The 144,179-nt window shown below is 39.7% G+C and overlaps 2 protein-coding genes and 1 non-coding gene across 6 annotated transcripts in view; 2 read left to right on the top strand and 1 right to left on the bottom strand.

Moving 5' to 3' along the window:
* Nucleotides 1-23,833: 23,833 nt before the first annotated feature.
* Nucleotides 23,834-87,610, bottom strand: TPX2 (TPX2 microtubule nucleation factor). The gene is made up of 18 exons (XM_044664294.1): nt 87,567-87,610; nt 77,075-77,189; nt 67,921-68,079; nt 62,142-62,264; nt 58,000-58,135; nt 53,985-54,113; nt 52,164-52,277; nt 51,809-51,930; nt 50,924-51,075; nt 49,308-49,479; nt 45,466-45,604; nt 44,360-44,576; nt 35,582-35,677; nt 34,065-34,241; nt 31,584-31,730; nt 30,717-30,828; nt 26,862-27,049; nt 23,834-24,942 (listed from the first exon to the last, which is right to left on the bottom strand). Exons 3-18 carry the CDS (start codon nt 68,021-68,023, stop codon nt 24,832-24,834), a joined length of 2,238 nt encoding a protein of 745 aa, XP_044520229.1. The 5' UTR covers nt 68,024-68,079; nt 77,075-77,189; nt 87,567-87,610; the 3' UTR covers nt 23,834-24,831.
* On the top strand, nt 54,523-54,722 carry LOC123238452. The gene has a single exon (XR_006505616.1). It is a non-coding gene; the product is annotated as a small nucleolar RNA SNORA73 family (small nucleolar RNA).
* Nucleotides 87,611-101,018: 13,408 nt separating the features above from the next.
* BCL2L1 (BCL2 like 1) overlaps nt 101,019-144,179 on the top strand; it is a 46,314-nt gene continuing 3,153 nt past the window's right edge. Inside the window, exons 1-2 of one of the 4 annotated variants that reach the window (XM_044664293.1) lie at nt 101,019-101,077; nt 102,536-103,190. In XM_044664293.1, the coding sequence (XP_044520228.1) occupies nt 102,645-103,190 (546 nt within the window). In that variant the 5' untranslated portion in view covers nt 101,019-101,077; nt 102,536-102,644. Of the gene's footprint in view, nt 101,078-102,178; nt 102,265-102,535; nt 103,191-130,349; nt 130,389-144,179 lie in introns of those variants that run through there. The other 3 variants (XM_044664292.1, XM_044664290.1, XM_044664291.1) reach the window with 3 other exon arrangements.

The raw sequence follows: 144,179 nt of genomic DNA, 5'->3' as shown, positions 1-144,179 counted from the left end.
ACTTCTCCTTAAAGAATTTGAATGCTATGCCATGTTTAGTATTGGTGTTCCTTCATTGCCTGTGGTAGTTTTTATTATTATTTTTAAACCCTTACCTTCCATTTTAGACTCAATACTGTGTATAGGTTCCAAGGCAAAAGAGAGGTAAGGGCTAGGCAATTAGGGTTAAATGACGTGCCTAGTGTCACATAACTAGGGAGCGCCTGAGGCTAGATTGGAACCAGAACCTCCTGTCTCTAGACCTGACTCTCAATCCACTGAGCCATCTAGCTGCCTCCTCTATGATGCCTTTTAGCAAGATATAGTTCCTTCCTTTATCTCTTTTAGCGAGATCTATGTTTGCTTTTGTTTTGTATGAGGTCATGATTGGTACCTTTACTTTTTTTTTTTTTCTTAGCTGAAGCACAACGAAATCTGCTCCAGTCTCTTATTTTTACTCTATGTGTTTCTCTATTTAAAGTGTGTTTCATAATACATGTGAAACCAGTGGAATGGCTTGTTGGCCATGGGAGGGGGTAAGGAGGAGCGGAGGGAAAGAACATTAATTATATAACCATGGGAAAATATTCTAAATTAATGAATTAATAAATAAATTTTAAAAAATAAAATAAAGTATGTTACATGCAAATAAAATACTGTAGGATTCTACTTTTTAATCCATTATGGATCCACTTCAATTTTATGGAAGAGTTCATCCCATTCGCATTTGCAGTTATGATTACTATGTATTTACTGCTATCCTATTTTTTCCATTTATCCTTCTCTCTCTTTTTACCCTGTCCCTCTTCAAAATGCTGTTTTGCTTCTGATCATTACCATTCCTTAATCTATCTTCCTTTTTATCAGTCTTCCTCCTCTTCTCTTTCTCTTTTCTGTTACGTAATATAGATTTCCATACCCAACTGATTATGTATGTTATTCCCTCTTTGAATCAATTCCAGTGAGTAAGATTCAAGCATTTCCCATAATCCCTGCATCTTCCCTTCCACTGTAAAAGTTCTTCCTTTTGTGCCTCTTTTATGTGATATAATTTTCCCCATTCCTCCTCTCCTTTCCCCCTTCTCCCAGAGCATCCCTCTCTCCCTCTTTAATTTTTTTTAATTACTCTTTCATAGTCAACTCACATTTATACCCTCTGTCTACATATACTCCTTCTAACTGCCCTAATAATAATGAAGTTCTTAGGAATTACAATCATCTACATATAAGAATGTATAAAAATTTAATCTTATTAAATTCCTTATTATTTCTTTTTCATGTTTATCTTTTTATACTTCTATTGAATCTGTATTTGAAAATTAGACTTTCTATTCAGCTCTTCTCTTTTTATAAGTGTAATATGTATGGATAAGGTGACTGATAACAGGGGAGCTGGAGGTTCAAGTGAGTTACCTGGGCCAGGGAGCCTGTAACTACTGTAGCTGGTGATTTGAGACTGTCAGGGATGTGTAGCCTGAGCTGTGATGCCCAGTCAGTCTCCCTGCTATCTATAGGATCCTTTAAGGTGGAGAGTGAGGGGCCCCTCCCTGCTGGAGTAAAAGCAGAACTCAACAGAAAGTTAAGCTCACACACTTCCTGGATTCTATGGATGCTTGGCCAGAACTTCCTTCAAAGTCAACTGGTTGTTATTCTCCCCTCTCCTCAGCCCCTTAGCCCAAGATGATGTTATATTGACTACAGAAATTCAGTTTCAGGCTAACGGTTTATTTTAACACAGAAGGGAAAACTGAGGTAAGAGGGTATAGGGCTCTTGAGAGGCTGTTCCTAGGGGTGACTGGCAAGTGTTGGCTATGGCCTAAAAGGTAAGGCCAGGCTGAGGGAACCAGCCCTCAACCAGAGATAGTTTGACACTGCCCTGATGTTGTATGACCCACCAGCTAGCCAGATATAGTTGATGAATTGGTTTGGGGGTGTCCCTATTCCTAGGCTGCTCTAACCTAATTCCTGCCCACATTTCACCACCCACAATCCCTCCCAGGTCCCCAAGGGAAGTCAAGGGGTAGCTGGGTGTCTGGGTGAGGTCAAGGAAATCAGAACCCCCAGGTTGGTTCTTCAGGGGGCTTTATAGTCCCAGCTCAAACTGTCAGGTCTTGGGACTAGCACCTGCCAGGCCAGAGTTCCATTCTCCTAACTGACAGAATTGCCTAGGGTAATTTGCAAATGCAAGAGATCTTGCATAAATCCTGCATTACATAAGGAATACCTGAAAGTCCTCTGTTTCATTAACTACCCTTTTTTTCCCCTCTAAAGGATTTCAATTTTGGGGGATAAGTTTATTCTTGGTTGTAATCTTAGCCCCTTTGCCTTCCCTAAGCCCCTTGATCCTTCTACATGGAAGCTGCTAAATCTTCTGTGATCCTGTCTATGGTTCCATCATACTTGCACTGTTTCTTTCTGGCTATTTGCAACACTTTCTCCTTGACTCTGGAATTTGACTATAATAATCCTGGGAGTTTTCATTTTGAGATCTTTTTCAGGAGGTGATTGTTGGATTCTTTTAATTTTAATTTCTGGTTCTAGGAATTATGGTAGTTTTTCTTGATAATTGCTTGAAATATAATATCTAGGCTTTTTCTTTAAAGCAAGGCTCTCATATAATCTAATAATTCTCAAATTGTCTCTCCCTGAATCTTTTTTCTAGTTGTGTTTCCAAAGAGATATTTCACATTTTCTTCTATTTTTTAATTCTGCTGATTTTGTTTATTGTTTTTTGATGCCTCATGGACTCATCAGCTTCTATTTGCCCAATTTTAATTTTTAAAGAATTATTTCCTTCATTGAGCTTTTAGACCTCTTTTTCCCATTTGGCCAATTCTTCCCTTTTAAGAAGTTCATCTCTTAGGTGGATTTTTGTTTTTTTATTTATTTAAAAAAAATTTTTTTGTTGGGGGCAGCTGGGTAACTCAGTGGATTAAGAGCCAGGCCTACAGATGGGAGGTCCTAGGTTCAAATCTGGCCTCAGACACTTCCCAACTGTGTGATCCTGGGCAAGTCACTTAACCCCCATTGCCTAGCCCTTACCGCTCTTCTGCCTTGGAACCAATACACAGTATTGATTCCAAGACAGAAGGTAAGGGTTTAAAAAAAAATCTATTTTTTTCCCATGGTAACATGATTCATGTTGTCTCTCTCTCCTCTTCCCTCCCTCCCTCCTAGAGTTGACAAGCAATTCCACTGGGTTATACATGTATCATCACTCAAAAACTATTTCCATTTTTGTAATAATTTTTTCAAACCAAAGCCCCAAATCATATACCCACATATACAAATGATAAATCATGTGTTTTGTGTTTTCTTTTGTATTTCTACTCCAACAGTTCTATCCCTAGCTGGGATTAGCATTGTCTCATAAATCTCTCATAATTATACTGGATCAATGCGTTGCTAATAGTAGCAGTCTATTACATTTGATCATCCTACAATGTTTCAGTTACTGAGTATAATGTTTTTCTGCTTCTGCTTATTTTACTCTGCATCAGTTCATGTAGGTCTTTCTGGTTCTTATAGAAATCAAGCAGTTCATCAATCCTTATAGCACAAATTCCATTACCATCATATACCACAATTTGTTCAGCCATTCCCCAAACAAGGAACAACTCTTCATTTTCCAATTTTTTGCCACCACTAAAAGTGCAGCTATAAATATTTTTGAACAGGTCCATCCCCATTTGTCTTCAGTTGATTTTTGCACCTTTTTTACTATTTGCCCAATTCTGTCTTTTTACTTTATTTTCTTCGTAATTTTTGTGACTCTCTTTTCATAATTTTTTTGGTATCACTCTCATTACTTTTCCCAATCTTTCTTCTACTTCTCTGATTTTTAAAATCCTTTTTTAAGTGCTTCAAAGATTTCTTGTTGGGCTTGTGTCAAGTTCACATTTTTCTCTGAGATTTTGGATATAGCTGTTTTGACTATTGTCTTTTTTTGAATTTGTATCTTGATCTTCTGTCATCATAGTAACACTTTATGGTCAGATTCTTTTTTTCCTCATTTTTTTCCTAGCCTATTTCTTGGCTTTTTATTTTAAACCCTTATGCTCCACCTTAGACTCAATACTATGTATTGGTTCCAAGGCAGAAGAGTGACAAGGGCTAGGCAATGGGGGGTTAAGTGGCTTGCCCAGGGTCACACAGCTAGGAAGTATCTGAGGCCAGATTTTTAACCTTGGACCTCCCATCTCTAGGCCTGGCTCTCCATCCACTGAGCTACCCAGCTTCCCCCTATTTCTTGGCTTTCAACTTTGAGTTAAAGTGGAGCTCTGCTCCCAGGGTGGGAAGGGGCACTACCTCAATCTTCAGATTTTTTGTGCTACTGTTTTCAGAACTATTTTGGGGGGTCTGTAAGTTTTTGCTTCCAAGATGGCATGATGTAAGGAGAAATATGGTCACTGCTCTTCTGGACTATGCTCTTTACCCAGGAGGGAACCTTGCTCCCCTGTAACCACAAATGCTAGTACTTCTCTTGACCCTGGAACTGTGATCAGATCCCCTGCTCTCTAGCAGCCATAATCCCTAGTGCTCTTCTCCACACTAGAACTGTGACCAGGGGCCCTGTAGCCTGAATCCACAAGCACTAATGCTTCTTTATGCCCTAGGACCAATGGGGATATGGCAGTGAAACAGGGTCCTGAACCTGGCAATAGCAAAGGATCCTTTGTAATTTTTTTCTGACCATTTGTCCAAACCCCTTACTGTCTATGTACTGAGAGCTCCCAAAGTTGTTGTTGCCTGATGCAGCTACCTCCAAGCCCTGCTGCTAGCACCTGGCATAGTCTGTGTTGTGTTTCAGCCCAACCACCACCCATGAAATAGACTTTTTCTTGTTGACCTACTAAATTGACTTGGGCAGGCAAATTGTTTTACCCAACCTTTTGTTTATTCTGCTGTTCTAGAATTCTATTTAAGGCATAATTCCAAAGTTGTTTGGAGAAGAATTTGGGAGTTTGAGTGAGTTCCTGTTCCTCCTCTGCTGTTTAATCAGTAAATTTGTTTAATGTTTTATTGGTGCTTTTAAAAAAAATAGATTGTCATACCTAATAAACCTCTCTTCTCCCTACCTTTGTAGAACCCTCATTTGTTACAATGAAAACTAGTTAAAAGAAAAAAGCTGGAATAATCACACACACCCATATAACATTTGCAACATTCCACATCTAGAATTGACCACCTGAGAGAAGAGAATGTTTCATCACTGGTCCTCTAAGATCAGTATTGGTGTAACAACACACAATGACACTTCCATCCTACAAGATGACTAATCCTCCCATGTAGCATGGGGGTGCCATTGTGTGACTCACAAGGAAGCAGAATTGTAAAGGGAGATTTTTAATTTTGGAAGGGGAAGCAGGAAGTTGGGGCCTGAAGTTTGACCACTCTGCTCTCAGAGAGAAGGGAGATTGAGCTAGAATTATATATATTTGCTCCACTTAAATATTATTATTATTATAGTCCAAAGGATATGGTTTTCAGGTTCAAGCTAAATTTGTGATTGTCATTTCTTAATGAGGAAAGGAGAACCTAAGCTTTGTATACAAGGTTTGATTTCCTTCCCACCAAATGCCAATTCCACAATAAGCACACAAAACAATTATCAAAGAGAATTCATTTATTCAAATTAGTAGCAAAGCAGAAATAAGAGAAAGTATACAGAGGAGAATATATGCCAGATAATAATTTGGCTTAACCAAGATTCCTAGATTTACTCAAGTGAAAATTCCCTGAATTTTCTTAGATTTCACTCAAGTGAAAATTTTCTAGTATAGCAAGCTGGAGACAGAGACTTGATGGGGACTGTTAGCTCTTCGCATGTCAGCTTCTTCCCAGAGTCTTAATTCTCCCATCAGCAGCCTGAAGTGGGGTTGGCATCATCTATCTTCTCTCCTGAAGCTGGAAGCCATAAGAACCAAAAGCAACTGCAGGGCCTGATGAGACTCGAGATTCAAAGAAACTCAAAAGCTTGAAGGACTTGAACCTTTCCTCTCTCTGGCTCTCACCAACTCCGCCCCACCCCACAGGCAGGCCTGGGACATCAGTCTCCACTAAGGAGGAGAAATTTCTATACCAATGAACTTTGAGATTCAGTTACATTCCTCCCTTAGGTGGAAATTCTTTGTGGTCCCCTTGCAAGGATCACGATCACAATCCATTTTTCTTGGGAAACACCACTCTAGGTGATGGATATGAGCTGCTGGATTCTGGGATGATCTATTAGGCCAGCATTTCTTTGAGATGGTTTCTGAGATTTTCTTTCAAACAAAGAAATCCTCCTAGGTCTTTCTCTGAATGGTCTAGAACTTGTAAACTGGGTTCTGTGGGTTGTACCTTTCGCATATCCCATATCCCATTCATGCAATAAGAACATAGTTGTCCTCTTGTTGAGTTTCACCCTCGACCCGTCCCTTTAATCTTGCTGTACCATGAAGCTCCCAAAGTCAAATACCTCAGGATCTGGCTCAGAGGATGTTTGGCATTCATTGAAAACTCTTATCTTTATCCTCTTGTAAGACTCTGCACAGTCTGCATGGATGGTCAAAGTTTGCAATATAGGACACCGATTTCTTCCAATGAGGAAATAGCCCCATACCAATGGACTTTAGGATTCAGGTTACACTGGTCACTGCACATATAATCTGAATTTGGTCCTGTAGTATTTTCATCTACGTTATTGTGGTCCCTATGCTTATCATTCTCTTGGTTATCCTTTCTTCCATTCAGTTTTCTTACCTCTCCCTCCCCACTGACTCTCAATCTTCTCCCTGCAAGCACAAACCAAATTCCACTTAATTGTAAAATACTGGTGGAGTTTAAAAAATCTTAGGATGTCATGTCAGAGCTGGAAGAGACTCTAGAAAGAAAATCTACTTCAATTCCCTCTTTTTTTATAGAGGAGAGAAACTGAGGTTTAGAAAGAGTAAATGAATTGCCCAAAGTCAAGTAGAAAGTAAGAGCTGGCACTTGAACCCAAATCTGATTCCCTGACTAGTGATCCACCCATCACATTGTGTAGCCTCCCGGGAATCGACCAAGTCTAAAACTGTCATCAGGCTACTTTGTAAGGAAAAGTGCATACAGGGTCTTTAGAGTTTCTTCTCTAAAGCAACATCTCATTCAACTTCATTCGTGCATAATCAATTTTTCTTAACCCATACCGTCTGTCTTAGAATCAATACTAAGTGTCAGTTCCAAGGCAGAAGAGCTGTGAGGGCTAGACAATGGGGATAAAGTGATTTGTCCAGGGTCACACAGCTAGGAAGTATCTGAGCCCAAATTTGAACCCAGGACCTCCTGTCTCTTGACCTGGCTTAATCTACTGTGCTACCTAGTTGTCACTAATCAATCTTTTTTTTTTTTTTTTTTTTAAAGAAGACAGCCTAAGCCACCAGCTATAAAATGGACTCAACCAGAGTTTCCAGGCTCCCACTCAGAAAACCATCAACTTAAACCAAAGTAGGAGAGGAGAGCGAGGTTAGTCATCGTCCCACTGCCTGCACAGGAAGGTTAACACCAGAAGTTTTTCACACAGTCCCCACTCTCTTCTCCAACACCAACAGTAAGAAGCCACACCAGCCACGGGGGAGGCAACAGAATAGGACTGGCCAAGAGACAGGCAGGATCCCAGGTCCACTAGGTAGACAGCAAGAAGAGTCGGCTGCGTCTTGAAGGGGAGATAGGGAGTAAATGGAAATCCGGAAGAGATCAGAAAGGTATCCTGGTTTAACCTGGTACTGGGCAGAGCCCAGACAGGCAGACAAGCCTGGAAGGTTCAGACAAAGATATCAAAGGTCAAGAAAGCAGTAAATGAAGTCTGGTGTCAGGCAGGTCTCAGCATGTGGAGCCTGGAGTCTAAGAGGTCAGAACACAAACAGGAGGCAAAGATATGAGCTATACTACAAGAGCCACCTTTTCATTCTGCTATGCCGGCAACCTGGGGCTCATTAGGTGTTCTCATACCCTGTGGGTATGGCTGGCTCCTGATCCCCTGGACTTCCCAAGAGGTTCAACAACCAGCCAACATTGTTATGCCACTCCAGTGCAGATCCTAAACTGGACGATATAATTGGGTGCCCAAATAAAGGAACCATGGCTCTCTTCTGTCTCATGGTGTGGGTCCAAATGAGCCACCAAGAATGGTGCTTCCTCTTTTTTTCTCCAGTACCTCCTACATCCATCTCTTCTGTAGATTCATGCAATTAAGGAATGTCGAAGTTGGAAAGAACCTCTAGGATAACCTCATTGCACAAGGGCCAAGGAAATCATCGTTAAAGTCAGTTGTTCACCTCGTGCTTTGCCCTAAGAATCTGAAGATGTCTCCCAACCTTTAAGGAGCTTTTAATCTACCAAAGAGATTTGGGGGGGGGGGTGTCACGTACACCAACAAACATAAGGTAGAATGTGATGGGGACAGAGGAGAGATCCAAAATGCTTTTGGAGAATACGAAGAGAAAGAGATGGCTTGGGGTTGGGAGGACGTAGGGAAGAAGCAATGAGGAAAGTCTCAGTGGAAGTGTTTCAATGGGCAGAGATGAGTGTGGGGGGTTATTTTCTGTGTGGAAGAGAAAGACTATGAACATATGGAGCCCACACAGCGCAAGTGAAAAGGAAAAGTGTGAAAGCAGGCAGGGAAGGTAGATTTAAGGTTAGATTATGGAAGACTTCAAATAGCAGGCTAAATAAGGGGTTTGAACTTTATCTGAATGGTAGAGAACTACTGAACATTTTTGAACAGCTCTGTGATATCAGGCATCAGGAAAATTACTTTGGCCTGTAAGGGTGAAAAAGGGGTTTTATGGGTTCAATATATTAAAGATGGTTGCCAGAGGATTGAACTATTATCAATCCTCAATTAAGAATAATCTCAAATCAGTAGACTTAATCTAATTATCACAGGCCTCTATGGGAAGGACAGATTAGAGAAGGGAAAAGGCAGGAGGGGAGATCACTTAAGAACATTACTGATTCACAGTATGGTTTGGTCCCTAGGGGAAGGGGTGATGGGTCATAGGGAGAGTCCGGTGACTCACAGAGGTACACAAAACTGGAGTTACTCCCCTTCCTGAGAAGCTGAAACCCAAGCCATCCCCTTAATCTGCTGCTCCTCCTGACTCATATGTTTTAGAGCTGGAATAGACTTGGAGATCATCTCTAAGTCAACCTCCTCATCTTACAGAGGAGGAAACTGAGGCCCAGAGAGGGAAAATAATTTATTCAAAGACAAGCGCTAGTAAGTAACAGACAGGATTTAAAACCAGGTTCTCCAATTCCAAGGTCAGCATCCTTTCTACCTTACCAGGCTGATTTCTCTAATCTCCCTCAATGGAGGTAGAACCCCTGTGGATTCTACCTTCATGTACAGGTTTTGTCTCTCAACTAACAGTGTAAACTTTTTGAGGGTAGAGACCGAATAGAGAGCAGACATTCACCACCCACTTATTGAACACTGAGGATCCTGAGATTCAGACATTTGACATTTCCGGTACTAAGTAAGGTGCCTGACATTTACTCTGATCTTGGGTGCATCCTCAGAGCATCAGTCATTGAATTAGACTGAATTCATTTTATACCATGTCCTGCCTAAGAAAGGTAATGCAGTAAATGCTGGATTTGAAGTCAGAGGACTTGTTTACAGTTCTGGTTCTTCCACTTCATTTCTGTGTGATCTTGAATGAATAACTTATCTTTTCTGGTCTTCCATCTCCTCATTTATTTCTTTAAAGGCATTAGGTTATAAGAAATGATGAGCAGATTAATTTTTTTTAACTTGGAAAGAACTATGCAAAGATAATGAAGAGCGAAACTAGTAGAACCAAAAGACCATTATACACAGCTACTGACTGAATATTTGAAGAATAAACTGCAAATGTTCACCTCCAGAGAATGAACCGAAAAATGGAGACCTGAAAAGACATAATCCATATATACACATCTATTTGCCAGATGGTGCCTTCTATGGTGTGGGGAGGGGAAGAAGGGCTGAGATACCTAGAAATAAATTCTATTTATAAATTTCTTTTAAAAGACATTAGACTTAGTTGTTCTCTTGGATCCTCTTCAATTCTACATCCTGTGCTCTAAGAAATACTCTGTACTACATACAGGGCAAATACTCATGGGGAACCCTCCCTGACAAGAGCAAGCAGCTTCCCACGTCTCTTCATATCCCACCCCCACCTCTCAGAACTCCTGCAATCCAATGACTACATCCAAACATAGCACTCCAATGACATCAGGGAACCAAGGTCATCTTAACACACCCTACAGCTACCGAACACCTCCCTATAGGATCAACTGGAGTGAAGATAGCCTAGACCAGGCAGGCCCGGTGCACCTGTTCCAAGGACAGGAAATGTCCAAGGAACGGACTTGGAAGCACCACTCGCTATATGAAGATATGAAGTCTGGGACTGTGGGGCAGGGAAAGCATAGAAGGGGAAGCTGGTGAAAAACCAAAAGGCCGAGCAGGGAGTACAAGCCAAACAACTTGGCTTTACCTGGACTAAAAGGCATTGCCGGACACCTGATCCCAGGAAACAGCCCAAGAACTGAGGAATGCATGTTCTGTGCTGCTGCAGAGGGTGGCTCGCTGGATTATCTGCCATTGTGCTATTTATACCATTTGCTTGGGTCTGTTACCATAAGAACCAGGGTGGACACAGCCAGGCTTGAGCCCTTGCCCATGGGCCCTGCTGAAATCAGGAGCCAGGCAGTGAGCCCAGGAGGTGGTCTTCCTGCCTCTAATCTCTCTCCTCTCCAATCCAGTCTACACTCGTGGTCCAATTAAGTGCCCTAAAGCACCTTGATGATCATCTTTTGACCACTGAGGCAGACCTTAAAGTCTTCTTCATTCACAATATGCCTCCTCGTTTAACAAACATTGGTCGTGGGCAAAGATCCGTGTTAAGAGAAAGACAAAGCCTCATTTATTAATTCCTCTCCCTATATTCTTATCCTCCAACCATCTGGACTACTTTTCATCACTGGGTCTTGCCTGACCCATCCCGTATGGCTGGAATGGTATTATTCCCTCATTCTCCTCCACCTATTTTGCCTCCGAATCTTTCTTACAATAACTGGGTGACCCAAAAGAAGTGTCTTCATTTCTTTCCACTTCCCAGATCCTAGAACTCCTATTTTGTTAAGACAACATATAATACTTTCCTTACTGATTCTCACAGAACTTTTATGAGAAAAACACTTTACAAATCTTAAATGCCATAGAAATGGGAACAACTGTTGCTAATAACAACAAAAAAATGGAGAACTGCTTGAACCAAACTAGAGATATAGAGGAAACAGGCATTTCACTACTTGTTCATGGACTCTATTCCTAGCACAACTTGGAACAAAGTTATGAGTTGATGCTGTTAGAGGAAGGAAAAAATCCTGAATTTGGAATCAAAAGCATTGGATTCAAATCCTGGCTGCAACTTGTAGAAACATGTGGGAACCGTGAGCAAGTCATCGCACTTCCACACTCCAGTTTTCCCATCTATGCCAGAACCACATTCAAACATAATTGGTTAATATTTAATAAAAGAAATAAAAATACAATAGACATGGATAATTTTAATATGTGGTTTTCTGAGGTCAATTTGCTGCCTTTGGAGATCCTTCTATATAGTTTAGCAGCCCCATTTTTATTTGAGTTTGACCCCACTACTCAAGGAATATGATCTTATGTGGCCAGAACACTTTGGCAATAAAGAATTTATCCTGAAGACCAGTCCCTACCTCCATCCACTCAGTTCTGCTTTAGGAATGAATGCCACTTCCTGTTCTGGAAGATTGTGAATATGAAGAATACAGAGAAATATAGAAAGATATACTGGTTCTGATGCAGAGTGAAATAAGTAAGCAGAGTAAAAAAAAAAAATAATGGCAACACCCACAAAAATGATCAAATTACAAACAATAAGCATGGCTCCAAAGAGAAGCGAGAGGATAGCCCCATCCCATTCCTTTACAGAGGGGGATCTTCATAGGCATTTTCAGATTTTTTTTTTTTTATGAATTGGTTTTGATGATTTTTCCCCTCTTCTTCCTTTAAAAGTATTACTTGGTGTAATGGATGGCTCTCTGAGAGGTGTAATGAGAGGAGAGGGATACTGGGGAAAATTCTAATGATGTGAAAAACAAAAGATGTGGGAGGGAAAATATATACATATATGTATATATTTCTTTTTAAAGGAATGAATGCCACTCACTTCCATGGTAATGAGGACAGACTTTATGGATGAGTTAAGTCCCTGAGAAATTCTGACATAAATAAAATGGGTCTAGTCAGGAACCTGCCCCAGAGGGATGTGACTGTGTACCCACCACCAAGTCATCCAAGTAAGCTCCTTGGAAGCAGGATTCATTCCTTATTTAAACCCTTCCCTGAGCATTGGGCCATGCCAGAAATTATAGGTCCTGGCTCCAGAAACCATAGGAACCTTTTAGTCTCTGATGAAAACAGAACCCGGAAAGGCTTCTCAATTGGCGTCACAGAAAATTGCTCAACCTGATATGGTCCCTTGGACACATAAATCAATCAATCAGCATTTATTAAGAAGCTGCTATGTGGGGGCAGCTGGGTGGCTCAGTGGATAGGCTCAAAGGCCTGGAGACAGGAGGTTCTGGATCCAATGCTGAGCTGTGCAACCCTGAGCAAGTCACTTAACCCCCATTGCCTAGCCAATTACCACTCTTCTGTCTTGGAGCCAATGCTTAGTATGGATTCTAAGACAGAAGGTAAGGGTTTAAAAAAGAAAACACATCATTGGTAACTTTGGAGAGAGCGGTTTCAGTTAAGCAATGATGGAAAGTAGATTGCAGAAACTTTTAAGAGAGTGAGAGGAAAGGAAGGAGAATTGAATGCAACAATAAAAATTTTTTTCTAGGAGTCTGACTGAGAAATAGATGAGATATAGGAAAATAGAATCAAATGGGTGCTTTTTAAGATGGAGGTGACTCAGGCATGTTTATAGGCAACAACAAACATGATTCCCAAGACAGAAAAAGAATAAAGGTGAGACAGTACTGGTCAACGGTGTATATTCACTCTTCTCCCTCATTCCCTATCCCAAGGATGCAAATACACTGTAGACTAGGAAAAGTTATGAGAGAACAAGCCCACATATAAATAAGAGAAACATCCTCTTAAGGAGGAAATGTCATGTTAATCTAGGGGGATCCATGGTTGATCAGATCACTGGATAATTCAAAATGGTTTAATAGCAACTTCTTATGACCTGAGGAATGAAATTAAAATTCAAGGTTCTCTAGCTTTCAAGGTCCTCTATGATCTGGTACCATCCAACTTTTCTAGCTTTGTCTCCCCAAACCCCTTCAGCCAAATTGAATGCCTTGCTGGACCAATTGGCATCCCACCCTGCCCCAAAACACATATTCTTTCAAGCTTCTGTGCCTTTGCTGACAATATTCCATAAATCTGGAAAGTTTTTCCCTTTCAACCTGCTGAAATCCTACTCATCCTTCAATACCCATCTTTTACAGAATGCTTTCTTTTTGGTTGTTTCAGAATTTTGCAACTCATTTCTGCATTTGTATATCAGACCTTATATCTTTCTCTGGATAAATTACAGGCCACTTGCAAGCCTTATTTAAATATTTTCCAGGGACACTCATACACTGTTGGTAGATTTGTGAACTGATCCACTCTGGAGAGCAATTTGGAACTATGCCCAAAAAGCTTTAAAAGGATGTACACTCTTTGATCTAGTCATGTTATGGTCTATAGCCCAAAAAGATTAAAAAGGGGAGGGGAAGCTTATATATACAAAAATATTTACAGTAGCTCTTTTTATGGTGGTAAAGAATTGGAAATCAAGAGGATGCCTATCAATTGGGGAATGGCTGAACAAGTTGTGGTATGTGATAGAATACTATTATGCTTTAAGAAATGAGAAGTAGGATTTCCAAAAAACCTGGAAAGATTTCAATGAACTGATGCAAAGTGAAGTGAGCAGAATCAGAACATTATATTCCCCAAGAGCAATATTGCAGGGTGAATGATTTAGGTGTTCTCAGCAATACAATGACCCAAACAATTCTGAAGGATTTTATGATGAAAAATGCTATTTCTACCTCCAGAGAAAGAACTGATTGAGTCTGAATACAGATAAAAACATACTATTTTCACTTTTTTTGTGTCTTCTTCCACAATGTGACCAATTTGGAAGTGTTTTGCATGACCCCACATGTAAAACTCCTATCAGATTATTTACTATCTCAAGGAGAGTGGGAGAGAATTTGAAGACTCAAAATTTTAGAAAACTAATGTTAAAAATTGTTTTTACTTATAATTAGGAAAAAATAAAATATTGAAAGAGAAAAAAATATATGTTCTGCAGGCCTAGTACAAGGGACCCTACCTTTAGTGGCAGTGAATGTAGGTTTGCTCAACTTGAATTTGTCTGAATTTTATCCCCAGACTACAAAAAAGAGAATGGGCTGTGCTCTATCTCAAATTCCCACCAGAAGCCCTGTTCCGGGTTCTGCTGTTATTAGCTTCCTGTGGCTGGCACTGCTCCAAATTGTGCAGCTTTTGGAAAATCAGCAGGGGCTTCTGGCAGCCCCTGGTGACACATACCCAATGATGGTTAATACGGTCTAGATAACTCAGCAATGGGCATATCCAATTTACACTAGCCAGCTGGGGGGGTGCACAAGAATCTAATTTGAGTCACCTGCTCCTAGTCATCTTCATTGCCCAAAGAACCTTCATTTTCTTGTCCTGTATAACCAAAGAACTGTCCTTATTCTCTGGCCGCCACAGGTCATATGCCCGAGTCAAATTGCAAAGCAAGATAGAAAGAGCAAGATAAGGTGCTGGTCTTATGGGTGACATACAAATGTCGGCAGTGAGAAAAAGCCTAACTTTTAAGTGTGAACTCTAATACACCCCAGTAGATGTCCTTGAGATGTCACTTTCTCTGAATCTGCATTTCCTCATCTTTAAAATAAAAATAACACCATACCCCCACCCAGATTGCAAGAAAAGTGCTTTCGGAAGGTGAGGGTTTAAAAAAAAAAAGAAAGAAAAAGAGGAAGACTTCTTGTGTGGTAGCTTACACCTGGACAAGAACTGCACAGGCTAGGAAGGCAGGAAGGTGCCGCAGCCTGTCCTGGTAGAGGGTCGCAGCTCCATCCAAGGTAATCTGGAGGCCAAGAACCAGGCTAAGCTATTCTGTAACCAAACACAAGACTGTTCGGAACAAGCCATATCCAATGGGATGCCATATGGTGGTGCGTGCCTGAAATCCCTGCTTCCACAGGCACTGAGGCCAGTCGACTGCTCGAGCTTGGGAATAAGCAAAGAAAGCATTGGTGCTGAGCTTTATACCGAAATAGTGGGTCTCCAAGAGAGGCAGGGTACCGCGCTGCCTAAGGAGGGGTAAACGGGCCCAGATCAGAAATAGTAGCTCAAAGCTGCAGTGCTGTCACCCAGGACATTGGGATGATGAGTGACTACTGCACATCCGGCCTGGGAAAGGTGGGAAACAGTAGTCTCAAAAGGAAAAAAAAAAGCATCAGACATTACGAAGAACACTTTCCAAGTCTCCCAAGATTTAAGGAACATGTTTGCGTGCCAGGGGAGTGGATAACATTCAAGAATTTATCCTTGGAGTGATATCTGGATCCTTGGAGTTTTGTTTCTAGAGAAGTCCTTAGAGTCCGCTAGAGAAACACATTGGCTTGCTACCGTTTTCACACTGAAATCCAAATAGAAATAAAAGATTGAATGGGGTTATTAGATATCCTCTCATAGGGATGGACAGAATTTGTTGGCTGTAACAAGAATTTAAAGTGAAGGATAAGAAAATATTTCTGAAGTGTTCATTAACAATAGCTAACATTCATATAGTGCTATGTGCTAGGATCTCTGCTAAGCACCTTTACAATTATTATTTGTAATAAGATTTGAAAATAAAGTGCTGGGGGAAGTATAGATAAACAGCATATTTTCTGAACTGGCAATAAGATGAGCCATTAAACTGCTTCTCATTATTACAATAATCCTGGGAAGTAGATGCCATTGTTTTTATATTTTATAAATGAGGAGACTGAAACAAATTAAGTGACTTGCCCAGGGCCACATACCTCAGTGTCTGAAGCTAGATTTGAACTCAAGTCGCTGCTTCCAGATCAAGCATTCTATTTACTGCATCATCCAACTAGTGTTTATATGAGCACTTTAAGAATTCCATTACACTCTACAAATATTGCCTCATTTGATCCTCACAGCTACCCTGTGAGGTAGGTGCTCTGAGGAAACTGAAGCTGAAAAGTTGTCTTGACCAAGGTCACAAAGTATCTAAGGTGGGTTTTTAATTCAGGCTCAGTTGAATCCAACTGAATATGGTTTCCGCATAACTCTTCTTAGTAATATGGGCACCGTCATCCCAATTTCATGGATTAAGAATCCAAAGCACAGATAAATCAAGTGATTCGTCTTTATTAAAATGATCAATTTTAGGCTTAAGTTTTGAATTCAAGTCTCTAGGATTAGCAGAATTTCTACTCCAGCATGCTGGCTTATACAGAACAAATTCATTTTTAAATTAAAAAAAAAATCCTAAATTAAGAAGCACTTTTTCCCTTTTTCATATTCTCCTCCCCCAATGGGAGGAAGGGAAGAAAAAAAAAAAACCCTTGTAAAAAATATCCATGGTCATGTAAAACAAATTCTTATATTGCCTGCGTCCAAAAAATGTCTTTCAGTCCATCACTTCTCTCAGGAGGTAGATAACATTTTTCATCACTAGTCCTCTGGAATCATGGTTAGTCTGGTCCGAGTTCTTAAGTCAAAATTGTTCAGTTTTTACGATGTTGCTATTATAGAATAAAATTGTTTTCCTGATCCTACTCACTTCCCTCTGCTTCGGGTCATCCAAGTCTTCCCAGGTCTCTCTACTACATCTCCTTTGTCACTTCTTACAGCACAACAGTATCCCATCACATTCATATACCATAATTTGTTGTCATTCCAATGGATAGTTTCTAGTTCTTTGTCACCACAAAAGGAATCTTTTCTTATCTACTTGGACCTCTGGTTTATAGCCCTAGAAGTGGTATCCCTGAGTCACTCTGCTCAAACTCACTTTGAAAGCATGAGTCTAGGGATGTTGTAGTCCACTCAGCCACAGAGCAAATAAAAATACTAGCCCAGTCTGTTTTTCACAAAACTGTAGGTTAAAATCTTTGACTATGCAGTTTAATGGCTCACCTTATTACCAGTTCAGGAAATCTTATGCTGCTTAGGAAAAAAAAAACAAAAAACAAAAAACAAAAACCACAACATTAAAATCAAAACTAGGAATCAGATTAAAATAGTAAGGTAAAACAGAAAAAGAACTAGACTCTAAATCACAAGATCTAGGACTCAAAGCTCACTTCCAGTCACTTACTAGCTACGTCACAATGGGCAAATCACAACCTTTTAAAGCCTCTTCCCTCATTTGGAAAAAATATTGAATCCACTACAAACAAGCCTTGCAGAATTGGGGGGAAGGGAGAGGAACTGAGGGAGAATGCTTTAAAAACATTCAAGCTTTATATTAACAAGTTACAGTTAGGGAACAATATTTGGCTCTAATTCTTAGTACATGCATATAGCTGTATTTTTTTTCCTGACCTGGGACACAGGCATCTTTGAAATGTTGCCAGGAGGCTGGATTGTCTTCTTTCAAAAAACTTTAGGAAATGTGGGGGCAAAGAATTGGAAACTAAAGGGATATCCCTCAATCGGGGAATGGCTGAACAAATTGTGGTATTTGATGGTGATGGAATATGATTGTGCTATAAGGAATGATGAATGGAAGGATTTCAGAAAGATCTGGAAAGACCTAACGGAACTGATATGGCATGAAATAACCAGGAAAACATTGTACATAGTAGCAGTAATACTGTGGAACAATCAAATGTGAGAGATTCTGCTACTAACAAACAATACAATGATCTAGGACAGTTCTGAAGGACTTATGACCAAGAATGCTATCTACCTCCAGAGAAAGGACTGTTGGGAGTAGAAATGCAGATGAAAACATATGACTTATCACTTGTTTATTTGGGTTTATGTTTTGGGGTTTTGGTTTTATAAGATTATTCATTTACAAAAATGAACAATATGGAAATGTTCTGTGATAATACAGGGATAACCCAGATCGAATTGCTTGCCAGTTCAGGAATGGGGTGAGAAGAAGGGAGGGAGCCAATTTAGATCATATAACTTTGGAAAATGTATGCAGAAATTTATCAAAAAAATTTTAAGGGGGCAGCTGGGTGGCTCAGTGGATTGAAAGCCAGGCCTAGAGACGGGAGGTCCTAGGTTTAAATCTGGCCTCAGACACTTCCTAACTGTGTGATCCTGGGCAAGTCACTTGACCCCTATTACCTATCTTCTTAGCAGGCCCAAGACTTAAATCTTCTTTACAGAGCTGACCAAACCACTCCTCTGCTCCAATCTTTCAATGACTGTCATTTTTCCCCCTATCCAATGAAGACCAACTTCTTGGCCTAACATTCAAGGCCCTTACTTAAGCCAAGCCTCATCCTACCTTTTTTCTATTCTTACTTCATGTTAGTTGTCACCACATATTCTGAATTCTAACTAAAAAGAATCCTATTAACCTCCTTTTCCTGCCTTCCTCACACAGTATCTCATACCCAGAATGTTCTCTTCCTCATTGGCAAAATGGTGGTATGGCAGCTAGAACACTGGACTTGTAGTTGGAAGTCACAGGTTTGAACATCGGCCCTGATTATATTGGCTTCTCTACAGCGCATTGTGTTATCTTCTCTACTGGACCTCGGGGGTTGTGTGTTACTTTACAGGAAAGCTCAAAATAATCTACCTAACCTAATAGTCAAAATACACTAAGCTCCTTCATCTAACAAATGAAGAGGAAACCCAGAACCTTGTAGCACACAAGTAGCAAAGCAAGAATTTAAGCATTGGCCCTCTGGATCCAGAAGCAGTAGTCTCTCCAATCCCCATGCTGCCTTGAATTTTTCTAGCAGTGTTCTGTTAATAAATGCCTCTTGAATGGAACATTCTCTAATGCTTTCCCCTCCCCCTGCACTGAATCGTCAGAATGGAATGGTTTGCCCTTGTCAGGCCCCTCTGGGAAGTTGATGCCTTCAGCACATAAGAATGGTCACCATTGGGCCCAAGCCCAGCCTCGTTCCCTGGGGATATGAAGGAAGCAAGCAAGCTTTGACATTTTCAATGATGCTAACATTTCCTCTGACACTTGGAGAGATGTCTGAGAGAATGAAGGTAACAAACAAAAAACACTGACTTTGCCCCTTGGATTTCAAACTAATGTCGCCACCAACTTTAGCTGGATAACAAACTGTCCTGGAATACTTGGCTGTGGGTCAAGCATGCCAGCTCCCTGGTTACACCCTCGTCACTGCCCAGAGCAGAACACACTTTAACCTTTCGGCTCTTTCCATAGGTTTGAGCAAGTCCCCACCAGAGCCAGGGCTTGTCCCATCTCCAGGAAACTTTATATGTTGTCTAAATTGAGTGTCCCAGCAGGCTGCAAGGCAGATGATGGCTCCAGATTCAGAATGTTAACAACGTTCCTACCTGAATCCCTGCCACTGGGGCTGTAACTCACCCAACCTGTCTGTCCAAAAGGAGAGAAACCCAGCCGCACAGTCGACTGCTTCTTAATTGCCTCTCTCAGCACCAAGGACTTCCCCAGCAACAAGCTATAACCCAACACTGCCAACGAGCCTCAGCACAGCTGGGCGGAAGGAAATGAAAAGGTGATCAGGCCCTCATTTTCCAGGGGGTAGAAGCTACATCTTTGCCTTGGCAGCTGTTACACAATTGCCTTTAGGCTCATCAAGTCTCAACCATTAGCTATGAGGCCCAGGAGCAGCCAGACAAGGAACACAGAAGGAAACGAAGTTACGTTCTGGTGTATCTAATCCACTAAGTCGGGACTTGCAAACAAAATCTGGCCACAAAACAACCAGGGGCCTGAAACATATTGGACAGACACAAATTCTGGGCCTGAGGCACTAGAAGTGCTTTGGGATTAGGAGAAGCTATGAAAATTGGCAAGCAGAATAAGAGAAAATAAAGACCATTTTAGACCAAAAATTTTAATACATAAATACATTTGCTACAAGCTTCCTTCAATGTTTCAAGCACCCAGGGCTTTATCAGTGTAAGTCACAGCCCCATTTCCGACTTGGTAGACTGTCTTTAAGAGTAGAAGTAGCCACTAGCATTTTAGATAATAGATGACAAGTTCCAAATGGATACCACCACCCCCAAAATAAATTAGAGGAAAACTATATATAAAGATATTTTTTCTACCTATAGTTGGGGGAGAAATATTAAACAAGAAAAAGATGTGATAACAAAATTGCAAGACATAATTTTGGTTACATGAAATTTAAAAGCTTTTGCATGAAAATCCATTAGAATAAAGTAAAACCATGTAATGGGGAAAAACTTTTTGCATCAAATATATTCCCTAAAGGTTAAGGGTCCAAAATAAATACAAATTAATTTTAAAAAATACAAGCTATTCCTTTATGGATAAAAGATAAGAACAGTTCTGAAAAAGGGGGAAAAAATCACTAGGAGAAATGCAAGAGGACAGCTCGGTGGCTCAGTGGATTGAGAGTCAGGCCTAGAGAGAGGAGGTCCTAGGCTCAAATCTGGCCTCAGACACTTCCCAGCTGTGTTACCCTGGGCAAGTCACTTGATCCCCCATTGCCTAGCCCTTACCACTCTTCTGCCTTAGAACCAATACACAGTATTGATTCTAAGACGGAAGATAAGGGTTCATCCAAAAAAAAAAAAAAAGAGAGAGAGAAATGCAAGTCAAAACCATTCTGAGGTTTTGGAAAGCCATCTCAGTTAACAAACATCTTTTCTGACCTACCTCTCTCCCCACCAAAAAGAAAATATGCTCAGTTAAAATAAAACAAATTACCATATTAACCAGATCCAAAAATGAATGTCTCATTTAGGCCCTCATATGTCTGGGGGGTGGGGGGTGGGTAGCACTCATCATAATTCCTCCAGATTCATGTAAAGTTCATCATTACTTTGATTTCAAAAGGTATTTGACATTTTGGCAGTATTCTGAATTATTCTCCTGGTTCTCACTTCCCTCTCTATCAATTCATACAAGACGTCCTAGATTTCTCAATAACATTTGTCTTTCCCTTTTCTTATGATAAAACAGCCTTCTATTAAGTTAATACATAATAATTTGTTCAGCTATTCCAATTGACAAGCACTCATCTTTAATTTCTAGTTCTTTGCCACCACATAAAAGGGCCTTTTCTATTTTCTTTGAAGCTCCTGACCTAGTAATGGGCAACAGGGCACATATAGTTCAGCAACTTTCTGGGCCCAATGCCAAATTTCTTTCCAGAATGACTGGACCAATTCATTGAGCCACCAAATAATGCATCAATGTGCTAGTTTTCTGACAGTTCCTCCCCATGTTTATGAGTTTCCTTTTTTGTCAACTTTGCCAATCTGATGGGTTTGAGTGAGGTGGAACATTAAGAGTTGCTTTAGTGTTCACTTCTCCAATAATTACTACAATATTTTTTCACATGGCAAAAGTTTGGACTGCTCCCCTTGAAAACTGCTTGTTTGTCCTTTGATTGCCAACCAGGGACTCTTTTTGAAATTTGAATCAAGTTCTTTATAAATCTTATGAGACATATATCAGAAAAACTTGCTGCAAGGATTTTTCTCCATGTTAACAATTTCCTTAATACTCATAGGAACACTTTTTGGTTTTAGTAGCAAAAAAACTGACTACAAAGCAGGGTAACCAGGGGCAGCTAGGTAGCTCAGTGGATAGAAAGCCAGGCCTGGAGATAGGAGGACCAGGGTTCAAATCTGGCCTCAGACACTTCCGAGTTGTGTAACCCTGGGCAAGTCCCTTAACCCCCCATTACCTAGCCTGTACCACTCTTCTGCCTTAGAACTTAGTATTGACAAGGGTAAGAGTTTTTAAAATAAACAAAGGATACCCAACAATTGTGAACTGGCTAAACAGATTGTGGTCCATGAATGAAATGATCAATATTAATAATTAAAAGATGAGAAGGAAGACATATGAAGTGATGCCAAGTGAAGTAAAAAGAACAAGAGAAAACAGAGTGACTACAATAATATAAGTAGAAAGAATAAAATGAAAAGTGAATAATGAACTACATCTTCTTCTCTTCCCCTGTAAGATGGAAAAGTTGAAACTACCAGATGCTGTCTATGTATTCATTTATTTTCACTCAACTAGTTTCCTCTCTTTTTCTTTTTAAATCTTTATTATGAGAAGTCACAAGATAGTAGAAACTGAAAGCATCCATTTTTAAACATTTAAAACAAAAATAGGGCTTGATGTGGCAAATTTGGTAATAGCCCAGTTCTGTTGACAAGCCTCAAGAATTCTGGGTCATCTTTATCCCATTGAATTTTAGTGGAGGCTGATATATAATCGATTATTGTTAAGGGGAAAACAGTACCAGTATTGATATTCTCCCTCTCATGGAATCTTTCTTCACCACTGTCAAATACTTGGGTCCCATGAAACCCAGTTTGGACAACACTATAGTCAATTTTGCACTCATCCCATCAAATCATTCTTTCCTATTAGGCCTTTGGCAACTCACAGACACCCACTGTGAGTTATCTACCCAGAGAGCTCTTGAATCATGTTGCGTTCTATTTAAAACTGTTCATATAAACACAAAGTTGCATGGTCTACATTCTGCACGGTACCCAAGACCAGGGCTGCACAACCACAGACAATAATTTCTTGACTCTTAACCTATAAGAAAATCTTGTGTTTAGTATGGACTTAAATGACTAGCTGTCAATGCCAGCTGATAACCAACAAAGTTAAATAAAACTTTTCCTCTAGTTTGAATACTCCAAACCCAGTTTAGATTCACCAAAATGAACAAAGCTCTACTGTAACTTTACAAACAGGAGCAGTAGAAACAAATTTATTTCAGGAATATGCAAATTCTGACTCAATAGAAATGATTAGCTCTTCAAGAACAGAATGGGCTCCCTACCACAATGAGTTTAAATAGAGGTGGGATAACCACCCTTGGGTCATCTTGCAGATAGGATTGCTTTATCAGATATGTGTTATGTTCATATGCTGGGAAATGATGGATGCCACCTTGAATGACAGGGGAGGCAGTTGGAAAGCATGGAATATTCCCGGATGCCGTGAGCCAGGAGCAAACGTCGGTTGGCCTGGCGGTATAAATAACCCTGACAGCCACTTGAAAGGGTCTTTGGGCTCTTTAGGTCTTTAGGTCTCTTGGTCTTTCTAGTTCTTTAGGTCTCTAGGTCTTTGGGTGGTAAAAGGAGATTGGGAGGTCTATGAAGAAGAGGGTAGGAAGAATCTCAATATTTCTTGAAGACTATGAGAGCTAGTGCATCACCAAACACTAGTAGTGAGAGAGCTGAGAGAATAAGATCACCAACACAGCTTCATCAATAGCAGTCCCTATTCTCTGGCTTGGCTGTGGCCAGGCTGGGCCAGAGGGGTAGTGGAGAATAAAGCTCCAGCTTCTACTAGATCAATAGCCTCCAGTCCTGATTGTCAACTAGTCATAGATATTAGATTGACAGGGTCTCCGATCCCCATTCCTTATCCTTTTTATCCTTTCCCTGATTATAGATATAGAGTTTAACAAGTATATTCCTGACTGGTCTCTATATCACGACCCAACGCAGTCAGATATCAAACGTGATCCAAGGCAAATCAAAAGTCCTATAATAATTTATCCAACCTCAGGTTGGACCTGAAAGGGTTACCCATCCACCTAACCTTTTGGGGTCCTCCCTGGGCAACTGTTAGAGGAAGGGGAAATTATAACAACTATCAAGGGTGATCAGGGTTGGTGTTTCTCCATCACCTGCAAGTAGGGAGAATACGTAGATACGTTCACACCACTGTATATCTCCCTAGGCCCTTTTTGTTATAACATATGAGAGCTGGATTAGATGATCTCTCAGGTTTCTTCCAATTCTTCTTAGTGATATCTTATTATTCTATCCAGGCTTTTCTTCTTTTCATCTTTTTTTCAATTCTGGCTTGCTGGCAACAAATATTGGGGGAGAGGAGAGGGTTGGGAAATGGAGAAAAAAATATGGAAAAGAGCTCAAATCCACCAAATGTTTCTTATAATAGCTCTGGCAAAGATTTTGTATGTGAGGTCAACATGATGGGTACAATAGTTTTCTGGAACATCTGTGAATTTAATTTATCCATCTGGCCTTATCACTCATTGGTATAAATAAAGATTTGCTTAGGCCAGTTTTCTCTCTCTTAGCAACTGAAAGCTAAGAGGTCATGATTAATCAACTCCTTATTCCTAGAGCCAACTCTACTCTCCTAAAAGAGAGCAATGGGTGGAAAGAGAAAGGTCAGTGTATGAAATAAAGGAAAGCAGTGGAGACAGAAAGTCTCACCTCCAATTACAATTTAAGCCCTGGGTCTCTAAACTTAACTATCTTTATTTTCTTGTTTTAAAAAATGAGCTGGCTAATAGGTTACAATATGCTTAAAACCATATTGAAAAAATTAAGACCCACATTCAAAGCCAGCTGGTATTGAAAGGAAGTGACTACATGACTAGATTAGACAAAGTCTATTAAGGGCATCAGAATGACCAGAAGTCTTCAGGAGTGAGGCACAGTTAAGACAGTTGGTAGAAATGAGTCCTACATGCCCAGTGGTAAAGCATGAAAAGAGTCTTGAGTTGTAGTAGTGTGCCACCATCTCCCAAAAGGAAAAAACACGTACAAACACAGGAAACCGGGGCTTAACACTGGAATCTGGTAGAAAACTTGGGAGACACTGGTAAGGTCAGGGGTTGTTCACTGGGCTTCACCTCCACACTTTGGTATTTGCGAATGGGATTTGCCTTATGTACCTACAGAAAAGACAAAAGAAAGAATCAGTCATCCAACTTTATGTAATTTAATGAGCAAAGAATCAAGGGGGGGGGGGGGAACCACGATGGATTCCACCCCAATTTCAAACCATTTCAGACTAAGTCATTCCTTCCACATAAATAGATGACAAGAACAGCACGCACACTACTCTTTATAAAAAAAAAAAGGAGTCATTAAATAAACTACGAATACCAGAAACTGCATCTTCAGAAAGGGCTTGGGGTAGGAAGGCAAATGTGCACTCACATACCCAGCATTATGCTAAATGGGGATAAGTGCTGTAGGGGAGAGGAAGAAAATTTTGTTCCATCCCTCCTGAAACTCAAGGTCTGGTTAGATAAGCGACTGAATTCTGCACTTAATCACAGGCAGGGGCACTAGTAACTGTAGAACCAATTCCATTAAAATAATCAAGGGATTTGGAACTATAGAGGACCTTCAAGACTAAGCCAAACCCCTAATATTTCACAATGAAGAAACAGAGGCACAGAGAGAGAGAAAAGATTTCATCCAAATTACACAGGTAATAAGTGGCAGCACTAGAATCTAAACTTAGGTCCTGACTAAAGATGAAGTACTCTTTCTTCTAAACCACATTATCTCCCTAGATCAAATAAAGTCTTCTAAGATTTATTAAAAGAACCAACTATTTTCTCCCCTGCTTCCCAACTTGTGCCTACAACTGCAGTCAGGCCCAGATTCTCCCTTTTCTTTGTTGTTGCTATTTACTAGTTATGTGACCCTGGGCAAATTACTTATTTGCCTCAGTCCTCATTTGTAAAACTGGGATCCATCAGAGAAGGAAATAGCAAATTATTTCAGTATATTTGCCAAGAAAATTTTATCCATGGGGTCACATAGTCTCAAACATGACTGAACAATAACAACATTTTTAACAACAATATTTTCTTAAAATATACGTGTTGGTAAATCATGTCATCATTCCTATTCTTCAGAACCAATCTATGATGGTCAGGTGGAAAGAAGACTGTCAACTAGAAGGATACTCTTCTCTTCATCCAATTATGAGTTGCCTGATATGGCTAGGACTCACCACCAACTTTCTTCCTTCTACTGAGGAAACACTCAGGTCTCATCATCCATCCCACCACAGCTTCCTAAGGGCCTCCAGGTCATACCACCTGACTTGCCTCTATCCCTTACAGATCTCAGCATTCACTCCTGCCCTACTGCCATAAAACCAAGGATCCTTGGGCCTTGCCAACTGCCCACCACTGCCCCCTTATAACTTCTGAGCCTTTCCATTCAATCTAGAGCTGGACTTAACTTTTTGAACTCCATGAAAGCAGGGACCATCTCAATTTTTCTGGCTTTATCCCCAGAGCTGAGCACAATGCTTAGAGTATTATGTTAAGTGTCTTTGAAGTAAATGCTTAATGAATGCTTTTACATTAATTTACAGAAAGAGAAATTGAAGTCTTAAGAGGTTAAGTAATTTTCTCAGGGTTAACCTGACTCAAGTCTCATTCATTCTAAAGCTAATAGAGAGAGAGAGAGAGATCACTATAACATAGATGAGGAACAAAAACAATTAACACTAGGAGGACCAGGAACATCAACTGATATAAAAAAATATATTATAATATTACTCTGAAATAAAAAAATTTTATCCCACTCTATTTAAAAAAGAAAAAAGGCCCTATATCAACTGATGCAGCTTAGTCCTTTTGAGGTATTCTTCTATTCCTATCTTTCCAGTACTCAGAGGCCCAAGTATCTGGTGACTTGTTCGACGCAAAGATTCACAACGTCTGAAGCATATCTCCCAAGAGTGACCTGACAAATTAATGCCAAAACATAGCAATGTGAATCTCTGCTCCCCCAATGAAACAGCTAGAAGACCTGGAACTATTAATTCACAAAACTATTCATTTACCAGTTCTTGTCTAAGTTTGGCTAGTTCTTCCTTCTTCTGCTCTTCTTCTCGCTGCCTGGCCTCCTCCAGTCTCTGGGCTTTCTGTGCTTCAATCTCGGCCATTTGTTTCTCAAATTCCTGCCGCTCTCTGGCTCTCCTCTCTGTTGCCAGTTGAAAAGGTTCCTGAACTATGGAACCAGAAAGGTCCTCTAAGTATGGAGATATACAAAAGAATCAAAAAACACAGGGTCTTCTTTATATAACTAGACAAATTCAGAAGCAAATTTGTATGGAAAAGGATCTGACAAGAATATTAAGAGACACACTGAAATAAAAACTAATAAAAGGAACTTAGAATTCAAGCTTTAAAATATATTAGAAGGAGATTATAAAAACTGGCAAAAAACGAGATACAAATCAATTGAAATGAATGGCTACAGAAAACATATGGCCCAATATAAATATACAAAAGATTAGTGACTGATGAACCATTATAAAAAATAATTGAAGAAAGGATTCATTATTTAACAAATGTACTTAGGAAAATCGATTATCATTTTGGTAGAAAGAGAATTTACATCAAATAATCTCTGTGAATTCCAGCTGGTTAAGATACAAACATTAAAAAAAAAAGTCTAAAAAAAAATGGAACTTAATATTGATCTCAACTGTGGAGAGTAGACCAGTATCATTCAAATCAACTATTGGAAAGTATTAATGCAGACAAGACAGAAGTGCTTGACTATGATGAAAGATTTTTAAACCTTCTATGCAATTAAAAATATTAAAAGAAAAATAACAGCTTGGGAAAAAATACTTAAAACAAATACAATATAAGAACTTGACTTGGATATCTTCAACCTGTTAACAAACTGTTAAAAAGTCAGTAACATCATTTTCAAAAGGAAACATAAAGGGGGCAGCTGGGTAGCTCAGTGGATTGAGAGCCAGGCCTAGAGATGGGAGGTCCTAGGTTCAAATCCGGCCTCAGACACTTCCCAGCTGTGTGACCCTGGGCAAGTCACTTGACCCCCATTGCCTACCCTTACCACTCTTCCACCTATAAATCAATACACAGAAGTTAAGGGTTTAAAATAAAAAAAAAAAAAAAAAAAAAAAAAAAAAAAAAAAGGAAACATAAACTGTTAATAACCCACTTAAGAAAATACTTAACTTTCCTAATAACCAAGAAGATACAAATCAAGACAGCTTTTAGGTATCATCTCATACCCATCAAATTGGCAAAAATAGTTAAAAGCAACTAAATTCAATCCTGAGAGGACTGTGGCAAAAGAGGAATGATCAATCACTGTCAGTGGATGTAAAAACTGGCATAATCTTTCTGGAGAACAAAATAACGAGAGACAATAAAGGTTACAAAAAGTAAGTCTATCCTTCAGCCCAATAATTAAAGAACTTTGCAAGTATCATCAAAACAAATAAAAAAGGTTCTGTTTCAAAGATTTTCATGTAAGCATTATGTGAAATTACAAAAGATGAAAACAATCTAATCGTCATCAACAGGTGAATGGTTAACTTAATCATAGCATACTCATGGGATGAAATGTTTTAAAGCAATGAAGATGGGCAAAGATGCAAAGTACAAAGAAGACCAAGAAAGACTCACACAATAAAAAGCAGACCCAGACAACTGGATTATACCCTAGAATTATAAACATCTGTATAAAAAATAAAAAGTGAATGTGAATGAATAGAAAATACTATTGCAGACCCAGAGGAAAAAAATGAATAGTATTTTGATGTTTTATGCATAGAAATCAATTCATTTAAATGCAAATACTTAAGTCAATAGTTATCTGTTTTGGTATTTCACAGTTTCTAATAAAAATTAATAATAGTATCTACCTCATAATGCTGTTGTGAGGATCAAAAGAGATAACAAATATAAGCTACTACTTTTTGCCTATGGAATTTGTGCAGCATCATGAGATGAAGAGTATCCATTTGGACTAAGAAGGGCTCAAATTGCAGAAAAATGCCATTAAAATGCGCTTGAATGCACAGAGGGTGGGAAGTCCCACTTGCCTTGAAGAAAAGAAATGCTTTCTGGAAAGGAGAAGCAGCTTGTGGAGTAGAGAGGCCTCTCTGATGGCAAAAAGGAATGGTTTCATTTTTTCTTCATTTCAAAAGACCTGGACAGAATGATTATCCATTGCTGTCTATGAAAAGGTTGGTGAGGGTTGGCCTTCAGAATGGCAACCAGAAACACATTTTTGATCTCTAAAACTTAATGTAATTGCTTATGTCAAAATTGCTTTGTCTACCAATGAGCAAAAATCTACCAAAAATAATATTTAATAATATAGGATTTATGCCTCTGCCATCTGATAAACCTGTAATTTTATCAAGCATATACAAAATTCATAGCTATAGCAAAACTCAACAAGTAAACATTTTAGCCTAGAATTGTCAAAAAATTCTCTTAAATAGGTTTTTGCTTTTAATGCTTTATTAAATATGGTACACTATAGATCACTTAATCTCTTTAAGACTATAGACTACAAAAACTTCGGGTCATCACTATAGATTATCATAAATATAGAAGATTGGGTTGAATGTAATCAGACCTCAAAATATTCCCTGCAAGTTAAAAAAAAAAAAACCCTGAAACTCTTGATATCTATTGGCTTTTTTGTCTTTTGCATCTTACTAATAAAAGAATAAGCAAGGGGAAAAAAGAAAAAAATAGATAGCAAATTTCTGTAGAACCAGAAAGCTAAAAGCTGAATACAGAAATAATGGTTTCTAGGTCTCTATGGGATTCTGGGTTAGAGGAAGAAGGCTCAGAGGATCATCTAGTTCAACCTGTTGCATCATAAGTAAGGAAACTAAGACCCAGAGAACTTAAGTAACTTGGGCAAGTGATCGGGAAGAAGCAGAGGCAGAATCTGACCCCAGGTCTTGACTCCAGATCCCATACTCTACTCTATCCTGCTGTCTGAGAACAGCAATTTTAAGTCATGAAAGTTAAAAAAGAACAATTGTTACATACAGATTTGCACTTAAGTTGAAAAATGGAGTGCTATATAATGCCCAACTATGTATAAAAATGAAAGTTAAAAAATGTCATGGATCCAGAATGATAGATTGCTAGAGCCAGAAGGGCCCTCAAGAACCTATGTAGTTCCATCCATTCATCTGTCATGAAAGAGAACTTAGGAAGAATAGAAACTGGCCTCTAGAGCCTAGGGATTCTGACTGCCAGAAGAGTGTTCAAAGACAGCATCACCAGAGGCAGCTGGATGGGCTCAGTGGATTGAGAGCCACATCTAGAGATGGGAGATCCTGGGTTCAAATTTGACCTCAGACTTTCTGGCTGTATGACCCTGGGCAAGTCACTTAAACCTTGTCTAGCCCTTGCCATTCTTCCACATAGGAACCAACACATAGTACACATAGTATTGATTCTAAGACAGAAGGTAAGGGTTTAAAAAAAAAAAAAAAAGACAGCATCACCAACACCACAATTCCAAACAAGCAACTGCCAACAACAGCTTGTATGGGAGATGTCTTGAAAAACCTAATCATTGAAGAGAAGACCTGGCTCTTACTGCCCTCAGCTATCTGATGTTCTACAGCTGGGGAAATCTACACTTCCTGTTGAAATGTCAGCTGCATCTGCCTGAGCTCTTGGCCCCAGACATACTCTCTATGTCTCTGAATTGAACACAGACACCATGCTCCCTGGAGGCAAAGAAAGAAAACCCCACATTCTGCAAAACCCTGCTCTTTTAATGACACAGTATCGCACCAACACAACTAAGAAGCTCATCAGTTTCATAGACCCTAAGAGTCTTACTGTAGCTTCTTCAATCACCAACCCAAGTACTTTGGAAGTACACACAATAATCCCACCTGACGTTGGTTTTTTTTCTTTCTTGGGAACAAAGGGCTCCTGATGGATGACAGTGTTTGGGCGAGCTTTGAAGCAAGCTGCTTCTTTCTGCTGCCTTAAATCTTCTTCAAGCTTTAGAAAATAAAGAGAAAAAGAAGTCAACCATATGCTGAGATTAGATATATTTCTCCAGCTCACTCCTCACTAGCAAGGAAAACCCTGATAGAATAAGGGGAGATTACAGAAGCCTCATTTAAACCTGTGCAGACAACTGGCAACCTAACTATGTGAATCACAAAACAATAATTACCCAAATTAGACATTCTGCCAGAAAACGCCCATCCATGGAGGGAATTCACTAGTTCTTGGGAAATAGAAATCTCTTTTGATGCAGGAGAAAGGATTTCTTATAAACAGGGGGTCAAACCTTTAGACAGAAGCTCTAAATAATTAGTGAAATAATGGAGATTTCAGGTCCCTCTGAGATAAGTTAAGGACTCAGCTCTCAGGTGAGGCAATATCTAGCTGATAAACAATTCATGATTTTGATGTTATCTTTTAACTAACAAAGTTCCTGACACCATACTTTTCTGAGAAAGCATTCTTACCATACTCTGTTCTTCAGTGCACCAATATCATAAAATACAATAAGCAGATTTGCAGAGTTCTAGAATGTGAAGTAAATCAGTCTAACGAATTGATTAGGTAAATTCTTAAGGATAGTCTCCCCACTTCAAGGAAATCTAGTAAATTCTGACACATTCCAGCTAACTGCTGAGATTACTACTCTCTAAATATAATTCTTATGTCAACTTTCAGATATACTTGCAATACAATAGATTCACCTTCTCTTACTAACTTCCTAGTAGCTCTCCCTCTGTTCCCACCTGATGCTTCCAGGTCTGGGCCTTAAGAGCTCCTCGTTCATCTGTCTGCAGATGGAAAGGTTCGGGCTGTGTCGAATTCTTCACTTTCTTCTCTGGCAAGCTGACAGTGTCGAAGTAAGGCAGGGGATGTGCCTTGAATTTAGGCACCTAAACGCCCCCAAAAAAAGAAAAAGAGAAAAAGCAAGTGAATATGAGACATGATTCCCTAGAAAACATAGATGGGGCCTCAGAGCTATAATCTCCAATGTCTTGCCAAACTGATCAAGGACTGGTTCTCAATCAGTGAATACTGAGAGTAATATATCTGGTTCACACTATAACCCCCAAATGCGTCATGACACACAGAGACAGACCAGCAGGGTCCTTCCTATGAGGGATTCATTTGTTGCTCTAAGATGAGACTCCTCTCCCTTAGTCCAAGGTTCTGACCCAGAAGCAAGAACACTTCTAAACAAGAGCAAGTCTAGGATATCCTTGAGGTGCCAAATCTTTTATCTATTACTGACCCTGTGTATACACAACATCCTCATTCTACATGAATTCTTCAGCAAAGGTGGGAAGCAAATGATCAGATCATCAGCAGAAATCTTCCCCTGAGTACTAATTTCTAAATGAGACCACAGATGGGCCCAAAGGCAGTTCTTTACATCATACCACATCTTTGATTCATAAACTTCTCCTGCTACTTAACAACCCCAGCGACCAAGAGAATCTTAAGAGTATAAACAGTTCTCATTTAATGGAAACAAACCATTGTGCAGAGCTTCCTTCCCTTCCTAGGGCTCCAAGGGGAACCTGGTCTAGTCCCCTCCTTGACTCTGCAGCCCTGCAGCAATTCAGTGCCTAGGTATCCCAAAATTAGACCAGTTTTAGAGTCTAGAGTAGAAAGACCCCTCTTCTCACAAAGGTCCAGCAGCCTGCCCCAGGAGTGGGAGCAAGAGCCAAAGCAGGAGTCAGAGCCAGAACCCTGATCATGTGGCCTCAAATTTGCATGTGAATTTATATAAAAAGTAAGACCCATCCATATTTCAATGAACCTAGAGAGGAGAGAGGCATGTCAAGATGTTAACAGCAATGAAGTCCCCTAACTCTTTCTGTGCTATGAGCTTTTTTATCAGTTGGGTAAGGCCAATGAACCCCCTCCTTAGAATGTTTTTAAATGAATAAATAGGACCACAAAGTCCAAGTAGTACTACACTAGACCATCAGACTACAAAGGAACGCATGCTGTTAGTAATTTGTGGGTTTTATAAAAGAACTTGGGATAATCTATTCTTTCCACACTTATAATTAAGCTTTAGTTTTCGATGGCCATTTCCCCTCCCCCCCCCAAGAACCCAAGAATGGTCCCCACAACAAAGAAAATCAGTTAAGTTCATCAAGCTGAGAGATGCCTTCATGACACCATAAGGGGACCAGGGTTCAAGAAGGCCTTTGGAAGTCACAGCAACACACTCTCCTATCTCTGGCCACCTGCCTATAAAATGAGAACTTTTCATTGTGGATGAGGTTAGAAGGCATTCTGCTCTAATGCAGAAGTTCTAAGGTACTAAAGGACAATGAGAAGCTGTGAGTAGCTGTTTCAGCTTGTGATCTAAAGAAAATTTTCTTAACAATCAGAATTGTCCAGAAGTGGAACAGGCTGCCTTGGTAAACAGTGACACATCTCCCCATTCTCCTGACCTCCCTCATCCCCGTCGCTGGTGATGTTCAAGTAAGAGCTTAATGAGCATTGGTTAGGAATACTGCAGAGTTAAATCAGAACACCCGTTCAGGTACCAGTTAGGCTAGATAGCCAACCTTTTGCATCCCTTCTAATTCTGGGAGTCTGTGGCTCAGATGTTAACCAATCTAATGCTCTCCTCTATATAGGAATCACCTTTTACACCTTTAGTGAACCTTTCTCTCCCCCTCCCACAGCTGACAAAGAAAGCATTAGCTGTCACAGCAGCCCAATCCATTGTTAGGTGGTTCTAATTGTGAGAAGCTCTTACTCTGAGCACGTTTGCTCAGAATAACTTTTATCCATTGTTCCCCCAAGGTGCTCTCTTCCTAATGATAACATTTCACATGTTGAAAGCCCCTCTCTCCCAAGCCATCTCTTCTCCATGCTTCCCTAGTTACCCCAAACCAAAACTTAGGACATCTTTCCTGACATATCGCTATCTTGGTGGCACTAGAATTTGGAAATGCCACCCCCAAAAGGTGATGCCTAAAATGTGGAGAACATAATATTCCAAATCTCATCTCACTGGCACACAGTATAGTGAAACTCATTCTGAATACCACATTCTGTGCCCAATATTCCATTGGTTTTTCTGGGCAGTTAACAGCACACCATTGGCCCATATGGTTCGAGGATCAAATGAGGTCAGAAATAGGAAAATACTTGGTTCTGTAACAACTGAGAACTAATACCCACACTTTAACAGCCTTGTTACATTCATCACTCAGTCTCAGAGCAAAAATTCAAATAGCTACCTCTCCTTTCTGTAGCTCTTTTACTTTCTTCTCCTTTTGTAATTGCCGCTCTTTGTCCCGGGAATCAAAGGAGAAGGGGCACATCTCCACAGTTCTTTGCTCTGGGATTCGAGGCTTAAAGGGCACTCCATAGTGTGGCACAGGGTAAGCTTTGATCACTACTGGTTCTTCTTCTTCCTAAAAGAAAACTTCCAGTCAGAAATAAGAGCTCCTCCATACCAGGAGCTGTAAATGTTAACAATGGGAGGCAGAGACTAAGGCCCTCACACTACCTTACTACAGAATATAATCATAACCAAGTCAATCATGCTCTTCCCAGCCTGTTCCCTCCTGTGGTAAATGGGAATAACACCTATCCTGCCATGAGAGAATTTACATAAAGAACTTTGAGAAGCTCGGAGCACCATAAAAATCTCCCAGACTATATAAAGTTTCTCAGCAGAATAAAAGCATTCCATTAAATGAGCACTAGTTACTTACATCCAAAGGCAGACAGGAAACATCACAATCTTATTTTGGATCCTGTCACCTAGTAACTTCAAATGCAGCTCACTGTGGTAAGGAGTATGTATCTTTCACTGTCAAACCACACAAAAATGTATCTGGGGGAATACAGGATCGTACTTTTAGAGCTGGAAGGGTCCTTGAAGACAAGTCCAACCCCTTCATTTTATCAATGAAGACAATGAGGTTCACAGAGAGGTTAGGTGATGTGCCCAAGGTCACACTGTTAATAAGTGTCTGCAGCAAGACTTGAAACTAGGGCTTCATGACACCATGTCCAAGGCCCTACCCACTATACCATGCTGCGTCTTCCAAAACTAAACTGAGACTGTATAAATAGCTTTGGTACAGAGTTAACAAGTATTTTAGTTACATATGTGCCTAAAAAAGAAAAACCTTATGTTTGATACCTGCTATAAAATTACCCTATCCATAGAGATATTTATAGACAATTCAGGAGGGGAAATAAGAAACTAGCCTGATCGATGACAGTTTACACATGCTGATCTCATGAGGCTTTGCCATGTAGTGCATCTGTTGGAACTCAGACCCTTAGGGCAAAAAGAGATCAGACAGATGACACCCCTTTATGTGACTTTTAAGAGTCCACGGCTGCTTGGTAACTATGTATACTCCAGGACAGGGGTTAGAGACTAGAACACTGTGTACCAAAGGCAGCATAATGGCCAATTTCAGGGGCTAATCTCTACTGCCATATCTCTTTAAGTGCCTTCCTGAGCTGTAAATTAATCCATTGTGTTCAGCCCCTTTAACTCTACCCTCCAGAGCTGATAAGGCCAGCACATACAGAGCTGAGCACAAATGTACACTCAAGGTCCCACCCCTCTGCATAGAAACCAGGGACCAGAATTTCTAAATTCAGTTCTGAAAAGCTGTCAACTCTAGACATGTTAAACTCTGAACTCTAGCACTTGTGGGAAGGGAAAATGTTTCAATTAGCCAAGGAGTAAAGTCAGAGAAATGAATCTTTGCCTCCTTGATCTCCCAATTACCTCATCCTCTCTGGTGAGTCCACGGACTCGGTTCTTTAGGGCAAAGGCAGGAGATTTAGGGATTGTGGTAGGGAGCTTCTTTTTCTCTGGAATACCCTGTGAGGAAGGAGAAAAAGGTACATTAGTTAAGCAGCTGAATCTATCTCAAGTTCCCCCAAGAAAACAAATACAATGCCCTAAAGCTTACATATCAACTAATCACCTTCCCAAAGTACCTCTCCAGGGAACCTTGATCAACATTCAGACTCTACAGAGTTAAGTGACTCCTTCAATATTTGATACACACAAGATAATCAGTGTCATTATTTTACTGACACACACACAATCCATTCATCCATTTATTCCACATCTATAGGTCAATAAGTACTTGGAACAATATTCAGGAGGGGAAAAAAAATCAATGTCACCATTTAGAATTTCCAGGGAGGAAAAAAATATCATAGACCTTTTTCTTTGTTACAAGAAGACTGAAGGGGATGGGAAGAACTAATCTGAAAACAAAAGGCCCTAGCAAAAGTTATTTTTAAAAAAGTATCACTAGGCCTGAAGACAATTCTTTATAAACAATTCTAAGCAAAAGCAACATGGGATGAAATAAAATATTCAGGAGATAGAAAGTTTGCACTTGGAAGCTTGCCATAATGGGAAACTGAGATACAAAATTCACCAGGGTGAGGAAGAGCACCAAGAAATGTAGACATTCTAGATAACTCTGAATGACAAAACATTTTTGTCTTTTGCTAAATCAATGGAATATCATTTAATTGTTAACGTATGTTGATAACTTTTTTTTAAGTTCATGGACCACAGGTTAAGAACCCTTGATTTAGAACAAAATAATAATGGTCATGGAAACCAGTCTAAATAGAGGATAATATCTATAATGTATAATAAACCTAGAGTGGTAGGTTAGAACTAGATTGTAAATGGCTTTACCCCTTCTAGTTACTCAGATTTACAATTTTAGCATTGTCCTTGACTTTTCTTCTAAACTTGTCTTGTTTTTTTTAGGGAATTGGGTTTTGGAGAAAATGAGTTCTGCTTTAGACATACTTACTTTGAAATATCAATAGGTAGAGAGGCAAATATGATGCTAGTTCAAAGAAAAGAACTCATTTATTCAGATAATGCTTAGAAAAACAGTACAAAATACAGGTTTGCTTTAACCAGCAAAAAAAAAAAAAAAAAAAAAAAAACAGGGCAGCTGGGTAGCTCAGTGGAGTGAGAGTCAGGCCTAGAGACAGGAGGTCCCAGGTTCAAACCCAGCCTCAGCCACTTCCCAGCTGTGTGACCCTGGACAAGTCACTTGACCCCCATTGCCCACCCTTACCAATCTTCCACCTATGAGACAATACACCAAAGTACAAGGGTTTAAAACAAAACCAAAAAAAAAAAAAAACCAGCAGGACAATCAGTAACTAGTAGGCAGTTGGTGACTAAAGCTCTGAAGGACACTAGGACTGGAAATACTGATCTGGGAATCACCTGCACAGACATTATAAACCCATGGGAATTAGTAAGATCATCTGGAGAGAGGAGACTGACAGAGCCTTGGAGTACACACATAGAAACAAAGAAGGAGCAATCAGACAGGGAGAACTGTGACAAAAAAGTGGGTAGTCACCAGTTTCAAATGCTGCATAAGTCAAATAGGATGAAGACGGAGAAAAGGTCATCAGACTCTTCAATTAAAAGATCACTTATAATTTTGTAGAGAATAGTTTCAGTTGAGAAATAAAGATTAAAAACCAGAATGCAAAGGGTAGAAGCAAGAGGAAAAGAAGTGGAAGCAACATGTATAGATGGCTTTCTCTAGGAATTTTGTTGAGAAATAAGATATAAAATAATAGCTGAAGGAAATGGCAATCTACTGAGGACTTTTTAAAGTTAGATGACAATTGGCAATGTTTGTAGGCAATGAGGAAGGTGCGTGCAGATAAGAGATTGAAGATTAAAGTAAAAGAGGGGGTAATGGCAAAGGTGGTCAGCACTAATGGAAGAGGCAAAGGGATAGGGGCAAGGGTACTTAGAGATTATTGTCAGGAGAATGGCTATCAGAGACTAGACACTAAAGGAAAATGAGAAATGATGTCAAAAGGTCACAGGATAAAGGCCCAGAGAGAAGGCAGAATTTGTGGGAAATGGTCTGTTTTCTTGGGAAAGTTTGAAGAAAAAGGAAGGGGTGGAAGGGAGAGGCTTAAGGAGAGAAATAACAGCTTTTATGGGAATGGGACAAAAAGTCAGCAGGGGAGACACATGAGGATTTTGTCCTTGCTACAGTAAGGATCATGGGCAAGGTGGAGGGGGCATGATGGCAGGAGGCAGGAGGTGCCTTGTCAATGTGTGAGCAATAATAGGACAAAGGAGGGAGGAATCTGAGAGAGTAAAGGGTAAAGAAATGAGAGGTCACTATATGAGCAAAAAAGACTTAGGAGGAGAACACATAAGAAAAGATGAAATGATAGAAGATTAAAATCAAATAAAGAAATTTCTGAGCTCTTGAACATGGAAGTAGAATACTTAGGAGACTGATGAGACCAATGTGATGATCACTGCTACGGTAGCTAAGGATTAGTCTAGGAAGAGGCAATGGGGTTTAAATAGATTTTCCCCCTTAATCTCTTATAAGAGATTGGTGTGTTTAAGGGAATATCAAAATACATATTGAAACCCAGAGTGAAAGGGTAGGAGTTGGGGCACAGAAAGGGCTGTGAGTGCCAGACAACTGAACTCCTTGAGAAAGGAAGATAATGGCCGCCAAAATCAGCATTGGGTATTAATTTTGGATAGAATAAAATTTGAAGAAATAAAAGTTACAACATGATAGAAAAGAGTCTGGCAATGATTAGTATGTTGGGGGGGGAATACAAGAGAATGTGTAATCAATACTTAAAAGAATGGTCAGGCATGATGTATCATTTGGTGGGACAACAGAGTTTCTGTGAGTACCAGAAGGTGTCAGATTCACCAGAAGTCTAAAAAGAATGGAAATCTGCTAATTATGGAAAAGGAATTCCAGAGAGCATAGTGAAAGATGCATGGGGTATCCAAGTATATAATTACAGGGGTACAGTTGAGGAGAATGGGGATGTAAGAATGAGCAATGGAGATTGGGGAGGCAGTAATTTACTTGTCGTGCATTCAGTATCACCAAACTAGGAGGCAGGAGAGGGCGAGAGTTTATGAGCTACAGGGAAAGAGTTAGGGAGAGTAAGAACACTCTTTGACATGGATGAACACTAATGGTGACTGGGGTTGGGTTTCTAAGCAGTGGTCACATATTCAGCTTACCATGGGCCTCCTTTAGTGATGCCAAGAGCTGTGAGGCAGAGTAGTAACGGGGCTAAGTAATACAGCCTGATTCCGCCTCACTTCATTAAGGTGATGTGCAGGCAAAAAATCTGCTAATTATGGAAAAGGAATTCCAGAGAGAATAGTGAAAGATGCATGAGGTATCCAAGTATATAATTGCTTCATCAGGTAGAAATGGGAACTGACTACCCCCCCATGCCTTCTCAACCTGGTATTGAGGCAGTTCTAGACTCACTCATTAAGATCCAGAAGCAAACAAACACAACAGCTTCGGTATTCTCTATTCAAAAACTACATCTATGAGGGGAAGGAATCCCTATTTGACAAGGACTTCTTTGAAAACAGGACAGCTATTTCAAAGAAATTAGATTTAGATGAACATTTTGCTTGTTGTTTGGTCACATCTGACTCTTTGTGACTACATGAACCATAGAACACCAGGCCCACTATCTCCTAAGTCTCCCCAACTCTATCCATCTCATCCTTTGCTGTCCCCTTCTCCTTTTGCCAGTCTTTTCCAGCATCAGTCTTTTCCAATGAGTCCTCTCTTCTTATGTGACCAAAGTATTTAAACTTCAGCTTCAATATGTCATTTTTTAAAATTATTAACTGATTTGATCTCCTTGCTGTCAAAAGTCTTTTCAAGTACCACAATTCAAAAGCATTGATTCTATAGTGCTCAGCTTTCCTTACAGTCTAACCCTCATCGCCATACATACCAACTGGAAAAAAAACAGAGCTTTGACTATATGGACTTTTCTCAGCAAGTGATACCTCTGCCTTATGCTGCCATGGCTTTCCTTCCAAGAAGCAAGCATCTTTTAATTTCATGGCTGTAGTTATTGCCTGCAGTGATCTTTCAGCCCAAGAATATAAAATCTAAGGCTATCTCCATTTCTTCTATTTGCCAGGAATAATAGGACTAGATGCCATGATCTTATTAATGTTAAGCTTAAAGCCAGCTTTTATATTCTCCTCTTTCACCCCCATCAAGAGGCTTCTCAATTCTTCACTTTCTGCCATCCAGAGTAGTTTCATCTGCATATTTGAAATTGTTGATATTTCTCCCAGCAATTTTAATTCCAGCTTTTGATTCATCCAGCCTGGCATTTCACATGATGTACTCTGTATAGAAGTTAAATAAGGTAACAATATACAGCAATGTCATAATCCTTTCCCAATTGTGAACCAATCAGTTGTTCCATATTTGGTTCAAATTGTTGTTTTTTGACCCATAAACAGATTCCTAGCTTGCAGAATCTTAAGCATAACCTGGCTAGCATGTGAAACAAGCATAATTTTTCAGTAGTTTTTATAGTCTTGGAAATTGCCTTTCTTTAGGATTAGGACACAAACTGACCTCTTCCAATCCAGTAGCCACTGCTGAGTTTTCCAAATTCTATAGTTCTAACACTAACAGTTTGGAAATTTTAAATATAGCTCAACTAGAATTCTGTTACCTCCACTAACTTTATTGTTAGCAATGTTTCTAAGGCCCACTTGACTTCACTCTCCGGATGTGTGGTTCTAGGTTAGTAACCATATCATTGTGGTTATCAGCGATATTAACATCTCTCTTATATAGTTTCTCTGTATATTCTTGCCACTTCTTAATCTTTTCTACTTCTGTTAGTCCCTACCATATTTGTCTTTTATCATGCCCATTTCTTTTTTATAATCTTTTTTTTTATTTTGAATATTTTCCCATAATTACGTTTCATATTCGAAATTTCCCTCTCCCCCTCACCCCCCCCACCTCCCCAAAGCCAACAATTTCACTGGGTTTCACATATCATGCCCATTTCTGAATGAAACATTCTCTTGATATCTCCAATTTTCCTAGAAATTTCTTGTCTTTCCCATTCTATTATTTTCTTCTATTTCTTTGCATTGGTCATTTAAGAAAATCTCCTTATTTCTCCTTGCTATTTTCTGCAATTCTGTATTCACTCGGGAATATCTTTCCCTTTCCTTCTTTCCTTGGCTAACTGTAAAGCCTTATCAGACAGCCAACTTTGGTTTTTTGCTCTTCTTTTTCTTAAGGATTTTTTTTGTTGCCCCTTGTACAATATTGTGAACCACTGTCCATATTCTTTAGGGGCTCTACCAGATCGAATCCCTTAAATCTTTTTATCACCTCCACCACAAATTCAAAAGGTATGTTATTTAAATCATGCTTACATAATCTGAAGGTTTTTTCCGTTTCTTCAACTTAAGTCTATATTTTGCAATAAGAAGCTAATGATCTGAACATTTTCTACTATATGCAAAATAAGCCAAGCCCCCAAAGGGTAAGCAACCTAAACACAAAATGTAATATTAAGAAAACTAAAGAAAAATAGAGATGCCTTTCAGATTTATGGTTCTAAGAAAAATGTACATGGGATAGAGGATGTGTTTTATTTATATCTTTATATACCATTCCAAGTAGATTATAAGCTTCTTGAAGGCAGGAAACCTGTTCTTAATCTTTATATTTCTAAAACCAACTAAGCTAAGGTACAAGCACAGAACCTCTTACAGAGACCCTCTATAAACACCAGACCCACAACCAAGTACATTTTGATTAACTGTTATACATGTAAGGTTGAGAGAAAGGAGTACAAATTGATAGATGACTAACATGAAAGGTTTAAGAGTGCTCTCACTAGCATGATCCTGGATATGTTTCAAGTTCAAAATGAGCTATGGATTATAACTGAAAAAAAAAATAAAAGCAAGGAGCTAAGATAGTGCAGAGCAAATGTTACCTCAGGAAAGTATATACAAAAATGTGCTTGTTATCCCTGGTCTCACTCCTCAAATTCAGTTCTCATACATCTCTGCTAAAATTTATCCCTTCCCTTCATTGATACTACAAGACTACCCATATACTGTCCCTACATTCCCATTAGGATTCAGAACCAAGTTTGAATTTTGTATTCTTATTCTTTTCAGGACTTCTTACTCTGATGTTCTTTCTTAACAATTTCTTGCCTCTTAAACTCATTCCCTATTTCAGCCCAAGCCTAGGGGAAATAAATTATAGGGGAAATAAAGTAGTGAGGAATAACACTTTACAGTCATGAAAAAAAACTAAAGCTCATAGTTAAGGGCACAGGTTAGGTTGAAAGAGTTGGTACTGGAGGGTGATGTAGTTGAAAACACCTTCAATATCAAGATTATCTGAATTCTAGTGACCAATTTACCTCTGACTCACCTGTCAGTTAAGCAAGTCACTTCCTTTCACTGTTTCATCTATAAACTGGGGAGAACTGGAATAGATGGCCTCCAAGGTACCATCCTGTTTTGTAATTCTCTTAAGAACAAAGGCTTGGGGGAGGTACCAGAGGCCTAACAAGAAATATGAGGCTATGAAATTAGAGGCTGTTAACATTATTACTATTACAATATATAAAGATGAAAATAGCACTCTGCACCTCCAAGAAGTTTCCATTCTACTAGCAGAATACAACATATATACAGCCAAGTGAAAAAGAGCATTTAATGGAGAGAAAGCACCAACAACTGGGATGGGGTACAGTTTTGTTTATAGGTAAAATATTCAAATGGGAGTTGTAAGTGGGAGTTTACCTCAGGGTAAACCTTGAAGGAAACAAAGGATATTAAGCAAAGAGGAAGGGAAGTATTTCAATCAAGGGAGAATAAAGAATAATTTTCATATGGATACAGTACTGAAAAGACTTTGAGTTACAATGACCTTTCTAATCTCTCCTATTGTTTGATCATCAATCTTCCAATAATAAGAACAAAAATAGGACGCATAAAAATCCACTGAGGGGGCAGTTAAATGGCTCAGTGAATTGAGAGCCAGGCCTAGAGATGAGAGGTCCTGGGTTTAACTCTGCCCTCAGCCATGCCTTAGCTCTGTGACCCTGGGCAAGTCACTTAATGCCCATTGCCTAGCTCTTCTGCCTTGGAACCAATACATAGTATTGGTTTCATGACAGAAGGTTAAGGGTTAAAAACAAAGTGGGGAGAGGCAGAAGCCAAGTAGTAGAAGTCTAGCACCTGTGTGACCATAGGGAAGAGCACTTCTCCTGAGCCTCATTTGCAAAATGGAAGGTCAGACTGGGTGATCGCAAAGGTTTTCTCCTATGCTCATTATTTGGAGACTGGCTAAAACAAGCTGCAGCATATGATTATGATGGAGTACTATTGTGCTATAAAAAATGATAAAGGGGGCAGCTTTTGGAAAACATGACAAGTTCTTTATGAACTAATGTAAAGTGAAGTGAGAAGAATCAGGCGATCACTGTGCATAGTAAAAGCAATGATGTAATGATGATCAGCTATGAAAGACTTTGCTGTTCTGATCAATATATAATACATGACAATTCCAAATGTTATCCACCTCCAGAGAACTGATGAACTCTAAATGTAAAATGAAGCATAATCTTCTCACTTTCTATACTTTTTCTATATTTCTTTAACTTTTTCTTGCCTTTAAAAAAATATGGCATACATGGAAATGTTTTGCATGATTCCTCACATATAACTGACATCGTATTACTTGCCTTCACAGTGGGTGGGGAAAGAGATGGGGGGAGAGAATTTGAAACTCAAAATCTAAAAAGAAAAGAATGTTAAAAATAAATAAATAATGCACTGCCCCAGGGTGGGGAGGTAGGGGTCTGAGATAAAAATCAACAAAACTATGAATCCACTAGAAAAGCATCTGTTTTTCCAGCTTGGCAAGAACAGCCAGAGCTTGAGTCAGGAAGGTAACAATGGGTAGGTAGATAAGAGTATCGCAGCTGGGAGTAAGAAAAATCAGAGTGTGAATCCCAACTCCTATAACATACAGCTGTGAGACCATTGGAGAAGTCATTTAACCTCACTAAGCCTCAGTTTCCTTACCAACAGAATGGAGCTATAAGAGCAGCTATTTCACATGCTCATTGTAATGGGTCAAATGAGATAAAAGATGTAAACTATTTCCAAAACTTTAAGAAAAACATAAATACTGACTGTAATAATTATTATGATAGATTAATGAGGTGATTATTAATATATTTATAACAATTATAACTGGAATAACATTACAATTATGTCAACATTCATCATGTTAATAATTATATTGTCATATATTAATAACATTATTATATTATCATAAAGTATCCCATTATTCATCATTTGTTATAGAATCATCATTTTAATCATTATCATTTTTATTATTAATAAATTCTACTGGCATAGTTTTTGAGAACATGGAATCACTCACCTCCGTGCCAGAATGAGGAATCAGAAGCAAATGAACAACCTTCATTTATCTTAAAAAAAAAATCTACCAAGAATTACAATTAACCTGTTCCAATTAATTCCATACCCCAACAGCATCTCTACCTGCTCTCACACTGTCAAAAAACAAAATACAAATCCCACCAAGTTGGCACCCACCCATCTTATTCAATTTTGTTTTCAGATGCATTTAATTTACATTTAAGAAAGTCAAACTATTCTCACCACAACATCTTCCAAGATCTTGGTAGGACAAGGCCTAGAATGAAACTCAAAGTGATCATCTTCTGATTTCTTTTTTGCCTCTCGTTCTTGTATCCTTTTCTCAATTTCCAGGTCAAAACCAATAGCTTGAGTGGGTGGCTTTACAGGAGGTTTCTTTGGCAAGATGGGTCCACCTTCAAGGATTCTAGAGTCAAGTTCCCGTGCTTTGAATTTATATCTATGGAATGACAAATGAAATCTCAAGAAATGAAAGCAAACAAACAAAAAAAAAAAAAGAGTGCCAAAGATGGAAACAATAATAATCATGAGGATTTCTCTTCATGAATAGCATTATTTTAAACCTCATTAAAGTATCAATAATCACAGACACACAGTAACACCATCCTCTAATATTTATAGAAAGGAGAAATCATTATATAATATCCTAACACTTAATTATTCCATAGATCATGGCTCTTCTTTACTCATAATAGCCCCACACTTCTATCTTCTCCACAAGTACTAAAGCAAATAATACCATTAGAAGAACACTTCCCATATTCCATCTCAACAACATTTAAATGTTAGGTGACTGAGTGGCATTAGTCATAACAAGCCACTAGATATTAGAAACATAATTTAGTGTGAAGAACTCTGGGCTTTAGAGTCAGAAGATCTGTTCTGCCTAATAGCTGAATAACTATGGAAAAGTCATTTGACCTCACTAAACCTCAATTTTCTTACCTGTAAAAGGAGCAATACTTACCCTGTTTCCCAAAGTTGGTGTGAGGCTTAAATAAGGCTTCTATAAAGCACATTATAGTGACAAAGCATTAATAAAAAGAAGCTATTAATAAAGCTATTTAAAAGTAAAATTTTGCACAAATTAACTCAGGGGAACCATATCAAATGATTTTCTTAAGTAATATCTAGCTTTTTCTAGAACCCCCCCCATCCCTCCCAACTCAAACCTGACTTTCTCATTGTTATATCAGTCATGTGGCCCCTTACATTGAAGCTGGATAAGAAAAGGTCACGTGCAATGTGACTCCCACAGAGAAGACTCTAGTAACCACAAGGTATGTCAATTGCTCAGTTAGATTTTCCACTATTCTGGGGAAACTTACTGTTGGATTTTCTCAAGTTCCTCTGCTTCCAACTCCGCTGTGCTCTTGCATGTTACAGGCCTCGTGCGTTGCTTGGTTTTAAATACAGGAGTCTGTGGGTTTGTTATCTTGAGCATCGATGGTTTGGAGGGTAACAGACCTATAAATCAAAACCACAAAAATTCCAGTGGATTCTCTGTCATCATTGGGCCTCTAGCTAGGTCATACTCAGTTCACAGTGCAAAAGTTTTTCGATAGATAACTATCAGATAACTTGGCATATTTTTGCATTCTCTTCACTATCATCCAATCTATCATTCTACTCAGCAGAAAAACCTTCTCAGACTTAAATAAAACAAACAAGAGTCAATTGCATCAGATTATTTTTTCCCCAATAGCTAATGCTATTTTCCACATTTAACAACATTTTCTACCTCTTTGCTTATGATCACCACAAACAATACCTTTATTCATTTGAGTTCAAGAAAAGGTCTTTCAAAGCCCAATTACTCTTCTTAGGACTGTGAACACCCAGAGAATACATTTATTTCAAGGGGAAAAAAAACTTTCTAAAATCAAATACGAGACTTAATTTTTTTAATTCAATGGTCAATTAATTACATAATTAAACTAGCACCCTGCCTAAGTATCACTTTTTACCCTAGCTTACCAGCTACAGGCATTAGAAATTACAGAAATAACAAACAGGTCTGAGGATCAGTCTAAATTAGTAGAGGCTTTTCACCAGTAGGATGGCCACTAAGTAATGAATTCCGTGGCTATAGCAACCCATAATCAAATAAAAATACAAAATATCCCTGGGTCTTGTATAGCCCCCTTCTGTTTCTGCAACAACAGCAACAGAGCCCTAGAAAGCAGAGTAGAAGGTGCTTAGAATTCGTTTTTAGATCTTCTATAAACATAAGCTTAACTCTGTAATTGTGAGACATTTTTACTATATATAAAATCCAAACAAAGTCACTTTACAGTATCTGTCTTTCTTCTTCTTTTCTTAAACCCTTATCTTCTGTCTTAGAATCAATACTGAGTCCAAAACAAAAGAGAAGTAAAGGACAAGTGGGGTTAAGTGACTTGCCTAGGGTCACATAGTCAAATTTGAACCCAAGACCTCCAGACTCTAGGCCTGGCACTCTATCCACTGGGCCTCCTAACTGCCCCAGTGTCTTTCCATTAATTCAATTCAGCAAGCATTTATTAAGCTATGTTATGTGCTATTTATTTACTGTGCTGGGTCCTGATAATAAAGACAAAAACATACTAAATTCCTGCCTTCTAGAAGTTTCCATTCTATTAGCTCACATTAAACAAGTGAATGGTTAAGATAATGTGGTAGCAAAGAACTGGAAACTGAAGGGTCGGTGAGGGGATTTATCCAACAACTGGAGCTAAACAAATGATGGTATATTTTTATGTAAATGGGAAAGAGACAATTCCTAAGAAACCTAAGAAGACTTTTATGAATTTATGCAGAAATGAAGTATACAAAAACACAAGAATAATTTATACAATAATAACATTGTAAAGAGAAACAACCTTGAAAGACTTAAGAATTCTGATCAATACACTGACCATCCACCCATTCCTGACAACCAGAGATGCTAATTATTACCTACATCCTGGTATAAATGGGTTGGACTCAGGGTACAACATAAGACAGAGTTTTTGGACACTGTCAATGAAGGAATTTGTTTTTGCCTGACTATGCATATTTGTTAGAAGGGTTTTGTTTTTCTTTTTATTCAAAGGGGAAGGACAAGAAGGAAAAATAAAAACCAATTAGTTCATTTAAAAAGTTTAAAAGAAGTTCAATTTTTCTTTTGAAAAGTTCTACTCAAAAATTTTCAAATGAGTCTTTTACTTCCCAAACAAAATACCTTGTGACTGACAATAGGGCATTACACATTACTAATTTCTAACCTGTAGCCTTGTGCAAAGGGTCTGAAAACCAATAAATTAACATGCCTCCTTAAAACTGAATAAAAGGGGATATAGCACTTACCTCCCAGGGTTGATGTATCAAATGAGGTGATATTTGTAAAGCACTTCATAAACTGTAAAGTGCTATATAAATCATGGGTTATTATTATTATTATTACCTCTTTTAACAGTGAAGAAAGTGAAATAGAAAAATATCTACTTAAAGTTAGTGTCAACTAAGTCATTTTGAACTTACTACTTGTGTAAAATTAAGCAAGTTATTAACCCCTAGGCTTCTCAATTTCTTCAGCAATAATAAAACTGAGCTGGGCAAGATGATCTTTAAGGTACCTTCTTGTTCTAAAGTTATGATCCTCTGATCATATATAAATAAAAGATGAGAGAAAAAAGATGAAATCAATTGATCATCTAGTAAAATGGAACTAAAGATGATAAAGATAGAAAAGAATAACTAAAATCAGATAAAATACACACAGAGAAAAATCCATGCCAAAAAGGAAGTAGTTTTGAGAGATTAATTTTCAAGATATCTAGAAGATACTGAACAAATAAGGGGGGGAAGTCACAGACAATATGATTTAACCAAAAAAGACCAATTAATCAATGTCTACTGAGGGACAACTAGGTGGCTCAGTAGTTAGAGAGCCAGGCTAAGAAACAGAAGGTCCTGGGTTCAAATTTGGCCTCAGATACTTCCTGGGCAAGTCACTTGAATTCCAACTGCCTGGCGCCTACCACTCTTCTGCCTTGAAACCAATACTTAGTGTTGATTCTAAGACAAAAGGTAGGGATTTATTTAAGTTAAAAAAAAATAAGTCAACAGGTATTGAATGATAAGCCTATTTTCTAATCTCTATAAAATCTTCATGAGAATAGTCAGTGTATTTATTGTGGTTATCTTTAAGGAAAATAGCTGAAGGGAACGATAAGGCAATGTAGTACCTATCTCCATATGGTTGTTATAAGGCTCAAATGAGCTATAATAAAAGAAGGTTAACAATTTAAGTGCTACAAATGGTACTTGTAGAATCCTTTTTTTTTTTTTTAAGGCCTCCAACAAGATGATCCTCTAGGAATTATGAGGGGATACAAACAGAATTTCACAGGCCAAGAAAGTATAAGTGGATTACAAAAGTGGACCTTTCCAAAGAATATCCACATTGATGAGTACAGAGATGCACTAAAGTTTACAACAAAATAATGCAAATTCCTCTGTCTGTGTTACTCACCAACATTACCTATTTTTTAAAAAGTACAAGATTCTAGGACTCAAGAGCCAGCAATAGCTTACTTAGCCAAAACATTAAACCTCAAAGTCACACATTAAGACACTGAATTGATTTTTGCCCAGGTTCCTCTTTGGTGAATGCTCTACAGAGGCGGGAATAGAGGGATGAGAGTAAAAAGAGAAGGTGATAATGGTGGATACATATAAAGGATTGATACATGAATGAGAGCTAGTTTTGAAGTAACTGAACTTTTTGAACTTATATAGACTTAGACACATTCCACTTCATCTGCAAATTGGGAATATATACTTTTTAAAAACTACCTGATCATAAGAGTATTGAGAAAAACACACTCTTTAAACCTTAATGTATTATAGAAATTTGACTTAATATTACAAACAGATGATCTTGTCAGGGAAAAAGAGGTAGAAACCATTCTCCACCGCCACCACTCCTCCCCAACTATAGTTTACTCCAGCAAGTTTATAGGTGTGCCAAACACTCAAGAAGTCAAGAAGAAACTATGTTTCATGTCTGCTACCTGTACAAAGCGGCATACTTTTTTTTAGATCTATGACATTGGTTCTTTATGAAGCCAGATGGATGTTTCAGATACAAAGGAAAACTCTCAACTAAAAGTGTTTCAGCCAATTTTAGAGATGGGGGAACACTTACCCTTGTCATCTTTCTTGCTCCTCAGGTGGTACCTATTAGGAGTTCGTTTATGGAAAGCTTCAATTTGCTGAGCAAGAGGTACATAAGTAGAGGATATTTCTTCAAAAGGCCTTTTCTTTCCTTGAGACAAATTGAAAGGCTTGGCAATGGTAGGCCCTTTGCCTACTCGGGCCTGCAGACAGAGAAGATGTGTGCAAAAAAGCTTAAATTTCTTTTGAGAACTTTTCCACAAAAAAAAAAATATCAATAGCTTTTCAGTGTTCAGAAAACATGTTTTTAAAGAGGTTTCTGATTGCTGTTGCCTTAAACCTGATCTGGCAGTACAAGTCCTATGCTCAAAAATAAGATTAGCACAAATCCTACTGCTATGCAGAATAAGAGAATTTTAAAAGGCCTGTCTTCATAGCAACCTTCTGAGGTAGCCAGAGAAAACAAGATGATCTCCATTTTGCTGTAGGGGAACAAGCTCAAATAAATGTAAGTGATTCATAATGTAAGACATGTTAGATTTTAGAAGCTCAAACCTAATTGTTCTGATTCCTATTCTGGAGCTCTTTGGGTAAGACATATTGAGAGAAAAGCAAATGAGGTCAATCACATTAAAAAACTCTATCAGTATCTATCAAGAAGAAATCCTAACCACATTTATTGTAGCCTCTGGATAAATCTTTCTTTTCCTCTCCTCTGAATGCCGTCAATATGCCATGACTTTTTTAATGGGGAAAACAAATGAACTCTTCTGGACAACTGGACTAAAGTTTCAGCTCTAATGTTCACTAATGTATGATCTTGAGTGAGTCACAACATCCCCGAGACTCATTTTCCTCACACATAAGTATAAAGTCTATTTGTTCTACTTGTATCACAAGACTGTTGTGAGGAACTCATGAGATAAATGATGCAAAGTACTTTGCAAAACACTCAATTAAGATTCACCTATTTCTTTTTCTTTTTTAAACCCTTACCTTCTGTCTTAGAATCAGATTAGAGCAGTAAGGACTAGGCAACTGGGGTTAAATGACTTGCCCACAAGTCAGATAGCTAGCATGGAACTTATTTCTAATTAACCATATCTGATCTGGATATAGTCAATGACTCCAGTGTCTTCTCGGAGTTCATTCTATCTTACATTTATTAAGTTAGTTTACACTGATTTAACATGTTCTTGGATTATCATATTACTACCAATAGCTTATTCTATAGGATTCTATAGTTTATAAAGCACTTTCTTCACTTGTTCATTAAGTTAAGTGATAAAAGGATAATTTCCATTTTATAGATGAAGAAACTGAGGTCTGAAAAAGAAAAGTAGCTTACAGGTCATCTGAGTAGTCCTGCTTCACTCTCACCAAAATCATTATTCTCCCTCCACCTAACCAATTCTTTGTATCTGAAATGCTCAAAAGATATCCAGTAATAATTCTGATGGAACAAAGGATATATAATACTTGGTACAATTTTAAATCATCCAGAAAGGTTGGCTACAGGTTAGCCTGAATATCTCTACCTTCAAACCTAGAAATTTCCTCTGAGATCATTTATGATCTCCTCAAGCAACAACCCAATGTGCCGTTGAATACATTAGTAACTGGGGCTCATTTTGCCTATCACCTTACCGGAGATGGAGGATGCCTCCGAAGTTCAGACGTAAAATTCACCTCTTTATATTCTTCTTGGCTCCTGGGGAGCTGTTTGATCCTATCATCTGTGTGGAAGTGGAAGTCAACTGACTTGGTTACCTGGCTAACTGTTTTCTTCAGAGGCTGCCCTGGGTGGAGTAGGAAAAAAAAAAAAAGCAAACTCACAACACCGGACACATAGCCACCTTGAGCAGAGAATATTAGTCAACTCCCTGGTCAACCTTCTGACCCAGAGACATACAATACTGTCAGGTTCCTAACCTGCCACTGGCCCTTTGAAGGTTAGACTCAATCTTCTAGCCCAGTGATTCCCAAAGTGGGTGACACCGCCCCCTGGTGGGTGCTGCAGCAATCCAGGGAGGTGGTGATGGCCACAGGTGCATTTATCTTTCCTATTAATTGCTATTAAAATTTTTTTTTAAATTAATTTCCAGGGGGCTAAGTAATATTTTTTCTGGAAAGAGGGCAGTAGGCCAAAAAAGTTTGGGAACCACTGTTCTAGAAAGTGTCTTTGTAGATGCTGCCAAAGGACAAAACAAGTCACTGTCTTTAATCCTCTCAATCCTGCCTTATTCTTAGAACAGGCATCAGGTTTCCATTACCAGGTAACACTACTGGTGATTGTTCCAGGAACTAGCTTTACTCCTACTTCTCTCATCTAGACCAAAGCTCCTAACAATCCCCAGGAATATCAGTGTTTATAGGACGATTCATGATGCCAGAGCTAGCTGTACAACACATTTAGTCTCAGGGCCTTAATGATCATACTCTACTTATACAGACTATAGATCATGGGAGGCCATCCATACTAGAGGAATATTGAACAGAATCAATCACAAATGAGGTTTAAGCAGAGCTGACCTAGTCCTGCTAGAGCTATTTTCAAGGATTCTTCATTCTTCTTACGCATCTCTACCACTTCCTGCTGCATCCTGAGTCTCTTCTCCAATTCCTGTTCCTCTGTACTTTTCAAAACCTTCTTCCTAAAGAGTAAGTCGAGTTAATCAGAAATCAAGATAAAATGGGAAAGAGAAAAAGATGCTGACAACTCAAATGAGCCTGAAGGGTCATTTCCAAAGCCCCCATGAATCCAGCTATTTTTTCATTAAGTTAACAATAACCAGGTCAAGGTTCATTTGGAAACTATGAAGTCACCCTCCTACTTGGGCTTCTAGCTTGATATGAAATATCAATTCCAGGTCAGGAAAATCCTCACCTTGTGGGCGGTGTGTGAGATACAGCTGATCTGCCTGTGGGGCGTCCCAGGGAAGATTCACTCTTCTGGGCCCCATTTTTGGTGCCTTCCATGGGCTTACTTTTGCCCTCAGTGCTGAAGTTCAAAAGGATAAAATGAGACAGCATAGTCAGTCTTCCCAGAGCAGTGCATAAAATCAATCATATTATAAGTAATCAACCAAAACAAATAATCAAAACAAATGACCTCCTAGCTTAAGTCACAGTGCTGGGTACGGAAGAATACAGACAAACATGAAAGAATCCTGGCTCTTGAAAGGTTTACATTCTATTAGGGAAGACCATAGGTCCAAGCCACAGAGAAAGTAGATAGAAGGTGCAGGGAGGGAGGGAGGGAGGAAGCACAAGTGCTTGGGGAGAGCAGGCAAGTCCCCATTTAGAAAAAAGCACTTCAGCTAAATCCTGAAGAGAACTAGGGATCTTGAGAGGCGTAGGTGAAGCAGAAGAGCACCCAAAGGAGACTTAGAGCCTGACACTAGAATAGGTGCTTTGTAAAAAGATAGAAGAGGACAAACGTGTGATAGAGGTAGATCAATGATGGGCAAACTTTTTAAAGAGGGGGCCAAAGGAAAGGAAATGCTCATCTGTCAGTCTGTTTCTAAGGCAACTCTTTTGGGAAGTTTCATTGTATTGTATCCTACTCATTGTATTTGTCAGATTAGGAATAATGTCATGAGGGGCAGATAGAACATTTCAGGGGGCCGCATCTGGCCCGAAGGCCATAGTTTGCCCACCACTGAGGTAGATGATTAATGAGATCTGATAAATGACACTACATCATGTAGGAGGCTGAAGTGTCAAAAATGACACCAAATTTGTAAATTTGAGAGCCTGGAGAGATGGTGCTTTCCACAGGGAAAGAAAGATTTGGGAGAGTTTTGAGGAAAAAAGATGAGCTCTATTTGTTGTTGCTGTTCTTGTTCAGTCATTTTTGTTGTGTCTAACTCCCCATCTGGGGTTTTCTGGCAAAGATATTGGAGTGGTTTGCCATTTCCTTCTCTGGCTCATTTTACAGATGAAGAAACTGAGGCAAACAGGATTATAAAGCCTGCCCAGGGTTACACAGCTACTAAGTGTCTGAGGCCAGATTTGAACTCAAGAAGATGAGTTTCTGACTGCAGGTCTGGCATTCTACTCACTGTGCCACCATGACACAGAGCATGTCAAATTTGAAATGCTCATGGGACTATCTAGTAGTTTGAAATGCCCAACAGGCAGCTGATAATGTATCTATCAGAGAGACTGGTCCTGGATATAAAGATCTAGGAGTCATCTGCACAGATCTGATAAATGAATTCATTTGGGAGCCAAGTGAAATGGTATGCAATAACCAGAAGAGGAATCAGGGGTAGACATAACATTAGTGGGCATGGCACAGAAAATGGTCCAACAAAGAAGACTAAGGAGCAGTCAGACAGGTAGGTAGATGGGGAAGCAAGAGAGAATAGTATCTGTCACAAAAATCCAGTGAGAAGGAAAGATTCAGGAGGAGAGGGGTAGTCAACTTTCCCACTTTTTTAGGAAAACAAGTGTTTTCACCACATACTTAATTCATCTAACTCTCAGTTTAGCCAACATTTCAATAGTGTCCCAGTACACTCAGTAACTATAGAAGTATATTTGAGGCAAGCTGACCTTACATCAGTAAGAATACAAGGCAAAAGCAAATTCCCCCAAAAAAAGTGCAGTCAAAAAAAAAGTTGCCTCTTCCCTAGGTATGAGAGGATTAAGGGATAAGCAATGTCACCCAAAGTGAGGAAAACCCAACCAGCTGGTTACTCACACTTTCATCTTCTTAGAAGGTGGCATTTCCTCACTGGCCACGGAAATAGGGTGTCTCTCTGCTTTCATTCTGAACTGCTGTTTCTGCCGATGTTCTGACTTCTTCTGAGCAGACAGGCTCCTGGTCACCCTGGAGAAGAAAGAAGCAAGAGCAACTAATCCTGTGTACCAGTGTTTATTGTTTATTTCTTACCTCGTAAAGACACACATCGTTTTTATCCTAGTAATTTAACTTCTTGTTTAGTCTTATAAATGGCTTCTAAAACACCATCATAACATTTTAAGAGTTTACAAAGACCTTAGAAATAATCTAGTCTGATGCTCTCTTTTTGACAGTAAGGGAAGAGAAATCCCACGATGCCATCAGCCCAGGGTCACAGTCATACAAGACATGTATGTGTTAACTAAAGTCAAAGATATTCCTGTGAACACTGTATGTATATAAGGTTTGTCTTTCTTTGTATTTGCTTTTCCCTCTTTATGTTCCTTGAAGGAAATTTTTCATGATAGAATCTAGGTTCTTAAAAGCTAAGCCTACACCAACGTGGATATCCTGGCTAAATGATTCCAGGCTCTGTCCTAGTGGCGAAAGGGAGCTTAGGGCCTTGCCCTGTGATGTACAGTCCCATTCCACAACGTTGGATATCAAGCTGGGCCTTGTGTCTGCACCTGCATATTCCTAAACCTTCTCAGAGTCTTTGGACTGTGACTGAGGAGACAAACCATGCAGGAAACAAGACTTAACTGCTTTGGTAACTTGAGTATTGAGCTTAAGAGCCTGGCAAACAATTTTTTAAGATCTTTCTTCTTGCTTTTTAAAAAAAATAAAATAAAATAAAATAAAAAAAAAGCTAAGCCTACATCAGGAAGATGGCAATTCTCCCAAGGTACTCTCCTCTTGGTTTCAATATATGCTACACAACTTGCCCATTCCACACTATGTTATAGGTGCCTAAGGTCATACAGCAGATTAATGGAAGAGAGTAGTACTGTGACACCATGACCACCAAGGGCCTCAGGCTCTAAGAGACAAGTGTGCCCACTGAAGCTCAGGAGAAGGGGGCAGGGAGGGAGATCCAGGACATGTTTTCAGGACCAGCCAATGTGTCCATCTGTTTTACTTGCTCATACTTATCTCTCACAAAGGAAGTGCTCTATTGGGAGGAAGGGCAGAGGACAGGAAAGGATTTAAGAAAGAAGTGACAATAATAATTACAAAATCATCAACAAAATACATTTTACAAGGGGAATACCATGTAATACAATGAAGTAAAATATCAAAAACATTTCTTAGGATAAGAGAACAAAGAATAACACCAAAAGTCAAGAATGAAACTAGGAGGAGCTCTACTCACTGCCATGAGGAAGCTAAAGGAGAACCTGCTGAGAGTCCCTGCAGGACTGGGAAGATGTCCTGTGACATTTTAACCCTGTAACATCTTAACATGTCCAAAAACTGAACCCATTCTTTCACCCATAAAAATCTCCACTCTCCTAAGGGCAATACCTTCTCCTACTCCCTCAGGATAGAAGCCTAGGAGTCATCTCAGATGGCTGGCAGCTTTACCTTTTCAAACTTTCCCCACCACCCACTCCTTCTCTCCTCTGCACTCCAACTCAAGACTTTAGGTATTCTCCCTGGCTGATCCCCACTGTTGCAAATGTCCTTTCTCATCTCTACCTCCTGGATTCCCCTGTTTTCTGGAGATTATTTTAAAATACACTGGGACATGTTAGGATGGCACCAACATACAAGGCTCAATAAGCAAATCACTGGACCTATAATTGCAGGAGGATTTTATTACCAGGCAGGAAATAGATAATAAAATTCAATTTGAATGGAAATACTCAATTACAATAACCTCTGTTAAGACAGAATCTTCAAGTGAAGTTTAATTCTTGCTGTGAAAAGCTATTATTTTAGTTATGTCTCATTCAATTAAATAAGCATTTAATTGTCTGATATTTAAGGCACTTCCCCAAGTGCTTAAGATATACCCAAAGACAGTTAAGTGATACAGATCTTGTCTTCTGGGACCAAATGATAACAGGAAGAAGACCACCACCTACAAATAGTACACAAGGTAGAGTAGGTCCATATTTGAAGGGGGAACAGCATTTCCAGGGACTGGGAGAAGAGAATCAAAGAAGTCTTCAGGGAAAGGCCAATTAAGCTGAAGTTTGGGGCAGAGTAGTGGGGAGAATCCATTCCAAGCATAGTGGAAAGGAATAAGCAAAGAAATAGAGACTAGAGCTGCTGGGGGGTTACCAGCAGTCCAGTTCCCCTTGGGGGTGGGACAATTGAGTGAGAAGAGCCAGAGACCCAGTAGGTTTGCAGTGGCTGATCTGAAGTGCCATCTGCTGATTTTAATTTTTATACCCTCTTTTCTTTATGATCTCATACAGGTTTTTTTTCCCCCATACATTCAAAATCACACATTAACTTTTGAAACATCATAAGATTGACATTTACCAAATATCTTACTGTGGTTAAACAAAGAAGTAAACTTGTCAAAAATTATTCATTATGGTCTGGCTTAGTTTGATCTTATTATTTTCAGCCATGTGTAAGGTACAAGTACATCAGTTCCTAGCTAAGCATAATAGTTAATTATATTTTAACTAATTATATTATGTATATAGTAATGTTATACTATTCATTCAACTCCGCCAAGGACGGTCCCAAGCCCGGCTGAAAAAGAAGGAGGGTTGGGCGCAAGGCTAGCAACCTCACCCCGTAAAAATCTCACTTGCTATAGAAACTGCAACCTCATTAAACCAACAAAACCAACGATCGCCTAGTCTTGAAGATTGCTCTCCAACAGAGTCCACGACGCATGCTGGCAAAAGCCAACACAATACCAGACTCTGGGAAAGAACAATTCAGTATACCATCAGTCAGGACGCTATGAAAAAAAATATGGAACCCACCAGGGAGGAGAAAAATCGGAAGGCCAAAACAGACCTGACAAAGATATGCCCAGTTGGTAGAAGTTGCCCAGAACAGAGTCCGTTGGCGTGAGATGGTTGCGGCCCTATGCTCCTCTGGGAGTCAATAGGAATAATAATAATAATAATAATACTATTCATTCCCATCATCAATCAAGGAGATAGTTATCGTAGTTGATTACATCCAATAAGATACAATAATATCAGTCTGGTCCAATGTTTTGTTTCCATGGTGTTTTTTCTGTTATAGGATCACTAAGAATACAGTTCTGGTAGGGTGATTCTGTGCTAGTTTGTCATTGCCATAATTTCCTTATGTTTCACTGTTTCTGTGGTCTGTAGGAGTTTGGGAACAAACTCAGACCAGGTATTTTCTTGCTGGGAACTTTAGAAACTTGCATTAACTCACTAATTGCTGGTTTTTTGCTGGGCTGATTCTAGGGGAAATTTCTATACTCTAGGGGGTTGTACAGGGGTTTATTTTTGGATAGTGGGTAGTCTTTGGCTGTGATTGTTCTTGCCATGAACCTGTATTGTTTTTCTGTGTCTCCTTTGAGCCGGATAAGGATATTTATTGCAATAATTTCAATGCAAGTGAATGTCACTGTAAAAAGAATCACATGGGGTAAACTGAGTGTGGAATTTCCATCCTCCCGACAACCTGCCGTGCTGGATTGTCAGAGCTTGTGAGTAGCCGTGCTAACCTCACAGTCTCGATGGCGTCCAGCATAGAGCTAGCACCACAGGGCAGCTAAGTAGTACAGTGGATAAGAAAGCTAGGCCTGGAGATGGGAGGTCCTGGGTTCAAATCTGACCCCAGACATTTCCTAGCTGTGTGACCCTGGGCAAATCACTTAACCTCAACTGCCTAGCCCTTACTGCTCTCTTCTGCCTTGGAACTGATATTAAAAAAAAAAAAGTGCTAGCACCAAAAGAAGACAGAGGCCCTGTCTATCCTAGGGAGTCCAGTCACAAGGATTCAGGGGTCAGCAGAGACATGTTTTCTCTGTCAGTTTCAGCATGGCTTTGACCTCTGAAGCCATTCTTGGCTCCCAAACTAGTGTTACCTTAGGGACTGGCCTGGAACAAGGGATCCAAAAACAGGGGCATTTTTTGATGTTTCCTGGATGCCTGGTGAGTCACAAGCATTTGATGGAGCAGATTCTTCTGGTAGATTCTCTGTTTCCACATAAGAGTTGCCAACTAAAGTAAGAAAAAAAAAAACCAAAGAGACATTTTTATGTATCCATGTCTACGGTGGGGGGGATGGGGGTGGGTAGTTAACATGTCAAACCAAAGACATAAGGCAAAAGAAGAGTAAAAAAGTGTTCTAGATCTTTGACTCTTCCTCTCTTCTTGTGTATGGGCCCCTGAACTCCTCTGTTGGTCTGATGAGGCCTATGAGTCACCTTCACAAAAATCTTTTAAATGCAAAAATTAAAATCTATAGGATTACAAAAGGAAACCAATCATATTTAAATCACAGTTATCAAAATATGAAAAATAACAAAATCAGACCCCATGTAATAGATCCCTGGACAATTAGAGCAATAGGTAAAAATGCTGATGTTACCATTCGATATTTATGATAAAAATAATAATAATTGTCATTTATATACATTTGTGCTTTACAACGCACTTTACACACATTAACTTCAACTAATCCCCCAAAATTAGCCTGTGATTTACAAGAACCTGAAAAACTTTGTACACTGTAACAGCAATATTTATTCATCAACAACTGTGAATGACCTAGTTATTCTCAGCAATACAGTGATCCAAGACAATCCTAGAGACTCATGTTGAAAAATGCCATCTGCCTTCAGAAAAAGAACTGATGGAATCTGAATGCAGCCCAGAACATACTGTATTTAATTTTCTTCTTTTTTTTCTTCTGGATCTCTTCCACAAAATGACTAATATGGTTTTCTTTCAATTTTATTAATCTTTCCTTTGCTTTTCAGGATTTCTAATTTGGTGTTTAATTGGGGTTTCCTTAATTTGTTCTTTTTCTAGTTTTTTTAGTTGTATATCCAATTCATTGGTCTGCTTTTTCTATGTTTTATTGATGTAAGCATTTAGAGATATAAATTTTTTCTTAAGTATTACTCTGGCTACATACAAAAAATTTTGGTATGTTGCATTCTTGTTGTCATTCTCTGTAATAAATTATTGATTGTTTCTTATGATTTGTTCTTTAACCCATTTATTCTTTAACATAAGGTTATTTAGTTTCCAATTAATTTTTAGTCTTTTTTCCATCCAGCTCTTTGTTCAGTGCAATTTTTATAGCATTATGGTCTGAAAAAGATGTACTTAATTTTTCTGCTTTTCTGCATTTGTTTACAAAGCTTTTGTGTCCCATTATATAATCAACTTTTATGAAGGTGCCAAACAAAATGACTAATATGGAAAAATGTTTTACATGATTGCATATGTAAAATTCATATCAAATTGCTTACCATTTCAGAGAAAGGGGAGGGGTGGGAGGGAATGAAGAACAGCATGTGAAAGAAGGGGAAAATTTTGGAATCCAACAAAAATTTTTAAATGAATGCTAAAAAATGATTTTTACATATAATTGGGAAAAACTTTTTTAAAATTAAACTTTTCTGGTAGTATTTAACCTAGTATTATTATTTCCATTTTATAGATGGAAAAAAAGTAGACTAGCACAAAGAAGTTCAATGGCTTCAATGCTTCCTCATTGTTCAAGGTTCTGAAACAGGGATCAAGCCAACATCAAGACCTGAAGACCCTGCCCAAGTCAATAGCAGAGTACCCTAAACCTACCCCTTGAAGTCTGGAGCTCTAGATCAAGACCCCAGTGCACATGACCACTGAGGTAAAAACTCAAGGGAAGGCCTAGAGCCCTTGCCCAAGGTAGCTCACTGTGTACCTGGCCCTGCAAGCCAATAGCTGGCCCTAAGAAAACTGAATCAGCAGTGGAAAAGGGCTTCCAGAACCATCATAGCATCTTGGAAGAATTGAAACCTGCAGATATCTAGAACTACATCTAAAGGTAGCAGCAAGGAAAAACTGAAATTTAAGAGAGTGCCCCATCTACCTTGAGAACAGAGTCTACCTTTAAGATAAAAATAACACTCAAGAAAAGGCTGGAAAAATGAGAAAAAAATATATATATATACATATATATATATACACACACGTACAATTTTTTTAAAAGCAATATTTAACCATAGAAAATTATTATGGAGACAAAGACGAACAAAGCACAAACTCAGAAGGGGACAATGAGATCAAAAGCAGCTACATGTAAAACTTCAAAAAAAATGGGAATTGGTATAAGGCCCTAGAAGAGCTCAAAAATTTTCAAAAAGAAAATCTTTCTGCATGTTCTCTTTTTTTCTGATATGGATGAGGTTGCTAAGTAAGTAATAACTTTAAAATATTAATATACTGGAATAATTCCAGATTTTACTTATTGTTCTGTTCTATGAGAGTTCCTGGATTTTTTTTAAAGATTAAAAAGAGAGGGACTGAGGGTAGGCAGACAAAAATTAATTTTTTTAATCAAAGATGGAATAAGTACATAATCCTTAAATTAATCAACAAAAATATGCTCAGGGCCTATTATCAGCAAAATACTGCACTAGGAACTATGGGAATTTTTTTAAAAGATCAGAAAATAGGCTATCTTGGAGTTTACATTCAAATCAGGCAGATGAGATATACACAATTAGCCATAAAAATACAAAATGTATACTTCTTATAAATATGAAAATACAAATTAAACTCTTCATCATGTATGTTTTACCTTCTACAAGGATAATTTATAAACCCTTTGAAGGTAAAGGATTAAGTCTTTTAATTTTTGTTGTTCCTCCAGTTCCAAGTAGAACATGCTACCCAGAAGGCTCTACTTAATATAACACTTGTTGAATGGATGATACTACCTATCTTCATGAATTAATTATTTGCAAGTCAGTCTAGCAGCTCAGGCCATATAGGGAAGACAGGCTCATTAGAAGGACAGTCATTTGTCTGATACCACAGATCTAGTTAATGACGTGATTGGGGTCAGTTTCAGATTTACACTTAAGGAGGCTCTTGATGTTGAAATAAACAACAGGGATTTATGACCTCTTAAAGGATGCTTATGTTGTGACCAAATGGACAAGACTCTGAGCATGTATTTGGTAACCAGTAATTTAGACACTGACCATCTTCTGAAACCAGATACATGACTCAGACAAAGTATGCATGCACAGTGGGTGTTTTATAGTTTTATAATAAGGTTTAACTCAAGTTAAACTTAGGACTGGACAGATGACCAAATAGGAAAAGAATTAAACAACATAATACAAGCACACCTTATATAACATTGTGTCAACAAATGACTTTCCGTTAGCATGTCATTAATTCTTTATAACCGAATTCCACTGCAATGTCATCCAACCCATCTTTGAGACTTGGGAGTTCTGAGCTGCAAAAGGTTATGATGATTTGAGTGTCCACTACTAAACCAGCATTAATATAGGAAGCTCATGGGGGTGGGAGCCCCCCAGATTGCCTAAGGAGGGCAAACCAGGCTAGGTTAGAAACAGATGAAAAACTCCTGTGCCAGTCAGAATTGGGATGAAGCCTCTGAACTTTCAACATGGGCAATTAAAAAAGGTCAAGTCTTAAAAAATAAAATAAACTTAAGGTTTCAGAAAAACCTGGGAAAACTTGTATGAAATGAAGAAAAGCAAAACTAGGAGATAGTAATATTGCAAAGATAATCAATCAACTTTGAAAGAAAAATAAATAGTAACTTATCAATCCAATGATCAACCACAGTTCCAAAGGATTTGTGATGAATCCTGCTCTCCACCTCCAGGAAGAGAGCTGATCAGCTTGAGTGAAGATTAAAACATGTTTTTTTCTTGCTTTCTTGCCTTTTTTTTTTTCCTTTTGGAATATGACTAATGCTGAAATTTGTTTTGCATGACTATAATTAGTTATTACGACTTTTTCTTGCCTTTCATTGGTAAGGAGAAAGAGAGAATTTGCAACTGAAAATAAAGTAAAACTAAAAAGATAAAATTTTTTTAAATTCATAAAGAAATTTCATGGGTTTCATATCTGTTATGATATGAACAGGTAAGCATTTTATCATTTCAAAGAAGAATACCTAGAAATCTGTGCTACCATTTCAACATTCTTCTAGAATATCTTTTTTTTTTTTTTTTTCCAGGACACTTACCTGATCTCAGAGGCATGACAACTGCTTGGGGAACATGGGCCTTTCTCAAAGGTGTCTTCCTATAGGAGGGACCTGGGGCTTCATCATCTTCAGGAGGTTTATTTTCCAAATTGGCCCTCTCCTCTGTAGAAAAGCAAGATCACTTTTATCACCTTGAAACTACTCACAATTATATTGCACTTTAAAGTTTTGAAAACCCTTTATTAACAAGCTTATGAGAGGCATACTATTAATACCACCTAATCCCTGTTTATAGATAAACTAAGGCTCTGACAGGTTAGTTGATTTGCCCAGGGTCACACAGTGGGCACATGTGGTATATCTTAAGCCACTGTTAGAACAAGTAACAGGTAAGAAAGTACAAATCAATGCCATACCACACCTGAACTTTCACCTAGAAGGAAACCCCAAACTCTTACCAGTTTATACTCAAACAGGAAAACGAGACTTTTGTGGACTATGACTACAAATCCAAATTAGATCCCACAAAAAGAAGGGGAAGAATTGCTTGGAATCAGATTTTCTACCAAAGATATTGAAGATACTTCACAAAAGGCAAAGGAATATCTAAAGTAAGGATTTGGCACTCTGAACAACTGGGCACTTTACAGGCCTGAAATGGTCTTATCTATAACCTGATTAGATCATAATTTTCTCTCTTTTTTTAAAATTAATTTATTTGGAATAGTTTTCCATAGTTATATGATTCATGTTCTTTCCCTCCCGGAGCTGACAAGCAATTCCACTGGGTTATACATGTATCATTGTCCAAAACCTATTTCCATATTATTAATATTTGCAATAGAGTGATCATTTAAAGTTAAAATCCCCAATCGTGTACCCATCAAACCATGTCAATCATAATTTTCTTGACAAAATGTGGTGGCAAGGTTTTAAAAGCTAAGGGATTTAATAAGCTATCCAAGGGTCATGTTATCACATTTACAAGGAGGTTCCAAATCTCAGCTGCATAACTTGTCTCTTTCAAGAGTCCTCCTCTCCCAGGTCTTAGGACCACTGGCTGTGACTGGAAGTTCTGTGGAATTAAGGAGTATTACTCCTTCAGGGGCAGCTGAAAATATGGCCCAACAAAGGCAGGCAAGTCGGAGCTCTGCTGAGAAATCCACCTCCAACAACTACTCAAAGAGCAACAAAGACCTTCGACAGCCCAACTGGGCTTTCTCATTATTTATGTGAGCATATTCTGAAAGGTCAAGGACATGGAATGGGGCGGTGGGGGGAAGGGAAGGATAACTCTACCAAAGATTACACCTTCATCCACTCTTCTACTAGACTACTAATCGGCTCTTCCTTATTGTTACCAAAATAAGCTCCTATGCCTAAAATGAGATTTACAAATACAAATAGATACAAATAGAAAAATAACATCAATCACAGGTCGAACTCAGATTTTAGACAAGCCATATTTGGGTAGAAGTATTTATTGAAGTCCATTATTCAGACCAATAAAATATTAGATTCCTTCTAAAATAAAAGCCAGCTCAAATTGTTCAGGCATCTGGATATTGATGATAACTAATTCCAATTTTTAATACTTATAATTTACTTGTAAGTCATTTCTTAGATTGAGCTGAAATCTATTCCATTAAAATAGGATTCACGAAATAAGTCTAATCCATCCATATAATTGTTCCTCAAACATTTAAAATAACCATTGTGCCTCCCTTATATTTTCTCTCCAGAGTTCCAGTTCTCTCCAGAACCCCCAGTTCCAATCAATACTTATATGATACTGTTCTTTAGTCTTCCCATCTTTCTGGTTGTTCTCCTATGGACTTACAGGGATCATAAGTGGAAAAGGAACTCAGAGGCCACCCTGCCTAGCCATGTTTTAACACAAAACCCATGTGTAGCATCCCAAACAAATAAGTTATCCAGTTTTTGTCTAAAGACCTCTAGTAAGGGAGAATCAATTATTACCTAAGGCAGCACATTGTACTTTGGAATGGCTCCATATTTTTAGGAGTTATTTTCTTTTTCTCAAGCTCAAATTTAGCTGATTGAAATTTCTACCCACTATTCCCAGTTCTGTCCTCTAGGGTTAAAAGGAACAAGTCTAATTCCTCTATTACACAAGTCTCTCAACTTAAAAATAGTCATCAAATTCTTTCTATGTCTTTTCCTAAAGCTAAACATTCCAAGGTTCTTCAACATATCTTATGTGGCAAGAGATCAAAAGGCCCTTCACCATCTTGATTAACAATCTTCAGATGTTCTCATCTTATCAATATCCTTCCAAAAATGAGGACCTAGAATTTATCAGTGGCCTGATTACAGTAGTACTGGCAAAGTACAGGAAAGGCTATCTTTCCTTTGTGATATGCCCTATACTTTTTTTTTTAATAACCTTTACCTTCTGTCTTAGAATTAATACTAAATATTGGTTCCAAGGCAAAAGAGCAATAAAGGCTAGGAAACTGGAGTTAAATAACTTGCCCGAGTTTGCACAGCTAGGAAATGACTGAGGGCAGATTTGAACGGAGGACCTCCTATGTCTAGACCTGGCTCTCAATCCACTGAGCCACCTAGCCACCCCACTATGCTTCTCAATGCACCCTAAGACTATATTACAATTTTATGACTCATATCAGTACAAATGATCACTGAGTTACAGTCCACTAAAACACTTGGTTTATAGACCAAGTTAGCTGTTAGCTGGCCATGCATTCTCCACCTTGTTCTTGTGATATTAATCTTTTCTTGACCCAAATTGTAAAGCTTTACATTTGTTCATATTAAATCTCATTTAATTAGCTTCAGGCACAACATTCTAGCCTGTAGAGCTCTCTTTGCATCCTGACTTTGTCATCCAGCTGTCTTATCAGCAAAAGTGATAAGCATGTCATCTTTGGATCCAAGTCACTGATAATAATATTAAGTCTCACAGCTACAGGTTGACTCTATTACACTGCACTAAAGACTTCCTTACAAACCAATTTGAATCACCAATAGCTAAATTCTTGGAGATGTGTCATTGAACTGACTGCAGACTCTTATCTATACTACTATCTAGCATACCTCCTCTAGCTTTTCTTTAAGGATGGCATGAGACTGTCAAATGCTTTGGTAAAACTGAATTTGCAGCTTTCCCCTGATCTACCCACAAGTAATCCTACCCCCAAATGATAGAGAGATGGAAGTAATAGACTGGTATAACTTGTTTTAGATGAAACCATGTTATTCTTTATAATTGCTGCTTCCTTTTCTAGATGCCCACTAATTGTCTCCTTAATCTAACATTTTCCCAGGAATCTAAATTAAGCAACAATTTGCAGGGGGTTTTTTCCTCTCCCTTTTATTTTGAAAATTAGAGAATTTGCCCTTGTTCAGTCCTATGGTAACACTCCCACCATGCATGATCTTTCAAAGGTCACTAAGAACACTTCAGTAAAAATCTGCCAGTTCTTTCAGTGCCCTAGAATGTAATTCATCTCATCTTGGTGACTGGAACTTAAAGGTAGTTCTAGGTACTCTCTTATTATCTCCTTAAAGGTGTATTGAGTATCAATTCCCTATTAGCCATTTTTCCGTCCTTCTTAGGAGAGAGATCACTCCTCTTGGAAGGTAAAACAACAAAAAGAAGAATCCAGCAGTGAGCTCTGTGTTTTATCTATTAATATTCCACTTCCAAAGTACAGTACCACTTCTCCCTCTCAGCCCAATATTACTTAAAAACTTTTTACATTATCCTCTGCTTTATTCACTCATTGTGAACTTCAGCACATCCCATAACTGTTGCAGGAGCAGGTAACACTTGTATTCATAGAATTATGTGTCTTTGTTTCCATTCTCTGGAATGGAAACTTTCATTTCCCAGCCTTCAATGGGACAAGTTATTTGCTATGTTCCTTACGTGTCCACGTGGGTTTTTTTTTTTTTTGACAACTATCCCTTTACATCATTACTGGAATACTTTCTCTTTGTGTCTTCAGAATTTTATTCCTGAATGCTTCTGCTCTTCCTGGACTAGCTTCTTCTATAGATTTTAGTTCATAAGATCACAGAATCATCTATCTATCTTTTCTATCTAAATCCTCTGAATTATACACTCCTGAAAACTGAAGGTATATGCCCTGCTTTCTTCTCTATCCCAAATTCTAAAATTGAGTAGTTAAGTATTCCCCAAGATTTCCATGGTAAAAATGGGTGAAAATCCAACAACAGTTCTTTTTTCTTGGTGACAATAAATCAAATCTGGAATAGAAATTCCATTCCTTTATATCCATTACTTTTTGAAAGATAAAACAACGACGATGTCAAGAAATTATTAGCTGTTTTTTTGAAGAGAAAGATAATTTTGGCAAAAGTCAAAATAACTGACATCACAACATGATAATAACATTCTTGTGCCAAGGAGCTACGTGGCACAGTGGACAGAGTACCAGACTTGGAAGTCAGAAAGATCAGAGCTCAAATTCAGATTCAGACACTTATTAGCTGTGTAATCTAAGGCAAGTCATTTAACCTGTCTGCCTCAATTTCTTCAACTATAAAATAGGGATAATAATAGTACCTACCTCCCAGGGTTGTTGTGAGGATTAGATGAGAAAATATTTGTAAAGTGCTTAGGACAGTGTCTGGCACAGAGTTAAGAGCCACATAAAATGCTTATTCCCTTTCTTTCTCTGGCTTGTGATCTATTTCACAAGTTCCTTATCTATTTCTTCTTTCTGTCCAGGTGGTTAGTAGTGCACTCCAACTTGATCCTGCCTGTCAATGACCTTCCTTAAGATGTGAAGCCCAAGGGCAGCCAAGTGGCTCAGTGAATTGATAGCCAGGCCTAGAGAAGGGAGGTCTAGGGTTCAAATATGACCTCAGACACTTCCTAGCTGTGTGACTCCAAGCAAGTCATTGCCTAGCCCTTACCACTCTTCTGCCTTGGAACTAAAACACAGTACTGATTTTAAGATGAAAGGTAATGGTTTAAAAAAACAAAATGAAGTCCAGGCCTGGGCGTGATGTTGCAGATATGTTCTGATGAGGACAGAAAGCCTATGACCTCCCTCTTTCTATTCACATGGACTAAGATCATACGGGTCTTTTAAGCAACCACAACACATTAACAATGACTTTATAATACCAGGTCTTTTACACTCTAGTCATAGCTCTTGCACTCTATGTCTCAACATCTACTCCCTACACAAACTTCTGTTTTCTTTGAACAAAAGCATGGTATAACCACTGCAATTATTCTTCCAATCATATAGTCTGACACAAACACACAAAGCATTGTGCCAAAAAAAAAAAAGAGAGAGAGAGATTTGTATTTAAAAATAATAAATAACTTGGTATAAGAGTTGACTTCACATTTGGCACTTTTAATAAGGTCTAAAATAAACAGAAGGAAACTCCTATTCTGGCCTCAAGACTAAAGAATTTCTTCTCCAATTCATCCTCCATATGGTTGTCAAAATGATAATCTTAAAAAGCACAGGTCTGATCATGTCACTACCCAGCTCAATTAACTCCAATGGCTCCCAATTATTGCTAGGACCAAATATAAACCCTTTTGGTTGGATTTTTAAAAATCCTTCATATCTTCAACTCCAACTTGCCTCATTCTATTCCCAGGACCTAGCACAGTGCCTAACACACAGGAAGCACTTAATAAACATCTGCTCATTAATTGGGAATTCAGTTCTATGGGTAATAAATAATCCCTCCTTATAAGCAAAGGGAACACAACAAATACAATCAGAAAAGGATGCCAACTAGCTCTAAACAGTTCTCAAAGCTGCCAACAAAAGCAGATACCTACCAAACCAGGAGTCCACATTACAGACATCTTCATTATTAATAGATGTGAAATTGATGAAGGCTGTTGGAGCATCAAAGGAGTAAGAGGCTCTGCTCTGAGACATCGTCACCGCCACTCCTTTATTCAGGAGTAAGCTCTTTTAGTCGGTGCACTCACTGTCTGAGGAAGAAACAAGTTATGAGTGAAACAGTCTAAAGCATGACACTCAAAATGTACTTCAAAAAATGTGCTGAAAAAGGCTGCTAAATAATATGTTTATATAAAAAAAAAATCCTTAATCCATACAGCAAATTTGTTATAAAATAAAATTGATTCTTCCACATTGTTTTCAAATTTCCCAAATTCCTCTGTTTACTAAATATATTCCATTAAGAACATAATCAGCATTTTGGTGGTTCATCAACACAATTACCAAAGTAAAAAACATTCTAAAACCAAATTAGTTTGGGAAACAATGATCTAAAATGATGGATCCTGACCTTTTGGGGCTGTCAACACCTGGTGATATGGTGCTATCTTGCAGTCAATAAATTCAATTCACTATAACAAATACATATACTAAGTACATATAATGTAAAAGGTATTTTCATGGAAATTTTTTTAAAACTCAAAATTAAAGAAGCCTTGAACTTTAATAATAAGCTACTAGGATCCAAAGTGAACCAAGAGAGGGGCAGCTGGGTAGCTCAGTGGATTGAGAGCCAGGCCTAGAGACGGGAGGTCCTAAGTTCAAATCTGGCCTCAGACACTTCCCAGCTGTGTGACCCTGGGCAAGTCACTTGACCCCCATTGCCTACCCTTACCACTCTTCCACCTATCAGTCAATACACAGAAGTTAAGGGTTTAAAATACAAAAAAAAAAAAAAAAAAAATTAAATCAAAGTGAACCAAGAGAAGTACAGGTAAGGTAAGCTGAACCAGGAGAAAGCACTAAATGAGATCAAGTGAATTGTCCAATGTTACACAATTACATACTCCTAAGTATGAGAATGAGGACTCAAGCCTATGTCCTCTGACATCAAATCAAGCCTCTTCCCACTATGCTACACTGCCTGAAAGGTAAGTTTCTCATTGATCTAGATGGAATATCCAAGTGATGTCCAATAGAAAGCTGGGGCTATCAGACTTAACATTCAGGAGAGAGGTTATGGTGGGCACATTTGGGGATCATTGTCACAGAGATGATAAATGATTCCATGAGAACTGATAAAGTTACCAAGACAGAGAACAGAGAGATCACGGGGCAGCTACGGCAAATGGAAGGATACTGATGTTCAAGGGATATAGCAAAGGAAACAGAGTAAGAGGAGAAAAAAAGGTAGGTAGAAAGAAGAGAGAAAAGTAAGGAAGGCCAAAAGAAGGTACTATCACAGGCAACAAAGGAAATGAGAATATTTAGGAGGATGGATGAATAGTTAATTATGAAAGGGTGAAAAAAGAGAGGCCATAGCATCATAGATCTCAAGAGCCAGAAGGCTCCATATCACACGGAGAGAAAAAGAAGATTGCCAGGTCACAGAGAGAATAAGTTTTATCTCAAGTGGAATTTGAACCCAAGTGCTCTGTGCACTGAACCCAGTGGCTTCTCAAGAATAGCTGGAGCGGGATGGGCAGGTCAAAAGAAGGAAGAATGAAGAAGCCTGGTTGGGTTGGTAGGCAGAAGGAAGGAAAAAAGGAAGAAAAGAAGAAAAGTCAAAAGGATATGAGAAAGCAAGATAGAAAAGGGACAGAATAGGCAGAGACAAGTTATTAGCTAAGGAGGAGAAGGGATAGAAGAAAAGAAATATACCAAAGGGGGATAGGGAGAAAAGGGGTGCTTGAAAGAAAGCAGTAGAGGAAGAGGGCACAAGACAGAGATTCAGAAAGGTTAAGGACTTGTTTGTGATAACACAACTATAATGTTAAAGCTAAGATTTAAAACCAGATCTCCCAAATCTGTATGGATTATTTAGTCTGTAGAAAAACCATAAGGTAGAACAGAAAAAGTTACAAAAGTTGGAGAAAGCAAAGGCCAAAAGGTATAAAAGAGAGTTCCTATCTTTTATTTTTATCTTTCTAACTAGAGGACAGATAAATTGGTGTTTCTATTCCTAGTTAAACTACTAGTGGCTTCTTTTCTCTCTCCATTTTCATTCAAAGCACCTTGTACTAAAGAAAGTTATTCAGCAGGATAAGTTTGGCTCTCCAAATATTCCTTAGCGATGGTGATTAAAATGCCCCTGGGACAATCTTGGAGGAGGATCCTACCCAACAATCTTACAAGGTTTTCCTGCTTGGGTAAACCAAACATTAGTGGGCATGGGAAAAATCTGAAATTCCCATGATCTAATGCCTACCCCAGGTCACTGGGCATGCTTCCCAGGCTGGAATGTAATGGAAGAGACCAAAGGGGAAAAGAGGAAGGAGGTAAGAGAGAATATAATCCATCAACTTCTCACAGCATTTTGAAATCAGCAACCCAACTAAATTGTGGAACTGAAAGATGGTGGGAAGTGTGCAAAGATAAGAATAGAATGGTAATATCTGAAATTTATACAATACCTTAAGACCTCCAAAACACCTCATATGGCATCATTTAGTTTGTTTTTTTGTGGGGTTTTTTGTTGTTGTTGTTTTTTAAATAAATCTTTTAAGAGTTATATAACCAAATATAAATTTTTGGATTTCCCTAAACATACTTCTTCACAGGTCCTAGATGCCTGCTAAATCAATACAACCTCATAACATAAACCTATTAGTTCTAACATAACTTAATTTTAACATAGTGCTGGACAGTTAAAGGGTAAACTATTTTCATCAATGAAATCCTATTTTAAATCTCACTATTTAAAGCAAATTTCTATAGAAGAATTTGTCTCTCCTTAGATTATATTTTTCCTAAGACCAAGCACTAGGATTCTGCTGAAGTCATAACTCCCAGAAAGATATTTGTTTTGGGGGTAAAAAGAGAAAGAGCCCACAGAGAGAAGTGCTTAACCTATATTTAGGTAAAATTTTTAAATGAATCTTAATATGCTGGTGGAACTGTGAATTGTTCCAATCAGTAAGTAACTCAATTGATAACATCCTTTGACTAAGAATCTTCATGACAGAACACATTCCCTAAGGATGTCAGACAAAATCAAAGTTCTAATATATAACAAAATATTCATAGCGGGACTTTTACGGTAACAACAAGAAACAACTTGATTTCCCCACATTTTCATAAATGAATTGCTCATATTTTTTAATGTTAAATAATATTTCATTACATTCATCTGCCAATTTGCTCAGCTATTCCTCAATGATGGGCTTCATGATATATATAATAAACCATACCTTTTTCTTCCTTCTGCCTCCACAGAGGTCTAACCTGACCTTCCTTCAATTAAAACAATGGTTCTGCTTAACTGAGAAAACAGAAATGTGGTAGAAAGGTCCATCCACAAGAATCCCCTTATTTTACAGATGAGGAAACTGATTCAAAAGATTTATTCAAGTATGGAAATGAAACCAAAAATTCTACTGAGCTAAGTAACTAGCTGGGGCAAATTCAGGTCGTAGAAACTTTTTTTAAAGCCCACAGGAGCTAAGTGGGAAATAGAATAAGCCAAGGCCAAAACCAACTGTTAACAGAACTACAGGCATGGTGGGAATTGGACACTTTCCTCTACCCTTCAATCAGGATTGAGTTTCTGTCAACACTCCTCACTTTAAAAAAAAAGCACATGCGTCATCGCATTCTCCCAAACAAGCCAAGCAGCCAAGTAAGAGATTCAGCATCACGTTTCAAAATTAGCTGAATCTGATGCAAAATGCCAGAGCTTTAGTGTGGCAAAATTAGGAGACCCTTCATTGGAAGGCAGCTATTTCTGACAGTTACTCTTTAAGAATACAAGAGAAAACATCCTCTCTAATAACAGAGTAAAATTTCAACTCAAGGAACCTATTCACTTCAGAAAGCTATACTCAGCATTGAAAGTTATACAAAGACAAATTTTAAAATGGTCCCTGCCTCATCAAGCTTAGAATGCATAACATTTAAAAGACTACAATTCAAAACTGAACATAAATGTGAGGTACAAATGCTAGGTAGATCCAGTGACAGAAATATCAAGAAGACTTCATGGGAGTGATAACATTTGAGTAGTTTTAAGAACTGAGCTGATTTTTCAAGGGGTATAGAGGAGATGAATGAAGTAAGCAAGGCTTTGAGGACAAAAAGATGAGCAATAACACAATCCTTTCTCTCAAGGAATTTATAATACAGGGGTGGGGTGGGAAATCAGAAAAAACATGAACACACAATTATTATGCAAATAAGACTATAAATACAGAAAAGAACCATAGAGTGGCATGAGAGATTTGAAGAGGCAGGAATCACTTCTAGCTAAATGACCAGAATAAAATTCCAAAGAAGATTCATGGAGGAAATAATATCTGAGCTAGGTCTAAAAGAAAAAGGATTTCAGCAGAGAGAGATAGGCTATCATTGTGGTGGTCCAGACTTAGGAGTCAACCATAGCAGTCAGAAGGCAGCTTATCTTGAGGTGAGAAATGGTGAAATAGTCCAATTGGCTGTAATGTGGAACAAGTGAAGTAAACACGATGGAAATGAAAGGCTAGAAAGCAATACTATAGTCAGATTACATAGGGTCTTGAAATGCCAGGCCTAAATGGTTCAAATTTTATTTATCAGGCAAGGGGAATGACGTGATCAAAACTGTGCATTGAGGTTACTTTGGCAGCAATGTAAAGGAAGGTTTGAAGAGGGGAAACACAGAATATGCAAGTAGTTTTAGTCAATAAACTATACTTACAACAACCCAGGGGAGAAGCAACAAGACTTTCTTTCCCCTAGCCTTTCATTCTCTCTTTAGTGTCAAAAATTAATAATTGGGAAAGAAAATCCTGCAAGATCCCCAAGTAGAAAAGTAGACTTTGGGAGATTAGAAAACCCTTTTCAATGAGCACTGAAACAAAAGGGGTTTGGTGCTTGACCCTCAGTTTACTGGTAAATTTTATTGAAATCTTGACTATCTAGCCTTGTGAACTTTGTCAAGAAAGTTCTCTTCTCTGGGTTTTACATAAAAAGAAAGACAGAAAAGTTAAGGTTTCTACTGGCTCTAATATTCTATGCCAACTTCCCCAGGCAATTCTATTAAATCAAGGTTTGAATGCAACTGCAAGAAGTCAACTCACACATGGAATTGCAGACATTCAGAACTAGGAAAAACCTTAAGACACTAACTAGTCCATCTGACATCGAGGACAGCTGAGACCCGAAGAGAAGTAAACCTACCAAGAGGAAAAGCTGAGATTAGAATAGGTTTCCTGACCTCCAGGTTCTGAAGACCTCCAGTCTCTTGCTTTCTACAGAAGTATTTGCTTGTCTGTATGTTTTTTACTTACAGCCATACATCAACCAGATGTGAAAGAAATGTCTTACTGTGCTTGGAAGGCTTACAAGGTTTGTAACCTACAAACATGGTGGAAAATACAAATGCTAAGGGAATACAAGATACAACAATGCAAAAAAAGCACAATGTAGTAGCATAAAGAGCCCTAAACTGGCAGTCAGCAGATGCACATCATACTCTGCCACTAACTGGGCAAGGCATTTCCCTTCCCTGGACCTCAGTTTCCTCATCTGTCTAATAAGGTAATCTGGCTAGATGGTATCTAAGTTCACATTCCAATTAGTTGGGTTTTAATTACTTCCACAATCACCTAAAATCTTCTCTCTCAGGTGACATTCTAGAAACAATTTGAGGGTGGCATTTCTGTGCCTGAAATACAAAGTAAATAAATGACAAAAAATGCTCTGAAACAAAAGTATAAAAAAAAACAGAATCATCATTCTTATCCACTTTACTCAAGTTGATGTCTGTCTCTATCTTAAGACTTTCAATTGTCAGCAGTTCAAAGGGGTGATGTAGGCTCCCTAATAGAATCCCCCAGAATGCCTAGCATAGAAGGCACAGAGGTGCTTAATGAACACCTGTTCACTTGAAAGTAAATGTTTGTCATTCTCCTGACCAAGAACCTATAACAGGTTTCCTGTTATATTCCTGCTTACGGCTTTACTTATATTATTCTGGCCCAAAATCGTCCCCACTCCCTAAAAATCACTCATTCTTTAAAACCAGTGCAAGTCCCACCTCCTCCCTCAACCTTTCACTTTTACAGAGTGTTTCAACCTAGAATGAGTTCACAGGCAGTATGGTAGAGTGGAAAATGACATAGATTCAGAGTCATAAGATCTGGGTTTAAATCCTAATTCTGACTTACTACCTTTGTGACTTTGGGCAAATGACTAAACCTCTCTGGGTTTATGTCCTCATCTTTGAAATGAGGGGGATTGGAATAGATGACCTGGATGTACTGAAGCCCTGGGCCAACTCTAAATCTATGATTACTAGCCAATGAGATCACTTTCCATTCCATGAACTTCTATTGTACTTATGATCTAATAAGCACACAGTTAAAAACTTAATAGTTATCAGGAGTAGCTATGTGGCTTAGTCGATAGAGTGGATAGGCCTAGAGACAGAGAAGTCCTGGGTTCAAATGTGACCTCAAGACACTTCTTACCTGGGAATACCCTGGGCAAGTCACTTCACCCCCACTGCCTCGCCCTTACCATTGTTCTGCCTTAGAACCAATAGTATTGATTCTAAGATAGAAGATAAGGGTTTAAAAAAAAAAAACTTAATAGTTGTCCCTCTGATGGGCTATAAGTTTTTTTTGAGGATAGCATCTGTCTTCTACATACTTTCTTGTATATAACACCTGGGATGTCTAGCACAGTATTTTGCTCACAATGTGCTCAAATATTTGTTGAAAATCTGGTCCCTAATTAGAGCTGTCTGTATTTCCCATTTCATTTCTGCTGCTAAACTCTACTGCAATTCATATAACTTTATGAGTAATTGGACACCTATAATTGTTTAAAGCCCCTGACAAAAAATAAGAGTTAGTGAGCTGTAAAGTTCATGGGTTTCCAACAAACTTAAGTTTCTGCATGGAATTCAGGACTGATGAAAAAAGGAGAACCAAAAAAAATAAGTATTTATAAGAAAGAACTGCAGAAGTTACAACGTAAACCCTCAATTCCCATGAAACCCTGATATCTGCCACCCACAGCCTTCTATTCCTCTTCCCTCTCCATCCAAAAATAGACTAGACAAGTTCCATAAATCAAATGGTACTGGTCGTGGAAGAATAAGTTAGTTGCAAGACAGTACATTCTAAGCAGTGCTGAGGCAGTGGTGAAATAGCTGCGATCCTCTAAGAAAAACAAACTCGAATGCCCCCTAGCCTCCACACGACTTGTAAAGTCGGTAAGTAAGAAGGCCTCAGTTCCACAAGGGAAAACTATAAATTAAATTAAATGATGCAACAGGCAAAATGTGAAGCTAAAACTTTAGACATTTAATTGCTTTCAAAAGATTAGTTTCTTCTTTGTTTTGGAACTGAAATTATAAAGCACCCCAGCAAATTCTGCTGGGAGAGGTTCTAAGTTAAGATCCCTATTAACTTAGCTATTTAAAATAGTAAAAGAAAATATACCCTGTAAATCATGAAGTAGTTCTAGTTTAAGTAGCAGGTGAAGATCACTTCTTTGGGGTAAGTCAGAGTTAGAAAAATAATCTAGGAAAAGAATTAGGTAGCAAGTACAAATAACTACCACAGGTCTCCTATTAGTATCATTTCCCAAGGGACACTCCTGCCTCCCTTCACAAGAGAGGCAAGATCTAGTTACAGCACCAGAAGTTAAATGGAGTCAAGTTATTTTCATCATGCCCAGGGAGAAAACACCTACATATTTTTTTCTTGTACATAAGGGATTAGCAGGAGCCAGTAAATGGCAACATAATCCAGTATGCAGTCTTAACTGTTAATCAAAGTCACAGACTAAGTCTGAAGGAAGTTTAATGGACTTTGTGTTTCCACATTTAAGTTTGCTAACTTCTTCAATGTTGAAACCAGATCTGTTTACAGAAACAGATCTAAGAAGCTTCCAAAATTGGGTCAATTTTAAATCCAATGACAATCCTCCAGTGTCCAAACACCCAGAAGTCAGCACAGGACACAAGAACACTTGTTTTAATCCATCACTGTCAAGAAACTTGAAGCAAATATAGTATTTCTAACATTTCCCTCACCTCATCCCTTCTAGACTATTTCATGTTATCCTTAAAAAAATAAAGTTTTCTCTTAAGAGAACAAATTAATTCAACAATCTTACTTTCCCTCAGGGGATAGACAATTACTTCCAGAAGTCAATGAATAACAGTACACTTTTAGTCATGCCTGGGTCCCTGAGAGGAAACTGATGATAGTGGTACTCAAAGCATCAAGCTTGTTGGTTTCAGCACTCACTAGAAATGAAGAAAAATACTAAGTAGAGATACATTTGGTATCAAATGAACCACCTGTTAAGACTGATCTCAAAAGGTCTCCTTCAGCTCTAAAAATCTGGAGAATTAGCCCTTCAAGACTTAAAAGGCAAAACAAAAAACACTGAAAGAAATCTCAAAATGACATTAAATTCAACTGAATTAATGAGTACTTACTTAGCTTGTGTTTGTTAAATACCATCCCCACCAACCCCAACAAAACTAAAGATTAGATATAACAGAAATGATTAGGAAGCCAAGGAGAACTAGGCTTGCCACTAACACTTTCCCTCTCTGAATCTCAAGTTGCCTCCTCTATGTAATAAGGGAGTTGGATTAAATAAAATGATCTGAAAGTGGATTTATTCATATGAGGTCCTTGATAGTGCTAACAGTCTGACTGTATGAGTACACATCTGATATTTTCTTTCAAAAATCAGTTAATTTTGCTTAAATTAGTAGCACTGCCTTAAAAAAAGTGTTTGATAAACTCTTCCAGTTTATTATAACATGAGTTAGCCGGTATTCTTGGACAAAACAAGCAGAGCATTCTCCCTGAGCCTTCCTGTTAAATCCATTGTTTTAGCCATCTGTCCAATCACATTATTGGTTGAAACAGATCAACCGTTTTCTTCCCTCTCTTCATATCAAAGTTAGTCACAACCTTTTGAGATTACCAATCAAATTATCAAATTAGCTTAAGTTATTTTTCCCTTATCCTTTTTTTCTTTTGTGCTTTTCACTCTAGAAACAGACCATGATCACCAGCTTACCTCTCAGTTTGTGGGTCCACTTGCCCACAGGCTGGGAGTGAAAAATCCAATGTAACTTTCCCACCTCTTCCAAATAATCTGAAAAACTGGAATGCACCTTCTGCTAACAGCAGTCCTATAAAAAACAAAGAGGTCTTGGCATGGTTATAAATTCTTCTAGTTTGGAGGTAACTAGATGGGGTAAAAGAAGTAGGGAGAAAAAGAACAAATAGTAGATGGGTACAAAACTCAAAGTAAACAAAAACCTAATGACAGTTGAAGAAAGATTTACAATCTGATGAGTAAATACAGTGATCCCTCAACTATGGCAGGAGTTACATTCCAGAGACCCCCATGATAGGTGAAAATTTGCTAAGTAGCAGCATTATATTTATTTTATCATTTACATATATTTTAAGGCCTTATAAAACCCTTCCCACTCTCCTATAAACCTTATCCACACTCTTTATTAACCTACATTGTGGTTAGTCACCTTTCATTCCATCAACCAATAGTGTGCCCCAGGAAGTGTAATTGCGACACAGAATCAGATTTTTTTTAAACCCTGGATAAGTGAACTCCAATATAGCAAGGGACGACTGTATTTCATGCTGTGAAAAAATTTTGCCAGTGTCATTATTGCAATAATAGCTGTGCAATTTTGGACCTAACTTAGCTTCTTTGCAATCTCTGGATGGTGAGAATGGGAAGAGCAAGCTTTCTTAGTGGCCTAGCATATCAAGAAAAAAGCAATAGTCCTGGAATCAGGACATCTGGTATTTTCTAGCTTTGTGATTCTAGGTAAGTCCCCTAACTTCCATCTAAAAAATGAAGATAATACTTGCAACCACCTCCCTTTGGGAGCTGTTTTAAATAACAGCACTCTCTACACCTTACTACACTAAATATTAGCTATGGGCAATTATGAATTACTCTACACTCATAAACAGATCCACATCTTGGGTAGGGACACTTCTGAATGAGGGAAGCCAAGGGAGATCCAAAAGGAAAAGCTGTAAGGTCAGTACCCAAATCTCTGGCAAGGCTGCCAAGATGAATGAATGAAAAGCATCGTTAAGCTCTTAGTTAACCTGCCAAGTACAAGCCTACAAATATAAGTCCCGGTCCTTAAGAAGCTTGTTCTAACAATGTGGAAAGACAATGGGAGAGCAGTGGCTGGGAAAAGAGTAATAAAGTAGAGTGGAACAAAAGAGCAGTTCGTTAGTGCACCAACACCTCTTTCCACGTTTGTTATTGGCAGTGATGATCAGTTTACAATTCTCAGAGTAAGAAAAGAGGAGGAAGATGGTTTGGGAGAAAAGAGGGATAACCCAAGGTGAAGAAAGATGAAGTCCCAATGCATACTTCATCATCTGCTCCCTGGAACTTTGATTGGTTTTTCAGTTTATTCAGAGTTCAGCTTCCTTTTCGTAGTCTCTTCATTTACATCATTGGATATTATTTATTATATTGTACATTATGTATTTTATCTGCATTGTTTATATTTTCATTTGGTTCTACTTACTTCACTCTGCATCAATTCATCCAGATATTTTCATGTAATCTAAAATCTCTATAACCTCTTATTACAGAGTAATACTTTGTGGACCCCCTTTACCAGATGATACGTTCCTAGTAACAATTCACTTTCTTTAACTTGGATTATCACAGATTCTTTTTCATTAATGAAGTTAATTCTTTCATATTAATGAATTATCACCTTCCCATATCTGGTACCCTGAGAAGAAATCAGTGGTGCTGAAGGTGTCTCCTTGCTTCCTGGCCAACATGCAGAGATATTCAAGAACTAAATTCATTTCAAAAAGGAATTAGTTACTAGTACCAAGTAAGACAACATTAATTTCTACTGGAGAGCTCCTTTTTTAGTTAGGTGAGAAGTTAATTTCATCAAGGTTGAATGAACAAATCTAAAGCTGGATCTATACTGAAGGAAAGCTACCCCATTCTTAATCCGAATAATTCAAATAGAATTTTAAGACAACTCACTAAAAAGACTAGATATAGTCAAGTGGCTATTAAAATCATATTGAAAAGAGTCTAATCATTAGTCCATTAGACAGTAGTTAAATTAGGCACAAAATATGCTCATTCCCTCTCTTCTGTAAGGGGGAAAAAGGGATTTTGGGGGGTTCAATATGTTAAAAGATGGTCACCAGAGGATTGAACTATTATCAATCCTCAATTAAGAATAATCTCAAGTCAAAATTGACTTTTATGGAAGTTTATTTACGATTAAGAAGAGAGAGAGGAAATAAAGAAATAAGAATCTAACTCAGTAGGTAAGAGGTCCGGAGGTGAATGAAGCAAAAATTCATTCACAGAGTCTATTAAAAGAAGTTTCTTAAGAGAAGTTCAGGAAGATTCAGTCTTTTAACTCACCACATGGAATTCAAAGAAAATATTTAAAACAGTCTCACCAGGGTCTCACTGTTCCAACACTCATCCACGATCCAGAAGAGGTCCATCACCAGACGTCCTCTTCAACCGAACACCCCTCACTCACTCAACTCCCTCTTTTTAAAGGGGTCACTTATGCATCACTTCCTGTGCCTCCCTCCTAATTTGCATGTCCAATCACAATAGACACTTCTCATAGTACTGCAAAGGGGGCAGTCAGTTGATTCTGATTCCTTGCCCACTATAACAAACATGGGTTATGGATCTCCCAGAATTAGAGGTATTCTCACCTTTGGTGATTAAACTAAAGATGGGCAGTGTAGACTTAATCTAATTATCACAATACCCCTGTGATCATTTGGGAGACTCATCTCCCCAATTGATCATTTGACATAATCCTCTTGTACCCCTAAAATTCTAACTACAATAGTTAGAGATAAGAGATAGGTAGAAGAGATAGAAAGAGTAAAACCAATGTTTTGCTAGGCACACTGACAAAAAGCCAATTGGGGGCAATCCCCTTTGGCATAAGAATTTACAATTCAAATAATTGTTTTCAATCCCCTCAAATTCAATTAGTTGCACCCCAAAGTTCATTTTGGATCATCTTGATTCAGTGTAGGTTTCTGCAGGCAAATAGTCCATTTTCTGGTTTCAAAGTGTTAGCAGACTTCTTTTTCTGAAAAATTTTCTCAAACAAAATTTTAAAACTTGAATTTTTTATAAAAATACAATCCCCCCTGAAGAGGGTGGTTGACCAACATCTAGATCAACTCAGAATATATCATTGAATTATGGGGTGTATGAGTCAATTATCAAAAGAAAAACTAAAAAAATTTTTTAAAATTAAATTTTGGGAGAAATAAAGATTCAAAATAAGAATCAAAATATCAAAAATCCATATGTAAAATTTTTCGGATTAAACAAGAAAAAATTCATAACAGGCCCTTGTATTAGGGTCCAATTAAAGTAAATTCTGTACCATAAATCTGTAGGACAAAATGCAGTAATATCGCACTTACTCATTGGCAGCCAAGACTACAAGCAAGTTGGCATATCATAAGAGAAAAGAGAACTAGATTTTTATGTAAAAGGGAAGTGTCATTCCCAGGTCTGATTTACCTTCATTCTAAGGGATAGGGGAGCCACAATGATGATGGCCAACCTTCAGTACTCAACTGGCAGTGTAGTACAAAGTGTCCTACAACTTAACATATGTCAAGCGTCACAACTTCAAGTCTTACACTAAGTTCAAGTCCTTAGTATTGGCATGGAAGTTCTACACATTCCTACTTGGATTAGTATGGTCTTTTTTTTGACCTTGTGCTCCATGGCACTGTGCAGTTTCTCATCAATCCCCCAATGGGACTGGTTGTCTCCATGACCTTGTGCTTCTTGCACTGTATGTTGGCTCTGTTGTTCCCTTCTTCTGGAATCAGACATAAACATTAATTATAGTCTTATAATATTTAACAATAAATTACCATAGTCTAAGGCTTTTGGGGTATGCATTAATATTAAAACAAATACGTTTTAAACTTATATTACTGCAGAATCAAAAATTAATATTGATTATATGTACTTTTAAGTATAAGAAATTTAAAAAAAAGAAAATCAAATATTCTATTAGAAAAATAAAAGGCAATAGTAAAATAAAAATTCAGGAATTCAATGTGCTTTTAATACTAGTGACATGTGCTTCAAATACAAAAAATGAGAGAAAAAATTGAATACTATATCGTACATGCAGGAAGAAAAACAAAAATATTTAAAAATGTGTTTTTCAGAATCACAGAGGTAAAATATAAAATCATCTTGCCAAAAAATAAGATTCATTTCTTCCTTTAACTTTCCTTAATCTGCGGTATGAGTGCAAATGAGGTAGAAGAAAAGCAATAATATATTAAAAAAAAAATTTTACAAAAGGCACAAAATGTTACAAAAAGGATGGTGCAAATAAAGATAGTAGGAAGGTAGGCAGGCACTGTACTCAAATTTTTTTTTCTTGCTATTTTAAGGGGAGATAAAACGGAAACCAATAGTCTAAGGGTCCCCACCTTCTGCCTCATGTAGAGGGGCAGTGGCACAAGCTCCACTTAAGATATACAGTTGTAGGGTCATTTGGTATGGAGTCATCTTCCCGATTTCTATTCCTAGCATATTTATATTTATCACTCCTAAAGTTGCAATTCCTAGAATCATTATTATTATTCCTATCATTTCTATAGTTATTATTCGATTGGGTGTTATTTCTGATTAATCAAAAAATTCCTACAGTTCATCATTGTGTGGCCCTTCTCACAGAAGTGGCAGGTAAGGGATCGATAGTGATAGTTAGATTCTTGGAGAAGAGCTATGGTCTCTCCCGCCTTTTCAGTTTTTCTTTTAGTATTTTAACTTCTGTCTTTAAATCCTCTACTGAGTCACTATTTTCCTCACATCTTTCTGCACGGCCATTAAAAACATAAGAAGCTACCTGCCTCAATTCCTCAAGATTCATAGACTCCCAGTTCGGGCAGTCAGTTCTAAAGTAGTCTTTGACTATGACAATTCTCAACAAACTGTTTACGTATTTGTCTAATATCTCATTCTCTGGTCAAATCAAAGTCCATATATATGTTGCCCACCTCAATAAGTCTATCCATAAATTGGGAGGGGGTTTCATTGGTATATTGTTTGGTCTCTCCGAATTTTGACCAGCTTTTAGACATATCAGAGCAGACTTTCATGGCTGACAATAATGCTTCTCTGCCTTAGTAGAGTTTTGTGTAATCTGGGTCTTAATTGTAATTCCATTTAGGATTCTGGACAGGCCAATTAATTGCTCCCCTACCTTTCTTCTTATTGACAAGAGAGATAATTCTATCTTTCTCACTTCTTGTTAGAAATGAATCCAATAGATTTTCAACATTCGTCCAATTGGGGTCATAAGTTTGGAATATATTCTCTAATTTTTTCATAATTAAGATTGGTTTGTTCTCAAAAATAAGCATATTTTCTTTAAATCTTGAGGGTTCAAGGGTGTATGGTGTCTTATAGACACCAATTCCCCATTTTTATTGAAGGTAGGTACTTCCCTTAGAGGGAATAAGCTTTGGGTTGCATCATTTTCTGTTTCTGCCTCTAGGTTCCCAGTTTGAGGGTTTGAGTCAGCAGCAGCAACTGGGAGAGAGTCCCATGGAGTAGTGGGAGGAACAGAGTCAGAGTGGGATAAAGACTCTGATGATGATGAGGTATGGAGAAATAAGTCTCTCTTATGCTGGAGTTTTCTCATTTTTTGTTTTCTTCTTTTTTAAATACTTTGCAAGGATTTTTATAATCTCCTCCATATTGTCCAGTCTCTGAGATGAGTCTTTTTCTTGCTTTTCTAGTGTATCTAGGCTATTTCTCAAGTTTCTCCAGGATAGGTAAAGATAAACAACTCCACTTACAAGTATTACAATCACACCCAAATATAGTGCAAGATATGTCCCTTGTAATATGTTTTGTGGGATTATTAACCAGAAAAAAAAAATCAACATTTGTCTAAGTTTAATTATGTAGTTGACCGCCCTGAGGAGGCAGTTATCTCAATGTTCAATGGCTCCAACCACATTTTTGTTTATTTAATTGTTAAATTGCTTGTAATTCTGTTGTTTTTTTGTTTTGTTTTGTTTTGTTTTTATATTGGCTAGGTTAGGAGGGGGCTAGGGTTTTAAGGTGAAGGTGGAGAATTCACAAGGGTGTGGTCCCTTTAAGTACTTAAAGTAAAGTGGCGTGGTGCCTTAAGTATGAGACCCCTTAAGATTTAATTAACTTTTGGGTAGAGGACAGGCTAGGAATCTTTTGTCTGAGGCTAAGTATAGGATTAAGTATACTTAAGTATAGATTAAGTAGCTGCTAGGAACCACCCCCCCCCCCCCCCAGAGTCCATGTGCTTCCTAAGTTTTCTCTTTTGGGCAAAATGCATCTTTTCTGAGGCAAAAAGTTTTTTTTCAGGAGTAAAACAAGGTAAAAATGGTTAATTTCCATTTAAAATCTCTCTAATAAAAGCTAAGTCAATGATTTCCAAAGTGGGTGCCACCGCCCCCTGGTGGGTGCTGCAGGAATCCAGGGCAGCAGTGATGGCCACAGGTGCATTTATCTTTCCTATTAATTGCTATTAAAATTTTTAAAAAATTCATTTCCAGGGGCGCTAAGTAATATTTTTTCTGGAAAAGGGGCAGTAGGCCAAAAAAATTTGGGAACCACTGAGCTAAGTTAAGCTCAATGATTTTTCTCAGGTTTTTCTGGAGATTTTTTACAAGATGAAATTGTTTGGGGCACAGAGCAGATGCTTCCCCTCTGAGAGGGTTTTAAAAGCTTTTCTCTAGGTGTGGCCCACAGTTAATTAAGAAATGAGCAGCCTGTTTGTTGCCAGTAAAGCAAACTAGCCAATTGAGAGATATAATCCTTCCCAAAATCTAAGGGTCAGCTATTTTGAAACAGTTCCCCAGATGAGGCCTATACTTCTCTCCAGGGTTTTTCCTGATGTGGGAGGGGTTGGTTTGGGAACCAATTACCCAGGTGGGGTTTTAGGGCCCAGCCGCTAAAATTCAAACAGCTGTGTGCTATTTATTCTAAGGTAAAAGTAGAAAAAAATTTTGAACTTACCTCTTCAGCTGTGTTGAGGTTTACAGAGTGAAAGAAGAGGCAAGAAAATATCAGAAGATTGAGGGTATTCGGCATAACCTAAGTGGTCTACCAAGGTACACTTCCTTGTACCTAAATCAAAGGTTGTTTATATCATGGGTTCCTTTAGCAGCCTAGTGAGGTCTATGGATCCTTTCTCAGAAAAATGTTTTTAAATGAATAAAATTTAAATACATAAGATTATAAATATTGAAATAGCCTTCAAAAAAACTTTTTAAAACATCTATATAGCAACACCAAAAAGTGTCCAGCTCTGCCTGAAGATTTCTACTGACAGAATTCTCTTCTTAATTTCTCTAGGCAGCTCTCTCCTCCTAAGTACTACCAAGCTAATTTACAGCATGTTTATACTAATATGCATTTGTGATCTCATTCCTCTGATGTTCCCTCCAATAACACATCCCAAACCATTCATGCCAGAACGTATTATGTGCTGGCTCTTCTTTATGTTCTCCTGCTAGATCATGATACATATCGGATGTAGGCGTTTCTTGCTTTTTCCTGACATCAAAAAGATACCAGTTGTACACTTGGGCAGTCCAATTGTCATTCATATGTTCAAGTCATATTCTTTTTTATCTAACATTTCCCTGGCTTCTTTTATTCCTATTTTACTCCTTTTCTTCTTCCTCACTGATTTTTATTAAGACTATTCATACTCACCATGCATGTCTCCACTGCCTTCAACTCATAAGAGACCATTCTACTTGTCTCATAGCTATCAAAAACCTTTGAGACTCATCAACACAGATCTTCTTCAATGAGAGCATTAGTATTAAATAGACAGACTTCTGTCATATTGTACAATGGACTACATTTTTACCAGCATGAAGTCTGAAAGATGTACAGAATACAAGAGTGCAATATGCTTATGGTTTGTTGATCATGAAAAAAAATCTGAACCTGAGAACAAAACAGGACCTGAAAGGTTCTCTTCCAACCAAATGCCTCCAATCCACACAAGACCCCAAACATTCAAGGTTCCTTGAAAGATATATCAGAAACTAACTTACACTAGTCTCAAAATATTTTGTTTTATACATCCTTAAATAGAAAGGAAGCATCTTTGGAAAGCAGGGTTTATATTTCATACTCCTGTATTCCTAGACTGTCTAACACAAAGGAGGCCCAGCCTACAATGATGACTGAGAGAAATTTAATGGAAATACTATAAGAGAAGTAAAGTCCATTTCAGAATAGGTACTTGGGCATTACTACCTAAACAAAAGAAATGTTCTATGAAAAGCAAAGAGGAATTGAGATCTTTTCTCACTCTCTGGATAACCAGAAATTGAAGAGTTGTGCAAGGAACAAGCTATCTAAGGAAGAAAGATGCAACATAAATACATGAGAATGAAGTCAGATTATATGCCATGCAAAAAGCACTAGATTTATCCCTTGGATAAATAAATCACAGTGTAATTAATCAATACTTGTTGACTGACAATTCATATTTCTATAGTCTTTTAAATTTTCTCCAGGTCTCCCAACCACAAATCTGATGCTCCTTCGACTGTACCATGTGGATGTGAGCATTATAAGACCTGGTGTTCCAAGAAGGAAAATCCTCCCTACCTGTGTGACTGGTTAACCATCACCAAAGTTCAAAGACTTAAGACTTAGGAAGAACTTCTGAGGGACTCTAGTCTAAATCCCTTTATTTTATAAATGACATCTAAGGGCCACAAAGGTTAACGTCCAATCCAAAGTCACAAAGCTAGTAATTGACAAGAGGTCCTGACTCTAGAACCCTGGCTTTTTCCACTGTACCACAATGACTCCCTTTCTAAGATTTAGTTTCCACATCTTTAAAAATGAGTCTATTAGGGGAAGCTAGGAGGCTTGGTGGATATTCAGCCCTAGAGATAAGAGGTCCTGGATTCAAAACTGACCTGACATTTCCTGACTGTGTGACCCTGAGCAAGTTAATTAACTCCAAATGCCTATCCCTTATCACTTTTCTACCTTGGAACCAATATCAATTCTAAGCAGAATAAGTTTTTTCTTTTTGTTTTGTTTTATTTTATTTTAAATCCTTACCTTCCACAGTAGAGTCAATACTATGGATTGGCTCCAAGGCAGAAGAGTGGTAAGGGCAAGGCAATGGGGGTTAAGTGACTTGCCCAGGGTCACACAGCTAGGAAGTGTCTGAGGCCAGATTTGAACCTAGGGGCTCACATTTCAAGGGTTGGTTCTCAATCCATGAGCCACCTAGCTGCACCCCCACCCCCACTCCCAGTTTTAAAATATAAAAAATAAAATAAATGAGACTACTACCTATTCCTAGTGGAAATTATACTTGTAGGTCAGAAATGATAGGTGAGAGTCCCAGTTCAAAGAACTACTATCTGGTTCCTAGTTATACTTGTTAGCAGTCTTACTACTCCTAATTACTTCATATTTACTCATCTTCGTACATATTCTATTCTGCCCAATAGAATGAGAGTTCTTTGAGGAGGTAAGGATTGATCATAGATTTAGCTAGAATAGACCTTCCCTAGACCTTAAGACATCATCCACTCCCAACAACTTACTTTTACAGATAAGGAAACTAAGACCAAGAAAAGTGAAGTGACTTATCCAGGTTACATAAGTTTTACATAGCAAAGTGAACTTTCATATCTAGTTCCTTGGAATTCAAATCCACTTTTCGCTGTAACAAACGTTTCTGCATCACTACTCCCTACCCTAGAGCTGTGGATATAACTGGTCCTTAATAAATGTCAGCAGAACTGAATAGTAAGACTAGGAAAATCACTTCACCTGACTGAGTCTCTTTTTAACAAGGGCAAAACTGTTACGATATTTAGCAATCCAACCAATAGGTAGTGGAAGGAAAAGTGCTTTGTATTCAGTACCTTAAACTCAAATAAATGGGAGTGGGGGTGGGAACTACCCACCCCGACTCCCCATTCTTGGGAGTTAGAAAATCTGAGTTCCAATTCTAGCTCTCAATAATTGAGTAATCTTGAGTCAATTATACTGCCCTGGAGCCCGAAGCGGGTCCAGCAGCTGTAAAAAAGGGATAGAGATGAGCACCCTTTTCCCTGCCTCTGGGGCTTGCAGAGACGAAAGCGCAATAAAACGCGAGCTACTGATGCTATGCCAGAGGCTTCCCCTCCCCCCCGGTCCCCGAGGCCGGTGGATGGCCCCCTCAGAGTTGCCATCACCGTTTCTCCAGAGAAAGGGGGAAGAAGAAAAATAGGAGAAGGTAGGGGGCAAGGCCCATCCAGATCACCAACTCTACAGGCGAGGCCGGGGTGAAAACCTGGGAAATCGGGTGACGGAGACCGCCTCCCCAAGGTGCTGTCCCGCCATCTACCCCCGGACCTCCGAGAGACTGCGGAGCTCCGAGACCTGAAAGGGGACAGAGGCCGAAAAGCAATGGAAAGGACGGCGGGGACAGGAAACCTTCTTCACTCACCTCCAGCTTTAGAGACCGAGCAATACCCAACCGGCCGCTGCAACTCCACCCGCTACCCGTTAAAGATTTGAAAGCAGACTTTTGAGTCTGAATCCTCCAATCAGAGGACAGGGAGCGCGGGACTCTGCACCTCACGATTGGCCAGGCCTTCTCTTTCCCAGCCGAGGCACGGCCCTCTGAAGCCTGCTGGGAAATGTTGTCCTTGGACTGCCACGACCAATAGAGAAGTAGGTCGTAAGTAAACTACGACATCCAGAAGGCTGTGCGTGGCGCTAGCGAGAGCTTTAGATTTTCCCAACTCTGTTCACGACGGGAAGCGCGGATTGTTTATTTAATTTTTTAAAAATCTCTATGAAGCTCTGTGACGTGCTTGTAATTGCAGATAAAAACATCCCTTTTCATGATATACAATGTGGACTTGTCCCTGATCGTAGACCCATTATTGAGCTGGCTCAAAATGTTCTCCCTGCTGCTACTGATTGAACTGTTCCACATTGGAAAGCCGAATACTCCCCTCCATCCCTTGGTTGTAGAGGTCATTGGACTGTTCCAAGCTCTTCCCCTCCTCCCTAGGTTGGAGTGTGCCTTGTGTTGGTCCTTCGGTTCTGGGACAATGATAACGAACCTATGGCATGGGTGTCAAAGATGGCATACAGAGCTCTCTCTGTGGGCACTAGGTCGTCCCCCCACCTCCCCAGGTTATTACTAGAAAAGCAGAGGGACTCTGTCAGAGCTGCTCCCTTCCCCCTCTGCACTATGCCTGAAACATTTTTTCACATCACTTGCCCCTCTGCCTAGCCTAATAGGAGTGCTTCCTCCTTCCCTTATGTGGGGTAAGAGTGGGGGCAGGGCACTCCTGACATTGGTGGGGAGAGGGGGCTGGCACTGCACTTGGTCTGAGGAGTGGGATGGGATTCAGGCCCAACACTCCATCTCCAAAAGGTTCGCCATCACCATTCTAAGAGAAAGCCCCAGAGGAGTGGGGGGTAGAGAGGCCCAATCCATTGGAGGACTCCCCAAAGTGGGAGTAAGGGCTAACCCTTTTCCAATGCCAAGGATCACAACTTGGACATAGGAAGCCTATTTAATATTGCAGCTGGGTATTGTGGCTCTGAATTTTATAGATGTGTTTTATAAATATGGTTTTCATAAGAGCCCCACAAAGCAGTCACTGCATTTATTTTCATTCCCATTTAACAAATAAGAAACAGTCAACTCACCAGCCCAACTTTGGCCTCCACCTATTTCTGTGGCAAGCACCACCACGTTTTCACTTCTCCCTCACGAAGCCAATGGCTTCTTCCTTCAGGGTTCAGCTCAAGTGTCATCACCTTTTCTGATTTGTTACTCTCTTCCCTGCTTACTTATTTGTATTGTTTCAGTCCAGTAGAAAATAAATTTAATCCAGGGCAGAACTTAGTTATCATGAATAAATGTTTATTTAAGCACCCACTCTAGGCCAGCTGTCCCTGCCTCCAAGAACTTCACAACCTAATGAGCTCTCCATCTCTTGTGTTTGTAATTTTGCTGCAGTGAACAATATTTGACACATTTGCTATTCAGTCCTTCCAGTCCTGATTCTTTTCCAACTCTATTCTCCTAGCTGCCCTTAAATTATTTAGCCTCCCAACAAGACCAGGATAATATTACTGGCACTACAGTCTCACAGGTTTATACACCTTAAAGTATTATATAAATCTGACTATAAATTATATAAATAAATGTTCAAAATGAAAAAAAATGTATACAAAAGAAAAAGATTAGAGGGAGAAATTAGAGCTAATAGGATGTTGTTATCCAGAACTGAAACATACACTTAAAAAATAACAAACTTCTACATTAGCACAATTAACAATAAATTACTAACTTCTTCACTACCAAACTACAAAGTAAGAGGAGGCTATGTAGAAACCCGGGCTCCTGCCCTAGCACTTACTTCTCTTCCCACCCCCACCTCACATCTGACATCTCCGACTACCCAGATTAAACTTCCACTAGGTGGCCCACCAACCAACCTAGAAAAGAAATGATAGGGACTGCCAATTCTGGGAGTCACCACTAGGGAAGCCAGACAGCTATTGAAAGTTCAGTGACTCATGCTCCAACTTCCCACCCCAACTTACTTCCCCCTGGAATCTAGTGCTACTCCTCCCTTTCCAGAATCATCCACCCACCCAGACCAGCTCATCATCACCAGGTTCTATGACCACCAGATTCAGAATCAAACCTACCAAGGATGTACTAGTGACAGCTCAAATTTGACTCTAAAGAGTCAATTAGGGGTAGCTAAGTAGATGACTCAGTGGATAGAGAGCCAACCAAGAAATGATAGGCCCTGGGTTCAAATTTAGCCTCAGACACTTCCTAGCTGTGTGACCCTTGGTAAATCATTTAATCCTAAATGCCTAGCCCTTACCATTCTTCTGCCTTGGAACCATTTTTTAGGCTAAGACTGAAGGTAAGGGTTTTTTGTTTGGTTGGTTTTTTTAATGAGTTGATTATTAAATTTTCAGTGTGAGCATTTTACATCTCCAAAATTGACAAATATAGGACTTGATTCTTCTTTTGTTGATTGTCTAAACTTTAGAAAGTGATGGAGAAAGTGTTAATAATGCAGATTAAACTTAAAAGTGTTGTCATGTCTTTCTCCATAACCCAACCAACCAATTGTTAAACATTTTACCTTTACCAGCATATCACAGCCACAAAAATAAAAAGATGAGACTCTAAAGATTCCCATTCAGATGAGAAATCTGAAGCCCAGAGAGCCAATGGCTCAAGCACACTCCCAATTAAATATAAAGATCTTGAAAGAGGACGTGAGAAATCATACTTTATTTCTCAATAACCAGAAAAACAAAAAACAAAAAAAAACAAAAACTTGACACCAGGACTCTCATCATCTGATCACCTGACTGGACCCAAAAAGGCATAGCTCTCCTCCGGAGTGGTATACATACCATATTGTTGATTGAGAAGAGTGTGAAAATCTGGTGACCTGTGTCTAGCTAGGTGCCTGACTCATGGAAAGCAGCTAATAAATATGTGTTGACTTGTTGGCTATAGCTATCAAAAGTGGCCTTCCTTCCTTCTGAATCCCTGAGATTCAGAATTGAAGGATACCTATGCAAAAATCTCTTTCTATCCTATTCCTAATCTGTTTCTACTCCACTATCTCTCTTTCTCAACTCCATTCCTCTCAGCCCTTTCTGCCTATCCCATTCTGTCCTATCCTTATGTACATTGTGCCCACTTGGAATTCTTTTCCCATTAAGCCTCTCTTTCTTACACCCTGCCTTCCTGCAATCAGGTTAACTTGTCTCCCTGCAAAAAATACCATATGTATGACTCTCTCCACAGCCGAAACACTGTCAGAAGGAGGCATAGATTTCTGCTTCCAGACTATCTATTGGCTACCATCATTTAGCACCTCTCCTTATTTAAATTTCATACCCTCCAGACATATTAACCTATTTAGAGACTGAAGGGAGTTATCTTACTGGTATCAAATTATTTTTCCTTTCCTAAGAAGTTCAGTTTCAGGTTTATAATCACCTCTATTCCATTCCCCTCCCTGGATCCTCGGTAAATCAGAGCCACTCACTATAGCATTTTGAATGAGGATTCTCTCTGTGAGTTTAACAAGTTTTCATATGAGGAGATGACCACTTTCTTGCATTTGGTGGCAAAGATGTCTCCAAATGAATGATACTGAGAGAATTCATCATGTCAGGAAAAGAAAAAGGAGAAAAACTCATGAACAAAACTTACATGTCCAAATGAGATTACTAAAGGTTATTCTGCCCAACTAATGTTGGCCTCAGAAAGGCTGGAGACAGGAGGAAGATGCTGGAGTCCACCAAACCTGCATCCAGATTGGGATGATGGTGTGGCAGCTCCCAAGATGACTTCCCCTGTTTCTCTTTTGATAGGAAAAGATCCAGATTTGATGTGTGTTAGGATTGCTACATCAGGGATTCCATATCTATTACCTCCATTTCTAGATTTATACTTTGGTATCTTTAATCAAAATAATTTATATGAATAATCTAGCTTTACACTTCCCTACCTGTGTAATCTTGGGCAAGTAACTTAACTATCAATTTGTCTAGCCTTTATGACTCCTCTTTAAAGGATGAGAGAGAGAGAGAGAGAAGGAGAGGGATGAGAATAAGGGATTAAAGTATTTTCTAACAAGACTAGATAATAAAGAGGAGTTTGAAATAGCTTTGATTTCAGGTGCCTTGGAGCTGTGTGGGTTACAATGGATATTTAGCTATGATTATGGATTATAGATATGATTAGGGAAATAAGTAAAGATTTCATATGCTGATTTCAGGAGCAAATTCATAAGAAAGCCAGAAGCAATTAAAATTACATATTATACATCATACAGGAAGGAAGGAAATTAATATGAGTGTGAGTCTTCCTTAAGAGAGCTGCTTCTAAATTGCCTGTCTATAACCAAGAAGATATTCTTGGGTTGTGTTCTCAAGTAAGAATCAAAAGCCCTCTTTCAGAGGTGCTTTATGGAGTTTTCCCTTGGAATTCCATATATGAATAGTCATTCATTATGTAAAGGATATGAGAGAACAAATTTTCAGTTCAGAAAGATCCTATAATGAAAAAAAAGACCTTTATTAATATACCTAATACAACTATATATGTGTGTGTGTGTATAGTAGCTAGGTGGCAGAATGGATAGAGTACCTGGTCTGGAGTCAGGAAGATTCATCTTCCTGAGACTAAATCTGGTCTCAAATACTAGCTGTGTGACCCTGGGCAAGTCACTTCACCCTGTTGGCCTCAGTTCCTTATCTATAAAGTGAGCTAGAGAAAAAAACCTCAAACCACTCTGGTATCTTTCCCAGGAAAACCCCAGATAGGGTCACAAAGAATTGGAACTGACTGAACAACAAACTCCATATAAATAAACATATATTAACAAGTAATATCTTGTGACATAAGGTTGTAATGGAATGCTATTGTACCATAAGAAATGGCAAATAGGATAAGTTCAGAAAATTCTGAAAAGATATATGTGAATTAATGCAAATTGAAGTGAGTAGAACCAGGAGAACACTGTAACAGTGTTCACAATAACAGAAATATTGTACAATGTGTGATAATGAAATTAAATCTACCCTGCCCATTCTTAGATTTAATCACCAAAGAGGTAAACACCACCACTTAATTCACAAGTGGGGAAGTCTGTAAGCCACATTTCGAAAGTGGGTGACAAATCAGAATTGGCTGACTGTCCCCTGGGCAGTCCTAAGCAAAGCATCTGTTGTGATTGGACACATAAACTAAGAGGAAAGCACAGGAAGTGATGCAAAAGAAGCACCTTTAAAAGGGAGTGACAACTTCCTGTAACTCTCTTCTTGTTCATGACTTGAACCTGAAGGAGTGCTGGCTGAGACCTTGGACTACATGAGACTACTCTTAATCTTTCCCTGGGACTACATGTGGTGAGTGTAAAGACTAAATCTTCCTGGATTTCTCTGAAGGAACTCTCCTTAAGAGAGGATTTGAAACTGAAGCTTTTGCTTCATTCATCCCTGGCCTTAGACCCTTGGCCTTGGACCATTGGTCTTCTCCAATTGAGGACTAGTTAAACCTGCCTGGGTCGAACCAGGGGCCAGAGCAAATTACTCAGTCTGTTAGATTACTTATCCTACCCTATCCTCTCTCTGATTTTCTTACTTTCTCTCCCTCTTCTCATTTGTAAATAAACTACATAAAAGTCATTTTGACTTGAGGATTTTTTATTTGGGATGGATATTTATTCAGTTCCCTGCGACCATCCCTTTTTAATATTCACCCAACCAAAAAAAATCCTTTTTACTCCTTACTAAACTATTTTCAGCAAAGCAAGGTCTCAAGATAACCACGAGGGATGAAACCTCATGATGAAAAATGCTATCCACAGCCAAAGAAGGAACTGCCAGATTCTGATTGCAGATCAAAACATGCTATCTTTTATTTTAATTCTTTCATGAGTTTTTTATTGTATATGTGACATGGTCTTTTTTCATGATAGGAGAAATATGGAAATATGTATTTAGTGGCAGCCTCTGTATAAACTATATCAGACTATTTACTTCCTTGAAGAGGGGGGACTGGAAGGAGGGAAAGAATCTGAATCTCAAAATATCAGATAACAATTGTCAAAAATTTTCTACAAAAAACCTAAAAAAAGAAAAGAAAAATCCATTTATACCAGTTCTTTCCAATGATTTTGATGGAAGTGAGAACTGTTTTGTTGGGGTCTTTTTCTGTATCTATTGATATAGTCATGTAGTTTTTGTTACTTTTGTTATTGATATTATAAATTGTGTTGATGGTTTTCCTTATGTTGAACTACCCTTGCATTCCTACTATATAGATATGAATACAATTTTATAAAAATTGTTTCTACATGTAATTGGAAAAAAATAAAAATAATTTTTATAAAAGTAATATCAATTCATTTATGTTCCCTAAACAAAGCATATGGTACTAATAGTTATCATATTTTAAGAAGTATATAAAACTATGTTAATATGCAAATTATTTAAAAAAAAGACAATGGAACCAAGATTAGAAGGAAAGCAGTAAATAGGGGAGAGTTGAGAATTTTATTCATACCTTTTCAGATAGAGGTCTAATATCTAAAATATAGAGAGAATTTTTTCAAATTTATAAGAATATGAGTCATACCCCAATTGATAAATGGTCAAAAGATATGAACAGTTTCTAGATAAAGAAAGCAAAGCCATATACAGGCATATGAAAAAAAATACTCTAAATCATTACTGATTAGAGAAATGCAAAGCAACATAATTCTAAGATAACCCACCTATCAAATTGGCTAAAATGAAAATAGGGCAAAATGACAAATGTTGGATGAAATGTGGAAAAACTGAGATTATAATACACTGTTGGTGGAACTATAAACCGATCAACCATTTTGGAAAACAATCTGGAATTGTACCTGGAGAGTTATAAAACTGTATACTGTAAGAGTTAAAATTGTTTTTTTGTTCAAATTAAGTTATAAAAAGTTGCTGTGATCACGGTTTATAAAAATTAATTCTTAAGTCACTAGGTTGTTAGTAGCTTTAGTAGCTTTATTACAGCAGAGTAGAGATAGTAAAGAGATAGAAATGTAGGAAGAAGGTAGAAAATATTACCTAACTAAATACCCTAAGTCTGGATCTGAGTGCCTCTAGACCACAAGTGCAAATCCAAATGTCCACCAGAATCCAAAATCTGAATCAGGAAGCCAAAATCAGAAGCTGAATCCAAAATGAGAATACGAAATGGGAATACAAAATCAGAGTCCAAAATAGGAATGCCTGACTTCCTGTTGGGTCTCAACTTACAAGCACTTTTCTTCACCCAACAGCTCTCCAATTCACATCTCAGGAACCAATCATAGTCCCATAGTCTAGCACTGCTGGGGGGAGGGGGGAGTCAGTGCTAGTGGGATCCACTTCCAGTCTTTGAGGGTATAAACTTCCTTTTTTAGTAAAAGGTTCTCCAAGTGCCTAAGTATGAAAGGAGGGGCACTCCAAATTTTTGATTGATTAAATTAAAATAAACAAAGGAAGTTTAAAAATTCCCTTTCACAATACCCTTACCTCCAGTAATACCACTGTTGAGTCTGCTTTCTAAGGAGATCAGGGAAAGATGAAAAGAGCCCATATGATCCAAAATATTTATTGCAGCCCTCTTTGTGGTGGCAAAGAATTGGAAATTGAGGGGATGCCCATCAGTTGGGGAATGGCTAAACAAGTTGTTGCATATGATTATGATGGAGCACTACTGTACCATAAGTGATGAGCTTTTTTTTTAACTTTTTAAAAACTTTTTTTAAGACATAGAACTTTTTTTTAACTTAGAAAGAACTGATAAAAAGAAACATGAAAGACATAATTTATATATACATATATATTTTTTCATTAAGTAATAACTTCTCTAGAGTAGTGTGTAAATGGAATCAGCTCATCCTCATTCATTGTTAGACTCTAGTCATCAGAAATAATGTCACCCCACCCAACTTAGAATTAAGTGGGGAGGGGAAGATCAGTTACCCACACGTGACAATAAGTAACAAATCAAGAACAAGGGACTTCCCTTTGGGCAGTCCAAAACAGTGTTGAGCTGCCATTTGTCCACTTGAAATTGAAGGTGGATGCAGGACATGATGAAAGATGCTATCTTTTAAATATGATAGTAACTTCCTGTGGAGGGAGTTGGTGCTTTGAACTTGGTGTAGAAGGATCTCTGGTGAGACCTTAGACTCCTTCCCTCTAAATTGTCACATGGGTAAGTTAGGCTGACTTCCTTTCTCCTCCCTTGGCATTTCTGGAGGCTCTACCCTCAAGGAGGCCTCTCTTGCCTCTCTAATTGTAAAAGGCCTTGTGGCTAGAAGCCTTGTTTAATTCACCTCTGTGCTCCTTTGCTGGGACCTCTAAATTCTTATCTTATCTTAGAGTTTCTCTCTCTCTCTATTTCCCTACCTTCAACCTTCCTAATTGTAAATAAACTTCCATAAAAGTCATCCTGACTTGGGTCTATTTTTTTATTTGAAATCAAGTTAATCGGATTTCTGGCGACCATACCTTAAATATCTATTTCCCCTCTTACAGTAGGGAGAGGAAGGAGGATAAAAGATAGCTGGTAATTTTAATGAAAGCAACAAATTAATTCATAAAAATTTTAAAATAAATTAAAATAGGGGGCAGCTGAGTGGCTCAATGGATTGAGAGCCAGGCCTAGAAATAGGAGGTCCTAGGTTCAAATCTGGCCTCAGACACTTCCTAGCTATGTGACTCTGGGCAAGTCACTTCACCTCCATTCCCTATCTCTTACTGCTCTTCTACCTTGGGACCAATACTTAGTATTAATTCTAAGATAGAAGGTAAAGGTTTTTAAAAAATAAATAAAAATAAAGCACATAGCATACTTGGTACATAGTAGGTACTTTAATGCTTATTCACTTCCCCAATGGAATGACATTCTGACTTAGGAATTCAGAGGCCTAGATTCTATAACTAGTTCTATCATTAACTCAGTGTGTCACTTGGGACACTTCACTTCACCCCTCTGAGTATCGTTTTCTCTATCTACATTTGGATAAAACCTATTTGGTACAAGTAAAAATGTTTAAAACTTTTTTGATAGTTCTATGTGAAAAGAAGAGGTGTGATGTAAAAGGAAGCCTACTATTTATGGAACTGCTGTCAAGGGCACTGTGGAAGAAACAGACAGACCTGGAGTGGGAAACTGGAGGGTAAGGTAAGGGGGGGTGGTAGGAATGAGGGAGCAGATAATGAGATTAGGGAGGGTTGTGTTCTCTTTGGTTGAATGGATTCAGTACAGTCATAATGATGAAAAGAGGAATGGATGAGAATATAAAATGGGGTGGTGAGGTGGTAATGATGAGGCCTACTGAGGAAGACAGGTGATTAGAAGATTCCAGGTTGATATATGTTATGTCTGCGCAGCCCTTTACTACCAGACCTGCAATGCTGTTATGAATGGGGACAAGCTTGGAGAAGACTTTATGTTAAACTGGTTATCTATTGGGTCAAAATGGGGAATGGAGGAAAGGTGAAGCCAGAGCAGAGGTAATAGTCTAGGACAGTGATTCCCAAAGTAGGTGCTACAGCCCCCTGGTGGGTGCTGCATTGATCCAGGAGGGTGGTGATAGCCACGGGTGCATTTATCTTTCCTATTAATTGCTATTAAAATTAAAAAAAATTAATTTCCAGGGGGCTAAGTAATATTTTTTCTGGAAAGGGGGCGGTAGGCCAAAAAAGTTTGGGAACCACTGGTCTAGGAGAACAGTGAAGGATAGAGGGACTGGAGGTCAAGATAAGGATGAAGAACAGGTTGAGAGAAATAAAGCATTGGAAGAGATTAAATAATCAGGGTTGTGGCGAAATAAAGGAATCTCAGAATTCTTAATCTTAGAAGAACACTTGTAGATAATGGAAAGATCATGGATGTGATTATCCCCGTGTGTGTGTGTGTGTGTGTGTGTGTGTGTGTGTGTGTGTGTGTGATGGAGATGGAATGAAGAAACAGCTCAAAGAAGCTGAAGAGATTCGGAAGTCAAGATGTTAGGCTATTTGAAGGACAATCAACATGTATGTTAAAGCACTCCATCTAGTATCAAGTCAAAAGTTGCATAGAGAGATTGTTAGCCAGATCCTGAACTCTGAAAAAGAAGGAAGAACGATCTGGGGGATCAGAAGATAACTACCACTAGGATTTGGACTGAATGATAAATTTGGATAGAGTGAAAGTCAAAGGGGAGTGCTTGCTAAGTGATAGAGGCAGGTGGAGAGTAAAACAGAGTAGACAAGGAAAATCCAGGCTCAACTGAATATAGTAGCTCACTGTGATAAAATCCTAAATACAAAGTACCAGGGAAAGGATACCCTATTTGACAAGAAAAACTGGGGAAAAAAATCTAATAGCATTCTACGTGACATATAATAGATTGCTAGATGAGGAGGGTGGGATTTAGGTGATATAAAAACAAAATATATTAGCAAAATTTATTTTTTAAAAGTTCACACCTTCTGTCTTAGAAAATACAAGTATTGGTTCTAAGGCAGAAGAGTGGTAAGGACTAGACAAGTGGGGTCAAGTGACTTGCCAAGGGTCACAAAGCTCAAGTTCTCCTGATTCTAAGCCTGGAACTCTATCTACCTAGCTACCTCGTTGCCCCTGCAAAATTGATTTTAATAAAGAAAAAAACACACGAAAAATAGTTTGGTAAAAAAAATTGGTTTAGAGTCTAAACTTTAGACCAACATCTCACTGAAAGGTTTGAGGGCTGTCAGATACTCTCAACTTGGTCTTGTGGCTCCAAGAAACTGTAGCAATGGCAGCAGCCACACTCCAGTAAAACTGTTTCAGCACATGAGCTAAGTCCAATGTTACAAAGCCAATAAATGACAAGGTAGAATTTGAACTCGGGTCTTTCAGACTTCCAAACCAGTATTCTGTTGCACTAAACCACTTAGCTGCTCCTAAAGAATATATCAGAAAATGACTGAAGTATGAAAAATAAAGGCATTGATTAAACTTGAAAGTCCTTCAAAGCCTGACTTCCATCTATTTTCCATTCTTATTATAAATTACTCTCCTTCACGTACTCAACATTCTAATCAATTGACTTATTAGTTGTTACTCTAAAGGCCTAACTCAATATCTCAAATCTCCATGCTGTTGTTTAGGCTACCTCCATGTCTGGAAGGGACTACTACCTTCCTCTTCCCATCTCTTATAATCCTTAGCTTCCTTCAAAGCTCAATTTTGAGAATGCTCCTCCCTCTAAACCTTTCCCAGTTTTCTGTACTCTTGTATTCCCTTAGTAGAAGGTAAAAGCAATTTTGTTAGTCTTTGTATTCCCAGACCTGGCATAATGTCTTATGGCTAGTAAGCACCACTTAAATGTTTGTTAAATTGGATTATGACTTTATCTAATTTTTCTTGTTATTTGAATATTTTTATTGATGGTTCAGTTTGGTTAATTAAAAAAAAAAAAAAGATCATTTCCTATGCCTAGAACTCCAGTAGTCTGTTGGCAATCCTACCTGTCTTTCAGCACCAAGCTTAATGACACCTCCTCCAGGAAGCTTTCAATGAATCTGCTCTCCTCTCTGTCACAAATTTATTTCTGCCTCAGTTGATCTTCATATTTGTATGCACTTGTATTCTAACTTGTTTTCCATTACCTTTTTTTAGTCTGAAAGCATATTGAAGGCAGGGGACTGAATCTCACCCAGGGCCTAGTAGAATGTATCAGGTATAGAAAATACATTCTATAAATGTTGGATAAAATGAAGTGATTTTATCTACTACGTGCCAGGCACTGTGCTAACCACCAGGATGAATGGGGTTACTAAATAACATACATGTATGTATGTATATATGTATGTATTTATCTGTAAATATCTTTGTCTAGGCCAGTGATACTTTGATGGATCTCATTGGTGTGTCCCTTCCACTGACAGATCCCAATCTGTACATGCTTCATTGTATATTTTTCTTTTCTTTCTTCTTTTCCTTCAAAGTTTATTAGAAAATTTTTAGTTTTAATATTGTTATTAATAGAATTTATTAACAAGTGAACCAGGCTCTCCCCTTTCCCTGCATCATTCAGGAGACAGATTTGTACATACAAATTATATCATTATTGTTTCCACCTTTTAGTCACTCTGGAGGTAACACAGACAATTTATTCTTCGAGTATCAAATCTGTAGCTGTGTGTGCTGTTCTCTTGGTTCTACTTATTTTGCTGTTCATTATCTTGGATAGTTCTTTCCAAGTTTTTTTTTTTAATTAGCCCACTCATCATTTATTATATTGCAGTAGTATTCCATCACTACCATATTCCACAATTTGTTTAGCCATTCCCCAACTGATGATGGGCATCTTCTTAATTTCCAATTCTCTGCCACCACAAAGAGAGCTGCTACAAATATTCTGGAACACATAGGTTCTTTCCCTTTTTCCCTGATCTCCTTGGGAAATTGGTATGGCTGGCTCTAGGGATATTCATAATTTTATAACCCTCTGGGTGCAATTTGAAATTGCTCTGCACAGCTCCATCAACAGTGCATTAGTGTCCCCATTTTTCCACATCCTTTCCAACATTTGTCATTTTGCTCTTTTGTCATGATAGCCAATCTGATGAGTGTGATTTGATTCTTTTTCAAATGCATGGAAGGACTCAACATACTAGATTAGGACACCCAAGGATGTCTGTTAATATTTTATATATATCAGTGAAGTATTTATCGGACTTCTCAGTGTTAGTTTGCTCTTGCATTCACTGTGATTGGCCATATCTCTGTTCATATATATAGAGAGAGTCATATGTTATGACAGGGAGCATGTTGCTAAGAAGGTGGTCTTTTGTAGTTGTGGTATTTTGGAATCACTGAGAGTACTGCAGTTTCCCCAAAGAAGATCTGTATGATTTCTTCCTACTTAAATCTGAGACCTAATTAATTCATCTCACATCAAATAGAAATATTTTTAAAATTAAGTTATGAACAATTCATATGCCGATTTGAAAACATGAAATCAAATAAAATCCCAGCACTTAGCACAGTGCCTGGCACATAGTAGTGCTTAATACTTATTGAAATAAAGAACGATAGGATTTTTTTTAATGTTAGTGAAGTGAATCATGATCTTTAAGGTCCCTTCCAGGTCATCTCAAATTCAATCATGAACGAATGAATTAATGAATGAGAAGTTAGCCCAATGAGGAGGGATATTTGGCCACTACCCGAGATGGCCGACAAGGGGAGCGCTCTCTCTCTTCTCTTTTCCAAAAAGGGACTTGGTCTCGGAGCGCGCGCTCCCATTTACGTCTCGGGCACGCGTGCGCTGCCAAGGCACCGGAAGTGACTGAGCTCGCAAGTTCCCCCGGCCTCTTTCAAGGGAAACTGAGGCCGGGTCCGCCTGGAATCAAACTCCGGGAGAAAAGGCCGGACAGGTAGGCAGCAGACAGGCAGGCGCACAGGCCAGCTGCTCCCAGCTCGCAGGCGGGAGATCAGCCGACAAGAGCCTCTCGGCTGCTGGGACAACGCAGGCGGGGGAGGGGATGTCGCCCCCCCTCTACTCGTGGGGCTCGCAGGTGAGCGCTCCGCCCCGGAGGGGGAGGCTGTGCGTGACGGGCACCGCGCCCAATCGGAGGGCGGTATGGAGGCCTCACTGTCCCGCCCCTGCCCTGACCACTTCGCTGATTGGCCGTAGGGGGGCGGAGCCGCCGGGAAGATCTGGGGTGGGCGGAACGCCCCTTCCTCCCCCTCCCGCCAGCCTGTGCTGGGGTCCGGGGGGCGCCGGGAGCGAAGGAAGGCGGTTGCCCGGCAACGTGGGTGGCTCGGGCTGGGCCCGGCCGCTCCTCCCCGGCGGGCGGCGCTGTGGAGCCGAGGGCTGGGGAAGGAGTCCTGGGAACCCGGCCGGGACCCCGGCGAAAGAAACGCTTGGGAGAAGCGGGGCCCGCCCGGGCCGGGCGCCCCAAGCAGCCGAAACCCCCCAGCTCCAGTCCGGGCTCCAGCTCTGGCTCCTTTGTCCTGAACCGCCGGCAGCCATGATGCCTGGACGCCGCCGGGGACGAGTGGAGTGGGCCCCAAGCCCACCTGGGACACCCCTCGGGTTCGAGGACATTTGCAGGGCCGGGGGGAAGGGAAGGAAGAAGGGAAGCGCGCGAGCCTCCTGCCCGCCAGCGCTTTCCCGGCCTCGGGGAATGAAAAAAAGGTTAAGATACCGGCGCTGTGAGCTCTCTCCTGCGAAACCCAGCACCTTTTGACGAGCCTCCCCCGAGGCTGGTCCCTATGGATTAAATTAAAACCACTAGCTCACCAAAAAAACAAAACCCTAACAAACTAAAAGCCTTGCCCAGCTACACACACCTCCGGCCAGACGCCGGTATAGACAAGCCTCCCCCGCCCTCCCCTCCGGTAGGAGGCCGGAGCGTGGAGGGGCGGGAATGAGCCGCGAGGGGGCCGGGCTCTCTCCCGGGTGCCAGGATCGCGACTCTGCGCTGCCCTCAATGTAGACGATGGAGGGGGAGTGAGAGTACCGGCTCCTGGGGTCCGAACCTGCAGCCAGGGGGGCGGTGGCCGACTCCCGATGTCGTCCCTGGCGGCCCCAGGTTCAGACAGCTGATTTGAATACCAGGTTATTCCTGGGGTAGGGGGAGGGTGGAGGTGGCGGGTGGAAGGGGCATTTTGGAGAGGAGGTGATAATCAGTAGAGAACCCAGGCTGAGGATCGCTTCCTAGGTGTGGATTTTCAGCCTGACTCAGTCATAGTCTCTTGAAAGATGATGGAAAATTACTGAGATCTGTAAGGCAACCTAGAACATTGGGAGGGTGAATAAGATACTGTTGGGTGGATGGGATTTTTGCTTTTTTTTTTATTCCCCTGAAGTTCTCTCTCTCTCTGTTCAGAACCAGCATTTTCCCCCAGAATCTCAGAAAAGAGTTGTCAAGCAGATCCCAGACCCAGAGAGCAGGTGCTTTGGACAATGAACTGGATAAGCCCATTCCTGATGTAAAAATGTCGCACAGTAACCGGGAGCTGGTGATTGACTTTCTTTCTTACAAGCTCTCACAGAAAGGATACAATTGGAGTCAGTTTGAAGATGAGAACAGGACTGAGGTTCTAGAAGGGGCAGAGATACCTAGTACTGTGAATGGCAGTCCCTCTTGGCACCCCGCTGACAGCCGTGCTGTGAGTGGGGCCACAGGGCACAGCAGCAGCCTGGATGCCCATGAGACAATACCAGTGGCTGCTGTGAAGCAAGCTTTGAGGGAGGCAGGAGATGAATTTGAACTTCGGTACAGGCGGGCATTCAGTGACCTGACATCCCAGCTCCACATCACTCCAGGAACAGCTTATCAGAGCTTTGAGCAGGTAGTGAATGAACTCTTCCGGGATGGGGTGAACTGGGGCCGAATTGTGGCATTCTTCTCCTTCGGAGGGGCATTGTGTGTGGAAAGCGTGGATAAGGAGATGGAAGTCTTGGTAGGACGCATCACCTCCTGGATGGCCACTTACTTGGATGACCACCTAGACCCTTGGATCCAAGAAAATGGCGGCTGGGTAAGGACCAGGGACCCCTTTCTGCTTCTCTCTTCTTCCCAGCCTCTGGCTAGAGATGCCTCCAAATTTCTCTGACTTGTAGTACAAGTCAAACTGTTGTGTTGGGTAGTCATTGTGGGCTTTGAGGACCACATGTAGTTGAAAACCGAACACCATTTGTATTTTTAAGCATCTTTATCCTAAGGAGCAATTGTCTAGGGCGGCCCCATCCCTTAACAAGTAGGCTGGCCAAGCTTTAAAACTTTAAAGAGCCTCTACAGACCACTGCTCACTGAGGTACACTCTTACAACTGAAGCTAGTTGTCTCCTTTTGTTCCAAAAGCTAGGAAGTGTTGAGGGAAAGGGAGTTTACTTGGTAAGCTTTTTCTTTCTGAAAACTCAGGTTCTACTGACTTCACAGGTAAACCCCATGGATGACCTGTACTTTTCAATAGGATTTAGAGTTGTAAGAGCCTTCTAATATAACCTAGTTTTCAACTCCATCATTTCACAGATGAGGAAATTGAAATCAACTGACTTGACCAAGGTTATACTACTAATTCATGGCCCAGCCAGGTCACAAATCCAAGAACTTAAGTACCCTCTTCTTTGAACTACACAATACTTCCTCACCAAAGAAGAAGAGGAGCACTTATATGCATGGAATTAGAGCAGAGTGGGCCTGACCATGTAGGAGACTCAAGAGACCCATTAATGGCTATAGGTTTTTAGGATAAAGTGAACCATGCTCCTCAGTGTTCCAGCACTGCTCTTTAATTCTTCTTTCTGTGCAACTTTTCACATGATCAGTCAGTTTGCTGAGCTCTTGCTGTGTCATGCTGTTTAAATTGGGCACTGCCTAAGGTCATTTAGTAAGCAGCAGCTGCACTCCAATACTAGTCCTTTTCTCCACCTCATCCCTCAGTTATCTACTTTCAGGAAGGGTCCTGGTACCTCTGCCCAGAGCACTCTTTGCTACTGAAGCTAGGACCAAGGCCAAAGAACTCAAAAGCTGCACTTTATTCTGCTCCTCCTTGGGAAGGACAATTCTCATTCACTAACTGCTTTCCTTTTATTGCCTAAGAGGAGTAAAATCTGAACTTGCCCTGGAATTCTATGATTTAGAGCTGGAAGGGTCCTTAGAGAGTAAATAATACAGCCCTCTAGTTTCTGAGTTCCGGAAGAAGAAGCTCAGACAAGTTAGGTGACTTAAATATCCCACATTTTAGTAAGAAACAAAAGTAGGGGAGGAGAGGGAGACATGTGGCACCCATGGGCCTATCCCAGCCCATCTTCCTTTCTTCGTTCTCTTTGCTTGGGATCAGGCACAAGCTATTCCAATTGCTTGCTGACTTCTCAGTAGCCCTAGGAAACCCAGCACATTTTCTAGAAGAGATCTGTTGGAGGAGCTGAGGTAGAAGGGAGTGATTGTACCATGGACTCTGGAATGTGAGGAATGTGATTGTTCTAAGGCTGTGCCCTGGGTGTGGCAGTTTCTGAACTATAGCTTGAGCCTTCTGAAGTCCCTAAAGGGATCACTCATCTCTGTGCAGCCTGCCAGACCTCCCTCAGGCCAATACATAGGTAGTCATTGTTTTCTCCTAATCCTGTTTCCACCTCCTATTTAAAGGGAGGAGATTGAACTGGGGCCTAGCTGACTGTGACCAGAGGCTGACCCAGCCCTGGAAATCTACTCTGCAAATGAACTCCCTTGGGGATAATGATTAAAAGGTTCCTGTTGGTTGTGCAGCTTGCCCTCCTGCTTAGCTTGTTTTGGGGGGGGCAAATATTTGTTCAGCTGATTACAGGAGGAGCATTCCACTGCCTCAGGTATATCCTCTGTGACAACTCCAGATGGGGAATGTCCACCATTTCCTTCCGACCTTTGACCCTTTGTGACATTGTCCCATGAGTTGTCCCTTTTGTAGCCAGTCAGCAGCCTAAGGATCACTTGGGTCCCAGCCTATGTAGAGTTCTGCCTAGGCTTCCCAGGGTACATAAGTTGCTGAGAGTAAGATCTATAATAGAGGGAAAGAAGGGAAGGAAACAAATAGTTTTTAAGTACCAACTATGTTCCAGGCAGTCAGTCAGTATTCAATTATTAAGCACGTATTATGTACCAGATACTGGGCTATGTACCAACTACTATGCTCTTTTAATATAGTCTCTTAGATCTATGGCTCAAAGGCATTGCATTGAGAAGACTGGATGGTACCCTTATGCAGAAATGTTGACCTTTGTATTGTTTCTTCCATTTTTTTCTTCCCCTAAAATTGGAAATTCTATTTATTATAATTAGTTAATAAGTTGTACTGAATCCTTTGCATAACACCTCAATTGTTATTTCCTTAAGAGAGGGTAGGTAGGCTGCAGTGAGATATTTTAGCATCATTTCTGACCTCAACTCAAGATGAATTGACCAGTCAAAGCACTCACATCTTTCAGGCCTGGACAGAGGGTACTCAGACATTTACCTTCCTAGCATTTATGCTCTGCTAGATTATTACATTCAATCAAGGTGAGAGAGTATATTTTGACTGCCAATCAGGAAGGCTAAAGTCGCCTGGAGATGTCTGTTGGTTAGTGTGCTCTGCTGATCTGGTGCACAGAACCATAAGCTGAAGAGCTAAAAGGGACTCTAATCCATCATTATAATTTTTTTCCACAAATAAGGAAACTGAGGCCTAAAAAGGTAAATTGACTTTCCCAAAGCCAGGATCCAGATTCCAGTTCTTTGACTCCAAAGGCAACATTCTTTCCACTTTGACTACATTGCATAGATTGAAAACTAAAGTCTTACTAAGATTTGAACTCGGATTGCTTAATTGCCAGAGTGCCACTCACACCAGCTACAAACCTGAATAAGCCTGTAGAATTGAAAGAGATTTGTAGCCCAGCTTCTGATGCTCAGAGAAGGGAAACAAATTGCCTTAGGTCACATGGTATATTCCAGAATGTGGGGAACAAACTCAGGTCTCTTAACTCCCAGTGCACTTTTGGTCACACCAGAGTTTTGTGCTGATCCATCCACTCCTGTGCTCAGCATTAGCATGTTGCTTTCTTGGGAAGCAAAGAGGGATGAACTAACCAAGTAAAATGCCCCTGTCAAAAGATCTTTCTTTTCTCCATGGACACACAGGCCTGGCTTTCTATAAAACTACCAAGTTTACCAAGATTCCAGAACACTGGATTCAGAGTTGTAATGAAGACCATGGTCAAGACTTCAGCTTTGCTAGTTAATACCTCTAATAATTTCTCAAATAAGTCATTTTTAGAAGATTCAAACTGAGAGGTACTTTAGAGATCATTTAGGCCAGCCTCCAGGTCAGATGAAGAGACTAAAATCCAAAAATAGTTGTGATCTGCCCAAGTCCCCAACAGCAGTAAGTGGCAAGCCTAAAATGTAAATTCAAATCTTTTGATTCTAAATCTTTTTCTTTCCAGTATAGTGTTCCATATCTGCGCGTCTCCATTTCTTGTAAAATCAAGAGGATCAAACTAGATGATCTGTAAGGTCTCTTCTAGCTTTAAATCCTATGATATTTACTTTATGGGTCAGGAAGAGGCCAAAGCCATTACCACTGATAGTACTCTGTCTGGTTCAGGTAGCAAAGGAAAGGTCTGTAGGGTAGGGACAGTGTTTAAAGGAGTTGTCAGGGTTATTCCCTCACTTGAACTGATTTTTCTTTTTCTAAAATTTCTTGTAATCTCCAACACTAGCTGGAAGCTCTGAGGTTTGGGAGTATAAGGTGAAGAGGAAGACTGTTGAGTATGTTTCTATTTAATTGTGACTTACTAGGAGGGGAAGGGCCAAGAACTGGGGCTGTGGATTGCTTAGGTTCTCTTCTTACCTATTCCACTGTCTGCTTGGTAACCTAAGTAGGATGTTGAACCTGTTTGTGAGTAGGTTTCTCCTACCTATAAAGTGGGATAATAATACCCAGCATCCAAGGCAGGGTAAAGACTCCAATAAAGAGGTGTAGATGAGGAGGAATGCTTCTGCATTAATTATGGCTTAAGATCCTTTCTTCCAACAAAATAGGCTTCCCCACAGAAGCCAAGTTTTGCCCTTTAAACTGTTCCTCAGGAAGCAAATTGAGTCATTACTCTATATGTCCAGGACCATTAATTAAATGGGCATCTGAGCCTTGAAGGGAGAGGAAACTCCACTATCCCATATGGGCAACAGCTTGATGATAAACCAAGTATAACTCTTCTGAAGTAGAGCTTCTTTAGGGACATTCTGCAGCTTAACAGACTATTGTGAAATCCAGCTGGGTTGTTAGAGCTCTGGATTTAGAATCAGAATATGCAGCTTCTAGGCCTGCAACTGAGACTGATTTACTAGCTTTGTAACCTTAAGTAAGAAGTCCCTTCACTTCTTTGAGGCTATTTCCTTATCTGTAAAATGGAGATAAAACTACTTAGTTGTATTTCTTTGAGGGGTTTTGAGGGAAGAGCTTTGTAAATTATAAAATCTTATATAAATGTTTGTGATAATTGTTCATTCTAAGTGATCTGAAGAAGTTAGAATCTTGGCTTTGTGGTCTCTCAGTTCCTGTAGGCTTCCCTCTTTCAGTGCTACCACACAAACTCTTTTGCATTTCTTGGCAGCTCTTGGTAATTTTGTGGTTTTCTAAGGGAAACCCCATCAGAAACCCCAAACCTGGACATTTTGAACATCTCATTCAGGTTCTGTGATTCAGGTTCTGTGATGGAGGCAGAAATATTGCTGCTTGCCTGACTGCCAGGCCTGCAGGGCATATTCTTTTAGGAGATCTCTTTAAAACTCTTACCAGTATCACAGAGTTTTCTCTATTCCCAGAGCTCTCATAGTACCTAGTTTACCAGGTAGGATCTTCCCAAATGCCTTTGGAGAATCCTTGAAAAAGATTTTTTTGGAATTCTCCAAGTAAATTAGTAGGAATCATTTGGCCTTCGAATTGGACTGTCAACAAGTTGGTTTAGATGATTAATCTTTCCTGCCACCTTCCTTCTCTTTTCCCTTACTCCAAACATAGGTACTAATCTGTTAGTTACCAAGTTAGTTAACTAGTTAGTTACCAAGAACTGGTAAATTGAGTACCCTCCCTTCAATCACATTCATTGCCTTTTGTATCTCCTTACAGGGAGTTTCTTCAGCAACTATGGTGGTGTTTTAGGGACATTTAGGGGTGATTTCCAATGAGCTATCTTGCAGAAAAAAATTCTTGCTCTAGAGCAGGGGTCAGCAACCTTTTTAGCTGTGAGAGCCATAAACGCCACATTTTTTAAAATGTAATTTCGTGGAGCCGTACAGTGCTCACAGTGCGCGCTCCTGTAACAGCACCTGAAAAAAAAATTGACTTTATGGCTCCTGCAGAAAGAGCCATATCTGGCCCTCAAAAGAGCCATACATTACTGACCTCTGCTCTAGAGTATTCTTCCCCACTAAAAACACTACCACCAGCAATAGTCAATAAACATTTATTGAGCTTCTCTTATGTGTCAGACACTGTGCTAAGCCCCTGTTGACGTGGAATCTAGAGACCCCCAAACTTGTGGCCTAATGAGATCTGATGAACCCCAAGTTTTAGGAATAGCTTGTAGGTTGGAGACCCCCAAAACTTGTGCTTATTCCCTGTTCCTGTGAGAATCCACCCTGAAGGGAATCTCAGACTAGCAGTTGCAGACTGAATAATGGACCCTAGGGTAAAAGCTAAGTGACACTAGCCAGTAGACTGCACATCAGTCTCAAAAGCTGAAAGTTCTGAGTTTGATCCCTGAAAGGGGGATGTGGTACAAATGGGAGAAGCTTCTAAGGCAAAAGAATCACTTAGCTTTTACCCTAGAGTCCATTATTCAGTCTGCAACTGTTAGTCTGAGATTCCCTTCAGGGTGGATTCTCACGGGAACAGGGAATAAGCACAAGTTTTGGGGATCTCCAACCTACAAGCTATTCCTAAAACTTGGGGTTCATCAGATCTCACTAGGCCACAAGTTTGGGGGTCTCTAGATTCCACATCGACACCCCTAAAAAAGAGGCAAAAGGCAGTTACTGCCCTCAAGGAGCTCACAATCCAGTACCCACAAATATGATCCTAACACAGTTTTCTTTGGAAATAATTCATTTTTACACTTCTGACTTTAGTTTCTCCCCAGTCTAGGCAGTCTTCCTCTTAAGCCCAGCTTGCAAGAAGGCAAACCCATCCTACAAGCAGTCCCACCAAATACGTTAGCTTCCCTTTTGTAATGTAGAAAGGTAGAGATGGATTAAGTAATTTTGACAAGCTGCCCCTTTAGGGGGTTACCATAGATTTCATGGTCTTATCCTTAGCTTTACAGTTTCTGAAATAGTTTTTATCTCTTCTCCCAGAGATGATCAGAACTGATTCACTTTGGCTGATTGGCTCACAAAAATTTTTTTTAATAATAAGAATACCAGTTTATTCATTTATGCTGGTAAGTACAATTGACCAAAAAAAAAACAAAACTGTCTAGAAACCCCCATTGCTCATGGGAAATTTACTTAGAAAACAAAATCATTCATCAAAAGGATCCTTGAGTAACAAAGTTAGTGATACAAATTTATAGTCTTTTTGTTTGAATTTCTAAAAAATTTTTCTTTAACTTTTGTTTTTATATTGCCAATGTTTCCCAGTATATCCCCCCCAACTCTGCAGAGAGCTACCTTTATAATAAATGATAAAAAGGAGGAATATATTGAGTTAGTTCAACAAAACTAATGTCAAAACATTCTGACACAGTGCTTGGTCCCCTTAACTGTGTGTGCCCTTCTGCAAAGAAGGGAGGCACATGCCACCTTTTATCTCTTCTTTGTAACCTGGTTTAGTCATCATGATTTCTTAGCACCTGTTTCATTCTTTCCATTTACCTTCATATATAGCATTTTCCTGGTTTTGCTTAGTTTACTTTGCATTGATTCATATAGCTCTTCCAGTGTTTCCCTGAGTACTTCATAATTTTTTTCTGTGCAGCAATATTCCATTATATCCATGCGCACTTTTTTATCTATTAGCTAGTTGATGGGCATCTACTTTGTTTCCAGTTTTTTGCTACTATCAAAAGCAACTGCCTCAAATACTTTGCTATTTATGGACCTGTCTTTTTACCATTGACCTTACAGTATATGACTAGTAATGGTATTTCTGGGTGAAAGTATATGAACATTTTAGTCACTTTCATATTATAATTCAGAATTGCTTTCTAGAAAGGTTGGACCAATTCATCTTCCACTAGAATTGCATTAATGTGCCTGTCTTTCTACAGCCCCTCCAGGAACTGGATATTCTTCAACATTTCTGTTAAACTTATATGGCTTAACCAGTTGTCCTTTTCCATATATTTTTTCCTAACCAATTCCAACTGAGAAAAATTCATCTCCAGGATAGTGTTGAAGATAGCAACAAACTCTCCATAATCTTGATTCTATTTTATTTAAAAAAAAATTTTTTTCCATGGTTACATGATTCTTGTCTCCCTCCCCTCTTCCCTTTCCACTCCCAGAGTTGGGAAGCAGTTTTTCTGGGTTATACATATATTATCATTCAAATCCTATTTCCCTATTACTCGTTTTTTGTAATAGAGTAATCAAATTCTTCATAATCTTTCCAGGTAACATACCTACCCCTCATCCTATGGTATTTGCCATTGCAAGGTTAGTGTGGCTTGCAGATAGTAGGAACTCTGCAAATTCTTGATGTTGGTAAGCATTGCCTAACTCAGAACATAATATGATTTTAAGAATCATAATTTCTGTTGCTTAATATATTATGGTGATTGTTTTCTATTAACTCGTAAGAAATAGAAATTACTCTCAGAAATAAACTATCCCCAAATTACAGTGCAAAGTAGAGTACAACTAATTGTTTTATTGTATTTTGAGACTGCATGATGTGGAAAAGAGTTTCTTGGACCAGGAACCGGTTCTAGTCCTTTCTATAACACTAACTAGCTTTATGTGATTTTGTGAAATTACCTGGCTCCCTAGGCCTGAGAGAATTGGACCAGACTTCCATGCTTAAACTCTTGAAGTTTCTGTTTCAGAGTGGGCAGCTTTCTTGACCTTGTCCCCAGAATCCAGGTCCATCTTGCCTCTTTGGATTTAGAGCCCCCTGTCTGTTTACAAATGACCAGGGAGATTATCAAGCTAAACTCAAGCCTTGGGCTAACTGGCATTGTAATAAGGAACTAGGCTTATTGCATAAGGTCCTTACTGGCTGGTTTAGAAATGGGAGGGTTTTTTCTGTTGCTTGTCAGGAAATGCCATTGCAATGACTTCCATAACCACTTTCCTGTCCCAGCTAAGTGGCAGTATTCCTTCTAATGAGAAAGTGGAAACTGAATAGTCCCTTGAATGTCACTCTCTTCTGGGCATTCTTCACCTCTCCCCTTCTCTAACTTCCTTCACCTTTCATCTCACCTCCAAGCTTTTTCCTCCTGGCTCCTGGGTTTTCTACCTCTCTGCTTTCTGCTTTTCCCTCTGGTCAGTGCTTGGTCCTTTGTGATCCTTTGCCTTTGTATTCTTCTACTGGCTGGGGCGAATATATTCATCATTATATCCACCACACCCAGCAGCAGGCCTTATGAATAGTTGCTTCTCTGTATATGTTTGTTGAATGACTAATGAGCCAGTGAATGAACCCTCCTCAGATCTTTCAGGTCTTTTGAGAGAAGTTCTGTCTGAAACCTTTGTACCAGAGCCCTTTAGCCACATTGCCTGGGTGGGTGAGGCCATGTGGTTCAGTATTCCTGTGAATTCTCTCAGGTTCTCTAGCTGAGGAGATTCTAATTTGATTGGTGAACCAAGAGACATTTGTGCCATTTGTATCTCCCTAAACCAACTGTCAGCCAGTTGTCTAAAGGCCCTGACAATGTGGATCTACCTAAGGATTACATTTGGAAGATAGAAATTTTTGACTTAAGAGACCCTATTCAGAGAGCAAACAAGAGATACAATTTAGTTTGCTGAACTTCACAGAAGCGGGTTAGAAAGGTTGAGGGAATTATTTTGTCTGTTGGATACTTAAAGAATGATAGCAAATCAGGTTGGTTTGGACTATGCTAGAATTCGATTGTTTCTCAGATTCTTTGAAAGGGAAATGGCCCTTCTTATCCTTATATATATAACCCTTACCTTCTGTCTTAGAATCAGTACTGTATATTGGTTCCAAGGCAGAAGAGTGATATGGATTAGGCCAGTGAAGGGCAAACTACGGGCTGTTGGCCAGATTTGAGGCCCACTGAAATGTTCTATGGACTATGCCATATTATTCCTAATCTGACTTGAATACAATGAGTAGGATACAATACAATGAAACTTTGAAAGAGTTGCCTTAGAAACAGACTGACAGGTGAGCATTTCCTTTCCTTTGGCCCCCTCTTTAACAAGTTTGCCCATCATGGAGGTTAAGTGATTTGCCCAGGGCCACACAACTAGGAAGTGTCTGAAGTAAGATTTGAAACCAAGACCTCCTGTCTCAGGGCCTGGCTCTTAATCCACTGGAGCCACCTAGCCTTCCTCCCCCACCCCCAACCCCCCCAATATATTTTTTTCTGGAAGGTCATTCAGAAATATAGTGTCTCTTCCAAAGAGCCTGATTCTCTTCCCTAGTGATTGGCCCTTTCATTGGTCCCCTTGAAACTTTGATTCAGAGCCTCCAAGCATCTCATCCTCTCCCCAATAGGTCTTTTGGTTCTAAAGTATCTTTTAAAAGCCAGACCACCCCTTTTGTTTTTGAGAACTTGCTAAGCTGAGGATAGGTGGGAGTCGGTTAATTCTGTTATAATTTTATGGTATGCTCTTGGCCTTAAGCTGAATCCATCCCCTTAAAAACCTTTTCAATATTCTGAGCTTCATTGACATTATCTTTTACTACTCCCTCTCTCTAAGGCTAGTTCTTTTGCTTCAGGGCCATCTATAGAGTTTACATTTATCAGTTATCTACACCCTTAAGAGACAATAGAAAGACATCATGTCAGTCTTGTAGCAGGATCTGTTGTAGGTTCCCCACCTGGGAACCTGCTTAATTCAAGAACAGAATACAAAGAGTTAGTATACATTTTATTAAACATATCATGTGCCAGTCATGTGCCATTGGGCTTAGGGCTGAGAATAGAAGGATATAGATAAGACAGTTCTCTGCTTTCGAGAACTTCTCAAAGTCTTGTGGGGGAGACAGCATACAAACAACAATGTACAAGCGAGCAATATATCAGGTAAACTAGATTTAATCAGTAGAGGGAAGACATTACAATTGAAGGGGATTTTAAAAGGCTTCCTAGAAAAGTTGAGATTGTAGCTGGGCTTTCAGAGATAGAAATGAGAAAGGAGAGCATTCCAGGTATGGGGGGGACAGACCGCCAGGGAAGATGTCTGGAATTGGGAGTTTTGGTTAAAGAAGAAAGCTAGTGTCACTTGTTTACAGAGGAGAGAGAAAGAGAGAGATTTCGTGTTCAGAAACAGGCATGAGGTGGTGAGGGCCTAGTAGAGTGGTAGAAGTGTCAGGGGCAAGGAAGGGACATAAGTGAGAGATGTCATGAAGATAAAATTGATAGGCCTTAGTAAAAGATTGGATATGAGTAGGTAGGTAAGAGTGAGGAGTCTAGGATGACTGAGGAATTGGGAGGATGGTGGTGCCCCCATAGTAATAGGGAAGGGATAGAAGGAGAAGGGAAAGCTAGTGAGTTCAGTTTTGAATGGGTTGATTTGAAGATGTTTACAGAATTTCCAGTTCTAAATGTCTACTAGCAATTGAAGATGTGAGACTGAAGGTCATGAGAGAGATCATTTGATTTGAATCTGTGGGAACTGATGAGTTCCCAAGTGAAATGGTATGGTTGGAAAAGAGTAGACCACTTAGGACAGAGCACAATAGGACACTTATGGTTGGTGCATGTGATCTGAATGGAGATTTAAGAAAAGAGTCAGAGAAGGAGCAGTCAGATAGATAGGAGACCAGGAGAAAGGACTAAAACTTATCCGTTTTGGCTAGACAAGTTCAATTTAGTTGATCATGTAAGTGCAATATGGTTAACCCTGTACTAAGTCGGTGTCAGGGGCAGCTAGGTGGAACAGTGGATAGAACTATAAAGTTAGGAAGACCATTCTTCCTGAGTTTAAATCTAACCATAGATACTTAATAGCTGTGTGACCTAGGTAACTCACTCCTTTTGGCTTCTGTTTTCTTATCTATAAAAATGAGCTGGAAAAGGAAATGGCAAACCACTCTAGTATCTTTGCTAAGAAATTCTCAAATGGGGTCACAGTCAGACACAACTGAAAAATGATTGAAAGGTGGCCGTTATGTGGACCCCAAAAGAAGTTTAAGACTCAGTCCTTATACCAAAGAGTTAAATAATGTAACTAGGGAACATAAAAAAGATTGTGTATTGATCATGTTGCTATATAGCATGATTAAAAATCAAATGTATAATTAAGACTCCTAACTACTTTAGGAAGTCAGGAAGGGTTAAGGTCCATGGGCAGGGTTGAAGTGGTCAGAGAAGATACAGGAAGAGAGTTAACTTAAAGCCCTAATGTGGAATTTTTTTTCCCTACAAGAACAAAATATGAAAAAAACAAAAATCTTGTATTAGATGGAGCCTCATTCAAGGTACTAATAAAGATATAAAATTTATATGACTGAGACACAGCCTTCATAGAGCCTAGTCCAGTGAAACTATGGCATGGGTGCACAGAGGGTAAGGTGGACAGCTCACAGGTGGCAGAGCTGGAGGGGAGCAGAGAGCTTGGGCCATTCTGCCCCTCTCTGCACTCCAAAGAGGACATGCCTCACTTCATCCGACCAGCAGCCCCAATGGGAGTGCTTTCTCCCTCTTCTGTGTGGAGTAACTGAGGAGGGGAGGGGCACTTGGTCTGGGAGGGATGGGGGTGGGACCTGGCACTGTCTCTAAAGGGTTTGCAATCACTGGCCAAGTCCATAGATACCATATAGGGATGTGCTATGGAAAGTGAGGGTGGGAAGGACCAATCATTACTAATGGGGTATCTGAGAAAACATCTTGAGGAAGTGGGATTTTATTTGACCTTTAAAAGATGGATAGGGAACCCTTAGGTAGCACTATAGAGTGTCAGACCTATACTCAGGAGGTCCTGGGTTCAAGTAAAGACCTCAATCATTTCCTAGCTGTGTGACTCTGGGCAACTCACTTAACCTTCTATCTTAAAATGGATACTAAGACAGAAGATAGGTGGTTTGTTTGTTTGTTTGTTTAAAAGGATGAATAGGAATTCAGAAGGCAGAAAGAGGAAAGAAAGGATATTATGGGTGAAAGGAACAGTGAGTCATGGTACAAAGGCCAGAAGAAGGCAAAGATCTAAGAGAGATTAAGAGGAGATGGGTCTTGGGGTAGAGGGAAAGACTATAGTGAGCACAGGTGGGAATGATGGGAGGGGAGTGGCGGCAGGCAGGTTAAGCAGTCAGGAAGGAACCAAATACCAAGCTGAGGAATTTGGCTTTAATCCTATAGGTAGTTTTAGCAGTGGAGAATGAGAGGGTTAGTATGGAGGTGAGCAGATTTGGATATGGGCCTGGCATACTTCTGCATTGGAGACAGCTCATGGGGAAGATTCTCACAGCCTGAGGCTTAGAATGAAAAGACTCCTGCTTAGCTCTGGCTTGCTGAGAAGGGAGGCAAACGGAGGCACCTGCAGATCAGGTAGGTTGCTTGAGTTGTTATTTCTGGGCCCGGAATCACAGGTGCAGATTCAGAAGCTGGATTGTAGCCTTTGGCAGACTTGGCCAAAGAAGGGTAAACATCACCTGGTTCCTGCCACCTGCAGTGATGCCAATAATGGAGCCTTTGGCAATCCCTAAAGTGCCCTAACCTGCTTGTTCCCTTGGGCAAGACAAAACTGGTAATTGGTGCCATCTCCTCCATGTAGCTCCCCAACTGAAAGTGATTCTCTCCTTTGGTTTTCCTGAGATGTTTTGCATGAATCTCTCCTTTGTCTCATGATGTCTTGTATCTCAAATTTCTGTAGCACTTTGTTTACAAAATACTTCTTAAAACAGCTCAATTAAGTAGCTATTGCTAGAATCATTTCTCCCATTTTATAGATACTGAATGACAGAGATTACTCGATTATGTCACAAAACTAGTGGCTTAACCAAGACTTGAACTTGGGTCCCTCTATTCTGGGGAAGCTAGGTGGTAGAGTGGATAGAACACCAGTCTTGGAGTCAGGAAAACCTGAGATCAAATCTGGCTTCAGAAACTTACTAGCTAGGTGACCCTGGGCAAGTCACTTAACCCTGTTTGCCTCATCTGTAAAATAAACTGAAGAAGGAAATGACAAATTACTCCAGTATCTTTGCCAAGAAAACTCCAAATGGGATCATAAAGAGCTGGACACAACTGAAAATGACTAAACAACCCCTTACCCTAAATCTAGCATTCTTTCTACTATGCCACATTGCCTTTTATCATATTCTTCTTTTGTTATGTTTGTGTGTGCATGTTGTATCCTACCTAGTTAGATTGTAAACTCTCTGAGGGCAGAGGCTGTGGCTAGTTTTAATCTCCACTTCCTTAGCACTGAGTATGATACCTGTCCTGAAGGAGGTATATAATATGTTAACTATATTTTAAAGAGGAAATCCTAAAGTCTTTGTCTGCTAACTCCTCTCTTTGACTAGCCCAACCCCCTAGGGGTTAAGTACCCACAAGCAGCTTAGACTTTCAAGGGCTCACATAAAGATAACTGTAATTTGCCATACAAGCAAAACAGTTCCAGCCCATTGATGGTGAGGCAAGCCCATGGGGTTGGGTAGAGGAAAGTGGCAGCCGTTGACAGCTGGGGGTATTGAGGAACAGGTGTAGGTTTCAGGAGGGGTGGGAACTAAAGGCAAGCAGAGAGCCCTGAGGGCCCCTCAAAATTCTCCCCTCCTCTTCAACCCCCCAGCTGGCTTCTCCAGGAGTCAACTGACCTAGTTACTGTGCTTAGAAACAGCCTGCTTGGTTTGTTCATTTTAATCTATATACATCTCTTTCCTTTTCTGTTTCTTGAAGTTCAAAAGAAGGTATTGGGGTCCTGAGAGATTATATCCAGTGAAGGGTTGCCCCTCTTTCAGAGCACAGGACAGTGTTTAACAGGAGTGGACTTCCCTGTAGGTGGTTTGTGTGATGTGATCTACTCTGTTTCTTCTTCATATTCCTGGTTCCCCCCTGGAGAGAACAAAGACATATCCCTCCCTCCAGTTCTTTCTAAGGAGGAGCCAGCACAGCTGACAAACCTTATCCCTTGGGGTTTTAACAGAAGGACTCCTACAACCTTGAGGCTGACAGAAGGCTTTCCACTTGATTTCATCAAGCTGTGAAATGGTGTTGAAGACATAGTGCCTGAGTTCTAATTCTGGGGAAAAGTCACTTTATCTTCTCTGGATCTACAATCTATAAAAGGACAGAGCTGGACTTGATGGCTTCTAAGATTCTTTCCAGCTCAAAATTATGATCCCATGAATGACCATTTTCTAGTCCAATAGGGGCCTTGGCCTGTCTGTCTCCAGCATTCTGTTGGGGAAGATCTGCTATTGCTTAAGATCCTAAATATTTCATGGTAAAGTGTATTTGCTAACTCCCATCAGTCAACAAATATTTATTAAATGCCTACTGTATGCAAGACACTATTAGACTCGAGGGGAAATAGACGTTTAGAAAGGACCCAGTCTCTACCCCAGCTCTCATACCTGTCTGTTTTCCTTTGTCTGTCCTTCCCCTTTGAGCAGGATGGTAGTGGAAAGGATATTATTTGATTTGAAGGTGTAAATTCAAGTCCCTGCTTTGTCATTTTTTTAGCAAGTCACTTCCTTTCTCCAATCTAATTTCTTCATCTGTAAAAGGATAAGACTCTCTGAGAATTTGAGAATCAAATGAGATCACAGAATCACAAAATTTTACAATTTGAAGGGACTTCAGTGGCCTACAAACCCAACCTTACATAGTCAAAAAGAGGCTCTATTATAAGTGACAAGTGGTTATCTCTGGGAGGTGAAGACTCCCCATAAAAGGGAACTCACTACTGCCCAAGCCAGGTTTTCACTTTTTTGGACCATCCTAATTGTTTGGCTTTTTTCCCTGATATTGAAACTAAGTTTGCCCTTCTGTGACTTCTGTTCCATGCTCCTGGTTCTTCCATCTCTTGCCAAACAGAAGTCTAATCCCTTTTCTCTGTGGCAGTCCTTCAGATTCTTGGGCCACAGATATATCTCCATTGAACCTTCTCTTTCCAGACTAAACGCTCCCACTTTCTTCAACTAATAATGTATATGTGGTATTTTTTTAATTGTAAAGCAATCTAGAAATGTAAGATGGTAGATGAAATATACTGAGCTGGGCATGGAGGTCCAAGAAACAAGAACAGTAGGAAGTAACCTAGAGTTCAGCTAGGAAATGAGACCTGATAAATACAATACAAATATAAGTATAGGAGTACAAAGTAATTCAGATAAAGAAAAAGTTATTTTGAACTTTGGGAATTGGGGAAAGTTTTATGTGAACTAGACTTTGAAAAGTGAGGATGATATTCCAAATATAGACAAGCACAAACCAAAGCACTGTGGTTGAAAGGCCTTGATATGTTCAGAGAATGGTCCCAAATCTAGTTTGGTTAGAATACAGACTCTGAAGGGTGAATAGTGTGAGATCAGGCTGGCAAGGTAAAAAGTGTTCAATTTGACCTGCTTTCCTCAAGTCCTTATTTTGTGACTTTTGCCTCCAATATTCAAATGAAACTGCTCTCTCCAAAGTTCTTGAATCTCCAAATCCCATACAGTGACCTTTTTTCAATCTTCATCTACCTTGACCCTTGTAGCATTAGCATCTATCTGATTATTGTTGCTTTTTCCCCTTCTCCTGATATCCCCTCCTCCCTTTTAGCATAGTGCTCTACATTTTGTTGCTGTTCGTTCGTTTCAGTTGTGTCCAACTCGTTATGACCCCATTTGGGGTTTTCTTGGTAGAGACACTGGACTGGTTTGCCATTTCCTCCTCTAGCTCATTTTGCAGATGAGAAATCTGAGGCAATAAGGATTAAGTGACTTGCCCAGTATCACCCAGCTAGTAAGTGTCTGAGTTCAGATTTGAACTCAGGAAGAGGAATCTTTCTGACTTCAGGTCACATAAACTACCCTTATGTTCTACATAAAGTAGATGTTTAATTCAGGTTCGCTGGATTAAGTAGCTAATTTTAAGTTCTTATTTGTGGAGCACTGTTAGGTATTAGGGCAGTTAGATGGTTTAATGGATGGAGGACTCAGCCTAAAGTCAGGAAAACTCATCATCCTAAGTTAAAATCTGACCTCAGACCCTTACTAGCTGGATGACCCAGGGCAAGTCACTTAACCTTGTTTGCCTCAGTTTCCTCATCTGTTAAAGGAGCTGGAGAAGGAAATACCAAATCAGTCCGGTGTCTCTGCCAAGAAAACAACAAATGGGGTCGCATAGTCAGACCCAACTTAAAACAGCTGAACAACAACAACAACTTGTTGGGTATTGAGGATACAGAAGTGAAAAATATGGTCTCTGCCCTCAAGGAGGTGTTTTGTTTTGAACACTTGTCTTTCCATAGCAGATTTCTAGTTGAAAGAATAAGTTGTGTCCCAGTTTCTGCACTGGACTCACCATTTTGAGACCAGTATTTTGGTCCATTATTGTGATCTGAGACAAGTCATGAAATGTCTTTGCTTCTTTTTTCTTATTTATTAAGTCCCTGCTGTACTTCCCTATAGGATCATTGGGAAGGTGAAATGGGAGTGGATATGCAAGCACATTGGAAAGTCTAAAGCACTATTAGAATGCTACTGTTGCTAGTTTCCCAGCTATGGGCACTGTGGGATGTGAGGTTTCTTTTTTTCCACCTAGGCCAGCCTAGAAAGTTCCTCCTCCAGTCTCCCCCCGTTTAGTATAGTGCTCTACATTTTGTTCCTGTTCATTCATTTCAGTCTTGTCCAATTTATCACAGCCCCATTTGAGGTTTTCTTGGTAGAGATACTAGATTGGGTTGCTTGGCCTTAACTAAGAATGAAAGGACCATTTAATTCACCCTAAAAAATTTACTCTAACTACATTTCCCAGAGGCAGATGTCTCCATCTCAGCCAAAAATCCCAGTGAATGGTCCAGAAGTAGAACTTTTGGTCTTTGTCGAGGGATTCCAGGTCAAATGCTGGAAGCAATTACGGGAATCTTCATATACTGGCAAGCAGCAGGTGCAGGCAAGAGTGAGACTGGCAGCCACTCAGTGAAACTGAGAGAGATGGACAAGAACAGGCAAGAAGCCAGACCAAAACTGTTGGAGCACCTGGACAGGGTGTCTCAGATATATGTGGGGTTGGGGGTGGGATTCCACCTTAGTGTCCCAAGCCATAGGAAGGGAAGCCTGGGGAATTCCAGGGCAGAAGAGCAGAGGACAGAATTATCCATAGGTTCCTTTTTTGGGAAAGACTCCTCCTTTTCCTGAATCAACTAGCCAGTCAGCTGATATTTATTGAACTTAATAAACATTTATTAAATGTTTATGAAGATGCCCTGCGTAAGGCAATGTGCAGGACACTGGGGATCATACAAAGAAATGCAGTAACACTTCCACTAATAAAAAAAGATTTTTTTATGTTCCCAGGGAAGCCATATGATAGGAAAGACAACGCATTTAACCAGTATGGTGTATTTGAAAAAGCCCTGGAAGGGGAATCAGGAGATCTGGATTCAAATCTAGTCCAGACTTTGTAAGCCTGTACAAATTCTTCTTCTCTCTTTAAGAGCCTCATTTTCCTCATCTCTATAATAGGAATGAAATTCCTTCCCAGGGCAGTCCTTAAAGTACTATAGTAATAGTTACTGCTATTTTCTGATGACTTTTTCATTGTCAGAAACTTGATCACTAAAGGTGGAAGTAATAAAAATAGTATAGGAATGTATCCCAGGATGTAAATCATAGAATTTTCAAGTAGAACTAGCATATCATAACCCTCTAATCCATCCCCTTTATATGACAGGTAAGAAACCAAGGTTAATAAAGGTTAAGTGATTAAGCCATGGCTACCCAGGAGTTAATGCTGAGGCCAGAATTCAAACCCAGGTCTTGTGATTCCCAATTCAATGCTTTTTCCCTTATACATAGTTATTAAATGGAAATGTCCCTTAATATACCCTCTGAGAGATATTGTAAGTTAAGAGCATCAAAATCCTTGCTTTAGAAAAAGAAATGGGTTGGGGGAGTGAATCCTGGAATGACATTGACTATAATCAGTTCTGAAAGTGTAAATCACTACTCATTTTTATAGGTTCTAACTTGGGCTAGGGTCACAGAGCCATCCACTTTTCTTCCCATTCCCCAACTCCTAACTCCAAGCCATGAAGTAGCCTCCATAGTTAGGAAGATGACCCTGGATCCCAGTGAGGATTACCCAGGTGACCCACACACCACTCTAGTATCTTTCCACAGGCATGTCCAGACTTAACTGCTAGACCACAGCTTCCTTCCCTGAACTCCACCCCCCATCTCAGCTGCTTGTCATGATTTTGTGGAAGGGGTGACATCATGGGGCTGAATCGATATCATTGTACTGCTGAGTAACAGGAACAGAGAGTAGTTTCTCTCTCCCTCCCTCTTTAGAAGTGAAGAGAATGGGAAGCCTGCCTAGCCATAGGATATATTTGTTAGGCACAGTCCCTCCAGTCTAATACTTTTTTGTAGTGCTTTACATTTTATGGAACAATTCTGAAGTGGGAATACAGATATTTTCCCCCCATCCCATTTTATTGATGAGGAAAACTAAGGTTTAGTGACTTAGGAAAGTGACCTGCCACTGCTTACAACAGGCATTTGGACCCAGGTAGGCACCATACCATTCTATTGATTCTAAATTCGAGGACTTGGCTTAGCCTGGGAAGGGAAGCTCCAGGCTTAAAGGGTTCTATAGGAGAAGCAATATGATATAATAGGAATACTATGCCAAAGGAAAGATTTGCTTTCTATTTTTCCACTGCCATCCCACTGTGGAACCATAAGACATTTTGTAGATAATGTCTATGAGGTCAGACAACTGTAAGACAATTCTGCATTTAGCCTCTCTAGGCTTCAATGCCTCATTGTAAAATGGGATTACAGTATTTTGCCTGTTTGAAGCAGGGGATTGGAGTAGATTGCCTCTTGAACTCCCTTCTAATTCCAAACTCTATAACATTTTTATTTTCTTTGGGATCTGTGTGATGGGATCTTGCCTGGGCCCCTCTGTCTTTTCTGAGCACCTGCTATCTATAAGACACTCCATGAAATTCAGAGAAATATAACATGTAGTGTCTTTGAGGCTCTTACAGTCTAGCTCAGAGAAATCAGGAAGGAAAAATCCTTATGGGGTGCTGTGGTCAGGCAAAGCTTCCTGTAGGAGACAGGGCTTAATTTAGACTTTTAAGAATGAGTAGGATAAAACAGAAGGTAGGGGTTCTGGAGAAACTTGTAGGAAGAAAGGCTCAGGGGAAATTCCTTATAATCAAACAGTATGAACTTCTGACCAGTAGTATCTTCCCCCTAACATATGTCATGAGATATCAGACTTGTAGAATTCCATAACTGGAAGGAATCTTAGAATATAAAATAAAGAATGCTAGAACTAGAAGGGATTAGAATGTAAAATGTTAGAGCTAGAAAGGACCTTAGACCTCTCATTGAATGTCAGAGATGGAAGGGTCCTTGAAACATAGAACATAGAACAGGCTGGAAGGGACTTTATTAGAAGTCATCTAGTCCAAATTCATTTGAGGAAACTAAGGCTCAGAGCAGGGAAGTAATTTGCCAGAGGTCATACCTTATTATTGACAGAGTTGGAATCGGCCCAGGTTTCCTGATTTCCATTCTAGTATTTTTTCCCCAGACATATTATTTCTCATTCTTTGAGGGTCTATTCTGTGCCTTCTAATAGGACTCCATCCCCTTCTCTTCAGGGTACTGTCATTCTAACTCCCATGACCCTGCATGTGATGACAGGACATTATGTAATAAGAAAAGGATATTGGACCTAGCCTTAGGGAATGAGACAGAGGGGCCCAGGCAAGATTTCTGGTTCCTTCTGGCCTAGTTCTCTCCTATCTGCTAATTCTACATAAGTTTCCAGACTACCAGAGCCCCCATCCCCCAAGCAAACCCACTCTTCCCTGCAGCTCAGACACCATCTGTCGGGCAGAGAAAAGCTGTAGCAAGACAGCATTTGGGGAGCATTAAAAGGGCTCGTCCCAGGAATCCTAATCCTATTCCCAGCAGGTGCTAATCCTACTGTTCCTGCTTTATGCCAAAACTATAGGCTGCTCCCCATTCCTGTTATGCAGCATGATTGATACTACGAAGATGAGGCAAGACCTTTTGGGGGACCCATTTCTTAAACTTTGGACAGGACCTTTCCATGTGTCTAAGATCCAACCATGGTTCACCAAAGGTTAATTAGTCTGTAGGTTGCACCTATCCAGAAGCTCTTCAGGGGGACTGCTGCCTAGATTTTGAGTTTGGTCCAGATCATATCTAGCCAGAGCCAAGGGTTCCCCCTGTGCTCCAGCTGCTGGGCATTTTTTTTTTTTTTTTTTTTTTTTAAGAAAGAGGTAGATTTAACCCTTCAGAGCTCAGCACCAGTAACAGTCCATATCTCCAAGGAGATGATTTGGTAAATAATCATTGAGATGTTTAGAGCCACATTCCATTCTAGTAGTGAAGAGAATACAAAGATCAATTTGCCATAGATCCTTTCCTTGAGAGTACAGGAGTTAGTAAGAAAATAAAACATAGAGGCAAATAGTGCAAGACAAGTCTAAAGAATGTTCAGGGAGGTTAGAAGATAAAGAGATATCTCTAAGTTAGGGGGTTCAGGGAGGGCTCTGTGGAGAAGATGTCATTTGATCTGAACCTTTCAAGGATTGCTAGCTGTGTGACCACAGGCAATTTCATTTCTTAGGCCTTCAGTTTCTTCATTTCATAATGGGATTAGACTAAATGACTTCTAAGGCTCCTAGCTCTAAAAGCCAGTCTTGGGAGGAACAGAAAAGCCATTATAGGAAGAGAGAATAGCATGAGCAAAGCCAAGGAAGGAAGAAAATTCATACATATTGGAAAAACAATAAGTAGTCCATTTGACATATAGAAGATGTTCAGGGGAGAAGTAAAGAGATAGTCAAAAAGCATTTATAAGAATCTTGGAGCCTTGGCCAAGAAGTTTAGATTTAATTTGATGACTTGATAGGTAACAATTCCAGTGGTAAAGTTACTTGGAAACTCTACCACTGGCACCATGTCAAGTACTGGGGATACCAAGAAAAGAAAAAGAAAATCCCTATTTTCAAGGAGTCTGATGGAAGAGAGACCAGGCAAATGACTATACAAACAAGATGTATTCCAGATAAAGGGAGGGTATAAGAATTAAGGGAGAATTGGGAAAGGTTTCCCATAGAAGGTAGAATTTTATCTGGGACTTGAAGGGAAGCCAGCAGACAGAGGAAGAGAGTTCCAAGAGAGAGCCAGTAAAAATATCCCCGAGTTGGGAGGTGGTGTGTTTTGTGGGAGGAAAAGCAAGTCCAGAATCACTATATAGAAGAGTACAACATAAGAAGATTGGGCAAGTAGGAAAGATTCAGGGTACGAAGGACTTTAAAAGTCAAACAAAATTTCAAATAGGGAGCTACTGGAGTTTATTGAGTAAAGGGTGATGGTGACAGATCTGTGATTTAGGAAAGTCATTTTGCCAGCCAAATGGAGGTCGGATTGGAATGGGAAGAGATTTAAGGAAGAGAGATCAACCAGCAGATTATTGTAATAATCCAGGTGTGAGGTGATGAGAGCCTGCACTAGGGCAGTGATAGTGTTGGAGAAGAAAATGGAGAGTACATGAGAGCTGTTTTGAAGTAGAAACAACAGGCCTTGGCAACAGATTGAAAATGGGAGGTGACAGTGAGGATAACACCTAAGTTGAGAGCTTGGATGAGAAGGAGAATACTGTATCCCTCTACAGTAATAGAAAAGTTGGAAAGAGAAGAGGACTTGAGAAACAATTGTGAATTTAGTTTTAGTCTTACTGAGCTTAAGATGTGTACAGAACATCTGGTTCAAAGCTGTTGGCGATGTGAAATTGGAGATCTGGAGAGAATTCAGAGCTGGACAGGTAGATTTAAAAATCATCTACATAGAGATGATAATTGAATCCATAGGAAACAATGAGATCACTAAGCAAAATAGCATAGAGAAGAAGAGTCTCAGGACACAGTCTTAGGAGGAGACATAATTATCTGGTGTGACCAGAATGAACATCCAACAAAGAAGATTGAGAAGGAACATTCAGAAAGGGAGAAGAATCTGGAGAGGATAATATCACAAAAATCTAGAGAGGAGTGGTAGAGAAGGATGAAGAGGTGTCAAATGACCTTCTCAAACCCTTTCTCCACTGAAGGGAAGAGGGATATGAGGCAATAGTGGGTTGAATGGATCAAGTAAGGGATTTTTTTTGATATATATAAGGTATAGGCATTTTGTAGGCAGCAAGGGAGGAGTCAGACAAATTGAGAGAAAATGAGAGAGGAAGAAGTCTTCTAGAGAAGACAGGATGGAATAACATCACTTATATCACTTATATATATAATGGGGTTGGCCTTGGCAAAGAGAAGGGCCACCTCTTCATGTGAGACATAGGGCAAAGGAGGAGCTAGCAGCAGAAGCATCTGAGTGACGTGAGATGAGAAGCAAAGAAGATGGAGCTCTCAGCAAGTGAATACATTTTTTTTTCCCCAGTAAAATTTAATCCAAGGTTCTGAGTTGAATGAGAAGAGGGAGAGCAATTGGCAATTTAGGGAGGAATGACAAAGTTTGGAAAAATTGCTATAGTGAGTAGGCTATAATGAGTTAAGGAAGTGTGAAAGGATTGCCTTGCCACAGTGAAGATTCAAGTGAGATTATGTAACATAAATTCGTGGTGGACTTAAATGATTTTCTCTAGCTCCATTCAGCAACATGTTGTTAGCAGATCATAGGAAGTGATCCAAGACTGAGGCTTAGAAGGACAAAATTGGCAATAAGATAAGGCAGCAAGGGATTAGAGACAGCATTCTAGAGTTAAACTGGTTCACCTAGTGGTCAAGATGGAGAACGGAGAAGAGTGTAACTGGTGCAGGGAAAGACCCGAAGGATGGAAAGATTGGAAGGCTTGTTTCAGGACTGATGACAGGGTTGCAAGACAGAGGTAAAGGTGGAATCGCAGCAATTTATGAGTGATGAAATTTTGGAGATCATGAATTTGGAAAGGGAACACTTGATGATGGCAAGATCAAAGGGTATGACCTGGAAATCAGTCTTTTTTTTTTTGAACATTTGACAGATTTATTATTTTTGAGAATCACTTTCCTAGTCATTGAGTGTACATAGACAAAAATTGAAGTAGTCTCTGCCTTCAAGAGGCTTACGTGGGGGCCGCTGGGTAGCTCAGTGGATTGAGAGTCAGGCCTAGAGATGAGAGGTCCTAGGTTCAAACCTGATCTCAGACACTCTAGCTGTGTGACCCTGTGCAAGTCACTTAACCCCCATTGCCTAGCCCTTACCACTCTTTTTGCCTTGGAGCCAATACACAGTATTGACCCCAAGACCGAAGAAGGTAAGGGTTTAAAAAAAAAAAAAAGGCTTACATTGTAAGGAAGTGGGATACAGTATATATACAAGGAAATATAATGTAATCAAAAGTGATTTCAGAGGAAGAGATCATCAATCATAGGAATGATCAAGAGTCATCCTCTAAAATCAGCTGATTGAGATTTTAGAGAAAGCTAGAGATTCCATGAGGCAGAGACAAAAAAGAGATACTAAATTCCCAATGGGGGGAAATGATTAAAAAAAAAAATGAAAAGAGCAGAACCAAATGGTAACTGGAAGTCAGTCTTGATCAGGTAACAGATATAGATTGAATAAATCTCAAAGGAAGAATGGTTACTGAGTCTTGGTGATGGAGGGAAAGCCTCGAAGTGGTGATTAGGGAGCAAGGAGTATCTCTTGTCCTCCACCAGGACCAATAGGGGGATAGCAGGTATGAGTTTAAAAGTACCCAATGCTGGAAACAGTGGCCAGGAAAGTTCCAAGATGCTTTGGAGCAGGCAGAGAGGTAAAGTCTAACAGAATGCATGGTGGAAGGGATGAGTAGCTTTAGAGGAAAATACTGTGAGGGGAGATTGAATTGAGGGAGATGGGAATAAGAGATGGGGCAATAGGTGACAGAGAATGGGGTTTGAACAGTGACAACTTGGAGTTCAGAATCATGGGGTTGGGAGGGACATGATGGGGTGGCTATTTGTTAATTATTGAGGAATGAGGTAAGGTACATTATTATCATCTCAACCTTGAACTGGAAAGGGGAGGAGGGTATCCATTCAAAGGCAAATGCAAACAAGGCAACTGGTATAGGTAGAGCTATAGGAGGCCAAGAAGGGTGCTAGGAGTGAACTCCATGGAATGGATAACCCAGAGAGGTTAGGAAGCTTTCTCTTTTACCTGTCAAGGTCCTTTTCCATGGTGGTTCTCATTTTGATGCTCTTGAATATAAAGGTCTTTCCAAAAATGTGTTGCTGCTTTACACTAGATCTAGTGTTCTGATGCAGTCTAATCAGGACTGTGTCCAGGACTGCCCCATTTTGGCCTGGATATCCTCCCTCTCAATGCACTGTTGATCCATACTGAACTAAACCATTAGACTGTCATCTTTTTAAGACAAACTGCTATCTAGCCACAACGCCACCATTTTGTTCTTATAAAGTTAATTTTTTGGCTACAAATGTAAGACTTAGCATTTGTCCACATTAAATTTCATCTTTTTAGATTTGGCCCAGTTTAGCTTGGCAAGGCAATTTTTGAACTGAGCCAGAACAATGCAACTAGGATTTTGTCCCGCATGCTGACATCTGTTGAATGTATTTCCTCCCTCCACTCCACATTTCATCCCCCAGCAGGGAGAAGTCTTCCTGTCTCACTCCCTCACCTGGCCCCCAAGCTACCATTCCCAGGATTGCCCCTGATATGCCACCTGGTCTAGAATGAGGGATGCCAGGGATTATCAGAAAGGCAATGAATACCAGCTGCTGCTGCACCAATTACCCCTCCCCACCATACCCTTTTACAATATACACATTTTTATAAACTTAGCTGTCACTTCCTGTCCTCCCTTTTCACTATATAATTTTTTGGAAATCTCTCTATTATCAATGAATTCCCCTTCATATAAGATTGCTTCATTTCACCTTCAGAGATCTTTTGGTGCTCACTGAAACCTAACTTCTGAAGATACATTTCTTGACATCCTTTCCAAAGCTGACTGTCTGTCCTCTCTTACCCCTTGAAGCCCAAGGCCAAGAGGAAGAGTTGGCATACTCCTTATTTCCCAGTCTCCTCTTTTATAGTGTACTCCATCCTATTCATAGCCCTATTACTTTCATCTGCAGACTTCCAAGTTAACTCTTCTCCCCTTCATAATAAGTTTAATGCATGGTTCACAGTTGTCTTCTCTACCCTGGCCTCCCATTTCTTCAGTGTCCTGTTTTCTTAGACCCACTCTGCTTTACTGAATTTTTCTCGTTACTAAAATTACCAGTTTTAACCATGTTTAGATCTTGATTTTTTCAAATAATGAGGTAATTTATCTCCAGTTTTGTATTGTTTATAAATTTGATAGACATGTTGTCGATACTTTTATCCAAGTCATAGATAAGAAACACATCACTCAGCCCGAGCCACTCCTCTTCGAAGATGACATTGACAGATATGATAATTCTTCCATTCAATGATTTCTGGATCCACTTACCTCTACTATTTTTCTAATCCATATTCTCTATCCTTTCTCCATTGATATTTTGCTAATTTTCGTTCAAATGTCTGCTGAAATCTAGGTAAAGGTTTCTGTTTCATTTCTATGATTGTTTAGTCTAGTAATCGGCTCAAAAAGGAAATGAGGCTAGTCTGACCTACCTTTTTCTTAATGAAGCTATACTGATTCTCTCTGATCACTTCCTTTTCTCTACGAATATTCACTACCTCTTTAGTAACATGTTCTATAGTTTTACCCAAAAGCAAAGTCCAACTCATCAGTCTATAAATTTCGATTTTTTTTTCTTATTTTTGAAACTTAAAACAATATTTTAGGTTTCAACACTCTTTGAGCTATTTTTGTTCATACTTTTCCAATTCAAAGATTATTCCTCTTGGTAAATGAAAAAATGAATTGAGCAGCTTTACTTATCTCCACCATTTGCTGTTTTCATTCCATTCTTTCCAACCTCCCTCCTGAAGTTGTACTGACTCTTCTTGTAGCCTCCTGTTTTTTCTCCCTACATATCTGCCACAATGACACCTTCCTTTTTTTTGGCATTGGCTTTCTTTGCCAGGCTCATTCTCAGCATTAGTGTTCCTGAAACAATTCTTATAGGACTCTGCCATATTTTAATATTCATCCAGTTACCTGCCCTTCCTTCTGTCTTTATACATGTGCTTTAAGCAACCAATTAAACAAGTAGTTCCCATAGTGTCATCTGCAGGTCATAAGAGGTATGGTTTTACATAGTTTAAAGATGTATCTCCTTTGGTATCAGTATGCATAGTCCTGGTCTTAAAATGCCAAAGGCAAAAGAGAACTTGGAACAAAGACAGTCATATCTAGAAGAAACCATAGAGGTCAAGAGAGGATAAGAGATGCTCTGAAAACCTGGGAAAGGCTGTAGAACGAACATCTGTTATGAAAGAAACAGACTATACATTTGTATTAGTACTTTAAAATTTTATTTGTTTTTATTTTCCGTTCTAAATTCTCTCCCTCTAGCACTTCTTCCCCCATCCATTGAAAGACAAAAAAATGATAGCCATTATCATATAGTGCTTTTTTTTAAAAAACTCTAACCTTCTGTCTTAGAATTAATACTGTGTATTGAAGAGTGGTAAGGACTAGGCAAGGCAACAACTAGTTAAGAACTAGGGTTAAGTGACTTACCCAGGGTCACATAGCTGGGAAGTGGCTGAGGTCAGATTTGAACCCAGGACCTCCTGTCTCTAGACCTTGCTTTCAATCCACTGAGCCACCCAGCTGCCCCCTATATAGTACTTCCAAAAAAAATTTAAAGCATTTTAACTTGTAGTAAATATGTTTTATCTCTAATTACAGATGGAGGAAATGAAATTTAGAGGGATGAAGTGAATTGCCCCAAGTCACACAGTGAGTTAATGACAGAATTAGCTCAGACCCAGGCCTCTTCATTCCCAAATCACCATGCTATTCCATCAAGAACAAAAAACCCAGAAGTATCTAGAATCCAAAGAAATGCCATATGAAGAGCCTTCTGTAGAGGAAAAAGAACTCTGGTTTGAACATTAACCCTGCTAAAACCGGCTCTGTTTTCATTGTGACCGTTGGCAAGTTATTTCACATTTCTGAACCTATTTTCTTCATCTCTGAATACAGGGCCTGGACTCCATGATCTCTATGGTCTTTCCTAGTTGGAATTCCTATGAAATTTTGATACCTTTGGGGAAAGGTAGTAGGCTGAAATACCCAGGCCTTAAAGGCAGGTGGTTTTTTTTTGTTGTTGTTGTTGTTGTTTGGAAATTTGCATTGGTTGCCTTTTGTTTCTATATTATTTACATTTACATTATTATAGCTCTCCCTAGAGCCTTTCTTTATCAAAGAGTAGGGGAGAAACCTTTTATAAAACTAACCAACACCTCAAAAAATGGCTTATTTGTAGTGTTCTACACCCATAGTCCCCATTTCTGAAAAGAAAGAAGTTTCCTTATCATAGTTTTTCTTTGGGGCCAAATTTGGTTATAATAATTTCCCAATATTATTATTATTGTTTTAAATCCTTAACTTCTATCTTAAAATTGATACTAAGTGTCAGTTCCAGGGTAGATGAGGGTTGAGAGTTAGGCAATTTTAGGGTTAAGTGACTTGCCCAGGGACACACAGCTAGAATGTGTCCGAGGTCAAGTTTGAACCCTGAATGTCTCCAGGCCATGCTCTATCCACTAAGCCACTTAGCTGCCTTCCCAATACTATTTATTTTTTTGGTTGTTCTTTCCTTTTATGTTGTTATAGTTACCATGTAAATTGTTTTTCTGGTTCCACTTCACTTTGCTTCAGTTCATGACAGGTTTCCCCTTCTATATTCATCACATTTGCCATTACTTATAGTACAATAATAATCCTTTATATTCTTATACTTTGAGATAGATAGAGCCCCAGGGCTGGAGTCAGAAAGACCAGAGTTCAGAACAGACCTCCTACTGTTTGCCTCAGTTTCCTCAGTGCCTGACATGTTTTAAGTGCTGAATAAATGCTTATTCCCTTCCTTGTACTACAACCTGTTGAGCCATTCCCCATTCAGTTGGCTTCTTTAGTGAGGGAATCCCCCAAAGGAAGGAAAAAAATGGGAAACTGTGGAAGTAGATCTAGGCTAGTCATTCGGTTATACTCTCCACCCCCCACTTTGGGAGCCCAGCTCAGCTTCTTTCCTGTGATACTTGCACTAAAGCTATTGGATCCCCTAACCCACTCTGGACTGAGGTACTGAGGAAAAGCAAACTGAAATCCCTGATATTTATCTTTGAAGGTAGTCAACCATGGAGTTGGAGCACATCTATCGTGGGCATGACAGTTATAACCAGCCCAACTTAATAGCCCTCTGCACCTGCAGCAACATGGGCTAACACCTATGGGAGACCTGGCCTTTGGACTGAGCAATCAAAGAACGGGTCAAGCGAGCAGATCACATCAGGAATAGGCAAAAGAATCTGGGTTGTCTGCCATGGGGACAGGGGTGAGCAAAGGAAGAGAGATCTAGAATGTCAGGTCTTTTGTTAAAGGTGATGGTTTTAGGCTTCTCTTCTCCTAATTGGTAATTTGTACCAATATCATCTATAGCTTTAGTACTGGCCATGCCTCCTGGCTGTAGTCAGAGCCATCTGAGTGAATTGGGAGAAACCAGGAAGGTGCCTGAATACTACCTTGGCTCAGTGGCAAATAGACAGGACCTTTATGTAGAAGCTAGCCACTCTCTCTATGGACTGGTCTGCTTTCCTCCTTACTCCTTCTCTGCCAAACCTACCCCGTTCCCATCCCCCCACAGCTGTCTGGTGTTTGTGGGGTGGAAGATGTTTCCTTTGGGACCAACCCTGTTTTCATTTCTACTCTCAGCTGTCTGGCCTCCCAGGACTTCACCTGCAGGTTTGTGCATGCCCGTTCCCCACGACAAGAGCCCCAGAGGACTCGGCAGTCCTGGTATACTAATTCGGCAGGCTTTTGTTCTTGTCAGCAATGCCCCCTGGCTCTTTGCCTGGCTTGGAGGAGGGCATTATCAGCCCTTTAGGCTCCTTGCCACCTAGCCTAGCCATCCCCACCAGGAGAGCTCTATTCTTTTGTTTCTCATAACTCAGGTTAAATGAGAATATGTGTGTGTAGAGAGAGAGTCAAAAGAATTATTATTAGATTACTTCTAAAGACTTTCCAGCCTTTAAATTTTTCTTTCAGAGTAAACCCATGTAGGAGTCTGTGAGCCCTGTGGTGGTGAACCATAAAAGGGGGGGTTGACCATGAGTTATATGCATCTTTTCTCTCCCCTTGCCTGATAGATCCTTTCTTTTCTTATCTGTGACTTTGAAGCCTAGCTGGCAAGTTGTTTTTTGCTACCATAAAGCTAACAGGAATTGCACTGTTGTACTTTCCATAGTTTGCTGGGACTGTAAGGAAATATCTGAAAGCCCCAAAGTGTAGCTTGCATAATTCTTCCTGTGATTCCATAGACAGGACCAGTCATCCCACAACGGTTAGCTAATAGCCTTACCTTCCCTTGTTCACCTTCTGAAAAAGATAATTAATGATCAAAGTGACTTACTTTAGAGTTCCTCTAAACACTGTGGAAAAAGGCAAGGAGAGTGGGAACTGAGTGAAACTATGTTGGCACTACATGGCTAAAAGTCACCTCCTCCACATGCACTAGGATTACCTACATTTGCCACCTCTTCCATTAACTGTCCCTCAGCCCCATAGAATGTTGGACCTGGAAGAGTATTAGAGCCAAGGGGCACTTTAGAATGGAGAATATTAAAACCTATCTGCTCAATTCATTCAACAAGCGTTTATTAATCTCCGATTAAATGTACTGTGCTTGATGTTAGGGGCTCACAGGCAAAGAAATAATAGCTACTCTCAGGGAGCTTATGTTCCATTAGGGGCAAAATAACACACACCAGCAATTAAATACCAAATTATTTGTACAGAGGAAGGTACCATGATCGGCTACTAGAGGGGTTCACCATAGGCTTTCTGTGGGAAGGCGCACCCAAGCTAAACCTTGAATGATGATGGGATTCTAGAAGGTAGAGTGGAGGGGGGTGCATTGCTGCCCTTGGGCCCCACGTGGTTGGCTTGAAGTTTGGAAATATCAGTTTGGCAGCTGTGTGGACAATATAGGTTGGAGAAAGGATCCACTGGGTTTGGGGAGGTCAGTTAATAAAGCTAGTTGCATTAGTCCACAAAAGAAGCTATATGAACCCCACGAGTGAAGGGAACTAGACAGATGAAATATAACTGCTGCTGGGAAATCTGGCCAATTTCTTGAGTTTGGGAGTTCTGAGATGTAGTGGGCTAAACTGAGAGGCATCAACACCAAGTAGATATTAACGTGGTGAGCTCCTGGCTTCAGGAATTGTCAGCTTGCTTCAGGTGGGGCAAACCAGCCCAGTTCAAAAGTGGAGCAGTTCAAAGTTCCTATGCTGACCTAGCCCAGCAGAACTGGGCCTTTGGGAAGCTTTTGCATTTCCAGTCTGGGCAAGATAATAGGATCGGTTGTTGTTCTCTTGTCACCAATTTCTCACTTTCATAATCTGTTTTATTTTATTGTTTTTGTTTTTTTAAACCCTTAACTTCTGTGTATTGGCTCCTAGGTGGAAGAGTGGAAAGGGTGGGCAATGGGAGTCAAGTGACTTGCCCAGTGTCACACAGCTGGGAAGTGTCTGAGGCCAGATTTGAACCTAGGACCTCCCATCTCTAGGCCTGAGTCTCAATCCACTGAGTTACCCAGCTGCCCTTCATAATCTGTTTTTTTTTCCTTTAATAATTTTTATTTTTTAGAATAGTTAACATGGTTACATGATTCATGCTCTTACTTTCCCCTTCACCACCACCCTCACTTCCCCACCCACCCCCCCCAATAGCCGACGCATAATCTGTTTTAACATAAAAGTTTTAGTATTTTCTTTAGACGTTTGGGAAGCCAGTGTTTTCTATGTCTGACTTAAAATAATAAGTATCTGGGACTGGGAGGTTCCAAATTGGGCTGGAAATTGAAAATCCTTGGTTCCTCTCTGCCCTCTGTCACTAATTAATCAACCATTAGGGATGGAATATATGTTAAAGAAGATCAGCTAGTCCAAACCCCTTCCTCTCTTCTCCTCTCCAGCCCCCCAGATGAGTGGGTTCATTTGTAGGAGGAGGAAATGGAAATACAGAGAGATGAATTAATTGGGTTCACCAGGTTAGCTAGTAGAGAGCTCAGTAGCAGGTTTAAGCCATTTTTTCCCTACCTCTTTACTTCAACAAACACCTATTGAGCGAGCTCTTACTGTGTGCTAGGCACTGTAGCGATAGAAGGTAAAAAACCAAATAGTTCTTCCTGAGAAGCAATTTACATTCTATTTTTTTTTTTTTTTAATTTTAAACCCTTAACTTCTGTGTATTGACTTATAGGTGGAAGAGTGGTAAGGGTAGGCAATGGGGGTCAAGTGACTTGCCCAGGGTCACACAGCTGGGAAGTGTCTGAGGCTGGATTTGAACCTAGGACCTCCCGTCTCTAGGCCTGGCTCTCAATCCACTGAGCTACCCAGCTGCCCCCGACATTCTATTTTAATACTAAGTAATCTGGAGCTGGAATAGTTTAAGTAACTTGCCCTACATCATTTAGTCACTTCAGTCAAACTGAGATGAAAGTAGAATCCAGATCATATGACTGTATTTTCCCACTAAGTCTATTTTTCAAGGCCTAATTCAAATATCCTCATTGTCAGGAAGTCTTCTCTAATTTCCCCCAATTCCTAAACAGTTCTGTGCCTCAGCTTCCTTATCTGTAAAACCAAGTTGATCTCTCATTTCTGTGACAACCTGTAGGGACAGAATGTGACTAAGGGAGTGTAATATCATGTGTGAGCCAGGGAAGCTTTGATGGCCTTGGGAAACAAACCATCCACAAGTTGTTTGTTGCTAATGGGCTGTAAACAGTGAACCTTACTCTGGTTGGCCTACTGATTACACTGACTCTTGACATGCAAGGGACCTTCCTTCCTATCTTAGACATCTCTGTTTCTTCGTCTTCAAGGGAAAAACAAGCCAGAGGAGAAGGAATCAGAAGGTTGGTAGAAGCTGGAATGTAGGAAATGCAATATTTTGAGCCTCTCTCAATGCTCCCTAATTTTGAGGGGTTTTTTGTTTGTTTGACAAAAAGAAGTGATGAGGCTTGGGAAAGAGAATGGTGTTAACAAAGATTTGCTGGTATCTGTGGGTTCCAGAGCTATTACCATCAGCTCAGGAATTCCAAACATTTTCCATCAGATAAAGGTGACTGAAAATATCCCAACTTGCCTGGGCTAGTCTGAGCTAGTGCTGGGGCAAAAAGGTCTTAGTGACACAGTCAGGCCAGGCTGCTGTCCAGAGCACCCTGGGGAGCCTTGTGTACATGTATGTAGAAAAAAGGCAACTTCCCACGGCCTGCCTCAGCCTCCAAGAAATATTGCTTGTAATTTCTAGAACAGGGAGTCCAGAAAGCTTCATTCTAAGCCTCCAATTCAGTCATCTGTGAAAAGAGGGATTAGAGTAGAGGATTTCTAAGGATACTAGGATGGAATCAGAAGGAACTTTTAGATATCATCTGATTTCAAACCAGCATTTTATAAATGAAGAGATGACCCAAAGGCCCCTAAGGAATTTGTCCAAAGAAACAAACTAGTATCAGAGCTAAGATTTGCAACTGAAACTCCAGCCTTCTGATCTCAGCTCCAGTGTTTTTTCCACTAGACCACCCAGTTTCTAATTATTTGGTGCTATCTTTCTGAGGGTCCCTTCCAACTCTAACAAATGATTATAGTGAACCTTTGTGGAGTTGGGGGAGAGTTTGCCAAGTATTATGACATCATTCATTTGGCTTCGGATGGGGAGAAGGCATAACAGAGAAGTGAGAAAAATATATTCTCTGATGCATTCTACTAATATTATGAATCTTTTATTTTATGATACAGAGAGCCATTGGGAAGGTTTAGGTTATTTATTAGTCCTTCATATCTTAGATCAAAACATTTTGATTTTAGAATATTGGAGCTGAAAAATCATCCTGTCTAGTTACTTAATTTTGCAAAGAAGGAAACTGAGACCCAGAGGAGACACAAAGTAATTTGCCTAAAGTTCACAATCATAGCTCTGGCACTAGAACTCAGGTAGAGCCAGAGATTATAGATTTTAGAACTGGAAGGGGGGAGGGACCTTGGAGGTCTTTTACTACAATATACTCATTTTATGGATGAAGAATTTGAGGCCCAACTAATCTTCTGACTCTTTTTTACCATGTGATTTTTTTTTCCATGTCACAAACACTTGGTCATGATCAACCATGATGAAAATGAGGGTAATAAAGCAGAGTCAGAGCAGAATTGGGGGAAAAGTTAAACCTGAGTGAGGCACTGGCACAGAGGATAAACTGATCAGCCAGAGAAAAACTCTGATGGCCTCTCAATCCCTGGGTAGAAGACCCCCGAAGGAATAAGAAGTACCTAGAAAAAGAGGTTGAGAGAGTGCCATTTTCCCTCTCTTACCCACTGAGTTTCCAGGTATCTTGCTTACAGAATAGAACATGTGTTTAAAGGGTCTCTGGGCTTCCTACCTTTTTCCAAGTTGGCAAGGTAGTTTCACAGAATATAGAACTGAGAAGAAACAGAGAAAGAACAGATCTTTCTTTTGTGTTTCATTTCCCCAGAAGAGACTAATCCACTGACAAATATTTTTTGTGAGAAATATACTTAAAACCAAGTCCTTTTTAAATTGAGGAAACAAGATACAGGAGAAACTAAAGTATTAAATTGATAGGATCATAAGATTTAGGGTTTGAAGGGGGCTTAAATATCTAGTTAAAAATCCCTCATTTCATAATTGAGGAAACAAAGTCCCAAGGAAGAACGATTACTTGTGAGATGGGCAATAAATAGCAGAGCTCAGATTTGAACCCAGATCTATTATCTCTAGATCCAGTGTTCATCCTACTACATATAGCCTATTTGAGCTATTCTTTCCAAGAAGAAAATAAGAAAAAAGATAATTCATTATTGTAAGGCAAATCGCTTTGTTCTTAGGACATAAAATGCCTCAACTGGGAGGGGCGTTAGAGGCCTTCTCTTCCAACTACCTCATTGTTCAGATGAGGAAACAGGCCCAGAGAGGAAAGCATTTTTTATCTTTTGGCCCCTCACACACATGTCATCATGGCTTGCCCTATGTCTCCCCACTCAGAGTGCCCTTCATTCATTACACTTCCTGGGCTGGACATTGACAAATTTAGGCTTGGCATAAGTAGGAGTAAAACCGTAAAGTTGTCAAGCTAGCCTTCTTGAGGACCTGCTGCAGATTCTGAAACACCGGCTGTATGGATTCTGAACACTGTCTGTACTGCCTGATAGCTCTCTATCTTCTCTTCCCTCTCCCCTCCCCCATTTCCTTTTCCAAGAAATGAGAATGCCAAGTGTGGGCGGCTTCTCAGAATTAATTGGGTAGAGATGGGGGAAGGGGGAGGGTAGCTGCCAACCTCAGAGCTGGGGAAAGATAGCCATGAGAGGCCTGTCTCATTACCTACCAAGAAACTCTTCTGCGGGTGTTCCCCAGGTACAGTTTGCCCTGGTTTCCATAGTAACCTCTGAACCCTTCCCCCAAAGTCCTCTAGACATAATAGTCCTCTGGAGAAAAGCTACTCCATTCTAATTCTCCCCCTCCCCCCCAAAAAATAAGAAAACAAAACAAACTTCCAGTCTTGCTGGAACGTGGAACTTGGTGTGTTTCACTTGAAGAGCCTTAGAGGTGTGTATGTGTAGTGGAAAATGCCTTAGACTTGGGAGTTTTACCAACCAGAATTGGAGTATTACTAGAGTACTGCTATTCACTAGCTTTGTGACCTCAGATAGGTCCTTTCCTCTATCTGAGCTCCTATTTCTTCATTTGAAAAATGATCAGATTGGACTAAATGATGTTCAGCATCATTTCTAGCTCTAGTCTTGAGACAGTGAGTCACTTGGTGATATCCCTGACCATCTCATTTGTTAGGAGTATTAAAGAGATGCTCCATTTCCCCTTTTCCCACTCTCTTCCTGCTGTCTCCCAAGACTCTCCTAACATAGTCTTTCATAAACCCAGTGGACATTATCATCCCTTTGTTCAAAAGGAAGGAGCCCAGAAAGGGGAAATGACTCAGTGAGTGACACAGCCTTCATGTTGGCCTTAAGATTACAAGGATGTGTGAGAGTTCTCTGCCTGCCACCCCCACCTCCAGGCTATTCCTCTTCCCAAACTACTTCTTCCCAAAAATAGCCTTCTGGAAGGAAACCCAGCCCCCTCCAGAACCACCCAAGAGGAAGGACAGGCTGATTTGTTCCCTGATGGTGATGTGGAGAAGAGGAATATTTTATTTTCCCTTCTCTCTTCTCTATTGAATATTTTTTCTATGTCAGTCATTCTCACTCTATCTTCTGAGGCTTAGTCAATCAACTTTGTTCCCACCAAAACCCACCTGACTTGACTGTGACCCTCCATACCAGGAAGAACACTTTATATTCAACAGATTTGGGGAACTACCAGATAAGTTGTTTGTTTTTCACTGGCAAAGCAGCTGTGGATCCAGGTGAGGAAAGTCCCATACTTGATGGTACTGCAAAATGCCCTGAACTCTAGGTGAGATCTGAGTTCATTCTTGGCTTGTCCACTCACTAATTGGGTGTCCTGGAGCAAGTTGCTTCTCCCTGAACCTCAGATTAAATAGGCATTATCATTCTATTTCTACCTCACAGGGCTATTGTGAGGATCAGCGAAGACATGTATAAAAGCACTCTAGAAACTTACATAAATGTGTGCTTTAAAAGTGGGGAGAAGGGCAGCTTGGTGGCTCAGTGGATTGAGAGCCAGGCCTAGAGACGGAGATCTTAGGTTCAAATCTGGCCTCACACTTCCTAGCTGTGTGACCCTGGGCAAGTCACTTAACCTCCATTGCCTAGTCCTTGCCATTCTTCTGCCTTGGAACCAATGTATAGTATTGATTCCAAGATAGAAGGTATGGGTTTAAAAAAAAAATGGGGAGAGACAGAAGCCAAGTAGTAGAAGCCTAGCACCTGTGTGATCATAGGCAAGCCCCTTCTTCTGGTCCTCATTCGTAAAATAGAAGGTCAGCCTAGTTGATCTCAAAGGTTTTCTCCTGTGCCAGATACTAAGAAATACTATCTGTTGATTACACTAGTCTTCCTTTTCCCCCATTCCTATTTTCTCTGTCTGAGATCCATTCCTTCACTGATCTTCCTATCCATAGCCAATTGAAACACATTTTACTGAGTAGATATTTCATACTTCCCCTTTGTGACTTGTCCTATGTTCAGAGCTACATGGGCTACTTTCAAGGTACAAGGCACAGCCCTTGTGCTTAAGGAGTTTTCAGTTTATTTGGGAAGATAAGACTGTGAGCAGCTCCTTGAAAGAGATTAGGATTATGGCTATAAAGGGCTAGAAGAGGAATAGTTGATTCTGAGGGACGTAGATGTTTAGGGAAAGCTTCATAGGTGAGATGGGCCTTCAAGAATGGAAACTATCCCAGGAAGCAGTTCCAACTCAGTGCCTAAGCTGGGATGGCTGAGCATTGGCCCACCCATCAATGTCCCAGCCTGGCCACTGTAGCTAGCCCTCAAGGGCAGCTCTTCTTCATTGACATAATATAGACCAGAGCGTTATACTGTATCCTGAAGGAAGAGGTTAAGATGAACTCATATTTCTGTAGAACTTGAAGGTTTATAAAATGCTTTACCAAAACAACCATATGTGAGATAGAGATAGTGCAAGTATTATTTATCCTCATTTACAGTGACAGAAGTTGAGGCTCTGAATTGAAGCAACTTGTTTAGAATCACACAGGTAGTAGATACTGGAATCAGAACTTGAATCCACGTTCTCTGTCTCCAAGTCAATTGCTGTTTTCATTCTATAGTACCACACTCCATTCTGTGTTATTGGAGACCTACCCTGAGTTTAGTTGGGAAGGCTCTGGCTGTATGATGTTAGGAATAAATAAAAGGCAGCTAAATGGCTCAGTAGTTAGAGTGTTGGACCTAGAATCAGAAAGAACTAAGTTTAAATCCAACTTCAGACACTTCCTTGTTGTGTGACCCTGGACAAGTCACTTAACCCTGATTGCCTAGCCTTTGCCATTCTTGTCTTAGAATTGATAAGGCAGAAGGCAAAGGTTTTTTAAAAAATAGGAATAGATAGCAGAATAAAACATAGTCCTTGCAAAACAGCAGAATGTAGTTAACTAAATCACTGACAGTTACAAGGAGACTGTGGCAAGAACCCAATGAGTGGCACAGGCAGCAAGAACTTCAGGAGTTGTGAAGAAGAGATGACTGTGAGCTGGCATGTCCAAGAAAGTCTTCTGAAGAGGGCAGAATTTCAAGAATGAGCTGTATTTGGCTAAGTAGAGGGGAAGAAGAAAGATAGTAGGGTAGGATTTGAGAATTCCTAAGTTAGACCCACCTTGCAAAAGCAGAGGGTTTAGGTATATACTGGCTCAGTAGCCTAAAGAACTGGATTCTGGATTCAAGTCTCAGCCCTGTGTCTAGCTAGAAATCTGGGCAGATGATCTCTTCTTAGATTCTTTTTTTTTTTCTTTCAAATAAAGGAGTCAAACTCTGAGTTTCTTACCAGCTCTAGCATTCTATGGCCAAAGATCCTCTGAAGCTCTAATGCTATTTGTTTTAACATTCCATGTTCTAACGTCTTTCCCAGTTGCCCTCCCATTCTGGGACACTGTGAACCCTCCTTCAGGGTGGCCAGCTGGAAGCTTTTGGCAAAGGAAGGCATCCATTACTGTTTCACTAAGGGGAAGTAGAAGCCGAACATACTTCCCCATAGTAACTGTTGTTACCATTGGCCTAGCAGTGGCTCTGCTTCTGTCCTGGCCCAAGCCAAAGGCCTCCTCACCAGGAGCTTCTCAGAAACCTTCATATTCTCATTGCCCCTATGAGTGACTTCAGAGCCCGGCCCTGCAAACATAAGCCTAGTTGTAAGTTAACATAACACCTAGCTATTGGTAAGGAGGGAGGCCTGGGGAGAGGGGGGCAGGTCAGGGCTTATCTCTGCTTTTCCAGACTAGCAGTCCTGTTTGTTTATCTGGGCCAGCAGAGAAAATGGCTGTGGTTGTTTCCAAGGGTGTTGTGTGAACCAACAGCTAAATATACCCACACCCCACTGCCTCTCAGCTGCATTAGAAAAACAGAGCCCGTCTTTCTGGGCACAGACCCATGCCCAGGATCCAAATTCCAGGGAGAACCTGGCGCATTTTACACAGAATGAATTCCTGCTATCCACCTCCCCGAACACTGAAGGTTCCCTGGGATAGGAATGTACCATGGCTCTGGGGGCGGGGAGGAAGGCAGGAAAGGAGAGAGGAAAATATGTGAGCTTTGTTTATTGTTGCATCAAAGCTACTGTTCTCTGCCCTCTTGAGTGACTGTTCCTGGACAGTATGTGCTTTGTGTCTCTGTGGGGACAAGAGCCTGTTTACTCATTAGGCTCTAGCAAAGACCAAAAATTCCCTGTGGTTCCCAGCTCATTTCTTTAGGAAAGTTCCTTGCCAAGGACCTACACAGCTCTCCCTCTGGTTGGGAAATAGCTTCACTGTGATATTGAAACTACGTTTTGATCCAGTGGGCCTTCCTACCTACTTATACTGGATTTTTTGATTCTCCCTCTAGCTGGAAAGGGTTGGAGTTGAGGCCAAACTCTTTAGAGTTGCCAAATAGGTTGTGTGGCTTCTGCCTGGATCACTTACTCACTGTGGATCAAAGAAAAACAAGGACATTTTTCCCAAGAACAGGAGTCCATTTGGGTCCAGCTCACCTCTAGTAATGGAAAACCTACTACTTCACAAGATTGTGGGCATGTCTCTGTGGTTGGTTCTTCAGGTCAGCTGACTAATGACCCTGATCCATTTGTCTAAATCATACCTTTCCTTCAAAATTCAGTTCAAGTCCTACTCCTCTGAAGCCTTCCCTGACTATACCAGCCAACTGTGTTCTCATGGACTCATAAGGATCATAAGACTTAGCTGGAAGGGACCATTCAGGGGTCATCTAGTTCAACCCCTTTATTTTACAGATGAGGAAACTGACACCTAGAGAGGTTAAGTCACCTGCCCAAGGTCACATAAGTAACAATAAATTGCAGAACTGGGATTTCAATCACTTACCACTGAACTTGATGAATGGCTTTAAGAGCTAGATGGGTTCTTCATACCCTCATTTTACAGAGAAGGAAACTGAGACCCAGAGAGTTTAAATGATTTTGTTCAAGGTCATGCAGATAGGTAGTAATTGGCAGAGGTGAGCTTTAAAAGTCTGTTTCTCTTTCCACTGTAGAATTCCTGTAAAGATGGCCTGGGATTATTAGTGATCCAGTAAGTGTATATTCTGTGTCTCTAACTGCCTTATATAATATAGTCTTTGATTAGGGAATGGGTCTTTTATGTTTTTGTATCTCTCACAGGGCACTACATACAGTAGGGGCTCCATAAATGCTTGTTGGTGATGAACCAGCTCTCAAACATAGGCTCAGCCTCAGTGGATGAATTGGAAGCCTGACCCCAAACTTCTCAGTGGTCCTGCTGGTCTAGACTTCATATTAAAGAGTCAGTGAGCCTGAGAATCAGGAGACTTGGAATTCTGTTGTTGCTTTACCACTGATTCACTGCATAACTTCGAACAATCTTTTCCCTTTTGTTGGCCTCAGTTTCCTTCTCTAAAATGGCATTGAACTAGATGCTAGTCTCTTCCAGGTCTTACAATCTGTGATCCTATAGAGATTCTTGGAAGTAGGTAGCCCACTATGTCCTCTCAGCTTGAAATCTAAATCTAAAAATTAGAAGAGGGGGCAGCTGGGTAGCTCAGTGGATTGAGAGCCAGGCCTAGAGACGGGAGGTCCTAGGTTCAAATCCGGCCTCAGACACTTCCCAGCTGTGTGACCCTGGGCAAGTCACTTGACCCCCATTGCCTACCCTTACCACTCTTCCACCTATGAGCCAATACACAGAAGTTAAGGGTTTAAACATTTTTTTTTTAATCCTAAAAAAAAATAAAATAAATAAATTAGAAGAGGCCTTAGTTTACCTAATTCAAGCCTCCATGTGATGCCAGACCTGAGAGACCACACACTGGGCTTGGAGTCAGAAGGCCTGAGTTCAATTTTTGCCTTAGTTTCTTTCCTTTTCAAATGATTTCTAAAATCCCTTCCACCCTGTCATATCCAATGATCCTATGACTATATATTCTATCATGGAGAGAAGAGACAAGCAAAGCTGTGGCCTCTGCCATCGGGTATCTGCTTAGGGTTTGGAATCAGAAGCCCTGCCATCCAATAGCTTTGGGGAAATGCATCAATAAATTTCCAAGACAGCGGGGGAGTGCAAGTGTAGACTGGCATAAATTGATTAAGTGTTTGGATAGGAAGCAATAAAGGTGGGGGTGGTGGAGATGGGAGATGGCAATCTTGGAAGACTTCCTAGATTAAGGAAGGTGAAGGAAATGGATTGAAGGAGAGGAGGAGCCCATGCCCAGGTCCTTGGAGAGAAGTTGTCGAAGAGGTCCTAAAATCCAGAAAAGCTTGGTTGGTGCCATTGGCTGGGATGGGGTTTGGTAGTAATAATCTGCTTTTCCCCTT

The sequence above is a fragment of the Gracilinanus agilis genome, chromosome 2, assembly GCF_016433145.1.
Source record: "Gracilinanus agilis isolate LMUSP501 chromosome 2, AgileGrace, whole genome shotgun sequence".
NCBI lineage: Eukaryota > Metazoa > Chordata > Mammalia > Didelphimorphia > Didelphidae > Gracilinanus > Gracilinanus agilis.
The sequence above is the reverse complement of the archived record's forward strand: the minus strand, read 5'-3'. Positions and strand labels throughout refer to the sequence as shown.

Bases quoted from the DNA above. Each gene is read 5' to 3' on its own strand.
- TPX2 (XM_044664294.1), bottom strand. From the start codon at position 68,023: ATGTCTCAGAGCAGAGCCTCTTACTCCTTTGATGCTCCAACAGCCTTC. The intron at 62,265-67,920 runs GTAGGTATCTGC...GCTTTTCTACAG, and splicing joins TAATGTGGACTCCTGGTTTG to AGGAGAGGGCCAATTTGGAA. The intron at 51,076-51,808 runs GTCAGCTCTGCT...TACTCCACCCAG, and splicing joins AATAGCTCTAGCAGGACTAG to GGCAGCCTCTGAAGAAAACA.